General features: G+C 36.7%; 18 protein-coding genes, 2 long non-coding RNA genes and 1 pseudogene across 45 annotated transcripts; 8 read left to right on the top strand and 13 right to left on the bottom strand.

The window, feature by feature from the left end:
• Nucleotides 1–3777: 3777 nt before the first annotated feature.
• LOC106424509 (probable disease resistance protein At5g66900) lies at nt 3778–9060 on the bottom strand. Of its 8 annotated transcripts, none has more exons than XM_048767878.1 (10): nt 8909–9060; nt 8456–8528; nt 8267–8367; nt 8091–8180; nt 7868–7992; nt 6363–7757; nt 5702–6105; nt 5268–5626; nt 4860–5059; nt 3778–4774 (listed from the first exon to the last, which is right to left on the bottom strand). In XM_048767878.1, exons 6-10 carry the CDS (start codon nt 7009–7011, stop codon nt 3939–3941), a joined length of 2448 nt encoding a protein of 815 aa, XP_048623835.1. In that variant the 5' UTR covers nt 7012–7757; nt 7868–7992; nt 8091–8180; nt 8267–8367; nt 8456–8528; nt 8909–9060; the 3' UTR covers nt 3778–3938. The 8 variants fall into 8 exon arrangements, with proteins under 8 accessions (XP_048623835.1, XP_048623840.1, XP_048623837.1 ...); XM_048767883.1 differs by having other exon boundaries at nt 8267–8359; nt 8909–9059; XM_048767880.1 differs by lacking the exon at nt 8909–9060 and adding an exon at nt 8663–8900 and having other exon boundaries at nt 8267–8359.
• Nucleotides 9061–10581: 1521 nt separating this feature from the next.
• On the top strand, nt 10582–13243 carry LOC125592598 (annotated as a pseudogene).
• A 10854-nt stretch (nt 13244–24097) lies between these two features.
• LOC111209810 lies at nt 24098–26021 on the bottom strand. Its single transcript, XR_007328458.1, has 2 exons — nt 25802–26021; nt 24098–25487 (listed from the first exon to the last, which is right to left on the bottom strand). It is a non-coding gene; the product is annotated as an uncharacterized LOC111209810 (long non-coding RNA).
• A 621-nt stretch (nt 26022–26642) lies between these two features.
• LOC111209326 (autophagy-related protein 101) lies at nt 26643–28565 on the top strand. 2 transcript variants are annotated; one of them, XM_022709119.2, is made up of 7 exons: nt 26643–26825; nt 26931–26967; nt 27277–27362; nt 27459–27554; nt 27722–27890; nt 27971–28127; nt 28264–28565. In XM_022709119.2, exons 1-7 carry the CDS (start codon nt 26793–26795, stop codon nt 28340–28342), a joined length of 657 nt encoding a protein of 218 aa, XP_022564840.1. In that variant the 5' UTR covers nt 26643–26792; the 3' UTR covers nt 28343–28565. The 2 variants fall into 2 exon arrangements, with proteins under 2 accessions (XP_022564840.1, XP_022564841.1); XM_022709120.2 differs by having other exon boundaries at nt 26671–26825; nt 27758–27890.
• On the bottom strand, nt 28287–29771 carry LOC106364161 (dof zinc finger protein DOF5.8-like). The gene has a single exon (XM_013803788.3). The coding sequence runs from the start codon at nt 29391–29393 to the stop codon at nt 28719–28721; it is 675 nt and encodes a 224-aa protein (XP_013659242.2). The 5' UTR covers nt 29394–29771; the 3' UTR covers nt 28287–28718.
• A 117-nt stretch (nt 29772–29888) lies between these two features.
• On the bottom strand, nt 29889–37769 carry LOC106413105 (glutathione S-transferase T3-like). 7 transcript variants are annotated; one of them, XM_048767874.1, is made up of 4 exons: nt 35597–37769; nt 34239–35521; nt 34079–34154; nt 29889–33876 (listed from the first exon to the last, which is right to left on the bottom strand). In XM_048767874.1, the coding sequence occupies exon 4, from the start codon at nt 31425–31427 to the stop codon at nt 30378–30380; it is 1050 nt and encodes a 349-aa protein (XP_048623831.1). In that variant the 5' UTR covers nt 31428–33876; nt 34079–34154; nt 34239–35521; nt 35597–37769; the 3' UTR covers nt 29889–30377. The 7 variants fall into 7 exon arrangements, 5 of the variants coding, with proteins under 5 accessions (XP_048623831.1, XP_048623829.1, XP_048623830.1 ...); XM_048767872.1 differs by having other exon boundaries at nt 29889–32189; nt 33785–33876; nt 34239–37764; XR_007328457.1 differs by having other exon boundaries at nt 31826–33876; nt 35597–37192.
• Nucleotides 37770–44716: 6947 nt separating this feature from the next.
• On the bottom strand, nt 44717–45217 carry LOC111209390 (glutathione S-transferase T2-like). The gene has a single exon (XM_022709244.1). It carries the CDS (start codon nt 45215–45217, stop codon nt 44717–44719), a length of 501 nt encoding a protein of 166 aa, XP_022564965.1.
• Nucleotides 45218–47068: 1851 nt separating this feature from the next.
• Nucleotides 47069–50135, top strand: LOC111209900. Its single transcript, XM_022709944.2, has one exon. It carries the CDS (start codon nt 47392–47394, stop codon nt 49984–49986), a length of 2595 nt encoding a protein of 864 aa, XP_022565665.1. The 5' UTR covers nt 47069–47391; the 3' UTR covers nt 49987–50135.
• LOC111209901 (dipeptidyl aminopeptidase BI) lies at nt 50055–53665 on the bottom strand. Its single transcript, XM_022709945.2, has 11 exons — nt 53298–53665; nt 52733–52911; nt 52438–52660; nt 52227–52368; nt 51949–52149; nt 51746–51877; nt 51540–51668; nt 51032–51456; nt 50736–50952; nt 50463–50653; nt 50055–50374 (listed from the first exon to the last, which is right to left on the bottom strand). The coding sequence occupies exons 1-11, from the start codon at nt 53657–53659 to the stop codon at nt 50197–50199; spliced, it is 2379 nt and encodes a 792-aa protein (XP_022565666.1). The 5' UTR covers nt 53660–53665; the 3' UTR covers nt 50055–50196.
• Nucleotides 53666–56556: 2891 nt separating this feature from the next.
• LOC106364162 (putative B3 domain-containing protein At5g66980) lies at nt 56557–58037 on the top strand. 2 transcript variants are annotated; one of them, XM_013803790.3, is made up of 4 exons: nt 56557–56881; nt 56996–57404; nt 57485–57603; nt 57678–58037. In XM_013803790.3, exons 1-4 carry the CDS (start codon nt 56825–56827, stop codon nt 57975–57977), a joined length of 885 nt encoding a protein of 294 aa, XP_013659244.2. In that variant the 5' UTR covers nt 56557–56824; the 3' UTR covers nt 57978–58037. The 2 variants fall into 2 exon arrangements, with proteins under 2 accessions (XP_013659244.2, XP_013659243.2); XM_013803789.3 differs by having other exon boundaries at nt 56571–56914.
• A 2443-nt stretch (nt 58038–60480) lies between these two features.
• LOC111210082 lies at nt 60481–60990 on the top strand. Its single transcript, XM_022710413.2, has one exon. The coding sequence runs from the start codon at nt 60481–60483 to the stop codon at nt 60892–60894; it is 414 nt and encodes a 137-aa protein (XP_022566134.1). The 3' UTR covers nt 60895–60990.
• Nucleotides 60991–61235: 245 nt separating this feature from the next.
• Nucleotides 61236–62648, bottom strand: LOC106362740 (protein RKD3-like). The gene is made up of 4 exons (XM_022709243.2): nt 62278–62648; nt 62016–62170; nt 61606–61928; nt 61236–61497 (listed from the first exon to the last, which is right to left on the bottom strand). Exons 1-4 carry the CDS (start codon nt 62391–62393, stop codon nt 61282–61284), a joined length of 810 nt encoding a protein of 269 aa, XP_022564964.1. The 5' UTR covers nt 62394–62648; the 3' UTR covers nt 61236–61281.
• A 230-nt stretch (nt 62649–62878) lies between these two features.
• Nucleotides 62879–66215, bottom strand: LOC111210027 (zeaxanthin epoxidase, chloroplastic). The gene is made up of 14 exons (XM_022710256.2): nt 65644–66215; nt 65385–65547; nt 65240–65314; nt 65055–65155; nt 64851–64966; nt 64459–64762; nt 64273–64387; nt 64093–64196; nt 63954–63999; nt 63710–63861; nt 63578–63632; nt 63410–63498; nt 63240–63327; nt 62879–63154 (listed from the first exon to the last, which is right to left on the bottom strand). Exons 1-14 carry the CDS (start codon nt 66117–66119, stop codon nt 63065–63067), a joined length of 1974 nt encoding a protein of 657 aa, XP_022565977.1. The 5' UTR covers nt 66120–66215; the 3' UTR covers nt 62879–63064.
• Nucleotides 66216–66945: 730 nt separating this feature from the next.
• Nucleotides 66946–69453, bottom strand: BNAA09G07600D (triacylglycerol lipase OBL1). Its single transcript, XM_013805889.3, has 4 exons — nt 68535–69453; nt 68140–68370; nt 67449–68059; nt 66946–67370 (listed from the first exon to the last, which is right to left on the bottom strand). Exons 1-4 carry the CDS (start codon nt 68833–68835, stop codon nt 67101–67103), a joined length of 1413 nt encoding a protein of 470 aa, XP_013661343.2. The 5' UTR covers nt 68836–69453; the 3' UTR covers nt 66946–67100.
• A 5753-nt stretch (nt 69454–75206) lies between these two features.
• On the top strand, nt 75207–76282 carry LOC111197967 (transcription factor HEC1-like). The gene is made up of 2 exons (XM_022710363.2): nt 75207–75343; nt 75443–76282. Exon 2 carries the CDS (start codon nt 75446–75448, stop codon nt 76031–76033), a length of 588 nt encoding a protein of 195 aa, XP_022566084.1. The 5' UTR covers nt 75207–75343; nt 75443–75445; the 3' UTR covers nt 76034–76282.
• Nucleotides 76283–85070: 8788 nt separating this feature from the next.
• Nucleotides 85071–87200, bottom strand: LOC111210013. 5 transcript variants are annotated; one of them, XR_007328454.1, is made up of 6 exons: nt 86912–87200; nt 86045–86818; nt 85906–85975; nt 85704–85812; nt 85449–85531; nt 85071–85324 (listed from the first exon to the last, which is right to left on the bottom strand). It is a non-coding gene; the product is annotated as an uncharacterized LOC111210013 (long non-coding RNA). The 5 variants fall into 5 exon arrangements; XR_002661408.2 differs by having other exon boundaries at nt 85704–85802; nt 86912–87198; XR_002661409.2 differs by lacking the exon at nt 85906–85975 and having other exon boundaries at nt 85704–85842.
• Nucleotides 87201–88709: 1509 nt separating this feature from the next.
• LOC111209613 (protein RALF-like 34) lies at nt 88710–89426 on the top strand. The gene has a single exon (XM_022709625.2). The coding sequence runs from the start codon at nt 88851–88853 to the stop codon at nt 89217–89219; it is 369 nt and encodes a 122-aa protein (XP_022565346.1). The 5' UTR covers nt 88710–88850; the 3' UTR covers nt 89220–89426.
• An 889-nt stretch (nt 89427–90315) lies between these two features.
• LOC106364167 (protein ENHANCED PSEUDOMONAS SUSCEPTIBILITY 1-like) lies at nt 90316–91932 on the bottom strand. Its single transcript, XM_013803794.3, has one exon. The coding sequence runs from the start codon at nt 91771–91773 to the stop codon at nt 90415–90417; it is 1359 nt and encodes a 452-aa protein (XP_013659248.2). The 5' UTR covers nt 91774–91932; the 3' UTR covers nt 90316–90414.
• A 1132-nt stretch (nt 91933–93064) lies between these two features.
• On the top strand, nt 93065–95561 carry LOC111209633 (OVARIAN TUMOR DOMAIN-containing deubiquitinating enzyme 7). 7 transcript variants are annotated; one of them, XR_002661073.2, is made up of 12 exons: nt 93065–93214; nt 93292–93410; nt 93482–93557; nt 93630–93779; nt 94077–94138; nt 94199–94283; nt 94371–94520; nt 94603–94830; nt 94914–95008; nt 95091–95222; nt 95314–95375; nt 95479–95561. XR_002661073.2 is itself a non-coding variant. In XM_022709658.2 (11 exons), the coding sequence occupies exons 1-10, from the start codon at nt 93161–93163 to the stop codon at nt 95191–95193; spliced, it is 1119 nt and encodes a 372-aa protein (XP_022565379.1). In that variant the 5' UTR covers nt 93065–93160; the 3' UTR covers nt 95194–95230; nt 95314–95561. The 7 variants fall into 7 exon arrangements, 5 of the variants coding, with proteins under 5 accessions (XP_022565379.1, XP_022565378.1, XP_022565377.1 ...); XR_002661072.2 differs by having other exon boundaries at nt 95091–95230; XM_022709658.2 differs by having other exon boundaries at nt 93633–93779; nt 95091–95230; nt 95314–95561.
• A 1299-nt stretch (nt 95562–96860) lies between these two features.
• Nucleotides 96861–98004, bottom strand: LOC106366302 (ethylene-responsive transcription factor ERF010). Its single transcript, XM_013805893.3, has one exon. The coding sequence runs from the start codon at nt 97658–97660 to the stop codon at nt 97121–97123; it is 540 nt and encodes a 179-aa protein (XP_013661347.2). The 5' UTR covers nt 97661–98004; the 3' UTR covers nt 96861–97120.
• Nucleotides 98005–100754: 2750 nt separating this feature from the next.
• LOC111209632 (probable inactive receptor kinase At5g67200) lies at nt 100755–103550 on the bottom strand. The gene is made up of 2 exons (XM_022709655.2): nt 102077–103550; nt 100755–101580 (listed from the first exon to the last, which is right to left on the bottom strand). Exons 1-2 carry the CDS (start codon nt 103434–103436, stop codon nt 101009–101011), a joined length of 1932 nt encoding a protein of 643 aa, XP_022565376.1. The 5' UTR covers nt 103437–103550; the 3' UTR covers nt 100755–101008.
• Between the last annotated feature and the right edge of the window lie 9264 nt (nt 103551–112814).

Genomic DNA, 112814 nt, shown 5'->3' with positions numbered 1-112814 from the left:
TGTCCGTCCACCATCTGGGATAGTGAGCCATTAGAGGTTAGAAAAGGTGAACCAACCATGAATGTGCTGGCTATTTGTAATTTTGACATGAGGTTCATCTACGCTTATGTTGGAGTTCCCGGGAGAGCACATGACACGAAGGTGCTAACATACTGTGCTACTGAAGAAGCTTCTTTTCCTCACCCACCAGCTGGAAAATACTACTTGGTCGACTCAGGTTACCCAACCAGAACTGGTTACTTTAGGTCCTCATCGCAAGACTAGATAGATACCATATAGATCAGTTCAACAGAGGAGGTCCACCATCAAACACTAGGGAATTGTTCAACCGCAAGCACTCCGGTTTAAGATCAATGATTGAGAGGACTTTTGGTGTTTGGAAAGCCAAGTGGAGAGTTTTAGACAGAAAGCATCCCAAGTATGAGTTGAAGAAATGGATAAAGATTGTGACAGCAACCATGGTCCTCCACAACTTTATTCTAGATTCACAACATGGAGATACTGATTTTTCTTTGGGAAGGAGGAGTGGAATCATATGAACAGCATGGTGATGATCAAGAAGAGCATGTTGGATACATTCCGCAGGGTGATAGACTGATGGAGAGTGTGCGTCACTGTATTACTATGGAGATGGCAAGAGGAACTAGACTTCCATACTAGACATTTTAAATTTCAGTTTATAAACATTATTGTTGGCATTTGAATATCTACTTTATTTGAATATCTACTTTGAACTGTTTAAAAGTTTATTAAAATTTGAATATCTACTTAGAGTTGTTTGAAAGTTTATTAAAAAATTATTAAAATTTGAGTCTATTTTATAAATAAAGTTATATGAAATTTATATGAAATAAAAATTTATAAATGTCAAAATGCTAATTTTAAAATAATTTCAGTGTAAATATATTTTAGAATGAATAATAAAATTCTGTAGTTAAAATTGATATCAAATATATGATTAAATCAAAACATGGGTATATATGTAATTTGGTTATTAAACTCATTTGAATGATTCATCTAAATGGAGAAACAAACATAAAATTCATTCAAATGGTTCATTCAAATGACTCATCCAAATGGAGAAACAAACATGACCAAAAATTTGAATAGATCATTTAGATGAAGCACATAAATGGATCAGCTGAATAGATTCATCTAAATGAAGAAAAAACAGGGCCTAAAACTGTAGAATGACTTTAGAAAGATTGACGTACACGAAATTTTTATATAGGTGTTGATGGTAAATCATCTCATGTAAGTTTATTATTATATGTATTATTAATTCAAAAATCAATATAAAATAATATTTATACTGTCAAAAAACAAAATAAACATCAAATAATTTATATTTGAAAAAGTTTCATCAAAAAATATATTTTGTTATGGTATGGACATTCACATAATATAAATATTTTGAGAATTGTAATTATTATGACATAAAAATTGGAACATTCATATAGTATAAATATTTTGGAAAATTTTAAATATAAAATTTTTATTTTTGGTGGCAGAAAAAAAAATAATTAAATTTTTAAAAAATATCAAGTTTTTCACTCCCAGTAAATCTAAGTATATAAAAGGTAATTTAAATCTAGTAATTTTAATATTATCTGATATTTAATATCTAAATAAATTTGGCTTGACAATCAAATACAAACTAATATTTTGCGTACACGTGATATGATCCCATGTGTATATATATCATACTTATCCAAATACACAAATTTAGATATATATAATTTTATATTATTGGTGGTAGATAACATGAAACTTTGAAGATATGATTCATGATATTTAGTCATCTAACGTGAAAATATTTGTTAATAATATATATGTTAATAATTATAAATTAAATTATTTATATAATACTTATTAAGGGTACTAAAGATTTTAGCCGCTCTAATGTGAGAGTTCTGTTGCGAAAAATCACTTTTGCAAAAAATAATATAAATAAACTAGGTGTTTTGTCCACACATGCGGACATAATCTTCTTACGAATTATTTTTAATCAAATCAGTACGATAAGTTATTATTTATATCTTCAAAAAAATAAATCAAATATCAAATTATTTATATTTGATAAAGTTTTTCATTAAAAACACTCAAATATCAAAAACAAATATTTTAGAAAAATCTTTATGCAAATATTTTTACTTGATTAATATTTGATTATAAACTTTTGTATATCTTAATCCAAAAAGAAATTAATAAAAATATTATTTCAAGATAACAACACAATATATAAGAATTGTTATTTTAAATATGATATTATAAGTAGAAAATTCATTTTTTATTATATAGTAAAATTGTATATAAAAATTCATTAAGATATCAACAAAATATATAAGAATTATCTTCTTTTTTACAAAAATATGATATTATTAATATAAATTCATTTTTAATCGTATAATAAAATATATATATAACAATTCATTAAGGGTAACAACTATTCTGTTAAAAAAAATTACTTAATTCACAAATAATAGCATATATAACTTTTAACGTGAGAGCTCTGTTGTGAAAAATCATTTCGCAAATAATAGTATAGATATATATTTTTTCAAAAAGTTAAAACCTCTAACTTTATTAGATCAGAGACAATAGATAGTTGCTAAATCTCCTCTTTGCAACTAGAAACGAAAATCGGGTACCTCTACTTTCAGATATGAAAACTTTTTTTTTTGAAAGAATGTTAAATTTATTCAAATAAAAAAAAAACTTTTGTACAAACTAATGCAACTTGAGTTTAAGCTTGTGTGATTTTTGAAACAAATTTTGTGGAGTAGAACCCGTCTAATCTCTAGACGAAACCAAACCACCATCGCGTTGTTGAAAGATGTTCCAGCTCGTCCCCGGAGTGAACTGATTCGGTTTCGTATTTGCTTGTCGATGAACTTGATAAGAATGCTCGGAGGTCTCTGAACCTTGCCGTGTCTCCTACCATTTCTCTCCACCCAAATAATGTGCACTGAAACTTGAAAAGCGTATCTTAGGAGGAACCTTGTCTCCCCTGAGACAGTGTGTGTCGATATAAGATCAAGAACTTCACTCCATATGTGTGAATAGTTCTGTCCAAGTAGCTTCCTTGTGAGGTCCTCCAAATAGTCTTGTGAAGGTGCAGCTAAAGAAAAGATGATTTCGGGATTCGACTGCAGAGTTACAGAGGATACACTGAGCGTTTGCCTGAGAGTTCCACTGCAGCAGCCTATCTCCTGTTGCCAGGCGATTATGTACAGCAAGCCAAGACATAACAGAGTACTTTGGAGTTGATCCAGCAAACCAGAGACCCTTATACCACTGAACTTTTGACTGCGGCACTCGAATAGAGTTCCAAGTTTGGTGTGTGTCGAAACATGGTCGAAACACATTGCCTTTCCCTTTCCACTTAACCACATCGTCTTCTTCTGTAAGTCCATGGGCTCTCAACTTCAGGATCTCCTTATCAATGGTGATCAAGTGTTCTGCTCTGTAGCGGCGGCTCCGGTAGTTTCGAATAACAAACTCGACGGTGGCGTTGAGATTAATCCCAAGCGCGATGCAACCTTGCATTTCTGTGAGGTCTATTATCCCCCCCCCAAGGGGGACCACTCATCAAACCAGAAAGAAGTAGTAGTTCCACTTCTTATTTCTACTTGTACAAAAGATCTGGCCAGAGCTCTATACTTCAGTAGCTTCTTCCAAATCCAAGAACCAAGATATGAAAACTTTACTAGTAAAAGAATCAAATATGTAAAGGAACCAATCAAATATGCATGTACCCATAATTTTGTAACATGATAACCGAAACAAATATATAAAAGCTAAAAAAAAACAATCAAATATGTACCAGTAATTTTACTAACAAAGCCAGAATACACAATGCTTCTAGTTACATATGAATGATGAGAATAACATTACACGACATAAACAAGCTAGGAAAATTTTCTTTCAATCACAACTTAAAACATTTGAAGCAAGTTGAGGTTGTGCTCTGTTTCATCCTCATGAACTATCAAGTTTCTCATTTTTGGCATCAACCTTTCCCACAACATCGACCTGGTTTCTTCCTCACATTTTACCTCCAGATCCTCTAGATCCCTCACTGAATCTGGCAACTCGCATCTCCAACACTTTCTCATCGAGATCCTCTTCAGCTTCTGCAGCTTTCCAATCTTTAAAGGCAACTTTCTCAATCCCAAGCAATGAGATATATCCAGAAACCGCAAGTTGCTGAGTTTATCAGTAGTTTCAGGCAGCTCGGAGAGATTAATGCAAGAACTCACCCTCAACACTTCTAGTTTACTCAAGTTGCCTATAGCTTCAGAAAGTACAGTGAGCTTGTTACAGTTTGTGATGCTAAGTGTCTTCAGTGAAACAACTTCACAGACCCAATACGGTAACTCATCAAGATCATAGCAATAGTCTATGTCAATCTCCTGTAAACTAGGAAGGGCTTTAGAGACATCTATATCTTCACAGTCGTAGAAAACATCACCGAAACTACACATGACCAAAGACAACTTCTTGAGACTGCGGAGTTTCAACTGGGGAATGTCGAGCAACGTGACTGAAACTTTCTCCAATCTGATCCGTTTCAGGTTTGGTAATAAGCTGAGACACGAGAAGTTACTCAATCTTGCTGGATAGAAACCGTGATTTGTTATTGTCAGAACCTTTAGCTTCCTCATTCCAGCAATGAAGCTTGGTAATGCATAGTCTGATGAAGAAAGGTTAAGAACTAAAACCTCCACACTGGGACAATCCATTTCAACCCAGTTTGATGAGAACAAATCATCTGTAACACCAAAAAGAAGAAAGACCAAACATAGTTATAGTAAAGTCAGAGATGTGTATAATCACTACGTTCATAAGTTACTTACCTGTGGAGATAGACAATAGAGAGGCATTAACAACAGGTCCCTTCAAACACCAGTCTGGAAATGTATCCTCTCTTATCTCCAAATTTAGTCTTTTCCTTTCCAAGATTGCTTCCAATTCGCTTTGACGTATAGCCAACTCCCTAAGGATATCATGTTGAGTGACTAAGAACTCATTGTAGAAACCATCTTCAGTCTCATTCCTGCTCATAAACCAAGAGAAATAAGTTTCTCTAGTGGTTTAGATGACAAGAAGCTGGTCGAATCTAGGCCAAGCCCAATAAAACACCCAAAAAGTTTGGAGTTGTTTACATAAGTATATGCCCCAAATTATGGGAAAAAAAAATAATTTATAAAGATTCTTTTTACATAAGGTGTAAAAGAGTCAGTGTCGAGACAGGAACAACATACCCTAGAGGAACAAGTTTGAGTAGATTCTGAGAGGCAAGGTCTTCAAGGTACTTCATGCACAAGATACTACTACTTTTACCATATAGTTCCATCCAAATGTCAATGATTACAGAAGCACGTATCTTTTGGTCTTCAAGAAATGAGCCCATGTCCAAGAAACACTCTTTGAGATTAGGTACCAGCGCATTGAAGCTAGGCTGCAGACATTCCAACACAGTAGGCTGAGAAGGAATATCAAGAACCGTTTCCCCTTGAGACCAGCTTTCCACCTGCCCTTTCCATGTAGTTAGAGTTTGTCCATTAAGTGAGACGCCAACGACTTCAATAACGATTGGGAATCCATTACAGCGTTTCAATATCTGCAATGTCCACAAACAAGACAAGTGACTTGAAGGTTGTTTTTAGGTTACAAAAGATATAGAACTAATTAATACCTTTTGGAGAAGAAGTTCATATTCTTTGTCAGACGTATTATTAGGCCGTGATGCCCATTGAATGAGAAGGGCTCTTGCATCTCCATCTCCCAAAGGTTCCAGATGATATTTGTATCCAAAGCTCGGAAAATCAAACCGAGAAGTCACCAAGATCTTATAATCTGGCAAGGTAATTCGAAATTTCTGAAGCAGCAACTCGGCTCCTCTCCACACATCATCCAACACCAACAATATAGGACCGACTTCTCTGAGTTTCTCCAGCAGTGTCCACAATCCAACGTTTGCCTGAGAATCGTTATCAAATGTATGTGGAGGGTAACCGTTGTGCTGGAGTAGGTTCTGTACTATGACCTTAAAGTTAGGAGTACTTGAGACAACATTAAATAAGATATGCTTGAAATGCCCTGTCATAAATGGAAACACAAGATGATTAGAAACAATAACTAAAAGTTAAAGCAGTTTTCTAAAAGTTGATCTACACGGTGCCCTAAGCGTCTACCTAGGCGGCAAATCGGACCTAACTGAAACAATTTTTCTTGAACGTTTTTTTATAAAAAATATTGGTTTAGACACTTGCTTAATCAATAATCCCATACTACCCGCCTAGCTATTTCATGAACATTGAGTAAAAAGTGTAAAGATGGAAACTTTATAGGTCCACCTTTGACATCTGCATCGTGGCAAAGCTGAGTAGCTAGCGTGGTTTTACCGCACCCGGGAGGAGCAGAGACCACAAGATTAACCACTGCATCGTCAAGGAGTATCTTCTTAAGCTCTATCAATGGCCAAGCGAATCCAACGGGTGCCTTATTAAGCTTGGGAACCGAACAAAGGTCTTTGAAAACGGGAACGGGAACGCTCAAGCCATCTATTTTCTTATCTAAACCGTACACCATATTCACAACGTTCCCCCCAAGATTCAACAACTTCAACTGGTTCCTATACTGAAGAACCTGTAGAGTAATATCACAGAACTTGGTCATATCTTTATTGATATCCTCTATTTCTCTGGCGTACTTAGATTTCTCGAAGAACCAGACGTCGTCGTCTTTAAGCTTGAGAACCAGTACATAAGCTTTTTTTATCGTTTCCATCAGTTTCTTTAGCTCTCCTGAACCAAGGTCTAGCTCGTTTTGCATCGAATCGATCTCTTTGGTCAACGGAAGCAATCTCTCCATCGTTTCCGCTAGATCTTTGGACAAGGGTTTGAAGGATTTGTACTTCTTTGCCTCTTCGATTATTAGTTTCAGAACCTCGGAGACCAAAGCTCCCCCAATAGAACCTAAACCTAGAGAAACCCAATCGTTCATTCTTATTTCTCTTCCTCCCCACCAAACACACACCCAAAAAAAAATCAAAGAAAAAGAGACACTCTCAGGTTTTGTCTAAGTGATCTGAGATTCTCTGAAAATCTGACATGTTAGGAAAGAGCGTATGGTTGGAGAATATTGTAAATGTTTTGCTTCATTGCAAAGCATACGTCCTCGTTGACGTGTAAAGTCCATTACAAAATATTCTATACCTTCCTTCCTGCATTGGTTAGAGCCTCTAATGGATTCTTAAAATTAATTTAATTGTTAATTATGTACTTTATGAAGTTTAGAACCTTAAATATTGTAATTAGTTTTGAAAAAGTCCATTAGTAGAACTCCTACGAGGTTCTTAATTTTTATTTTATTTTAGAAATTGAATTATTAAATTTAAATTTTATAAAACTTATAAATTATTAGATTTCATAAAATTTAAACAAATATGACTTAAAAACATATTAAAAACAGAATACAAATTTATTATTAGAAATTTTAAACAAACATGAAAGAAAAGCCTAAATAAAAATTCAAATAAACATGAGCTCATCTCACATATGAAAAATGAACTATATCCAATCAGACAAGTCTGAAGCAAAGCAAAAGAAAAACTAAAACATGTCATGTAATCTCTATAAACTCAGAGAGCTGAGTTCTTAACCTTTTGTATCAGAAAAAATCAAATCAATATCTAAACCGGTGCAGTCTGCTACTGATGCTGCTCCTGAACTGCCTTGTAACATTTGAGACTGCAGAGAGGAAGCTTTGTCAGGAACTCATTAACAATCTGATTTAGCAATTGTTCTCATTAACATATATGAGACATAACTAAACAGAGTTTTGTGAAAAAGAACCATACCCAGATGGTTTGGGATCAAACAGGCTAGGCACTTTGTCAATGGGAAATGAAACAGTTGTTCCATTAGGACCCATTATTGTCCTGATGTAGCTTGTTGAGGCCCTTTCCTCGTGTGCAGCTTTCTCCTGTTATCAATTCATCAACGCATATGACACAAATTGTCAGCATCTCAGTTTTTACTCAGAAATAACGTATCAAAAATAAGGTGGGCTTCTCTGTGTACCTGAGCCAATTCATCAAGTCGTTTTTTAATTTTGTCTTCACGCTTCTTCCTGCTCGAATCCTGTCCTAGAATTTTTCTAATGGCCTCTGCCTGAAGAAACAAAACCAAGACCATCCATGTCATGAGCTTACCAATACTTTAGATGCTCATAGCGATGATAGAGAAATAACACTAACCTCGGACTCTCTTGCAGCCTTCTCAATCTGAACTTTTCGTCTTTGAGCAGCTTCTGCCTTCTTCAGTTGCTGCTCCATCTCTGAAAGATTCTCCTTTTTCCCTATATATTATTTTCAACATAAGTTATCAACCTTTATTCCAAAAGATATATACTTATGAATCTGAAGCAAAAGATAAAAAACACATACTTGTCGACGTAGTAGGAGGTAATCCATCTGGAAACTCAATCACGCCCAATTACTTTCATGTGAGAAGCTATCTCTATACAAACAAATACAAAGTCAAAGCTAATCTCAAATCTCATCATCAAAGCTAATCTCATCAGCAAAACCAAATTTCACTTCCAACGAGATTCACAAGCTTCAAATCAATACAAAAACTCAAATAATTCGAACCTACAAGGTGATTTCAATGAACGGATTTGGAGAAGGAGGTAACAACACTAGATTTCTCAGACACAAAAAAAACCATCGAAGAAGAAAGAAAGGCGGCCAATAAGAACAGAGCACGTATGGGGTGTCTAGTGGTTCCAAAACCCCTTAGTTTGGCACCGGTTCTTTGGTTTTATTTTCTTTTTCATTTATTTTTATTGGGTTTTTTTTAGAACCTTCTCTAAAAGCCTCCAATGGAGGTGTTCTTACTTGGAAACTGTGTTAAGTCGTTAACAATCCGCGTCGTCCATACACACGCGCCGTAGGTGGTTGGTTCGGTAGACGGAGCGTGTTTCCTGTGCCTCTTTTTCCCGCGTGCGAGCGTATGTGTTTCTTTAGTTTTAGGCCACCATTTAAAGCAGCCCACTCACAAGAGCTTTTTATTTCTATGGGCCCATTTCGTATGTTTTTCTTTCTTTCTATCTTTCTTTTTGTCTTGATACAAAATGCGTAATTAAAAATGCACATGATTTGAGATTGCTACAAGCCAAAGGATGGCACGTAATTTAATTTCGGAGCGGTCTTAATAAGATAAGAGACATAGCATGTGGCTGTCCATCATCGTGGTAGCTTCCACATGTCATGATAGTGCCAGCACCATGTTGACTCTTGTATAATGTCACTTGATTAATCTAAGGCTAGGTATATATAGTGATTACGAGACGAGAAGAAAAAATAATCAACATTAGTGGTTGATATTCTTTTATTTAATAAACCCATGATGCTTAATCAAATACTCTCTCCACATGCTTCCTGTTTTGTCATGATAATCCTTGCCGACACGTCATTATGCTGCAGAAATACGATTTTTGATACTGTTTTCCTTTGTTTGATTCGTTTCTTACGTATTTTTAACCGAGTCAACGATCAAATTTCACAATATTTGCAGATTACAGTGTATAGTCTGTGTGTACCTAGGTGAACGTAATTGATGTCTTGTCTCAACTTCTTAACTACACGTACTTTTTTCGAAATTAACTACACGTACTTATTTCGTTCTGTGATATGCATGCATGGAATCCATGGACCTATTTTGATGTGATCTATCCGTCAATTGTTAATTGGATATACTTTATACTTTAATAGGAAATTTAATTAGCACAAATATAGTTTTGACATTCCACTTTTCTTGTTTTTAATGGATAAATAACATTTTAATTCTATATAAATTTATAACGATAAATAATAACAGTATATATATGTATCGGACGGTGGACCGTATTTCAAAACTGCGAGTAACTTGAAATGTATCGAAAATTAAAATGTCTCTAGTCAGATTTGCATGTGCCAAAATAAGAAAAAAGAACTACGTTTGTTTGAAGTAAATCAGCAAAAGTGGCACAGATTTCAACAATGCAGATGACGTGATAATAAATAGACAGATACTCTTTTTGTCATAAGAATAATCTTTTGTTTCAAAATTTTAATTATCCTATTGTAGAAACTACAACAAAGTTCATTCATAGTTGGTTCCGAGAAATGAAAAGCTTCCTTGGGGGAGGTGAACATGAAGAAAACTGCATGAGGGCGAATCTAATCAGCGATTCAGCGTCGACAATTTAGGACATAATAATATTTTCTCAAAGCATCTATTGTCTTTTCCTCATTTTATTTCTTTTAATATTTATCGTTTTAAATTAATTTCATTTGCCTTTTTTATGGTATCCTTATCGGTTTATAGTCGAATAATGAAAGCTAAGCTTTGGCTGGAAGCAATAATCATATAATGCAAAACGCGTGAGAAACCATTCAATTCCCTTGTCACCATATTCCACTATCCTTTTCTTCACATTAACTACTTTATTATGGTTTCGTTTTAATAATTTCTGTGACGAAACGCAGGAAAATAAAATAATGGCGAAAAACTCACTCGAGATCTTCACTGCCATTGATTGGAACCACCTTCATTACTTTTCCTCCTCTCATTTACTTATGTCACCGACTCACCCTCACCTCTCGCTTTCTATTTGCATATTTTATAGACCAAAGTCCCTTCATTTCTCAAACCCATTTTAGGAAAAGAGTTTTTTTTTTCTTGCAGCAAGTCTCTTGTCGCTACCATTCTTTTAGCAAGCCATTTAAAAATGGCATTCAGAACAGGATTATCTTTGCTTCATCTTCTTGTAGCTTTGGCTCTTTTAAGCAGCCTGGTGATAGTGAAAGGAGAAAGCCCTTACAAGTTCTACACCTGGACTGTGACCTACGGCATTATCTATCCTCTTGGTGTTCCCCAACAGGTACAAAGTACACAACAACAGTTTCTACTTATAGACGGTTTGATATCCCTTTTTTGCTTGTTTGATGCTAATACCTTTTTTAAACTCTTTATTGATATTCTGTTTTTTTCTTAGGTTATTCTGATCAATGGTCAGTTTCCTGGTCCAAAGCTTGATGTTGTGACTAATGACAACATCATCCTCAACCTCATCAACAAACTTGACCAACCCTTTCTCTTGACCTGGTAATTTTATACTGTTTTATTAAACCCCAAAAGATTTAAAGAATAAACCTTTCTCTGTTATTGTGTATTCAGTTGATTGATATATCTTGTATTACTACTAGTTACAGATTGTGTCATACTCCAAATGTTTTATCTGATATTTTGCAATGTTTGTGGTTTATTAGGAATGGAATAAAGCAGAGGAAGAACTCATGGCAAGATGGAGTGTTGGGAACAAACTGTCCAATCCCACCAAACTCAAACTTCACTTACAAGTTCCAAACCAAAGATCAGATCGGAACATACAACTACTTCCCTTCCACCGCTTTTCACAAAGCCGCCGGTGGATTTGGAGCTATCAATGTCTATGCAAGACCTAGGATCCCTATCCCTTACCCTCTCCCAGTAGAAGACTTCACTCTACTCATCAGTGATTGGTTTAAAACCAACCACAAAACGCTCCAACAGCGTTTGGACTCTGGTGGGGTTCTTCCGTTTCCAGACGGTGTGCTCATAAACGGACAAACACAAACTACATTCACAGGCGACCAAGGTGAGTTTATGAACCTCTCAGCTGTCCCCAAAAAAAAACTGTTTCTTGTGGCTTACGTCATGTGTCTTAAAATGTTTCAGGGAAGACTTACATGTTCAGAATCTCAAATGTTGGGTCGTCGAGCACTTTCAACTTCAGAATCCAAGGACATACGATGAAAGTAGTTGAAGTTGAAGGCTCTCACGTCATGCAAACGGACTACGACTCTCTTGATGTTCACGTTGGCCAGTCTTTATCACTCCTTGTGACGTTAAACCAATCTCCTAAAGATTATTACATCGTTGCAAGCACCCGGTTCGTAAGATCCAACCTTTCTGTTACTGCTCTGTTGCGTTATTCCAACTCAGGTGTCCCAGCTTCTGGTGATATGCCCCCTCTTCCCCTGGAGAGCTTGTTTGGTCCATGAGACAAGCAAGAACATTCAGGTAAAAGAAAAAACAGTTACTTATATAATAACGTGAGTCCCAAGAATTAGGTCATTTTTAATGGTGTTTTTTTTCTTTTTAGGTGGAACTTAACAGCAAATGCAGCGAGACCAAACCCTCAAGGATCATTCCATTACGGAAAAATCAATACGACCAAGTCATTTGTTTTCTCGAACTCAGCTCCTTTGATCAACGGAAAGCAACGCTATGCAGTGAACGGTGTCTCTTATGTGAACTCAGATACTCCTCTCAAACTTGCTGATCACTTCAACATCCCTGGAGTGTTCAGCACGAGTGCCATTCAGAGCGTCCCTTCTAACTCTCCTGCGACTGTTGCTACGTCAGTTGTTAAAGCATCTCTCCATGATTTTCTTGAAATAGTGTTCCAGAACAATGAGAAAGCAGTGCAGTCTTGGCACCTTGACGGTTATGACTTTTGGGTCGTTGGGTGAGTCTTCCTTCTTCTTCTTCTTGGCACCTTAACTATGAAGTCAGATTTTTTCTAACTGTTTCTTTGTAATGACAACTAGATTTGGTTCTGGACAATGGACACCAGCAAAGAGACAACTTTACAATCTTGTTGATGCTCTTACCAGACACACAACTCAGGTAAGAATTTGGAAAGTTGAATTGAAAGTCTTGTTGAAACTAGTTTGGTTTGTTTAATGTTATATCTTGGGCATGCATTGCTTGCAGGTGTACCCAAACTCTTGGACAGCAATATTGGTGTCTTTGGACAATCAAGGAATGTGGAATATGAGGTCGGCGATATGGGAAAGACAATATTTAGGACAGCAGTTTTATCTAAAAGTGTGGGATCCGGTGCAGAGTCTGGCCAATGAATACAATCCTCCTGATAATCTTCTTCTCTGTGGCAAAGCTATTGGAAGACACCTCTAGAGAGATCCTCTTTATTTAAGTTCATTTCTTTCAGTTTTTATTTTTTTAAATCGTTTTGGTTGATGTTTATGGTTTTGTTCTTTCTGGCCATGAGATATTTACATATGTAGTGATAAACACAGGGAAGGAGAAAAGTTGTCTTTGGTAGGAAGGAGAGAGGTTACTGAGTTCAAAAATAATATTTTGTACAAGTAGTTGTTCTTTCTAATCCTAAGAGCATTTTCATATACCACACTTAATGAATCTCTCATCCTTAGAAAATAAAATTTGTATAAATGGAGGAGGAAAAGAGATGAATCTTTTACATGATCTTTAAAAAAAACATTTTTTTTTATTAAAAAAAACTTGTATACTTGGTAATAACACTAGTTTATATTATTAATAGGGTCGGTCCGCGCAATGCTTTAGATATGTTTGTATACATATTACTATATTTTTCATTGCAATTGTGTTATGCTAGGATCTGGAATAGAAGTATATAAATTGGTTGTGCGTCGTAGATGATCAACATGTGGTCTAAATTCTGCTAAAACTTAGTGGCCTTATAGTGAATCTTTTTTTTGGACTCGTAAGAGTTAATTTATATGTTTGTAATCTGATTTGTACTATGTATAATGATGTTTGATCTTAATTTGTATATTTTATTATTTTTATTATAGATTATGTTTATTTTAATAATAAAAAATGAATGGATTCTAATTTCGTGGTTATACGTTTTTCAATGAATTTATTTGCCAATGAGCGAATAGTATATATACAACTATTGTGGTCTAAATACTTCAAATTACAATTATAATACAAAGTTTATAATTATATATGTAATTCAGAAACTAAAAATTACAATTAAATATGTTGCTAATATTTTTTTGTTGTGTACTTTGTAAGTTGTAAAAATACGATCACTTCCGCTTTTACTTTTTTTTGTTTAAGAAGTTTGTTTCCTATATGATGTGTAATTCACTTATGACTACTTTTATTTTTTTTAAATATTTGATATGGTTTTATTTAAAATATAAGAAATTTGTATCGTAAACATGTGTTGATTTTGTCCAATTTTTTTAAAATGTGAATATATTTGATATGCTTTTGTAAGTTTACTCTTAGTTATTTGTGATCGTGCATGATGTTTATCTGTGGATTTTTTGTGATGTTTATTTGTGGATTTTCATTTTGTGTTTGTATTTATGTGTACAGAACTATACGTTGTTAGTTCATTTTGATATATATATATATACATAGTTTATTATGGGTTCGAAGATTCATATTTCAATGAACGCCTGGCTGTTTATAACAATGGTTATTAAAATGTTAGGTTGTCATATGTATCCTAACTTCGCAGATGATATAAATAGTGAAAATGGTTGCTTAAACTATTATTTTGGAGCTGGAATGGATATTAAGGTACACATCTTTTTGAATTTTCATTTGGGTTTTACGCAATTTTAAGGGCTTTTTGCAAAAGTGACTCAAAACTTGGAGTCAAACAGAAAACTAACCTTTTCTTTTGACTCCTTTTTTTTTTGAGATTTTAACCCCACACCTGCATTTTATCTACGAAAATGCCATTAACATTTTTTTTTTTTTTTCGAAAATGGCTTCTTTACTGTCTCAACCTCATCTTCTTCAAGTATTTACAATATTGCCACTGCAATGAATAGTGGCAACAACCTTGTACGAACTGTTTGGAGCTTTTAATGCCCTTTAATGCACGTAAATCTCTTTACACTCTCTCTGTTTCAATTGTTATGAACTAAAAACAACATTTCTTTCACTTTCTCTCTATATTCATCCAAAAAACTCAAGCTTTTGATTCAAAATATGGGCTATGGTTGACAGAGCCATATTTCTTTCGTTTTGACTTACGGTTGCTTTCGTTTGAGGTTCTGGGTGGTTGGAGAAGACCTGTGTGCAAACGAAGTCATCTCACCTAGTTTAAGGTACGAATTTGAATTTTTTTTCAAGATCTGTTCGCGTAGAAGACTTACTAGTAAGTCATCTGGTCAAACGGACGACTTAAATTAAGTCGTCCAGCTTTGTTTGTTAAAAAAAAACACTCCAGACGACTTATATATACGTCGTCTACGAGAAACGGGCTAGTTTTGCATTTGACCGAATCGTGTCAGATCTTTGACTATTTCTGGACGACTTATAATTCAGTCGTCTCTGGGAAAGTTAAAATTTCAATATTTTATGAAAACTTGACGACTTACGTGTAAGTCGTCCTAGGTTAGTTTTGTAATTGAAAAATAAAACTTCATAATTTAACTTTAACCAGACGACTTAATATAAAGTCGTCCCTCCAGAAGACTTAATTTAAAGTCGTCCGGGGAAAGCAAAGTCGTCCAGAATTTTTCCCAATTTTCTGGTCAAACCTTGCTTATCCCGGACGACCTTAAATTAAGTCGTTTAGCTGGACGACTTTCATCTAAGTCGTCTGGAGAAAGTTAAATTTCAAGTTTTATTTTTCAATTACAAAACTAACCTAGGACGACTTACACGTAAGTCGTCAAGTTTTCATAAAATATTGAAATTTTAACTTTCCCAGAGACGACTGAATTATAAGTCGTCCAGAAATAGTCAAAGATCTGACACGATTCGGTCAAATGCAAAACTAGCCCGTTTCTCGTAGACGACTTATATATAAGTCGTCTGAAGTTTTTTTTTTAACAAACAAAGCCGGACGACTTAGAATTAAGTCGTCCCTTTTAATTTTCAATTGCAAAAGTGACCTCTTTAGACGACTTACCTTTAAGTCTTCTGGACGACTTAATGCTAAGTCGTCTGCGGCAATGTTTATTGAACTTCTTCATTTTCTCTATGTTTACTAATGTGTTTTATTTTGAATATTTGCAGATGATTTTTCAGTTACATGCAGTGTATGGAGAATGGTTGTTGAGAGATTTCCGTTGGGATTTTGTGGTTGATGATCTCAAAGGAGCAAGATTGTTTTTATTGAATGAAGATTCAACACATGCTGAACTTGTTGCAATGGCTCAAGAAGATTATAACCTGGACATGAGAACAGTGAGTGTGGAGATTAGCTACTCATTACCAGCAGAAATGATGATGGCTCCAGGCAGTCTTCCCATTCATGTTACAAGTGATAGACAAGTTCGAAACTTGCTGGAGATACTCAAAACCCATAGAGTATGTCTTTGTGTATCAAGCCGCAGCAAGGTCGAAACGGTTTCAGAGAAAAGGGATATTGATGAAGCTGGTGAATGGGAAAAAGATGTTGGTGATAATGATGAAGCTGGTGAATGGGAAGAAGATGTTGGTGATGATGATGAAGCTGGTGAATGGGAAGAAGATGTTGGTGATGATGATGAAGCTGATGATGTTTTGAAGATGTTGGTGATAATGAGGAGGAGGAAAATGGGGAGGAGGATGCTGATAATTCTATTGTTGGTGAAACGGATCAGAATGGTGGGGATTACAGTCTTTATGGAAAGGTTCCAGATGAGGACGAGGAAGATGATGATAATATTTGTTTTGAAGAAATCCAAAAGACATATGCTAAGACAAATGCTATTGAAGGAGGAAAATCGAATGGTACCAGTATCTATGTCAACCAGAGTTTTGTTAGCAAGGGTGCACTGCTTTCAGAGCTGCGGTTGGCAGCAGTGAGGGGTAAGTTTTCTTTCAGATTATACAAATCAACGAAAACTCTCGTTGTGGCAACATGTCCGGTTAGCTATTGTGGATGGAAGGTCAGAGCGAGTGTCAAACATGGGACAAACACGTTTTGGGTAACAAAGTATGTGGAAAAACATTTATGCTCAGCGGGAGACCGAATCGCTCAGCGGAGACACTGTACTCCGAAGTATGTAGGTAGTCTTTTCATTGATCGTGTTGGAATCATTGATGGGATAACTCCGCAGCATATCACTGATGCAATGAGGAACATGTTTGGCATGGCGCTTGATTACACCACTTCATACAGAGCACTGTTATATGCACAAAGATTGGTGAGAGGATCAGCAGAAGAAGGGTATTCGCGTCTGGCATCATATCTCGAGCAAATCTCCATTGCAAATCCTGATTCTATCACGGCGATAGAACTTGATTCTATGAAAAGATTTAAGTATCTATTTCTCTCTTTTGGAGCTTCTATCAAAGGTTTTAAGTATCAGAGAAGGGTCATTGTGGTGGATGGAACTCACCTAAGTGGAAAGTATGGAGGAACTATGTTAGTTGCAGCCGCACAAGATGGCAATTTTCAGATATTCCCATTGGCTTTTGGGATCGTGGATGAGGAAGATATACCTTCTTGGGAATGGTTTTTCACAAAATTGGCTAGTTGTATATCTCATGACAAGCCTCTGGTGATAGTCTCCGACCGGCACAAGGCCATTAAAAGTGCGTGTGATAAGGTGTTTCCTTGGGCAACCCGAGGAATATGTTATTATCACCTTCAAGATAACATTGTCAAAAAGTTTAAAGGGAAACATCTCATGTACTTGGTGAAAGGGGCTGCTTATGCTCACACGGTTTACGATTTTGACCGGTACATGGCTGAGATACGGAGTGCAAACCCGGAACTTGCAACGTATTTGGAGAAAGCCGACGTCAGGCTATGGTCAAGGGTTTATTGTAAGGGGAACAGGTTCAACATAAAAACAAGCAACATTGCTGAATCTATTAATTCCGCACTGAAGCGAGCAAGAGGATTTCCGATTACGTTCCTGCTGGAGTTCATAAGGCAGAAGTTAGGAAAATGGTATTGGAAAAGGAGACAAGATGCTTTGAGTCTCACAACTGAACATAGCGGGGGTGTTGAATACTTGCTTGCTGTTCGAGAAGAGATAGCGGGTACGATGACGGTCGAACCAATTGATGGATGGCATTTCTTTGTCAAAGGTGGCAAAATGGACTGTGTGGTTGATTTGGAACATGCAAAGTGTGATTGTGGTGTCTATGGAGTGGAGAAAATACCTTGCTCTCATGCTATAGCTGCTGGAATACATGCTGGTTTGCATATCTCCACACTTGTATGTCCACTGTACTCAAAGAATTATCTGTATGCAGGATACTCAGAGAATATATATCCTATCGTGTCACAACATATTGAGGAACGAGAATGCTTTCCTCCAGAACTAAAGCGTGGTCGGGGGAGACCGAAGAAATCAAGATGGCAATCTTGGTTGGAGCTATCTAGGATGAGAGGACACAAACCCAGGAAGAAACACAGGGCACGGAGATGCTCAAACTGCAAGGAAACTGGCCATACGAAACCACAATGTACACAACCAGTTGACTAGTTGTCCAGACGACCTAAATTTAAGTCGTCCAGTCTTGATTACCCGTCCAGACGACTAAATTTTTAGTCGTCCAGTGTATTTTATTTTTAGACGACCTTCTACTAAGTCGTCCAGTGTATTTTATTTTTAGACGACCTTCTACTAAGTCGTCCAGTGTATTTTATTTTTAGACGACCTTCTACTATCCCTTCAAGTGTATTTTATTTTTAGACTACCTTCTACTATCCCTTCAAGTCGTCCAAACCTTCTAGACGACTTATTTGTAAGTCGTCCAGTTGGAAAACCTTCCAGACGACTTATAATAAGTCGTCCAAACCTTCTAGACGACTTATTTGTAAGTCGTCCAGTTGGAAAACCTTCCAGACGACTTATAATAAGTCGTCCAAACCTTCTAGACGACTTATTTGTAAGTCGTCCAGTTGGAAAACCTTCCAGACGACTTATTTGTAAGTCGTCCAGTTGGAAAACCTTCCAGACGACTTATTTCTTCCAGACAACTTATATCATGTTCAAATACAAAAATCATGTTAAAAAATCATGTTCAAATACAAAAATCATGTTAAAAAATCATGTTCAAATACAAAAATCATGTTAAAAAATCATGTTCAAATACAAATCTAATCATACATGCCCACGAACTTATCACCATCCACATTTTCTTTCAGATGCTGATCAACAAGCTCCTTCCATATATCCACCGCCATATTATCCCTCATTTTCTTCGCGTTGCACCTAGCAAAGTCTTTAGGGTCAAAGGAGCCCCCGAGCGCATGACATTCAATGTACTTTACAGTGTACACGCCACAATCACCATTGTTGGCCGTGGGTACACCTTTCAGCGGTCTCTCATATGTGTATGGCTCCAACCCGTATTTGACCCGCATTTCGTCGGTGGCTGCGCACTCAACAAGCAGATAAGGGACCATCTGGAGAAAAGGCTCCATTATCGCATCCCATGCGTCTGGTACACTAGATGAAGGTATGCTGTCCCAGACGACTATGTGCCTCTTAGGGATCGATATCCAAATAGCAACCCAATGCTTGTCGTCCAAGTTCACTGGCGCATAGATATCATCAATGTCCTCCCCCCACTTCTTGTTTGATTGGCAAAATGAAGGTATTGATCCGTCATAAAAATACGACGCCCCACCAGGTAGAACTCTTCCTAAACCTTTGTGATCAGGTTCCGATGTTTTGAAGAGCTGATACTGCTCTCTCCAAGACTGAGAAAAGTTGTGATCCAGGAAGCACATTCGCTCGCTCCTGAAAGCTTGTGGGTTCTCCTGATACCTCTGCCTTAGCACATTAATCCAAGCATCTATATGCTGCATATTAAATATAACAAGTTAGAAGTTACCAGACGAAGACGACTTATATTTAAGTCGTCTACGTGGTCGTCCAAGTAGACGACTTTCCAGACGATTTATCTTTAAGTCGTCTGGAAAGTAGTCTACTTGGACGACTTTGTAGACGACTTAAATCGTGTGCAGAAGACTTACGCAGTCTTCCAGCCATCCTCTGGCTGTCCGGAGGAAGTGGTACCACCTTGTTGGTGATGTACGTGGTTTGTCCTCGATCTTAGTTAAATAATGACTGCAAACAAAAAAGCAATCAGTTTTGGACGACTAAATCAAGCTATTATGGGTAAAGCAATCACTTACGGATCAGTTTTCAACCAATCAGCGAGTTCCTTCAACTTTTCTTTGTTTACTGGCGGAAATGGATTATAGGCTGCCACTTTATCTTTTTTTTCTCTGCCATATAAGGAGATCTCACAGTAGGAGCAGGTTTCTTCGCTCGTTTACTCTTTGCACGCTTGTCCAATACAACCAGGCTCGGTTGTGAAACTGGATCGCTTGGCTCGGTGGAAGCGAGGCTCGGTTGTTGATCTGTGGAAGCGAGGCTCGGTTGGTGATCGGTGGAAGTGACAGCAACAATCTCTTTGGAGGTGACACCATCTGCTTTATTTACCGAGTTCGCCTCGGTTGCTGTATCCTCCGGCAACCATCTCTGCAATAAAAGTTGCACACAAGTTAACCCTGGACGACTTAAATAAAAGTTGTCTGGACGACTAGTTGACCCTGGACGACTTAAATAAAAGTTGTCTGGACGACTAGTTGACCCTGGACGACTTAAAATTAAGTCTTCCGTGGTCAACTAGTCGTCCAGACAACTTACGTTTAAGTCGTCCAGGGTCAACTAGTCGTCCAGACAACTTTTACAGTCGTCTGGACAACTAGTTAACCCTGGATTTGATACTAACATATTTGATTTGAGGAGGCTGTTTCTTTTGAGGAGGAGGCTGTTTCTTTTGAAGAGGAGGAGGCTGCTGCTGTTTCTTTTGAGGAGGAGGAGGCTGCTGTTTGGTTTGATGAGGAGGAGGCTGGTTACTAACCACGGTTTCATTGGCATGAGGGGTAGCCTGTTTGTTTCTACCCCCGGTTTCTTTGGCAAGAGGGGTAGGCTGTTTATCTTGAGGGGTAGCCTGATTGGTTAGAGGTGGAGGGGTAGCCTGATTGGTGACACCAACCTTCTTCTCCACAGCTTCCAATCTATCAGACAACTTCCTAAACTCCCTCATGCACTTATTAAACCCTTTTTTCATAGCCTCAGCTACGCCCTTGAACATAATTTCCAACTCCTCTCTGGTCACCCCTCTAGCCTCTTCTCTAGCCTCTTCTCTAGCCTCTTCAGGAGCCTCTTTACGAGCTTTCTTCCGAGGTCTTGGATTGTCTTCCTCCTCCTCCTCCTCCTCCAACACAACCATCTCTTTGGCCTTCTTCGATGGAGTCACAACCTTAGGTTTTGTATTGACCTTAGTACCAGTGACTTCCCAGCAATCCATGGTCCACTTCCACGGTCTCCGCTCATACATGACTTTAATGATGTTCTCCGCGGGCAGGTCCTCAACCTCAGAGTCCCATTTTGGCCACATTTCACTAATGTCCTTCTCAACAAAGTTGATCACGCGGGTCTGCAGTAAATAGAAGAATCGAGTTAGATATTTGAAAAAAAATACTAAATAGACGACTTAATTATAAGTCGTCTACTAAGTCGTCCAGCTGGAAGACCTTCCAGACGACTTATAATAAGTCGTCTAATAAGTCGTCCAGATGGAAGACTTTCCAGACGACTTAATTAAGTCGTCCGATAAGTCGTCCAACTGGGAAGACTTTCCAGACGCCTTATTATAAGTCGTCTAATAAGTCGTCCAGATGGAAGACTTTCCAGACGACTAAATTAAGTCGTCCGATAAGTCGTCCAGCTGGGAAGACTTTCCAGACGACTTATTATAAGTCGTCCGATAAGTCGTCAAGCTGGACGACCTTCCAGACGACTTCCAGTCGTCTGCGCAGTCTTTTGGATTGAAGTAAATACCTGACTCAAGATAGCAGCTTTCATTGATCTGCGGCCTCTGCTGCCCTCGTAAGCCAGTATCGGTGGAGACGGACTGTCTGCTCTGGGACCACCAATACTAGCACCCAATTCCGGCATAGCTGTGTACGTCCAGACTTGAAGAACTTGTATAAACCCATCCACGGTGTAACAGCCAGCAATTTCTTTGTTCCACAAAGAGTCCATCAGCACCTTAAACGCGACTCTCCCCCATGGATAATTCTCAAACCGTTCTAAATCCATCACTAGCCTTGCCAGAGTAGATCGTGTAGCGGTTGAAAACTTTCTCCCTTCAATGAATCCAGTGAAGATGGAGAGGTACGCGAGCCGCTTGCGATCTTCCCTGGACCAATCCCCGCATCTCTTCAGTGCTGCTATTATCTGATCAGTAGTTGGCCCAGCTTCCAGATGAACTCCCAGCATCCCCCAGAAAGAAACCATCTCTGGGGTAACGTCACATTTTGGTGTCTCAAGGTCCTCGATGTACTCGCAGTTTAGACCAGTGAGGTTTTCAAACTCTAACAGTGAAAACCTCAAAGGTTCTGGACCAACGAGAGACCACATCTCATACTTCTTCTTAATGTCCAGCTTGAAACTGAGCATGTAGTGAACCAGCCTTGAAGCCCAACCAAATCCCTGCTCCTTGAACTTGATGAAAACTCCCAAACTCGACTCCTTGAGCTCTTCAAATTCGTCATCAGTAAGAGCTTTCCTAAGAGCAGTATGCAACTTGCTGTTATCCGTATGATACGAAATGCTATTGTGGGCTTCTGGCTCTTCCCCTGATGTGTATAACCTACGGGGGAGTTCTGGAATATCCATCCTTTTTGTCTGCAAAATAATCAAAGACAACAATATAAGTCCAGACGACTTAGTAGACGACTTATAATTAAGTCGTCTGGAAAGTCTTCCAAATGGACGACTTATATTTAAGTCATCTACTAAGTCGTCCAGTTGGAAGACAAAGCCGGACGACTTAAATTACTTACAAGTCTTCCAGTCGCAGAAGGAGTTGGAGTACTCGTCATTGCGGTTATAGATCTGAAAAAATAAACGTGAAACGGTGAGAATGAGTAAATTGATAGAGACAACGTTTTATGTTCATCTTTTCCTCGAGATTGATGACTTAGCGGCGTTAGGGTTTACAGAGAAACGGCGCTAAGGTTTACAGAGAAGAAGCGGCGGCGCTAGGGTTTAGAAGAAGCGGCGGCGCTAGTGTTTAGAGGAAGCGGCGGTGAGAACGTTGGTGACCACGGTGGCGAGGGCGACGGTTTGTTCGGAAATAGTGGAAGCGGCGGCGCTAGGGTTTAGAGGAATCGGCGGCGCTAGGGTTTAGAGGAATCGGCGGCGCTAGGGTTAGAAGAAGCTGCGGCGACAACGGTGAGAATGAAGTGAGATAGATAGCCGACGTTGAGAACGATGGTTTGTTCGGAAATCGTGGGAATTCGAAATCGCCTTTGAGAGAGAACTGTTAGGGTTTTGAGAGAGAACTGTTAGGGTTTCTGAATTTCGCGAAAAATGAAACAAAAAAAAAAAATCACCTTATATATTGGGTAAATAATCCGGTTAGCTTTAAAAGTACATTGGTAAACTTTAAGGTTTGGTCCGGTTTAGACGACTTATTCTGGCTGATAATGTACAACAGACGACTTAATATTTAGTCGTCTGTTTTCAGACGACAAAATATTAAGTCGTCCTAGACCCTAAAATGAACCCCTAAACTAAAATGACTAGATTAACTAACTAACCACGTTATAAAATCAAATTATACTTAAATAGTGTTTACTATACACAGAAATGAACACGCATAAGTAATTTTAAAAATTTTCAAAAACGGTTTTAATGCTTTCCAAAATCTAACCCTAAGAACACATACAATACTACAACATATGTTGATGAAACATAAACTAAAGAATATCATGACTCACTACTTTCACTCATCTATGCTGAAAACAATTGAAATTTGTTATATCTTAATTTATACCTCCTAAGACATATGTTAATTACATAATTCCCATTTTTCACTTATCAAAATATTTTTTACAAAATTTTTAAATTATGTTTAAGACTAACTGTCCAGACGACTTTCAGTTAAGTCGTCTGGACGACTTATTTTCAAGTCGTCTAAACAGACGACTTGCGAGGGGTAGAAACGTAAAAAAAATTCCGTTTTTTTGTTTGGTCACAAGGGGATAGTTGTAATTTCAATAGCCTTTTAGGTTACTTTTGCGTTTGACCCAAGTTGGGGTATTGTTTTGGGTTTGACTCCAAGTTTTGAGTCACACTTGGCAATTCTCCCCAATTTTAATTGTATTGTTGATTCTTATATATAGTCTTCTGAATTTATGCTCAGACTTCAAATTTTTTCTTTCTTGTAACAAAGATTTATGGAATTTATTTGTTCTCTGAAAAAATAAAACAATCTTCGGCGAGGAATTACTTAACATAATTAATTAAGCTCATTAGATCCCCAACAATACATAATGATCATAACATGATTAAAACAATTCTGACAACAAAACGGAAGAAAAAAAAGCAGATAATGTAAAGAAAAAAAAAACTCATGGTTTGATAGAAATTCTCTCTTACGTCTGTCTCCATGTTCCTTCCCCTAGCCCTAGTACCCATTGGCTTGCATTCCAAGCAAAGCTTATCCACCATTTTATCGTCTAGCTCCTCATCATCTCATCCAACACCGCAACCTCTGTCTTCATTACCACATATTCCTCCTCTTTTACATTCTCTTTCAGCCACTCCTTCATCCCCATATTTTCAGGTTCGAGGCTCATCTCATTGTTACCGTTTCAATCTTGTACATCTCAAACTTCAGATTACTTGTTGGGTAATTGTTAACAAACCATTACAATACTTCCTTTTCCAGTACCCACATCGATGAATACTTTCCTTTAGTAGCTCCCAATGTGCAATAAAACCAAAAATCAGAAAAGTAGACTGGGATTTCAAAAGTGTTACCGTTTAGGGATTATGCACTCTCTCTCTTGAGCTCTCTCCAGCTGCGAACTGCTTCGTAGTCCTCTGATAATTATAAGAGTATTAACAAACGTTTTAAAGATATAACATTCCAATCTTAAGACCTAGGAGATGTAAAGACGGATGTAGCGGGGCTGATAAAAGAGTTGATCGGAGCCGCTGCTGCAGTGTAAACCGAAGAAAGGTCAACTGATGCAGTATTAATATTACTCGCAGTCACGGCGGTTGTAGTGGCGACTGAAGAGGCTGAGGCCAAGAGGTTAAGATGGTGTTGGGAGGATTCAGCGGCTATGGCGGCAGGGTTGAGCTGTAGCGGTGATCATCTGATGGACCTTGGTCGTAGAGAATGCCATTGACACGTGACCTCCAATGTTCACAGCGGTTCAATATGCATACTCTTCGTCTTCATTGTCGATTGAGCTGACTATCATACACCGGAAAACCGTGGGTAAACTTAATATCCATCCACACTTACACTTGACAAAAAACTATAAACCTGTAGCCCACAAAAATTATGACTTAAGCAGCAAAGGAGATGGAAACTCAGTTTTGGTAACAGATAAGAACATCAATTTAACATGGGTAAAATTAAAAAAATACCCCAATTTACTCTAGATTTTATGTCACGTCTTAAATTATCAAACCGAGAATTAAAAAAAAAAAAAAAATCCCATGATTATCTTGCAAAATAGACAAAAACCTTCTATCGATTGAAAAATCTGACGAACCGTAGAACATCTAAATCTATAAGAGCTATCATCCTCAACTCAACTCCATCTCCTCACATAGCCACGTAATGCTCCTCTATCTAAGCACAGATAAACTGCAGAAAAATATATTTTTGGCATCAAAAACACGTTGGCATCAAAAACACGTATGGATATAAACACTAAATCTCTCTCAAACAGAGCTACAAAAATATGTTGAGCTTGTGGTTAAACGCAAACAATCCAAGACTTAAACTTTCTATGTTAAAATAGACAAAACAATAAGACTTACAGACCAATAAGCAATATTCAGAACGTCAAGGATACAATTTCATTTTGTAGACGAACTAAAACTCCACAATACGTAATCCAATATCAAAGTTCAATTTCAAAGCTGATTCAAATCATAAGAAGAAGAAGAGAGAGTGACCATGATGAGCGTGATCTCGGGAGGAGGAATGAGAGGCACGGAAACTCCATTGTTGGTGAAGATCATCAAAGAATAAGATGAGCCCTAGATTTCGTTGTCGACTGTGGCGAAGAAATCAACGCTTTCGGAACTCAAATTGTGCGTCGACCTCGAATAGCGGTGATGAAGAGGTGCTCAACTCTATCATCAGAACGGTGCGTTACCGTTATGGGCTGGTAAAGTGTAAGGCCCGAAATAATACGAAGCCCACATGGATGCAGAATAATTTAAATGAAACGCAGCGTTTGCTTTAGGTGGACAGGTGTCAACTCCATAGAACTCGAATTGATGACATGGCATCCGAGCTCGACCTCATGGGAGTGATTCAAACTCTTCTTTATATATAAAGATAATTCAAATATTAATTTTAAAAACTAAACTAATATGTTAAATTTACTATTATTAGTTAAAAACGCATAAGAATTTTTTTTTATCAGTAATGATGCTCTGATGTTTTTATTTTACTATGATTGGAGAGGTTATATATTCCACTCTAACTTTTGATAAGAAATCTGAAAAAATTATTTATGTTTCATTTTGTTTCAAAATCCAAATATTATGATATAGCAACAAAAAAATAGGGTAGTGTTGGTTAAATAAATAAAATAATAAAATGTAATAGACCTGGTCAGGAGTTTGTATTGGGCTTTCATGTGCTTAGATAGAGGAGCATTACGTGGATCTCTCTCGTATTGGGCTTTCATGTTTGTATGAGATTCCAGAATTATAAAATTACAAAGATCTTTTCTTATGAAAAAGTCGCTTTTAACTGTCATGGCAGATAGTGGGCCTAAGAAAGCCCAATACGAGAGAGATCCATACACACACACTGTCGCACACGAAGCTTTAGAAACGAAATCCGTGAGATGAATCCGATCAAAAATCACTGCTACGTCGTCGTCTCCTTCTTCACGAGGAACCCTAGTCGAGAGTTTGTTAACTTGAGGTGAATATGAATTGCGAAGTTTGTAATCTGAAGGAATTGGTAAATAATCTACTTCCTTTTCTAGATCAGTTCATTGTCTCGTTCGTGTTTCTATTTTCCGGTATTGTGTATATGTGTTTAATAATAACAATTTTCCATCCGCAGGAAGTGGAATCCTTCGAGATACGCGAGGTTCTACGCTGTAAGTTGATCATAGATAGCTTTTACAGCCTTCTCTGTGTGTGTGTTTGGTATATAGGAGGAAGTAGGTTTTGATTCACGTGCGTCCTTGGGCTCAATTGGCTCCTCGGATTCTATTGATCAAATCATCTTTCATGTTTTTGAGATTCGGATCCCAGATTAGGTCTTTCTCACATAATGATTAGAGATTGTGGAGTTTGGGGGGAGATCATTTCTAACATTGGATATTAGATATTAAGGTGCACGTGTCTATGCCTCTATGGTGTTATCTTCTTCTTCTCTGCAACTTTTTGGTTGGATTTGATGGCAGGCATTCTACATACTATAGTCTTTCACCGAGCACTTGGTCTTATCCGCCCTAAAGATATCGATTTGGAGCTTTTTGACATCACTTACGTAAGCTTCCAATATCTTTAGTTTCTCTGCAGAAGAAGAGATGTTCTATGCTATTGTTGCGTGTGTTTTTTTTTTTTTAATTTCACTTTTGACCAGGTACAATGTGGTGAAATAGAAGTGGAGAAGAAAATCGATGACAAGATTGAGCAGTTCGTTACCTGGATTGGCAAGCACCCCAACAAGAAAAGTCAGGTACCTTCTTTCTCTCTCTCTCCATTTTCATTCACATCCTAGTACTTTTATTTCAGTTTCATAGATAAGTTAGTGTCGCTTATCATATATTCTTTATGTGTATTTTGTCTAATCTTTTGTATTCTATGTGGCTGTTTTAATGCTCTTCTTCTTTTGTTATTGCCAAGATATGTCTAACGTTTTATGAAGTCAAAACCAAACAGCCCTCTTGGTTCACTAATAAAATTGAACGGTTATACTGGGAACAATGGAATATCAATCTCAGTGCCTTTCAGCCGCCCACTAAACCTCCAGTTGGAAAGTCCCACCACTCTAAACTAGTTATGGACCCTGGAGGTAAAGATTTTTTTTTTACACTCTTATTTTCTTACAAGCGTGGGAAGTGATTGTCATGTTTCTAATACAATTGACTGTAGAGGAGTCTGAGGATATAAGTTCACGTAGGACACTGCTTGAGCAATCCCTTCAAGAAGTCTTGTTCCAAATCATTAAATTCGTCAATGAGAAAAAAGATCACGTTCCTCCTATCAACGATGGTGTTATCTACTGCCCCTTTGAGATCACTTTCCCTAGGTACACCCACACTACTTGTTCACATAGTAATCTGTCAACACTGTGCTATGTTTATGTGCAATGATTCCCCAAGGTTTTGTTTAAACTTTTGTTATCTGAGGTGTTGATTGAGTCAATTTTATTTTTTTGGTTTCAGCTCATCTGACTCGACCTTTGGGATGGATATGCTCAAGAGGATGCTCCACAGTGGTGGTCATCCATCTATGCTCAGTTGATTTCACATTAATCCACGCAACTTTAATAGTGGTACAAAAACACTTGATGTTACTGGGTGCAGCCTAACTCCGGTCAAAACTTTTGTATTTTCCTACATGCATTTCGTGTGTAAATATGTAACACTTTGCCTCTCTTCTTAATGTTTCCACGACGTACAAAGTTAATTTACACTCTTAATACAGACATTGGATTTCGATAAAAATAAAGTGGATAATTGTAGTCCATGGATTACCAAATTTGGGATGAACATTAGAGCCAGAAAAACAAACAAAGGTAACCCAACTAAAAATAACCAGACACACACTACTTAGAGATATCACTAAACTGAGTAAGGAACTAAAAAGCTACATTTTATCTCAAGAAGAAGCTGGTATCTCAGTCCCACGCCAAGTAGTCTCCAGCCACGAACCCAACTTTGCTCTCAAGACCTTCCAACTGCCAAGTAGCGTGTACTGGAGCCGCATGGCTCGTATCAGCTACGTTAGCATCAGTAGCTCCAGTTGAAAAGGGCCAGACAGTTATCCCTTGCCCAAACCTGACCTCCTCGAAATACGACCCATGACCAAGCCCAAGTCCAAAACCATCCGGCCCATTACCAGGCCCATTAAAACCACCACCAGGCCCATGTCTGCTTGCAGCGGCGTTGTTGTTGAGCAAAGTGGTGAAACCACCGTAGAGAGACGATGTGTTCCCCTTAGCCGCCGTGATGCCGCCACCGTAGGAAGACGGAGGGAAAGGAACAGGCGTCGCTTGTAACGGGAAATTCCTGCTTCCGGCGGCGACGGAGGAGAAAGCTCGAGAACGTTTAGAGCTTTTGCGGGAAACGCCTCCGACGGGAATGTCACGGAGAGTACCACCATGAGTCCAGTAACGGCGACAAGACTTGCAGAAATGGCGAGGCTGCGAGAAGTTGTAGTTGTTGTAGTAACAGAACTTTGTGTTGGTTGATTCACAGCGAGGACAAGGGAGCTGTTCTTGCTGCTCCGCCGCAGCTCCTCCGTGAGGAACCTTAGTAGTTACTCGACGTGAGTCGTTGAGATCAGAAGGCATGTTTGAAAAAAAAAGAGATTTTCAAAGCTTTGAGTGTGTTAAATGTTGGAACTTTATGGGAGAGTGATGCTCTTTTTATGGAGAAGGGAGAGAGAGAGAGAGAGGGAGCAAAGAGGTGGGGAAGGAGAAGAGAGTGTGAAGCTTTTTGACAGAGTTGTGTTGGGTTTAATGTGAACATAGACAGAGAAAGAGATGCTTTGTTTCTTTCTCCTTAAGACTTTTCCTCTCTCTTTACTTCATGCTACGTAGGTGGCTCTTCATTCAACATTTTATGTTTTTGAAATTTATCATATGAATAAAAAAAACACAAATCTCAAATCTATATCCATAATTCTGTCACATGTTTTGTTGGCATGTCTAAATAATTTTAAAGTTTAGGCTCAAGTGCTGATTGTAAATCAGAGCAGTATCAGAAACGCATCGTGGAAATTGCATGAATCAGTTGCTGACTCCAATTTTCTAACTAAATGTTAAAAGTTTAATGTTTTATTAACAAAGGAATTGATATTGCAATAGTTTTCAAAAAATAAATGGATTTAAAAGTAAATTAAAAGGGGAAAAACAAGATTACATATTTGACTGAAATTATATAAAAATTATTAAAAACGTGTGCATGGGAAGAGCAAGCTGAAGAGAGTAGGCAACAACAGGCAAAAATGCAGTAGGAGACTAGTGAGCTTAGAGCACCCTTATCCTAGAAACACATTAGGTGTCTTTTAATCTTTTTTTTAATAGTATTTAAGGAGAAAAGTTGAATAAGAGACATAGTTAAAACCTTGAGATTTTGTGTCATGCATTGCAAATCTTCAATTTAAGGTTTCTTAATAATAAAAAATTATTAAACTTATTTTATTAGAAATTTTTAATTAAAAGATAAAAAAAGATAACATTTAAACATAGATTTTTAAATAAAAACATAAAAACAAAGATTAGTAAAATAAACGACAATAATTTGAAAAAAACATTCGAGCTTAGTTGTCGTCTTCATCCGCCAAATTTATCCCATATATGCTCAACTAAATCATATTTCAGTTGGTGATGTATTGGGTTATCACGAATTCTTGCTCGAGCATCCATCATATTTGCGATATTTGAAGGGATATCTCTATCAATATCGCGATCAACATGTGAACTTCCGTTTTCTTCTCCTTGGAAAGACTCTGAAACATGATTTAGAGAGTATCCATCTCGTTCGTCTTCTACTATCATATTATGGAGTATGATACATGCTCTCATAATCTTCCCTATTTTAACTTTATCCCAAAAGAGCACCGGATTTTTAACAATGGCAAAGCGAGCTTGCAAGACTCCAAAAGCACGCTCGACATCTTTTCGGACAGCTTCTTGACGCTGAGCAAATAAAACTGCTTTCGGCGCTTGTGGTAAAGAAATTGATTGGATAAAAGTTGCCCATTTCGGATAAATACCATCGGTGAGATAGTAAGCCATATGATACTGTCTTCCATTGACAGAAAATGTGACATTCGGAGCATAACCTTGAATTATGTCATCAAAAACAGGTGAACGATCGAGAACATTGATATCATTTAATGTACCTGGAAGTCCAAAAAATGCATGCCATATCCAGAGATCGTATGAAGCAACCGCTTCTAAAACGATTGTTGGTTTACCTGAACCACGAGAATATTGCCCTTTCCAAGCGGTGGGACAATTCTTCCACTCCCAATGCATACAATCGATGCTTCCTATCATCCCGGGGAATCCACGGTACTCTCCAGCATGAAGTAGACGTTGAAGTTCAGCCGGTGTTGGTCTTCTTAGGTACTCATCGCTAAACAAATTTATTATTCCTTCCACGAAATGTTCCACACATAACCGAGTTGTTGTTTCACCTAGCCGGAGGTATTCGTCGACCGTATCAGCCGCAGAACCATATGCCAAGACACGAATGGCTGCAGTACACTTTTGAATGGGAGAGAGACTGATCCTTCCGAGACCATCATGCGTTTGTTGAAAGTATTGAACTTCGTTGGAGAGACGATCAACAATGCGCATAAACAATGACTTGTTCATTCTAAAACGTCGTCGGAACAAATTTTCGGGATACGTGGGAGTATCACTGAAATAATCATTCCATCAGTGAATATGCCCTTCTTCGCGATTTCTTTCGATATAAATTCTTTTTTTCCTTTCTTTCCTTGTTTCTTCTTGAAGACGATCGGTAAATTTCTCAAAAGTTTGCTCAAAATATTGATCAAAAGCTTCATCAAATGCATCATCCATTGGATCTTGAAAATTGTTTTGAGAAGAAGAAGTCATATTTATGATCCAAACAAGAAGAGGGAAAATGATCGTTGGTTTGATCACACAGATAGAAAATGATGTTGGTTTGATCAAATGTTTTGATGGTGAGAAGGATTGAAAATGAAGTTTGTTTGATCTAATGTTTTCCTCGTTTTGTATGGTGAGAAGAGAGAACATTAAGTTGTTATATATAGAGATTGTGGTGTCACAAGGTTACAAAAAGACACACACCACTCCGTGACTACACTAAACAAGAAAAAGACACACACCACTCCGTGACTACATAAGGTTACAAAAAGACACACACCAGTCCGTGACTACACTAAACAAGAAAAAGACAAGACTATACTAGACTCCACACCAGTCCGTGACTACACTAAACAAGAAAAAGACAAGACTAGAGTAGTAGACTCCACATGCATACATAAGTCTGTGACTAGAAAAGTACTACACTACACATGCGTATCAAGAACAAGACAAGGATATGAAATCAGTATCCAGTACTGGAAGCTTCTTCCACTCCCAACGCTCCTGAAAGTCACAAGAACAAGATAGAGAGATGAAATCAGTATCAAGAACAAGACAGAGACATAATATTTATATGAAGAACAAGCAAGAAACAAGACATTTTTTAAGACAAGCAAGAACACTTCTATGAGCTTTTGATCAATATAACCGAGAGCTACACTTAGATTAAGCTGACACGCAAAAGAAAAACATAACCGAGAAGTTACACTTAGATCCCTGCAGACACCAACGCTTCTATGAGCTTCTTCTTCAGAACTTCTTCTGCATCATCTAGGTCTCCTTGTTTTGCAAGAAGTTGGGAAAGTAGGTTCATCTTCGAGAGCGATTGCTTCAGGATCAAATCCTCTTTCTTCAGTTCCCACATATGATCAAAATCTTCCCGCTCCTTCCCCTCAACGACCGCCTTCTTCCCACGCTTTTTTGCCGCCTTAACACCCAAGGGACGACCTTCATCACCATCTACAGCAGCATCATTTTCATTCATCTGAGAGCTTACAGAATGTGAACCATCCACAAACTTTCTCCTTTTGGAGCTGCTATCATTTTTCTCTGTAGAGAGTTGACACCACTTCTGGTCATTGCGAAGAGAGTTCCAAGCATGTTCAAGTATGAAATTCTTTTTATGGTTGTTGAAGTAGATTTCGTGGGCTAATTTGAGAACATCATTATCATTCATACCACTGCTTTTCTCTCTGGTTGCTGCTTCATACGCCCCACAAAACTTGCAAACTGCTTCATTCAGCTTGTGCCAACGTTGCTTGCATTGAGTACGCCCTCTTTTATCACTCTCAGCAACCTTGGGACTAGCCGAGAAGTATGTTGCTACTCTTATCCAGAAAGAGTCTCCCCTTTGCTCATTGCCTACAATCGGATCTTTGTTCGTGTTCAACCACGCGCTAATAAACACTATATCTTCTGTGACCGTCCACGTCCTTCGTTCCTTACGCTCAGCTGGAAGGTCGTTACGTTGACTGGCTACGAACGGGGGTTGCGAGGAAGAGAGTGAAACACTTCCCTGACTGCCAAAGACAACATTTTGTTGACTATTAAGTAAGTCAACAAAATTTGCCGAGTCCTGAAATGGATTGAAATCCATTTTCCAAGTCAAGGAGAGAGGAGAAAGAGGAGAAGGAGGAGATAGAGGAGAAGGAGGAGATAAAGGAGAAAAAGGAGAAGGAGGAGATAGAGGAGAAGGAGGAGAAGGAACTAGAAGCCGCATACATATGTTGGAGAAAGAACGATAAGGCAGAGCTTTAAATAAACAAAGCTCTGTGACATTCAACACACCCAACCAACAACGCTATCTAATTTAATCATCTTTTACACCCAGCTGGAAACAACACTTCTCATTTTATGACTTGACATATATCTAACAACAAACAATGCTTTTTCAATTTGAACTAGCACAAATAAGACAATCAATTCCATTTATTACTGTGAGACAACCATAATCTACGGCTAAAGCACCATTAATTACCCTAAATTGAATTCACCAGAACCTACACCATTTCATTACAGACGACAAGCTACACCATTTCATTACAGACAACAAGCTAGACCTTTTAATTTCATAGCAGAGGAAATAGAGAAAGACTAACCCGTGATGCTGTGTATTCCTTTGTCCAATGACCGTATTGATGAACCTTCCCAAGCACTCTTTCCACTGAACATATCAAACGGGAGTTGATCCCTTCATCTCACCACACAAAAACAGAAACAAAATAAATATTAATCACCATAAATAAGCCAAATCTACATTTTTAAACTTGCAACCATCTAAACGAGATTGAATCATAAATATTATTAACCAGAAAGAAGCCAAATCTACATTTTTAAACTTGCAGCAAACAAACCCAAATGTATGATTGAAGAAGATGCAACAGAAGCTTTACCTGAACGATTCGCGGAGAGCCTTCGACAGAGACCTCCCTCGCCGTTGACGAGAGCCACCGCCAGACCAAATCGAACCTACAAACAAATAAAACTTCCGATCACAACAAGAACAAGTCTAATCTATAACATGCATGATTGAAGAAACAACAAGACATTTACCTTTCGATTCAAGTATCTCCAGAGACAGAGCCGTCCTTCACCGTCGAGGAGACCCACGGAGAGGGAGATTACCCAATCGGCGATGAACTCTAGGAGGCACGAAGAGAGAGAGGTCCATCGATCGAGGAGCCACGAAGAGAGAGACTCTTCGTTTCATCGACGAGCCACGGAAAGACACGATTCAAGGAAGCCGACGAGCCACAGAGACAGAGAGTACCGCCGTTTCGTCGAGGAACCACGGAGACGGAGAAAATCGCCTCTGAGAGAGAAGACGAAGATGGAGAGGTTTCGGAGAAAGAGAAAGAACAGAGCCAGATCACGAAACCGAAGCCACACTCCTCCTCTCTCCTCTCACTTTTCCCACACGTGTCGTGAATAAACGTCTCTTGCCTTACCCCAAATAAAGAACGCCTCTCCTGTTTATTTATCTTTTTGATCTTCTTTTTAATGATAATTAGCAGTAGAAACCCACTAAAGACGTGCGATAAGGATGCTCTTAGAGCATCAGCAATGCTATAAACTTTTTTTGTTTCTTAAGGTAAAAATTAGGTTAAGAAACTTTGTTAATAAACTTGATTAGAAAGGAAGATTATTAGTAGAAACCTTTTTTGGTTCTTAGTTTTAATTTTTATTTTTTTAATTATTTGTGTAGCAAATAAAACATATAAAATAGATAATTGAAAACATAAGAAAGTACAAAGTTAAAAAAAAAATTACAAAGTTGGAAAAAAAATTACAAAGTTGAAAAAACATTAAAAATGCAAATTACAATATTTTTATTCAATTCATAAAAAAGTTAAAGATAAAAAGTTATTATTCATCTCCAAATTTATCCCATAGATGTTCGATCAAATCATGTTTTAGTTGTCTATGAACTGGTCTATCCCGAACTGTAGCTCGGCGATCAAGTGCATCGAAAAGCTCAGTAGGCATCTTGACGCAAAAAGAAATATCCTGATCGTGAAATGTCTCATCTCGAGTATCCGTACGTTCTTCATCTTCGACAATCATATTATGGAGTATGATACAAGCTCTCATAATTTTTGCTATCTTCGATTTACTCCATAACTTTGATGGATTTTTAATAACGGCGAATCTAGCTTGCAGGACTCCGAAGGCACGCTCAACATCTTTTCGGGCAGATTCCTGTCTTTTTGCAAATAATGAATCTTTTTCACCTTGTGGGAGACTAATAGATTTAATAAATGTCGTCCATTCTGGATAAATACCATCTGTAAGATAATAGGCCAAATCGTACTCCCTGCCGTTGACATTGTAATTGACTTCGGGAGCAATTCCGTTAATAATGTCATCAAAAACAGGTGATCGATCAAGAATATTAAGATCGTTCATAGTACCTGAAGCTCCAAAAAAGGCGTGCCATATCCAGAGGTCATAAGAAGCCACGGCCTCCAACACAATAGTTGGTTTATCAGTTCCTCGGGAATACATACCTTTCCAAGAGGTGGGGCAATTCTTCCACTCCCAGTGCATACAGTCGATGCTTCCAATCATCCCGGGAAATCCACATTCTTCTCCCTTGTGTAGTAGCCTTTCAAGATCGTCGGGTGTTGGACGTCTTAGGTACTCATCGCCAAACAAGTCGATGATTGCGGCAGTAAAATTGTGCAAGCAATTCCGAGCTGTTGATTCACCAAGTCGGACATATTCGTCCACCGTATCAGCCCCACCCCCATATGCTAATTGACGTATTGCTGCTGTGCATTTCTGGAGCGGTGATAGACTACGCCTTCCGACTGCATCTTCCGTTGCAGCAAAATACTCCACTTCCGTAGAGAGGCGATGCACAATCCGCATGAACAATGACTTGCTCATTCGAAACCGTCGGCAGAATATATTGGAAGGATATGTAGGAGTTTCAGAAAAATAATCATTCCATAGCTGGATGTCGCCTTCTTCCCGGTGTCTTTCAATAAAAATACGTTTTTTCTGTTTTTGGGTTCGGACAATATTTCGGGGATTTCTAATAATTCTTCAAATAGAGATTCAAATTCAGCATCATCTTCATCATTTTTATGGTAATGATAATGTGATGAACCAGCCATTTGAAATGAAAAACAAAACTTAATTTTTAATCTGATTTTTTAGAGAGATAGAAGACGGATGAAGTTGTGAAGTAAATGTGATGAAGTTCTCTTCTACTTATAGTGTGATAGTGAGTAGATATTTTACTAGCCTATGTCTCACCCGTGATGTCATGTACCTTGTGACACTAGTTTGTTTTGTTGGGATATAGGGGTCACGGATTGCTTGTGACACGAGTTTGTTGTTTTGTTGGGATATAGGGGTCAAGGGTTGCTTGTGTACAAAATTAATACTTGCCGACATCACAGCTTATAATACTTGTACAAAAACAGACACATAAACTATTACATATTCATCCGAGCTAATTACAATAAAAACACAGCTTATAATACTTGTACAAAAACAGACACATAAACAGACACTTAAACATTATACATTGTTACTTAAACACTCAAAATACCACATTATACATTGTTACTTAAACATTACAACCAAACCTATTTCCACAAGAAGAACGAACACTAAACCAACAACCATGTCAAATCTCTTGTTTAACCTAGAATTCTTGTTACCTAGCTCAGAAACAATCAACTCTAACTTAGCCACCTTCTGCTCTGTTTCATAGTCACTCATAATGGTTAGAGAGTCAACCTTTTCAGCGAGCTCAAGTGTGTGTCTATCCCTTGCTCTCATCTCCTCCATAACCGCGAGGTCCCATGGCTTCCAAACATGACACTCGCCATCATCAATGTTCTCACATGTGTAATATCTTCTGCCTGGATCAGAGCGGTTTGTAGCAAGAATAGGTTGAGCTCCACAGTAGCAGATTTGTGGGAAACCAAACTCGACTTCGGGTTGAGGAGGATACTGATGTGGTTCGGGGAACTCTGAGTGGCCTAGCTCTGCTTGATCACTCCAAATGAGCTCCTCTGTAGAGATACCCACTGCTGTTTCTTGAGTTCCCACCATAGTCCTCGGACTCTGATGGCTGACTATAGCTATAACGACGTCCCATTGCTCTCTTAACCTGAAAAAAATTCACCAAAACATTTTATATGTGAGAAACCTGTGCAAATAATAAATAAAACCACACACATATTAAACATAGATAAAACATTCTCTAACATAGATAAAACATAGATAAAACATATGTGAGAAACCAGTGCAAACAAAGATAAAAAATATATAAAAAAGACTGAAAGACATTGCAAGTGGAAAAAAATGCAGGATTAATATATGAACTACATTAATATTAAAGCTGAAGCAAACAGAGAGTGGTACTACAGTCATTTCAAGCATTTAAACACAACAACTAATAAACAGGAAGCAAATAAACAAGATTCAAATAAACAGGAAGCAAATAAACTTAGAACAACAGTTCGAGTAGCATGTTCTTCACCACTTCTTCAGCCTCACTAAGTGGTTCTTTTCTTTGTAGGAGTGTGTCTAGGATTGCAAGCTTGGAGAGTCTCTCCTTCCCTGCCAAATCCTCCCTCTTGATCTCCCAAACGCGGTCATAGTCAACCTGAGCCTTTTCATTACCACCATTCCTTCTTGCTTTTGCCGCTTTGACACCTTTCGGGCGTATATCCTCATCACCAACATTGGGGCTTGAAGGGTTGGAAGCGTCCTCACCAGTTTTCCTCTTACCATTGGCACCGGGTTTAGAAGTGTTGAGTGAAATCCATTTCTGTTCAAACCTCAACACACACCATGCATGCTCAAGGTTGAACTTTAGGGAGTAATCAGCAAAGTAGATTTCATGAGCGAGTTTCAACACATCAGTCTCACTCTGGCCGCTGCTTTGTTGTCTCTCAGCCGCTGCATACGCCCCACAGAACTTATTTGTCAGTTCATTGATCTTGTGCCACCTCTGCTTCAAGTTGAGATGACCTCTCTTGTCACCAGTAGCTTTAGCATGAGGACTTTCAGCATAGTATTCTGCAACACGTAACCAGAAAGTCCCTAACTTTTGACCATTTCCAACTATGATATCTTTAGAAGTGTTAAGTCATCCACTGATGAGGACCTCATCATCGGCTGGGCTCCATTTTTTTCTCTCCCTACGCCCCACTGGTCTCTCTTGAGATTCAGATGGAGCCTCATCATAATGTTGGCTAGCGAAGGGAGGGATTTCGGAATCTCCTATGTTGATACTAGATGGGAAACTCTCAAAGGGAAAGTTTGAATGGAGAACACTGTCATTTTGAGAGTTCAAAAGGCCCACATAGCTAGAGGACTGGCTATATGGTGCCCTTGGATCCATTTGAAAGAGAACATAGAGGGGCGAATTAAAAAGATTGAGAATGAGAAGGTTGTTGTATGAATGAAGAGTGACAGAAGCCAAGGGATGGGGTTTTATAAGTGGAAAAATGTTACTAGCAATAAGTTACTATATTAAAGACCTAACCATAAACGAGTATCCATCTAATCACAACTTATTACACTACCATCAAAGCCTAGAGGAAAATTAAATATCTGGATGTTTTCATTAAAATCAAACTTCACTTTATTGATATATAGTTCACATCAAACTAAACTAAGTGTTAAACATGAGAACTATTCTTCTAACTATTGCATTTCGGTTGAGAACAAACTAAACTCATATCACGCAAATCAATTCCATTTCAGCTACCAGGTAACATAATTAATGCTCAAAGACACTATTACAAGGAAACCACACATCACTCAATGAATTCTCAAGCAATACCCGAAGTTCTGTCATTCTATTATTTTCAAAAAATAAATCCAAACACTCAATGCAAAATACAATACCACATCAAAGAATGAATGGTGAAGACCAATGAAATCAAATAATTAACAAGGGTTTTAAAAATATTTGGAATGATGAAACACATTTTCACCAATGGGTTTTTTAAAAAATCGTGATCAAAGTTGCCATCAAACACATACATACAGCAGATATAGTTTCAATGTATTTGTATTTAAGCGACATTACAGTGTCTGTAAATCATGCTATACGAGGATAAAGAACAAGTAAACACAGTTACGAAAATAAACCAAGAGATCAATCACCAATTTTAACAAAAGTTCAATCACGAACCTACAATCACATATATACGACCCTAATTGTCAATACCAATCACCAACCTCTAGCAAAACCCCTACCATTCAATCGACAGAAACCCTAATTTTAACCCTAAAAAAAATTAGGGTTACATACAATCAAATCGAAAAACGCGGACAGAGGAGTGAGAGATACCTCGTTGACAATCGAATAGGCAGAGAGATGGGTCGAATCAGCTGTTGGTTCAAATCGGGGGAGAGATCGATGTTGACAGAGGTTACGGCTTTGGTCTCGATTCGATATGTGAGCGGTGGATTCGGTATGTCAGACCTTGATTCGGTATGTGAGCGGCTCGATTCGGTATCTGAGAGGAGATAACGCCGACACTGAGAGGAGAGAAGAGAGATCGTTCGTATCACCGTCGTATGGATACAGAGGCCTCGATAAGTAGACTTTGAGGGGTCGATTCACCGTTGTTACAACCGGAACACGGGTTCGGTCTCGAGAGATACAGATATCGCACGGGAGAGAGACAAGGGAGAAAAGAGAAGAAAGAAGAGAGAACGGAGTTGATTTGTTTTGCTCCCTCTCACGCGTCTTTCTTTCGGTCTCGCCTAGGTGACACGTGCCTCCACAAAACACATATAAACGTTTCTTAATTAACAAACAAAATCTGCGTTTATAACCATTTTTGATTTAAATTCACCCTTTTAATTGCTAAGAAATCTCGCTATATACAGCGATGCTGTTGCTCTTAGCTATCAATGTGATGCAGTTCCCAATAAGTTCAACTGTTGTATTGTTAGGCGCTTATAGCCAGTTTACTCATATGAGATTAGTATTATTGTAAAAATTAGCATATGGACCTAAGACATTTGATGGCGTGATTAGATGTGCTACAAATTACCACAGCACCTGTACGAAAATCATGCGTTTAGTCTAAGTCAAATTAGCAGTTTAGGATAATGTATTATTAAACCTAAATCAACTTGCTCATTCAGCTTTACGTATAATGATCTTATGCGGTTTAAGGCCATGTGAAAAGATGCCACGAAGACATAATAATCGTATGAATTCTGTCTGAATAAACATGCTCTTCCGGAATAAGACATGGTGAGAGAGAGAGTATGATGACAGATGTGGGCTTTGTCCCAAACGAAAGAAGAGAGTTATAACTGTAAACTAAGGGCTAAAATGGTCAAAAGAAACAGAAGAGATTCGTTTTGTGAAGAGACAGAATCAAGCTAAGCTTGTCGGATAAAGAATGGATATGGAGAGTAGGAATTAAGAGGCATGCAAAATCATTTCTTCAAACCGTAAACAACGAACGTTTTAGAAAGAGACATGTGAGAAGTGTGTCTGTGTGTGTGTGAAGACGTGTCTGTCTACTGGTTCAGAGCCGTCTTTACTCTGTGTACCGACCAGCAATGGCGAACCCAAAAATTCTTTTTTGAGGGGTCAAAACATAATAAAAGTGCAACAAGAGGAATTGATCCTGGATTCTGTGGGTTCAATGGTAACCTTAAACACCAAATACGCCATTTTTATTTATTGAACGAGGCTTACAAATATTTATTTTAACATATTTGTGGTGTCAACTGACACCTATAGCTTCCACATGGGTCCGCCCCTGCCGACCAGTCTAATCTGGTCAAGCTCTGACGCAACTCTCTTTATCCCATTATTTTTGTCATTTACCTCTCGCAGTCTGAGTCCTCTCTATATCCTCTCTAATGGGCCATTTAAGATGTATGCCATTTAGCTCACCGGCCTTAATATAACAGTTGGAATCTATGCGACCGTTGCTTGCCTTCTTGCACAAAAGGACATTTAAAATCTAATGTGCACAGGCGGAACTGATAGAGGCCCATTAGTTGTTTTTTTTTTTTTTTTTTTTGATAACCGAGTGTCCTGTCCTCACCGTGGTGGTCCAGACTAGAGACCGAACCCTTTAGCGGCGCGGACGCACACCCGAGAGTGGGTCATGGCCAGGCAACGGTCTTCGGTCTCGGGCACCTGAGCAAATCCGCATGTAAATTCTCTGATGGCCAGTGCGAATCGAACCCGGAGACCGTACTTGCAGTCGCAAGCCGTACACCACCAAACTAACTCGTACTGGTTAAAAAGAATGCATTGTTTTCTTTGCTAAACTGAAAAGAAGGCATTGTTGGGGCTAATTATCCTCTCTTTTTCTGCTATTTAATCTTCAGTTCATACTATTGACCCAAAAAAAAAATTCTCTAGTTCATACTTTGACCCACAATTTTTTTTAATATTTTTATACATGCTCCAACCTTATGTTTTTTTTCAATAGGTGTGATGTAATTGTATTCAAATGATATGCAGTCTGACATGATAGTATAAAGAAAACATTGCAATAATCGTACTTTATTTACAATGGGCCTAAATGTAACGCTTTTATGTTGTGTTTGTGCATGTTTCACCAAACATCCCATTATGAATTGGAAGATATTCAAAGCTAAAATAACTTTACCTCAGCATGTCATCTTAAGCCACTATCTGTGTCCCATTTCGAAAGTGAAAACTTGGTCATCATCATAATAGTAAAACTAAAAGGTACCAATTAAGAAATTAAAGATGAAAGTAAATAGATTGAAACAATAATATAGGTAACAAAAGGGAACAATAATTACAAAACGCATTAAGAAAATAAATACAGTACAAATGCTATAGTCAAGGGTATTAAAAATCACTCTGTTGTTGAGCCCACACACTACCTACTAAACATTTAATTGGGTTTAAATTTAAAATCATATATTCTTGGCTACTTCATGAGAAAATGTTGTGTTATAAATAAAACCAATAAATGTGTGGGTTGGATCATAAATTAGGTAATTTATGACCTACCTCTTCAAAACCGTTTCAGACAGATACTGAAAAAGAAAATTGGAAAGGAGGTAGACGAATTACGTAAGTAGAGTTCTTCTTTCAGACAAAGAATACGAAACAATAACCAGGAAATAATATTTGAAGGTGCTAAGAGCATGTTTATTAGTGAAACCCATTAGTATCTCTTAAGTGGGTTGTAATGATTTTTTAATTATTAAAATTATGATAAAAAACTTTGCTAAAAGACAGTTAATTATAAGAGTTTATTGGTAGTATTTTAATTAAGGTTATTAACAATAAAAAAGATTAAATTTATTTTTAAACATAAAATTTTAAACAAAAATTAAATTTATTTATTAAATAAAACAAAGTCAAATTTAACATTTTAAACATAGATTTTAAAATAAAAACATAAAAACATAAAAACAAATATTACGGAAATAAACGATAATAATTTCAAAGCGGCATCGAAGCTCAGTTGTTGTCTTGATCACTTCTGAATTTGCGCCATATATGTTCAATTAAATCACCTTTTAGTTGTTCATGCGCTTGTCTATCACGAATTCTTGTTCGAACACCCATCTGGTTGGCGATATTAGTAGGGATATCTATAGAATAGGTGAGATCAACATGTGAACTTCCGCTACCTTCTCCTTGTTGGAAATCTGAGACATCATATTGAGTGTATTCATCTCGTTCATCTTCTACTACCATATTATGGAGTATGATGCATGCTCTCATAATCTTCTCAATCTTGACTTTATCCCAACAAAGTGCCGGATTTTTAACAATGGTAAATTGAGCTTGCAAAACTCTGAAAGCCCGCTCGACATCTTCTCGGACAGCTTCTTGACGTTGTGCAAATAAAACTGCTTTCGGCCTTTGTGGAACTGAAATAGATTGGATAAAAGTTGCCCATTTTGGATAAATAGCATCAGTGAGATAGTAAGCTAAATGGTACTCTCTTCCGTTGACCGAGAAATTCACTTGCGGGGCTCGACCATTTATTACGTCATCAAAAACCGGTGAGCGATCAAGAACATTAATATCATTTAAGGTACCTAGAGGTCCAAAAAATGCATGTCATATCCAGAGATCATATGAAGCAACCGCCTCTAAAACGATTGTGAGTTTTCCCGAACCACGAGAATATTGGCCTTTCCAAGCGATGAGACAATTCTTCCACTCCCAATGCATACAATCGGTGATTCCTATCATTCCGGGAAATCCATGAAACTCTCCAATATGAAGAAGACGCCGAAGATCAGCCGGTGTTGGTCTTCTTAGGTACTCATCGCCGAACAAATTTATTATTGCTTCCACAAAGTTTTCCACACATAACCGAGCTATGGTTGCACCGAGCCGGAGGTATTCGTTGACCGCATCAAGCGCATAACCATATGCCAACACACAAATAGCTGATGTACACTTTTAAAGTGCAGAGAGACCAAGTCTTCCGGTAACGTCTTACTTTTGACGAAAGAATTGAACTTTATTGGAGAGGCAATCAACAATACGCATGAACAATGGCTTGTTCATTCGAAATCGTCGTCTGAATAGATTTTCAGGATAGGTGGGAGTGTCACTGAAATAATCATTCCATAACCGGAGATGACCTTCTTCACGATTTCTTTCTGTAAAAACTCGTTTTTTCCTTGCCCTCCTTTCATTTTCTTGATCAATGATCAAATTCTCCAACGTTTGATCGAAATATTGATAGAAAGTTTCATCGAACAAGTCATCAAAATCGTTATGAGAAGAAGATGCCATGAGATAGAATTTTTTTAGAAAGAGAATGGAGATATGAGAATTGTTTGTGATATGAGATTGAAGAGAATGTGATATGAGAATGAAGAGATTGGAGATACGAGAATTGTTTGTGAGAATGAAGATATGAGAATTGTTTGTTTGTTTGAGAACGAAGAGAATGAGATATGAGAATGAAGAGAATGAGATAAGACGCTTGTTTGTTTTACGAAGCTTTGTTTTATAATTTTGTTTGTGATATGAGAATGGAGATGAAAATGTGATAGAATAGATAGAATGTGATATATGGAGAGGAAGCTTTGTTTTATAAACACCCATCACTAAAAGACTTATGACTCGACAACAAAAACTCACAAGACACAACAACAACAACTCGTGACACTACAAGACACATACACTACAAGACTGCTGACTCGACAACTACAAAACAACAAGACACTACGAGACACAACAATGTCTCCACTCGACAACACCCATCACTGTCTCCACTCGTGACCTGCATTACAACACAACACTGTCTCCACTAGTGATCCGCAGTGGCTCCTGTCTCGTGACCTGCATTACAAGTTAAAGAACATTTTAGCTAACAAGAACAAGAGCATTTTAGAACATTTTATTTAAACATGAAACATATTCTATTTTACATAATCAACTAACTTGAGAACAACAACAATCAACTAAAACTGGGAAGGAGTAGATCAAACTTAAACATTATACAAAAGAGCAAACTAAAACATGAAACAGATTCATCTTAGATCAAACTTAAACATTAGACGACTAACTAATTTCAGAACAACTCATTTATGAGTTTCTTCTTGAGTGCTTCTTTATTCTTAGGGAGAGGCTCTTTTTTTCCAATAAGACTGTCGAGCACTTTCATCTTAGACAACCTCTCTTTCGCGGCCAAATCCTCCTGCTTGATCGTCCACATTGTCTGCAACCCATTAAGATTATGACCCTCTCCCACCTTCTTCTTACCACTTGCCTTTGCGGCCTTCACACCCGGGGGGCGCTTGTTCTCAGTGGCTTGAGAGCTCTCTGATTCTGTACCATCCTCACACTTCCTCTTCTTCGAGCTCTCATCCTTTTTAGCAGTGGCAAGGTCGCACCACTTCTGATCGGTACGTAGTTCCTTCCAAGCGTGTTCTAAAGTGAACTTCTTCTTGTGGTTGTTGTAGAAAATTTGATGAGCAAGTTTGACAACATCGTTCTCGTTCTGGCCGCTAGCCTTCTCTCTAGTAGCAGCCTTATACGCACCGCAGAACTTCCCCACAAGGTCATTGATCATGTGCCACCTTTGCTTGCAATGGCTAGCCACTCTCTCCTCGCAGCCAACAACCAGAGGACTTGCCGCGTAGTATGCGGCAATTCTTTTCCAAAAAGCTCATGATTTCTGCTCGTTGCCAACCATGGGATCATTGCTCGTGTTTAACCACGAGCTGATCAGGACAATATCATCATTTGGTGTCCATTTCCGTCGTTCTCAACGCTCTGCGGCCGTGTCTCCATCGAAGTTTGAAGCTGCGGTTCCTAGACTGCCTACAAAGGGAACTTGAGATGAAGATAGTTCAACATTATCTTCATAGTTTCCAAAGGAAACAGTTTGTTGACTATTAAGTAGATCAACAAACTTTGAAGTTTCAGAAGATGGATAAGAATCCATTTGAGAAGGACGATCAAAAAAGAGAGAATTGAAAGAAGAAAAGTGAAGAGAAGAAAGAGAGAAATGAGCAAGTGGGAAGAGAAAAAAGCGTTTTTTTTATAGATCAAACAACATACAAAGCATTGATCACAAGCAAGCTATCTGAGTAGACATTTATCTAACACAATCAACACACCACACCATTTATTTATATCTAACCATAACCAAAGCTATTAATACCTAACCTAACACCATTCAAACCACCATCGTATACAATGTTTTATCTATACAATGCTTTATACCTAATCATAGCAAAGACAGAGGCTTTACCAGTATGCAGACCGTGCCGTCCGTTGTCTGAAGAACCCGTGTGATGCGTCTTCATCAAACCATCTAAACACAAAAAATTAACCGCAAGATATCAAAACAACTTCGACGATTTATCAACTCAAAATAACGATGAAGAAGAAGCAAAATATACCTAATTACACACACACAATCTACGTCGGTCACCCTCTTCATCAATCGTCATAAGACAAAACCGAGAAAAACAAATCAAAAATAAAAATCAGAGGATATGTATTACAAATTGTAGATGAAGAAGGAACAAATCTACCTGGATCATGCGTCTTGATCAATCCACCTAAAGACACAAAAAAAAAATCAGATGATTTATATACAAACATGCATACTTGAAATATTGAAACATAAAGAATCTAAGACATGCACACAAATCCCACAGCTTTACCTTTATATTCGCCTCCGCCGCAACAGTCGCCGTTGTTATTCGTTTCAGAGAGCCACCGATAGAGAGAGAGGTCGCCGGACGTTGCTTCGAGGAGAGCCACTGATAGAAAGGTCTTCGTTTCCCTTCCTCGCCGAGACCCACAGATAGAGCTGTCGCCTTTCGTCGACGCGAGCCACCGGGAAGAGAATCGCCATTTGAATCGCCTTTCGCGAAGGAGAGAAGACGAAACGAAAGAGAGAAAGAAAAATGAAACTCTTTTGTCGAAACCCCGACACCGCTCGACGCCCATTCATATCGCGACACGTGGTCTGTAAGGGACGCCTCTTCAGGCTCCTAATTAAGCTACGCCCCTTCTTCTAATCACTTTTCTTCTTAATTTTAAAAGCCTAAATATGTTAACAAACCCGGACCCTAATAAATCTGCTCTAATAGCCTAATACCAGTTCGTTATCTTGTATGAATAGTCAAAATAAATAGGAGTATATAAATTAGTAGCCGTATAGTTATACCACCAAAAATTGTCAAATTTTGAAAATTTTCTATGGTTGTGGTGTAAAAGAAGAGAGATAAAGAGACTTATACATCATTAGAAACAGAAAAGTGAGGATCTTTACTTATCTTTACTGTTTGATCTCTGGCTTAAAAAAAACTTGAGTCAAGCAAAAAGAGAAAGAAGAAAGCTTTCATGGGTCCCAGAATAACAAAAAGATAACAAAATCGAATAATAAAAAATTCAAATACAATATGCTGCGTCGATTGATTGATTAAAAAAAAAGTGATACCTGGAATTGAGAACAGCAAGTAACAGCAAAGATTAAGCATTTGATTGATATTAAAAAGTCAAAATAACATTTTGGGATTGTCTTCTGAGCCTCTTTTGTTTCCCTTCCATCAATTAGAGCTCTCTGTTTCTGGATCTGTGCTTCACTCTTTCTCGTTTTTCTCTGGTTTTGACTTTTTTTTTCAGATCGAAGCCAATCAAGTTGCGATTTTGACTTGTGGGTTGTGTTTCTCATCATCCCAGGTTCCTAAATCACTGAGCTTTTTCGGTTTCCATCTGATTAGGGATTTGATGCATATCTCACTTTGGAAGCCAATCTACCACTGCGCCGCTGCTGCTCTAGCTCTCGACAAGAAGAGCAGCAGAGATGTCTCCGAGTCCACCAAAGCCCGAAAGCTCCACGAATCCAAGCTCAGGGAAGCTCTCGAATCCGCGTCAGAAGACGGCTTACTCGTCAAATCTCAAGCCATCGAAGAGGAGCAAGACGACGACAACGAGCCTCAAGATCAAACCCTTGGACGGTCCAGATCCCTCGCTAGGCTCAACGCTCAACGCGACTTCTTGCGCGCCACTTCCATCGCAGCTCAACGAGCATTCGAATCATCAGAGGCTTTGCCTGAGCTAGAAGAAGCGTTGAACACGTTTCTAACAATGTATCCAAAGTATCAGTCTTCGGAGAAAGTGGATCAGTTGAGAAACGATGAGTACTTCCACTTATCGTTACCAAAGGTATGTCTTGACTACTGCGGATTCGGGCTCTTCTCGTATCTTCAGACGGTTCATTACTGGGACACTTGCACTTTTAGTTTGTCGGAGATTAGTGCGAATTTGAGCAACTATGCTTTACACGGCGGCGGTGAGAGAGGGTCCATTGAGCATGATATAAAGGTTAGGATCATGGACTACTTGAACATCCCTGAGAATGAGTATGGTCTTGTCTTCACCGTTAGTAGAGGCTCTGCTTTCAAGCTGCTTGCTGAGTCTTACCCCTTTCAGACCAACAAGAAGCTTCTGACTATGTTCGATCACGAGAGCCAGTCGGTTAGTTTGATGGGTCAGTGTGCTAAGGAGAAAGGCGCTAAAGTCGGTAGCGCGTGGTTCAAATGGCCTACGCTTAGGCTGTGTTCGATGGATCTCAAGAAGGAGATTTTGAGTAAGAAGAAGAGGAAGAAGGATTCAGCTACCGGTTTGTTTGTGTTTCCGGTTCAGTCGAGGGTCACAGGGTCCAAGTATTCTTACCAGTGGATGGCGCTGGCTCAGCAGAACAACTGGCATGTCTTGCTTGACGCTGGTGCTTTGGGTCCTAAAGACATGGACTCTCTTGGCTTGTCTTTGTTCCGCCCTGATTTTATCATCACTTCGTTTTACCGTGTGTTTGGGTTTGATCCGACTGGGTTTGGTTGTCTGTTGATTAAGAAGTCTGTGATTAGCTGCTTGCAGAGTCAGTCTGGGAAGACCGGTTCAGGTATTGTGAAGATAACACCTGAGTATCCTCTCTATCTGAATGACTCCATGGATGGCTTCGCCGGGTTTGAAGATAATGATATCGCCGTTAACGGGGATAATAAAGGCTTGGGTACTCATCAACTACCAGCGTTCTCTGGTGCTTATACTTCTGCTCAAGTGCAGGATGTGTTTGAGACAGATATGGACCATCAAGAGATTGGTTCGGATAAAGATGGAACAAGCAACACTGTGTTTGAGGAAGCTGAGAGTGTCTCAGTGGGTGAATTGATAAAGAGTCCGGTTTTCAGCGAAGATGAGTCAACGGATAGCCAGCTCTGGATTGATTTGGGTAAAAGTCCGGCTGATTCTGATAACAAGCAGAAGAGTCCATTGCTTGTGGTTCCTCAAAACCACAAACGAAGGATCTCTGCGCCTAAACCAGATTCAAAGGGCAGTAACGGTGGGAGCAATGTTCTCTCGTTTGATGCTGCTGTTTTGTCAGTATCACATGAAGTGGGTCAAGCATCAGCCACGGGGGAAGAAAGAACTGAGATAGACACAAGTCCTCGGTTGAGAGTTACTGAGATAGAAGAAGAAGAAGATGGAGGGAGCAGTAAGCTAAAATCTGAAGCAAATGGAAATGGTTCAACCTCTGGAATCAAAGAGAGTGCAATAAGAAGAGAAACCGAAGGTGAATTTAGATTGTTGGGAAGAAGGGAGAAGAGTCAGTACAGTGGTGGTGGGAGACTTCTTGTGAATGAAGGTGAACATCCCAGTAAACGAAGAGTATCGTTCAGATCATTAGATCATGGTGGAGAAGCATCGGTGATCAGTCTTGGGGATGAAGAAGATGGAGCAGAATGGGATGATGATGAGCAGAGAGAACCAGAGATTGTTTGCCGCCATATTGATCATGTGAACATGTTAGGTCTCAACAAAACCACCTCGAGGCTCAGGTACCTCATTAACTGGCTTGTGACCTCTCTGCTCCAACTAAGGCTGCCTAGCTCAGATGCAACAGGTGGAGAGCACAAGAATCTTGTCCAAATCTATGGTCCAAAGATCAAATACGAGCGTGGATCTTCGGTGGCGTTTAATGTTAGAGACTTGAAAAATGGAATGGTGCATCCTGAGATAGTGCAGAAACTAGCTGAAAGAGAAGGGGTATCTCTAGGCATTGGTTTCCTCAGTCACATCAAGATCATTGACAGTAGTAATCGAAGGGAAGATTCAAGTTCTTGGAAACAGGTGGATCCACATGGAAAAAGCAACGAGTTCATAAGAGTTGAGGTTGTCACAGCTTCCCTTGGGTTCTTAACAAACTTTGAAGATGTTTACAGATTATGGAACTTCGTGGCAAAGTTCTTGAGTCCAGGTTTTGCTAAACAGGGGACACTCCCAACAGTTATTGAAGAAGAAGGTGATTCTTCAGACACTTAAAAAGAACACGCGAGGAAATTGATACTTTCTTTTTACACTTCCTTTATTTGTACTTGAACAGTCTCTCATGTAGTGTGTTGTTAATGTTCATTCATTCTCTGTCGTTGTGTTGTACAATTCATTGATTCTTGGAAGTTTTAGAACCAGAAGATATATATATATATATATATAGCTAGCTAGCTACTCTCTCTGTGACTGATGGTTTGCTTTCTAAGATTCCATCATCTTAATGAGAAACGCAATCTCCAACGCAGATTCTTTAGTCTGCAAGAACCGGTTTTCTTCCACAATATCAGTCGTCAAGTTGAGCAAGACAGGGCGTTTCGGGTCATTGAATGTATTGTCACGAACTCTTGCAACCCACTTTGCAGCTTCCCACACACCAAATCTGACAATGCCAGAGAATAAATCTCACATCCATAGGAGGCAAGCATATAAATCATCTATATGACCATGAGAGAGGACTGGATACTTACCGAGTATTGAATGAGGAAGTAACTAAAACTGCTGGATAAAGAACATCTTTAGGAATGTTATCATAAGGAGAGTATTCACGTATCGCATGAAAATCATCGATGTCTCCTGGATATCCAAACTCTTCGTAATCCTCTGCCGTTAAGGGTAGTATTGGATTTATTAGAGTATGCGTTGGATCAAGAAAAGGAACCTGAAAACAAAAACAAAACAGACAGTTAGATGTTTATATGGTTTCATTACTACTTTTTTTTTCCTGGAGCTTGCTTATTTACCTTAAGAACAGCAGCTTGGAAGAGATCAGGACATTGATTGATGGCTGAAGCAACCACAAGCCCTCCTGCACTGTATCCCCAACCGGCAAGCTTGTTTTCTTGAACTATGTTGTTCTCAACAAGGAACTTTGCACAGTTAATGTAATCTCTAATGGAGTTTAGTTTCTTTGCGCCACTTCCTTCTTGATGCCACTTCTTTCCTTTTCCACCTCCACCTCTGTAAACAAACCCCAAAAAGTCGAAAAATTTGATACATATCTCTAAGTTTTTGAGAGAGATGAGAAGATGGGACTGACCTAACATCTGCATATGCAAGAACCCATCCACGGTCAAGCAGGCTTTTGAGTTCACTACGCCATCTCTTATCAAGCATTTCACCGTAAGCACCATGAACATGAAGCAGGCCAGGTTTTTTGTTCTCCTCTCTCTGAGCTCTCGAGTAAACAACAGTTAATGGAACCATGGCTCCATCGTGAGAAGAGACTTCATGGTAATCACAGGCGTAAAACTCGGTTAATTCATTCCACAAGTTGTCATTCTCGGCAGTAGTATCCTCACTAGTATCAAAGCTGACAATTCTTGTCCCTGAGGGTATATTAGGGCTCTCGGCGGAGTTTGCAGTGCCGTATAAGACTCGTGTTCTTTCGTGAAGCATGTTTTGCTGCTGTACAATGTTCCATTTCCCGTTCAATAGATCATAGTCAACCACAGCATCAGGCATCTGCACACCAAAAATGTTTAAAACTCAAAAAAATAGCAACTAACAAAACTCTTGACTACAGCAAGATGAGTTGTTATCTTTACCACAAGTGATGAAATGGTGAAGCGCATTGTTGGAGAATTGAAGTCGTAGTTTGTGCCAGGAGATATTTGAGAAACGTGCTTAGGAAGAGGAAGATAACGAGGTTGAATATCTCTCAGACGAACCGGTATCTGTTTATAAAGAAATGAAAATGGTCAAACTTATTCACAGAGCATCAATCTGATAGATGAAAGTAACTAAGCTTTACCTGCTCTGTCTTGAGAGGTAGATCAACCACACAAATTTTAAAGCTCTGCATCTGCTTCACAATGAGAGATACATGTGTTTTGCAGAAATCAACATCTTCTATGATTAATTCAGGGTCGTCGAGAAAAACAGTCTGCAAGCAAAAGATGAACATATAAAGATAGAGACTGGAAAAAAAATGATACTAATATCAGCTGAACGAACCTCCCAGATCCTTGGAGTGGAAGAGAAGTGAACAGGACTGCGGAGAAGATAATGATGGTCGAGTGTTCCACCGTCTTTGGAAGCATCTGTGAATAAATAGAGGAATCCATGATGATGCTCGATTATGCAGTGTGCTGGAGCATTGTGTTCCCAAACCAATGCCAAACCAGAAAACGGGTCAGCTGCATTTATCAGAAAGACCTAAGACACAGTACTTGTTGTTACGATTACAACTACAAAAACTAAAGCTTTTTGACAAATCAATTTAGAGCCTTCACCTTGGAAGAAGTAGGAGAGAATGTATTTACAGTCACAAAGTGGAAATCTTTGGTATGTCTTATGTTAACATGAACATTGCCTTCGGTTTCTTCGTGAAGCAAAACATCCTCATCAGTTGACCCAATCGTGCTACAATAAATCCTGATAACAGAACAAAAAAACTTATAGTTGAACCAGAGAGACGAGCCTGATCAGAGGAAACCTGATTACCTGAATGGCCGTTTTTTCTGATCAGTGACGACATAGAGCAAAGCCTGCCCGTTCTTAGCCCACGCTAAGTTCGAGACCTGGTCTGCGTGAGGCTTACTACACAGAGCACCAGAGTTCAAGTTTCTCACACACAACTTGAAGTAGTCATTGTCCTTGTCATACATAGTGTATGCAAGAAACTTATGGTCAGGTGATATCTCCGACATTTCTTCATAAGCATAACCTACAAAACCCAAAAGATTGTTGAATCCTCTTTATCCTTACAAGTAAGAGAGACTCTAACTGTTACAGTTACCTCCAAATCTTTGAGCTTCGTGATTGTAGTCAAGCAGCTTCTGCTCAATCCTCTTCCCAGAAGTGAAATCAAAACCTGCAGCAGGAGATTTATGAGAAATGAACTCCTCGTGCAAGCTAGCTAGCCTCCTACATAGTACTGGATACTGCTTCCCTTCTTCAACCCTTCTATAATACAACCTGTTAGCCAGAATAAAGAACCAACATTACACAAAAAGATCCAACCTTTTAATCTCAATGCTCTTGAAATCAATTGAATACAAACTGTTTGCACCAAATCAATGTGTAATTGCCAAATAAAGGAACGAGCATTTCAAACTAATTTACACAGAAAGATCCAACCTTTTTCGCCACTCTTGTAATCTCAATACTCTTGAAATCAATTGAACACAAACGGTTTCCACCAAATCAATGTCTAATTTCCAAATAAAGGAACGAACATTTCAAACTAATTTACACAAAAAGATCCAAACTTTTCACCACCCTTTACTCTCAATTCTCTTGAAACCTATTGAATTTGAAGAAAGGGGCAAGAAATTCTTTTACTTTCAAAAAATGGAACTCACCAAGGTCCCCAGCGAAGAGGAGGCGTAGAGAGGTCAAAAGACAAGCGGGAAGCCATCTCGGACTGGAGCTTGGTCTGTATCCGATCCGTATCGGCCAACACAGCTTCGGTGTACTTCTCCTCTTGCTCCATGTAGATATCCATGTGCCGCATCGCCACTTTGTCGTCGAGCTTTGACATCCAGCTGTAAGGATCCTCCCACGTCGCGTCGTGGAAGGTGAAGCTCTGAGGCTTCTTCGGAGGTTTCGGTAACGCCGGTGGTGGTGGAGGAGGAGGCGGAGACTTCGGAGGCTTGTAACGGCGGCATTGTTGTTGTCGGAAACGACAGTTGTGGCGGAAGGTCCGGGAGAGATGAGAGAGCATTTTTATTGTGGGGGGGGGGGGGTTTAGAAAGAGTGGGGTTTTGCGTTTCAGTGTTAATAGCTTGAACCTTCCCACTCAGGAAGAGGTTTCCCTCCTAGATATAACGTTTGGGCTTATTATCTTGTATTGTTTGGGCGTAAAGGGCTTGGGGTTAGTTTATGGAATTTATTATCATGTAAAAATTGGCTTATTGTCATGTAATGATCTGGCTTATTATTATGTAATGATCTGGGTTATTATCATAGAGCTTATGTTTAGGGTTTACATGTTTACAAAATACAAAAGTCATTACAAAAAACAAAAGTTTTAAGAGCCTTTAGGAGGGGGTTATTCCCAAAATAATTGACATCACAAATACATACACATATACAATATATACATATATATACTAGGTGTGGGTCCGTACTTTATGCGGACTAATATATATATTTAATAAATTTTAGTTTTAATATTAATTTTAATATTTATGTTAACTTATTTAATTTGACATAAATATTAAAAACATATGTGTTTTTCAATTTTCTTTACCCAAATCTCAATTGCTCATTGTGTAAATTTTTTTTTCTCGCGGTTTATACATACCTTTAACACTAGGTGTTTTGCATGCACTTGCGGGTTTAATAATTTTACAAAATTAGTAAATAAATATATTATCAATTCAAAAACTATTAAAATAAATTATTTTCATGTTTTTTATATATTTAATAATTGATTGAATATTAATTTTTATATTCAAGAAAGTTATTTTTATTTTAATAAGATATCTTTTATTACGTAAAACAAACTGGAAAATATTCATATATACATAAAACTATATACAGAGATTTATATTTTTTAAATTGATGTAAAATATTTTTGGATCACATAATATATAATTTTTGTAGATAATGATGATTATCAAGTTAAAGAAATTCGTTTTTAACTTGTGAGTAATTATATATTAACAAATATAATATAATCTAATTTATTTATTAAACATGAGGAAGATTTTAAAGGCTCTAACTTTTAACATGAGAGAAGAAATATCGCTTTAATAATAGTATAAACTAAGTGTTCTCTTTTAGTTATATCAAATTAATAATTTTACTTGATTAATGTTAGTTATGTGTTTTCTATTTTTTCTTTTAATTTTAACTTTCCTATTACAAGGTATTTTCATATATCAACACAATATATATATATATATGAATTATCTTTTATTTTTAAAAAATAGATTAGGTTTAAGATAATTCTTATTATTATTAATTTTAATCACTTATTAAATCAAAATAATTTAAATTTGTTTTTATTTTGGAGCTAATTTAATATTTTATTCATTAAGGGTATAAGCGATATTAATCACTCTATCTTTTAACGTGAGAGCTCAAATGCGAAAAATCACTTCACAAATAATAATGTTATTTTTATTGTAATAAGATATCTTTTATTACGTAAAACGAACTGGAAGATATTCATATATACACAAAACTATATACAGAGTTTTATATTTTTTCAAAATTGATGTAAAATATTTTTGGATCACATAATATATATTTTTTGTAGATAATGATGATTATCAAGTTAAAAGAAATTAGTTTTTAACTTGTGAGTAATTATATATTAACAAATCTAATCTAATCTAATTTATTTATTAAACATAATGAAGATTTTAAAGGCTATAACTTTTAACGTGAGAGCAGAAATATTGCTTTAATAATAGTATAAACTAAGTGTTCTCTTTTCGGTTATATCAAATTAATAATTTTACTTGATTAATGTTATTTATGTGTTTTCTATTTTTTTTTAATTTTAACTTTCCTATGACAAGATATTTTCATATAACAACACAATATATATATGAATTATCTTTTATTTTTTAAAAATATATTAGGTTTTAGATAATTCTTATTATTATTAATTTTAATCACTTATTAAATCAAAATAATTTAAATTTGTTTTTATTTTGGAGATAATTTAATATTTTATTCATTAAGGGTATAAGCGATATTAATCACTCATATTTGAATGTGAGAGCTCAAATGCAAAAAATCACTTCAAAAATAATAGTAGAATCTAGTATTAATAAAAATTATAAGAATCTAATGCTTATTAAAATAATACAACTAATATGTATATAATGGTAAATTATGTGTTTTGTCCGCACTTGCGGCCTTAATAATTCTAGAAAAATTATGGGCTTAATAATTTTACAAAAATTTGCAAATAGATATATTATCAATTCAAAAGTCATTAGAATAAATTATTTTCATGCTTTTGAAATATATAATATTAAATAAATATTAATAAAATTATATACGGTAAAGTTTTTTTTATTAAAATTTTTTTATTACGTAAAATAAACTTGAAAAAATTAATATATATATATATAAACTATATACATGGATTTATTTTTATTTTAAAATATTCAAAAGATTATGATGTTAAATATTTTTTGGATAACATAATATATAATCTTTTTAGATAATGATGATTATCAAATTCATGAACTTTTTTTAAATTTATGGGTAATTATATAACAAATTTAATCTAATTAATTATTAAGGAGAATAGAGATTTTAAACGCTCAAACTTTTAATGTGAGAGCGAAAATTCACTTTGCAAATAATATTATAAGTATTTTTGAATTCTTTGCCGAGAACACGACAACGGCAAATTAAATTCTCAAATAATAGTATAAATATCTAAGTTCATAACTCCAGGGTAGAATTGGAGGTGCTCTAATGTCTTGTTGGGCCTTTAAAAAGAAATTGAACAACAATAAAACAAAAAGGATCGTCGACAACATGGATTGATTTTAATTTGATTTGGTTGATGGTGACAAAAAAAAAGGTTAGGTTTGTAACGGTATGGATTTGTAAGAATCCAGAATTTAAGAGGCTGTACACATAAATAATAAGAAGCTAGGGGGAGAGAAAGCAAAATATGTAACTTTACACAAAAGTGTACCTTTTGATTTTCTCAAAAAATAAAAAGTTCAATCATTAACCTTGTCAGACTGAAAAATATCACTTAATTAGATCCTCTGCTTCGAAGATCTTCTCGAGCCTTAAACCCGTTGCTTCTTATTAGATCTTCTTGAATATTAAAAACTCTGTTTAATAGTAATAGTCAAATCGCTACCAAAGAAAAAGAAAAACTAATCAAAGAAGGAGAAAGAAAGAAAGAATGGTTGAAAGGAGTGAGAAGGGTTCTTATGCGCGTAAAGACATGGAATTTTTCAAGGTTTATCTTCCAGAGTTCAGTTCTCGGAAACTGGCATGTTCTTCTCTTATCTCTGTTTCTTATCTAAGAGGATATTCATTTTCTGTAGGACTTAATATCAAAATCAACTTGCAGGTGATACCTCCAGCATTCGTAAACATCTTAGAGAAGCTATTACCTAACCAAGTGGGACTATTAGATGAGATCGGACGTTTATGGAAAGTGGAGACAAAGACTGAAGAAGGAGTTGGTGATGTTGTTTTCAAAAAAGGTTGGGAAAAATTCGCAAACGATCACTCTCTCGAGTTTGGAGACTTTCTTGTGTTCAGCTACGACGGCGTTTCAAGATTTTCCGTTAAGATATTCGATAAGAACGGATGTAAAAAATATCTCGTTGCCGTTACAACGGCGGATAGATCTAGGGTTGCTGTTGAGAAAGAACCGGTTCATGTTAAACCGGTTCATGATATTTCTACCAAACGTTGTGGCAAGAGTCGGAAACGCGTTTCGGTTAAGGAAGAGCCTAGTGGTAACCGGGTTATACGTAAGTACATTTGATTGGTTTTTATTATACATTTGCTATAGTGTGATTTGAATTATATATTGTTTGGTGTTGTTATATAGATCCTTGTGAGATGGGATGTGTTCCTGAGAATAAGAAACACAAAGGATTTGAGGAACCGGTTTATAAACCGAAGAATCCACATTTTGTGAGGAATATTACAAACTGTTTTCGTCAGATGGTGAGTTACAATAACCAATCTATCTTTGTGGTTAACATAAATAAAAACAATATGAGTTTTGTATGTTTTGCTAGGAAATACCGACAACTTTTCTGAAATCGAACGGGATCGAAATGGAGGAAGACTTTGAGCTATGTGATGAAAATGGAAAGAAGTGGCCAATGAAGGTTGTGATTCACGACAGAGGACAAAGGTTCTCCCCTGGTTTGTGGTTGAGTTTCTGCCGAAGCCATAAGTTGAGCACGTCCAATAAGTGTTTATTTGAGTTCATCGTGAGAAGTGATGGGACATGCAACCAGGTTTTAGTTCGTATCTTCCGTGGGAGAATGCTTAATACTGTTACCATAAATAGTTACCAAGTTCTTGCTATGTAACCTTTAACATTCAGCAGTACTACTACGTTATGTTCGGTTCTTTCATGAATCTTTGTGTTACTGTTGTTTCTTAGTTGCATACACTAGATACCAAACCATAAATAGTCTGATCGCTGCGATTAAAATATTGATAGGGCGGTTAAAATGACTATAAGCTATCAAACAATATCTTTGATACAATTTTGAAGTTTACCATACTTTTTACCACACTTAACTATACAATTTTTACAAAACCAAAGCGTGGCTAAATTATTCAAAGCGGTTTTGATTGGTGATATAGTAAACGATGGGACTGTATTGTGTAACATAAAAATATATGGGCTTAAACAATGTATTACCATTTTCTATTATTCAAAACATACATTGATTCAGTGACAAAAAAATACATTGATTAAGTTCCCACGTTTAGAAAAATGCTTTATATCTCTCTACAATGAACATTAGAATATAGTTGAAAACATAGACCGTTACATATTAGTCATATTTTCAAATAAAAATTGTTTATAAGAATATCCGTTTTTCACATATAACATAAATATACTAAATCATAAGTCAAGTAACCAACAAAATTTTGACATCTGGATTATGTTTTTCAAAAAAAAAGTTAATTATAATCTACATGATTAAAAATCTAAGCTATTTACAAAATTAATTTATTTAGAAAAATAACTGCCTAACCAAAAAAACTCAACGAGACCACTATCCCTAATTCCATGACACAGTTTCAGTTGTTTTATTTTCTATATAATTTTCAAGTAACTAATTTTTATCCATCTTCTCTCTTTCTCTTAATCGTTTCATCTCTTCACCATTTTAGCAATAAAAATCAATAGAGCATTATGACTACATTTTATTAAAATCCATTTTTCTCTTCTCAAAATGATACTCTTTTATTCTTTGATGTACGATTCATTTTGAATTTTTTTAAAAGATGATTCATCAATGGAGATATGGACAAGGAGTTGCAGTTGCGAAATAGATTTAGAACTCAAAATATGGAAATGTAAGTAAATATTTTACCACTTCCGTTCGGTTAACATATAATGTTTTACTAGATTTTGACCCGCGCTTTTAAACGCGGGTTTTTTAATTATAAATTTTTTTTATATGAATTAATGTTTTGAGATTGTTATACATTATTATTTCAGATTTTATCTGTACATTTTTATATAACTTTTTCATACGATTCTACAGTTTGTCGGACTTGAAAAACTAAATCCGAAACCAACCCAAAAAACAGGTGCAGTTCGGGTCTGAGTTATGGGAAAAGTAACCGACCCTAACTTAAACTATATATTTTAAAATATTTAGTTATGTCAAACGTTTAGTATCCGAAGAACCCAGTCCTGCATATCCAAACATGAACCCTATGTTTCGAAACATTTTCTCCTTTGATATAATGTAGAAATATTAAAAGATTTTGGTATAACTAAACTAACATATGAAACATCTTATATATTTTCAAATTTTCAAAAGTTAAGAGTTTAATTAAATATTTTAAAAGTTAAGATATCTTGTACATTCGTGTGATTGAATTAATGTGGATTGATAAAATGTAAAAGGATAATGATTGTAATTATAATAATTGTTGGAAATCGTGCTTATTTATTAAAATGTAATAAGTTTTAAGTTGTTGCTATAATAAAAGTATGTTATAATATTTGGTTTTATATTATAGGTTGTACTAAAAAAATGAAAGGTTTCAAACAACTTTTATAAGTAGATTTTTTAGGACTTCTTCTCTTTTAATAGTATTGATTGTTATTCAGTTTTGTTTGGGTGAATTTTTAAGTTTATTATGGGTATTGAAAAAAAGAAAAACTAGAGATCATCTTCTCATTAAGGAACGTGAAGGTAGTAATAATGTGTGGAATGATATAGAGCAAAATAAGAACTAGAGATTAAACTAATAATTGTAAAAAAAAAAGGTATTTTAGTTTATAATGATTATAAGTTGTTATAGTTTTCTAGATATATTATCAGCAATTTATTTATTTTATATTTTATTTTTTTGTGACCGAGTATTATCAACAATTTATGGCTTTATACAAATACACATTAACACTCTTCTAGATATATTATCTACATTCTACGTGATGTCAGTATATTTTAACAAGAAAATGCAGTGTTAATACATGTTAAAGATTTTTAAACTTAAGGAATTATTATAGTACGGGGCTAAACGCTTATAACATAAATTAGTAATTTAATTGGTGTCGTTACGCAAGGAAGGAGTGATGATTATAATAAGATAGATGCAAGGCATCAAGAACGCGCTAAACGTTGAGTCACACTCAATTCTAAAGCAGATATGGCACGTAGGAGAGCACATAGTTTGTTGTGTCTCTTTCATTCCACACCAATGAAAAAAACCAAATCAGCCACCGGTTTCCAAATAAACCAATGGAACTACGGCCCAATGTATAATCTATTCGCCCACTTTGTTTTTCTTTTCTCAAAGATACAAACATTTTCTAATACGTATACAACTTACGATATCTGAATGCGAAGTTTCACCAATCCATATTATATGCTTTGTGTGTATAAATATACACACGAGTGTTGTTACAGACTCAAACAATATCTTCTTTTGTTCCATCAACAACAAAAAACCTGTCCAGAGCTTTCTGTTTTCCTTTTTTTTTTTTGCATAATGGAGTTTGTGATTTCTAAACCAGTCCAATATGAGAAAGTAGCAGCAGAGCGCTTAAAAGAGGAACAAGTGTCCAAGGAGCTACATCTGAAATCGTCTCAAACGCAGACGCTGAACAAAAAAGCCGTCCTCAACCGCATCCGCAACCACAAATGTATTCATAACCTCAAGAGTCTTCTTCACACCTCCGCAGCTAACAGCGGATCCACCGTCGATGCTGGGTACCGGTGGATTGATAGTGGTGATATCTTTTCTTGTCCATGAAAATATACAAGAGACTTTAGCACGTGTACATGTATGTTTGTCTCTACATGTATCCAAATTAATTCAAGTTGTCTTAAATGAATTTGGTAATGATCATATCATAGTTGTAGATTTCCATGTTATACGATGAATTGATGATCACCGTTGATCTCTAGCGTTTCTATTATTGGGATTCGGACTACATATTGGGCCTGAGTGATTAGTCTTATTGGGCTTTATGATCAAGCCCAATAGTATAAACAATCTTGAGAGATGAGAGACTATTGTTCACACCAAACCACCACCTGCATGAGTATTGATTGATCATCATAAAAAAAAAAACTACTACAATTCATTGTTGGTTAGATCACTTCTCCCCTCTCTCTCTCCCTAGAAAAGCTATTCCTCTCACGAAATAGACGATGTGGTAGACATAGAACTAGAAGACACGAGCCTTCTTCGTTTGTAGTTAGCTTTAAAGCAAGCCTGTCTCAACCTCTTGGTCTTATCTCCAAACTCCAAATCAGGAAACTCTTCAATCATTTTCTTCTCCGCCTCCAAAATCTCCAAAGCGTTCATCAGCTTACTCTTGTTCACTTCTCCTTCCATCTTCCCTAAGTGATCCTTTCATTAAAAACCATCACATATAAGTGCAACCCCTAATATGTATAAACAAGTCCATTGATTGTACAGTACATATGCATACGTGTGTGTGGTTGTGACTAGACGCACCTTGAGGTTATTGATAAGGCCGTCAATGCTCGTAAGCTTACGATGAGGCCAACGAGAAAAACCCAACTCGCGACATCTCCTTTTCAAGAGGGTTAGTCCAACGCCAAGCTCTTTAGCTGCTTTAGTAATCAGCATCTTGAAGTATGGTTTCATATCTTCCCTGGAAAAAATCTGGATTAGTCTATCTCCTCTATACCTCCTCTTCTGCATTGTGGTCTCCTTCGTTGTGTTATTGCCATCATGCAATATTATCTCCATATCTGGTTCGACATGATTATTGAAATTACAAGCATTTTCATTCCACAATTCACCAAATACATCTGCTACACGACAAAAGATTAGTATAACAATCCAAGCATGCATGCATGTACGTACGTATGTATAAACATATATGAAATAATATATTATACCTTGAGACAAAGTAGAGAAGGCTTCAAAATCAACTGAAGCCATAGACATATGATCAACAGCAGGAAAACAAGTAGAGATGGGATCGAGATTAATGCTGTCTTGTAAAGAAAACCAAGTTTCATTTTGAAGACCATTAAAAGGGTTAACGAACGAACTGAAAACACCCAAACAACCAATGAAAAACATATTAAGATTAACTTCTAACTTCAATAAATCAATTTTCATTTTATTGATTTAAGGTGTAACACCCTTATGACTTACTTGTAATCGAAGGAAAGTGATTGATCGAGTAAGGAGAATAAGTTTTCTTCTTGAAGGAATGATGATTCATAGTCGTTGGACTCTGACCAGCTCCACAGATGTTCATGATCAACCATTTCAATTGAGAGGGGATAGATATTTGAGTAACGTTCTTTTAAGTGTTAAAAGAAAGAAAACGAATCGTGTGTATATATGCATTTGGAATGTATAAACAGTTTAACTTATATGTATAGATAGAGAAGTAGAAAGAGGAGTGGGAAGTGGTGTATTTACTTCTGGGAGATGGTGAGCCGTCAAAAAATCATTAGATGTTTTCTGTAAGTTACGAGAGAGATATAGAGAAGTAATTATAGAAATTAATGATTATAGTCGATTATTTTGGATAACAGGCAAAAAGTATTTATAGTTAATGCTAGTTATGCCTAGTAACAATAGGCCCTATAAGTTTGTAAACGTTCGAGAATTGATTATGCTTACGTTCCCCATCCCATCACATGCAATGCGAGTTCATCATAATATCTTTTTCTTGTTCCTCATCTCTCAAAATCTTTTCATTTTCTCAAAAATAATCATGAAAAGCATTTTACTCTTGAAACACGTATCCATGTATGTAGATCGTATTAGTTTGTAACTAAAATAATGATTAGTTAAACAAGCATATAAAGAGTCATATTTGGTTTTCAGCCCCTATATATACATTGCAATACAAGTAATAGATTAATACTACACAAATGATCTGGTAGAGTGGTAAAATATTTTAATTTCACACCGTCGGTTAACTTAAGTGTCAAGCTGCCTGAAGCAATTTACCGTTACTCTTCTCATCCTTTCTGGTCAAGTTAGGAGTTGTCCTGATCACCTTGACCTTAAACCCCACCTGACAAGAACCAAACCGTTTTATTCAGAACCAAAACGCTCCGGTTAAAACTAAACCAAGATTTGGTAACAAAGTGGTGTCTCACCTTCTTGTCTGAACCAAACTCGATGATATCAGACGGTCTAAACCGCGCAGGGAAGTTTGGTGTCACCCTATATCTTCTTCCTTGGTTACTGGTTTAGCAATATTTCAAATATTGTCTGGATCAGAAACTTGACAGACTCAAAGAGATAAATCAAAGCTCTGTTGACTTACTCGGTCACATAGGTCCCATGTTGACTTCGAAGATCCATCAAGACGAAAGCTCCATCTTTGTAGATTACACGTGCATGCATCTTCGATACCTAAACCAAAGATTTTGACAGAACTTTTATGTTACTTGACTAGTCTCAGAAGCTTCTCAGGTCACACACTACTAGTTACCTGAGGGGAAGGGATCACAATGTGGGTTCCGGGAACATCTTGGTCCAGTTCACTTCTGCAATCAAAAAGAGTTTCAAAACTTTTTAAGAACTTTAGCTAAGACATTGATGAGTGAGTTTCTGTCTCCCATACCCGATAATGCAAGGTTGGTCCTCATCTTTGGTTAGACATAACGTTTCAGAAACGCTACACTTGCTGCCATATGGAATAAGATACCACTCTCCAATTATAGTACGTTCAAGAGCCTCATCGTCTTCAAACCACTGGCGAAGGCGGTCATCAGCCTTTCAAACCAAAAGAGTTAACACTTTGATATTAAAATCACACTAAATGGGTATGTTCAAGTGCCAATGTAAAAAAAAGGAAAGAAACATACTTTGTCAGTGAGTCTGCAACTAGGTGACCTTCCTTCAAGTTTTTCACTGCAAAATGCATGTAAAATGAGTTACTCAGATCTAACAACTTTTGAATGTCTATGTAAGATGAATACAACAGAGAAAAAAAAGAGATCTAACCTGTTACCTCCAAGGACCCAGTCAAGCATCAAAGGCATAGTCATGTCCATGAGGAATCTTCCACCAATTATCCCTGGATGTTGTATTCTAAACTTGGCCAAGAACTACAAAACACACAGATTATGAGAATTGGCTTACAAAACATTATGCTCTTCGAAAACTAATTAAAAGACTACTCACAGAGAGAGGACCAAGCCCAACACCTAAGTATGCTTTGTAAGTAGACGCCATAATCGCAGCCATTCTCGCCATTCCATGTATAATAGCCACTCTTACTCTTCTAGATTCTTCATATCTATTACACCAATGTTTACTACTTATTAGAATCCCAAAAATTAAAAAAATAGTTGTGTCTTAGAGTTTTACCTTTTCAAAGAGGAAACAAGATCAACATGTTTATTAGTTACAACACTCTGTTTCCACGCTTCTTCAAGCTCCAATGCTAATTGATAACTATCCTCAATGGCCATACATCCACCTTGCCCCATATTAGGCTGCATCGCATGAATAGAGTCCCCGAGCAGCGTAACACGCCCTTTACCCCAAGTGAAACTAGGAGTTCTATCGTAGATATCTCTTCTCAGAATCGCTTCCTCCTCTGTCGCATGCAGTAAGTCCAGTACATTGTCGCACCAACCTTCAAATATATCAAACAATCTTTTCTTCATACCTGCCAAAAAAAAAAAACTCAAAAGTTATGTCATCTTGCTACTAAAATGCAAACAAATCAAATCAACGCAGAGGTTTTTTATATATACCATTGGGAGCATCAACACCACCAGCTGGCTCCTCATGAAACGCATACCATTGCATTTTTCCACCACCAACATCCGAAGAAACAAAGTATTGCTTGTATCCCAAGAAAACCCGGTAGCTTTATTCAAGTGAGACAAAACATCAGAAAAAAAAAAGAGAGATTCATCATAAAAAGATTAGAGAAGTTTTGAATTAGTGCAACATACCCAACAGACTCAATATCAGCTGGTATAAAATCTGCAATGCCGGTATAACAAGTGTATCCTGAATAAGTAGCTTCACTTCTACCAAACAAGTTAGTCCTCACCTATAAACAAAAACAATTAAGACAGAACCTTTTAACTTTTAGGCTAGTCGTTAAACTCTATTTCACTTTTTTAAAAAAACATACTTTAGACCAAATGCCATCAGCACCCACAAGCAGATCACCTACATAGCGTTGTCCATTCTCCAGCATCACAATGACCTAAAAACCATCCAGCTTCTCCTTAAAATCAATTAACTATTAAGTAAAAAAAATACCAATGGATAATCACCTTGTCTCCAGTGTCTTTAAAATCAACAACATTACTCTCGTTTCTAATCACTTCTTCCCCAACCGCACGTGCCAAGATCTGCTGCAGAGTCATTCTGCTAATCACACGTGTCACAGGAAGTCCCCTCGACACCGCAGGAGTGAAAGTATCAAACTTTACATACCTAATTGATTAAGCAAAAGATTACTCCCCACGAGTCCCTAAGCAATTTAAGCAAAAGATAACAACTTTTCAACGTCAAATTAATCAATTAACTTACCAAGTACCAGAGACACCGTCGACGAGGCCGTTAATCCGATCACCGGTGATACAGCCAGCTTCCATAACTTCTTCAGCGACAGAGACATCAATGGCTTCCAAAGCAGCCAAAGCGTTGCTCTGTATCTGAATCGGACCTCTGTACTGTCCTTCTCCTCTTATAGCGCTCAGATCCTTCTCGAACACCAACACATCGAACCCTTTCTTCTTCGCCGCCAGAGCAAACACCAGACCTCCGATTCCACCTCCCGCCACCAGAACCCTCGGTTTCTTCTTCTCCGTAGCTGTCTTCTGCTCCTCCGAAGATAAAGTCGCCGCCTTTACTCCGACCAAACTCCGACGGCTCCTTGATTTTCCGGTGAAGGATGGTAAGTGTGAATAGAACTGTTTAGCGAGGGGAGTGAGCACATGGGTTCTCGTGAAATCGAGCTTAGATGGAGATGGATTGATCGAATAGCAAATCGGAGTTGAACACATTCTCGATTGAAGATCAATTTTTTTTTTGCTTCTTTTTGACTGAAGAAGACGAGAAAGAGAGAAAGGAAATGATTTTGAAGAGAGGAGGAGGGAGTCAGGCAAAATGATGACAGGTGGCAGGACCACAGCTTCACACTCCACTAACTGCCTAAATAAATCGGTGCAGATGTTGACACGTGTTTTCCTTCCGCCAATAGAATTTCTTGTAATAAACTTTATATGAATGTGACGTTGTACGAGTTTGCCTGGGTTTTTTTAAGGATTGTGAACGGGACGGATAAACTATATTTTGTGGTTTTTGTATCAAGACAATTAAGCTCTTTTGTCGTATTTTAATGGGCCAAAATGAATATGAACGGGAGATTTTGTGTATAAAGGGCCAGCCCGGCAAACCCATAACCATGTACTCCTGATACTTTTGGTTATTTACAAAAGTAGAGCATCCTAATTAGTAAGATATTCTTAGAGTATTTTATAAAAAACTATAGTATTTTAACTTTTAAATTTAAATTTAATCTAAAAACAACAAACCAAAAAATGAAAGATACATTACCTATTGATGTTTTCATGAGATTCTTGAAAGTCCTCAAATGAGAATTTCTAGTGAAAAATTTTCATCATTTTCTTTTACTTTTTCTTTTTAAATCACTTTTCAATTAGTGAGATATCCCATGATGATTCTATTTCTAATACTTTTGGTTATTATTTACATATCACACTTTTTGGTGATTTTGCATGTTTACCAGATATTTCACTTATTTACAAGCTTCTAGTATTTTGTTTATTTACAAATGTGCACCATATATATTTTGATTATCTACATGAGTTCCTCTCAATTTTGTTTATTCACATATATACTTGCAACTGCGACCAACCAAGTCTACAGTGACATCACACATGACACAACTACGGAGTTATAGGTTATCACAAACTCGATAAATTATTACAAATTACAACACACACGCGAAATTCAAAACCCTTCTATGTTATGGCCACATCTCTATGAATTTGAAAAACAAAAGAAGGGCTTAATCTTGTGACATTCACATAATCTTGAGGTGTATGATTCGATATCCCGGGGAGTATAATCCCCAAAGCCCTAGCAAGTTTCAACAACCATCCTTCTTTAAACTCCGACCCTTTCTCCCTCGTAATCGTGAAGCTTCTTATAAACTCTAACACCGCATTGTGCATCCTCTTTATAATCCCCCACAACGAGAAATAGTTCTCATCCGATTCGTCTCTCAAAATCTATATAATATTGTTTGAAAAATCAGAGATATGTATTACCAATAAAATAATGAAGAATGACATGCTTTAATAAGATACCTTTGGTTGATAGTGTCGGTCGTAGTAGATACAAGTACCAAAGTGTTTGAACATCAAATCTTTGTCATCGTACGGCAATCTCGGAACAATGTCGTTATTATAAACAAATCTATAGTACTTTACATCATTTTCTTCTAATTTCTTCTCCATAAATTCACCAAACGTTGAATCACCAACCCTAGGTTGTCCATAAGTATAAACACCTTGAAGCCTCTCCAACAACTCGGTCTCATCATGCATCACAAGCACAGCCGTGAACAAAATCGCGAGAGCTCCTCCTAAGCTATGACCAGTCAGAACAAATTTAGTTTGTTCGTCATGAGCTATCAAAGCTTTCAAGGAATCTCTTATAGAGTAGTAAGCTAGAGGGGACAGTCGGTTAGGGTTTGGGAGAGGTTTCTTTGGCCAACTACAATTGTTTTGAAGCCCTAGAGCTTTCATAAACCCACCATGGATCCTCCCAATGTTTGGGAGCTCGTACCATGTAATGTCGAAATCTGAACACCAATCTTCGGAGTTAAATGGCTCTGTGCCTCTAAACGCAACCACAACCGTTTTATCTTGATCAGTAGACATCATAAAAGCTTGTGTTGTTTCCTTTTCTTGATACTCTGGAAAAAAATTCAAAAATACCAACATATGATCAAAGTGATTAATGTGAATAAGTTATTTTGTTTTAATGAATGGATACCGTTCCAATAGTCATCGAGGCCTAAGTACTTCATATGCCAGTGGTTTTCGACGACATATTTAATACGAGCCGAGTTTTCATAGGCAAGCTTTGAAGACATAATGGACAATGCAGCATAGTATAAATCTCCATCTTCACGACTTTTGGTCTTGTCTAAACTTATTCTCCTGTCTAAATGTCCAATGAATGATAGGTAATTCTCTGAAGTCGTTTTCGGCATTACCACTTCTCCTGCGTATATTTTCAAAATGATCTAAATACATATGTAGATTCCCACACTTTTAAGAAAATTGAATCTAGGGTATAATGTATAGAGGACATGTAACCAATTTACTCGTCGCAAATCTTTTTTGTAATAATTTATAAATAGAAAATAAATGAACTATAGTTAAGACCTCGGAGGAAGAAACGGGAGAAGGAGTTATCGGAGAGGAAATTCAAAGAGAATTCCAAGGCGGAGCCAAAGAGAGCAAAAGGCTCTGAGAGGAATTGAAGAAGCTTGAGGAGGACAACAGAGACAAAGATATGCCATCGACGTCGGAAACTTGGTTCTCTGGTTTCAGAGCTATTTACTAATCTTGGTTTCTCGATATCATTGGAGAATAACAGACGGAGAAGTTCTAATGGCCTGAGCTCTTCTGGTCTAAGAATGAGGTATCCTCTAGGAAACCCTTCATCTTCGTCGCTGCTGATCATGTCGATTTGATTATTGTGCCTGTATTGTATAGTTAATGTGAATGCAATTAGATATGTAACGTATAAATCTATATAGATTATTTATACTTGTGGTGGGTGTAATGAGGATTAGATTGGATAGTAGTGTAGCTTTGGAATACTTGGAGTTGTGGGAAAACGAGATTTGGATTTATTTTCTTTTGTAAAGGTAATCTATACATTTGGTTTTAGAATATGAATTGTTTCACGTGGGGTTGAATAATCGTAATTATGTAGGGAAATGAGAAAACTTCCCTAACGAACCTTAGATTCTTCTTTTTAAAAACAACTAGTTAAATGTAACCATACAAGTATTTAGTATAACAGTACTATGCGACAGACTACATTACTTTTTTAATAAACACAGTGAGCCTAAATACCAATGGCCGCGAAAAGAAGCTACGTGACACATCGAAGAATATATAAATCTTCAACCGCGATTGTCATATCTGTGGCATCTTCATTTTTCAAAATTTTACCTCTTCAGCCTTGTTGTTTCTCTGTACTTGTCAAGGTTTCAGTTGCTTGAGAAAGCTCATGCTTTCTAAAACTCTTAAATCATTTTATGATATTTACAGTTAAGCAAAAAAAAAACTTACCTCTATATGTACAACCAAATCAGTTAAATGACTAACACTTAACAGCTATAAATAGAAGATAATGAACTCGAAACGAAAAAAGTATCTACTTGTCAAGAAATCATAAACTGCAATATTTTCTGTAAACTATATCTAAAATTAAATTGTTACTGCAGTTCTACTATTAAGTAGAACAACAACTGAACCGTAACAAATATATAACCAGAAATTATTACGTAGAATTATGTGTAGTGTAATTGTGTAAACATGGCTAATGTGTTTTTCGTTTGCGACAATATAAATATTCATCATATATATATTATAAGTTCAAGATCATCATTGTTGTTTTCATACGTACATCTTTCTCTCTAAAAACGCTCTGACCTCTCACTACAAAACACTAAAATAGCGATCTCCGACCTGCGGTGTGGTGCCTCTACCACCGTAGGTCGGGAAAAGCTGTTATGGCGACAATCTTTACTCTCGCGCTCTTCCCGGCATGAACGGCTCCGTCGGCGTTGCATGTCTGGTCCCTCCTGTTCCGGTGTTGCATCTACCTATTGATGGGCGGACCGGCTTTGACTCCGGAGACCACACCTTTCTCTATAGGTGATAGTATGTCGGCTTTGGATGATCTGTGTTCTTTTTGGTGGCGATATCTCCGGTTTTAAACTGGAGTTTGTTTGGTTCTTTAATCCATGGTTACGGTTTTAATCTCGGATTCGGCGGCTTGGAAGCTGGAGGAGATCTCGAATAGATCGATGGACGCTCTCCGCCTAAGGATTCCAAGCGCTGATGGATGGTGATGCAGTGTCGAGATCCGATGTTTTTTCGGCACCGCCTAGTTTCTCCGGCGTAATCTCGAGGGGTGAGGAAGATGAAAGGATTGGGTGACACATGTACCTTACTTCGCTAAGGGTTCAACATGTGTTTTTCTCGTTTAAAATATCTCGACGCGTGTTTGTCGAGTTGGTTTGGTTGGTTTCGGGTTCTTATGTTTGAGCTTCGAAGCCCATCTTTAGTTCTTTACTTTGCCTATAGTTTGGGCTTTGTATCTGTATGGTTTTTTTTTTGTTTTAATTGGTTTTGTACTGTATGAGTTTTGGCATTTTATAATATAATAAAATAAGATGGCAAAAAAAAAAAAGGTCAAGATCATCTTCATTTTGTAAATTTTTAGATATAATGTAACCACTTTTCTTTTTTTATCATTGATATATTTTGTCTGCTTACCAAAAACCAAAAAATAATAATATGCATACGTAATCCAATTATATTTATGATCATGAGTATATGGATTTATATTAGTTATATAACACATATGATCATTGTCAAATCTATACACGAAAAGTAAGACATATTCATATATTCATATAATCAGAATAGATATATTATCTTATATCATTTTGTTTTTCATATATATCTCATGTGAGGTGCACCGGCCAAAATAGAGACGAGTACATTTAACATAGCACAAAGAGACGTAGGTGCAAGGGAGTCAAATAATGCACCAAAATACCAAAATCAACAAAAAAAAAACACAAAATAGCGAAATGAATAACAAAACTATATAAAACGAAATTAAATGAAATTGGGATCCGCATTCCCACCACCTACCCATTTTAAAGCATAATATTTATATAAAATCTCAAATATTTATCAACCAACCTTTTGCCTGTCCCCATTCTTTCCCCCAACTTTACTGCTTTTTGGTGCAAAATACTTAAATAAGTACATCACATTTTCGTTTTAGGAAGTTCCTAGTTCCTACCAGTCTTCAGTGTTCTAGATTTTGACTTTTGTTTGCATCTCGACACATTTTCTAAACTACCTCTAATCGTGTAAAATTTAGCTGGTTCCTACAAGTATATTGTTACCTTTACACAGGGCCGCTCCCGAAATTTAGGAGATTTTAAACAATTTATTAAATATTTAAACTAAATATTTGTTTTATAAATTTGGAGTCTAAATTTTTTTTTTTGTGTGTGCTTATTTCAATATAAGTTTTTTCATAAAATTTGGGTTTCTAAGACCAATGTTTTATTAGGTTTGGTTCAGGACCGGTTCTGCTTTTACAATGCCTGTTAATTCGACAATATTTCGAATATTTATTTGTTCCCGTCTTAATTTGTGCATCACGTTGTATTGCACATCACCATGTTAAAGGGTGCATGAACTTTATCTTGGCACAGAGAACATGAGAATTCATCCGAAATTAAAAAAGAGAGATAGAGAAGAAGGAAAATGCATTGAAGAAAATATATTAAAAACAAAAAAGAATCTCAAAATTTTCAATATTCCAAAGAGAAAACAAAAGAATTAAGAAAAGAAAAGGTAAGACGATAGAAATGTGTCAGAAGAATACAGTGCACTTGCCCAAGAAGATATTATAAGAAAATGTCTATGTAAATCTAATCTCAAAGGATATTGTACTGATCAGAGACTCTATGTGGTGATGTTGGGACCTTTGTGGGATATCTCACGTGGGACAATCTTTCTTTTTCTTTTCTTTTTGCATCAATAACCAAACAACAATGTATTTTCTATGGAATTAACGTGTTAAATGTCTACAAGATTGTGTGAAAATAATTGGATTGATTGAAATTCATTAATATAAATTGGGCTGTTAGTGGAGCAAGGAGCATAAATGATGCTTGGGACATGAACACGATTGTATTGATACCTTGTCTTGGGAGGCAAACTATCTCAGTTTCGTATCGTACCAACGGTTTTAAATAAACAAATAAGATAGTTTATTTGTTTCCAATATTAAAATACGTTATTGTAATATGCTTAGTTAGTGCCCATCCTAAAACTATTCGATGGATATGTGCTTCGATGTATACTTAATTAGAGTTCCCGGTATTATAAGACAATGGTGCACTTGGAACAGTCCAATATTCAGAATGTCCACAATTCTCTCTTTCTACTCAGTTGCAACTGGAACGCTATTTTATGATTCATCTAGAATTAGTCATTTGTGAAAATTCCATAACAATTTTACCAAGTAAATGAAGGGAAAAGTAGTATACATATACATATCAAGATTATACGGTTGATAAATAAATTTATACTATAGAGGATAAAACTTAGGGCAATTCTTTCAAATAGTTATTTTTAAGTTTTTGTCACAAAAATAACACTGACCAAAATATCTATTTTTATTTTGAAAATTTTAATATTTATTTTTTATTTTAAAAAATTTGAAGCTTTATCCCCAAGACTATGTCACTTAACTCTAAATTCTAAGTCTAGATTAGTTAACTTTTTTACCTTTTAATAAAATTTATTTTTGTTATTTTATTCGAGTGTTATTTTTGTGACAAAACTTAAAAAAAAACTATTCTAGGAAATTTCTTATGAAAGGAAAAAAATATATGATTTTTTATATTTTGCCATTTGCAGATTGGTAATTTATTTATATTCCTCCTCTTTGTTGGGAATGATATCGGCTCCTCAGATGAGGCAGATGACGATTCTTATTTTTTCAATTTCATCATAAATTAAATTGTTTGGTTAATAAGCACTAGAAACAAAGACTTGACAAATTTCATAAAAATTGAAAAGCATGCCAGAGAGGAAAGTCGGTGGCGGTAGGCAACATAACAAACTAAATAAAATATGGGTTTATTCTTTATCAAAAAAAAAAAAAATATGCGTTTATGAAACAAAGAAAGGGTAAAAATTAAATAAATAAAAAGATTCAAGTTGTCCTCTGATCGGTTTCGAGAACCGTGCCATACGCTAAGGCTCGATGTCAATTGCGATCCGATTAATCATATGATCCATTATGTAGTAACTACACGATTTGCTATACATATAGTAATTAATACTATACTATCATGTTAATCATTTTCGTTGTAAGTAACTAAGTATTTATGAATGTATCCCTCGTATATTAAAAAGAAGAACATCGTAATAAATGCATTTACATTATAATAGACACGTGACAACTTTACAATGATTTGATAATAAGTATGCTAACGCGTTCTCAATATATTCATAAATATGTTCACACTATGTACTTTGCGTTTATTTTTTTAAATATAAAACTCACATACATGGTTCCAATAAAACTCTGGATTTTTTGGTTCGAATAAAAATAGATAATGAATCAAAAGTCAAACTATATATATTATTTTTATTGTTTACGAATAAAGTTGAACAAAATATTCATAAATTTCTTTTTGATTCGTTATCCGTTTTGATTTGAACCAAAAAATCTGGATATCTGAAACTCTACGAAACAAATAAAATACTAAAATACAATATACAAATACTAATATTTTTAGGAACATATATCTAATTCGATTTGTTATATGCATATATATACATATATGTAAAGAATTATATGCATATATATATGTTATATATATTATACTTTATATATTTATATATTTGTAAACTATTTTTATATACTTTTTACATACACATACATGTGCACCTTGATGTGAGCACATTGTAACTAAATATTCACCACAATTGAAGCATCTAATATTTTTGAAAGTTAAAATATTTTTTCTTAATGCTTCTTTAACTACCGACCAAATTGTAGCGAAATGATTTGTCTTAATAATTTTCTTTTCTTTTTTTTAAACTATTATCTATTTAGAAACTATAATATGAAACTATTAGTTCGACATGACGACTATCTAAAATTCATAACATGAAAATAAACAAATAATATTAATTTTTGGTTTTTACCGGGAAAAAACCAAAAAATAAAACATTTAACCGAATAAACTAAAATGAATATTAATTTAAAATAATAGTTACATTTTAGAAGATTAAAAACAAAAAAAAAAACTTAAAACTGAACCAATATCCAGATTAAACAGATTTAATGTCTTTTTATTAAAAATAACGAAACTAATAATCACATCCGGCGCAAGGTGCGGGTTATCACCTAGTTAATATATATTTAACCAGAAAATATATAAGATAGTGCTTCCTGGATTCTGACATATCTCGCGTGGATGTGGGGGGGGGGGGGGGGGGGTAACAATGGTGGAAAATGGAATTCCCGTTTGTTGTATTGGAGCTGGTTCATACACCTTGTTAGTTTGTAGCGTAACTAATTCCCGTTATAGTTACTCCCCATGCAACCTAAGTTACGCAATAATTCCCGTTATAGTAACTCCTACATGTACTTATGTACACATGTTTTTCCATAGCTTCACTTACCAACCGAGCAAAATCTTTGGGAACTAAGAGCACCTCTAACGGGGTGTTTTACCCATTGGAGTTCTAAATATGAATATTTGTGTATGTATATATTATATATATGTGTATGTAGTTGTGGGATCCACTAAATAGTATAGAACCCTTACCTAAGTTTTTAGAACCATTAGGGTGAGGTTCTTACCAGAATATAAGAACCCGTCTCTTAACTTTTAACTAAAAAAGTTAAGAACCGGTTCTTAAAACTCTTATTTAAGAGCCAATTCTTAATTTTTTTAGTTAAAAATTAAAAGACGGGTTCTTATATTCCACTAAAAACTCCACTTTAAGAACCCCCAATAATCATGCTTTTACCCAAGTTTTTAAAACCTTTGGATAGAGGTGCTCCAATAGCTTATTTTTAGACCAAAAAAAATTAATAGCTTATTTTGTATAAAATCATCATGGTTTCTTTTCGAAAGTGTCCAAGAACTAACTAAGCATTAGTTATATATTTATATATATATTGAGAGTTGAAAATATGAAAATGTCCATTAGATTTATCTATATATATATAAGATTTAAAAGAATGGGATGGGCCAGAAATTGCTATATAAATCCTCCCACTTCCCGTTGTAATAACATACTTGAGTTCTGATTGGGCAGTAGTACCATTGCCATTTCTCACACATACCGTCTCTTTCTCTCATCATCAATCATATAACAGGAAAAAAAAACCTAAATTTCATTTTGTAAGCTTTACTCAGTTTCTCTCCATACCCATTTCAATTTTCAACAGCTTCTCCATCTCTCTTTCCATGGATTCTGACATAATGAACATAATGATGCAGCACATGGAGAATCTTCCTGAGTTCTATAACACTAATCCCTCTCTCATCGACCACACCAACAACACCTACCCTTTTCTGTTCAACTCAAACCATAACCACTCTGACTCAATGACCCACGAACCCGGTTTCCGGTATGGTGCTGGTTTACACGCTAGCCCAGCTTACTCTTCCATTTTACACGACAAAAGACACAATATTAGCAACACCGATAACACGAACATGGCAGCGATGCGAGAGATGATCTTTCGAATAGCCATGATGCAACCAATACATATAGATCCCGAGGCGGTGAAGCCACCTAAGAGGAGGAACGTTAGGATCTCTAAAGATCCACAGAGTGTGGCTGCTCGGCACCGAAGGGAGAGGATAAGCGAGAGGATTCGGATTTTGCAACGGCTTGTTCCTGGTGGAACCAAGATGGATACAGCTTCGATGCTCGACGAGGCTATTCATTATGTGAAGTTTCTAAAGAAACAAGTGCAGTCGCTGGAAGAGCAAGCGGTGGTTAACGGCGGAGGAGTGGCTATGAAAGGGTGTGGAGCAATGGGGACTACTCATCAGATGGTGGGCAATGCACATATTCTTAGATGATGATGATGATTTTAAATTTACTATTATACTGATGTCTGAGAAAAATGATTCTAGGGAGGGTGAGCTTAATTTATAAAAAGTGGAGCTAAGTGTCTTTTACTTTGTTTTTTATGCTTAGTTAATCTTGGTGATGGTTTTAGTGTCGAACTCTCCATGGTTTTGGAGTGGGTTGTAAATTAGGAACTACTATCATAATATCTTTGTAATGAAATAATTCTAAGCATAAATAGTAGATGTTTTCAGCTTTCAGCCTTGTGGGTGTGTTTTATTTACATGCTAAATATATGTATTCTTATTTTTATTATTTTTTGGTAAAATGATGTCTCCTATATATTAAAAGCCAAGCATTACAACATTAGAAACACTAGGGATTGGTCCGCCCTACGGGCGGCAGAGTTTACACAAAAATATTCTATATTAAAGTATATTTTAATTTTACAAAACATTTGTAAAATTATTTTAAATTGAAGAAAATAAAATAATTTGATCTCTAATTAGATCAAAATCAACGTTTCTTATAATCAAATATTTAAAGAAACCAATTTTTATCTTCTTTATTTTATAATTGTAATTATTATTTTTTACGTTTTAGTTAATTACACACAAACACGAATAATTACGTTTATATATATATATATATATATTGTAATTGATTATAAAAATAAGTTAGTATACAAATTTATAAATATTTTGTTAATTGTTTTCTGCCTAATAAATTTAAATTGTTAGAATTCATAGTTTGCTGTGTATTTTATTAAATAATTTCGAGTTGATAGTATGAGTTTGAAGTAATCAATATTTTGATCTAAATATTTTTTATTCTTGATTATGTAGGTTTTGTACACTACAAGAAAACACACCGAATTCCGACGGAGGTTCCGACGGACACCAAGGTCGTCGGACATTTGCGACGGAATACTGACAAATTTCCGACCAAATCCAAAAAAATGAAGTCGTCGGAATTCCGTCGGCCATTTCCGACGGAATTCCGACGACATACGGTTCGTCGGAATTTTCCAACGACTTTTCGACGACATTCCGATAAAAAATGTAACCGTTGTAGTCGTCGGAAGTTCGTCGGTATATTCCGACGGAATTCCGACGACATTCCGATTAACAGCAAAGTCGTCGGAATTCCATCGGTATTTTCCGACGGAATTCCGACGAACCATGTGACCGTTGCCGACAAATACATATGACCGTTGTATAGCCGTTTGGGATTGGACAATTCCGACGGAATTCCGACGGACTTCTTTATATCCGTCGGAATTTCGTCGGAAAGTCGTCGGAGGTCCGTAAGCAATTTCCTATAAATACAACCCCTCCTCATTCAACTCATTCACACTTCATTCTCTCTTCATTCTCTTTAGTCATAACAATTCCGTGAAAATCATGTCTTCAGAAGTTTATTATCGTTCGTGGATGGATAAACCTCATTTGGATCCGAACACCAATTTGCTTACGGAAGAATACGTTCAAGGGATTGGAGAATTCATGAGGCTTGTTCAACAGCAACCGGATGCAAAAAGTGGTATGTTAAGATGTCCCTGCTCTTCTTGCAATAATAATAAGGTTATAAAAGAATTTGATGTTTGGACTCATTTGTATATGAAAGGGTTTTCACGTAATTATAAAGTTTGGTACCTTCATGGGGAAACTGGTTATGAATATGGTAGTACTAGCGAACCTCAGCCTGTTAGTGAACCTCAGCCTGATATTAGGTTAGAAGAATCTAGAACGGATATAGATTATGGTGTAGGTACTGAGCAGATGGTACATGATCATTATAGAGGGGAAGAACCAAACCCCGAGTCTAGGAGATTTTTTGACATGTTGGATGCAGGAAAACAACCTTTGTATCAAAATTGTAGAGATGGTCATTCAGTCTTATCATCTGCAACTAGATTAATGGGTATTAAGACAGACTATAATTTGGCTGAAGAATGTATGGATGCGATTACTGATTTTGTCAAAGGTATTCTACCTGAGGATAACCTTGCACCGGGTTCATACTACGAGGTTCAGAAACTTGTTGCAGGTCTTCAACTACCGTATGAAGTGATAGATGTATGTATTGACAACTGCATGATCTACTGGAGAGCGGATGAGACACGGAATGTATGCAAATTTTGTGGGAAACCTCGTTATCAGGAGACGAGGGGAAGAGTTCCGATCCCATTCAAAAGAATGTGGTATTTGCCTTTGACGGAAAGATTGAAGAGGTTGTATCAGTGTGAGCGCACAGCAAAAGCAATGAGATGGCATGCAGAGCATTCCACAAATGGTGAGATTAGACATCCTTCAGATGCAAAGGCTTGGAAACATTTCCAGTCAACATATCCAGAATTTGCGGAAGAGAGAAGAAATGTTTATCTTGGATTATCTACTGATGGTTTCAGCCCATTTGGAAAGCATGGAAGGCAGTATTCTCTATGGCCAGTTATTGTGACACCGTACAACTTACGGCCGAGCTTGTGCATGCGACGAGAGTTTTTGTTTCTCTCAATTCTAGTCCCCGGGCCAGATCATCCTAAAAGATCACTAGATGTGTTTCTTCAACCACTAATATATGAGTTGCAACAACTATGGGCGCATGGTTTTGAGACATACGATGTTTCGCGCAAAGAAAACTTTCAGATGCGGGCAGTACTTATGTGGACAATAAGTGACTTTCCAGCATATGGTATGTTATCTGGATGGACAACACATGGGAAGCTATCATGTCCATATTGTCAAGATGACACAGATGCTTTCCAACTAAAGAACGGAAGGAAAACGTGTTGGTTTGACTGTCACAGACGATTTCTACCACCTGATCATCCATACCGCAGGAGTAAGACTTCGTTTACGAAGAACAAGCAGGTGTTTGATGGTCCACCTGAGGAAGTTAGTGGGAAAGATTTGTTGAAGCAGTTTAGGTATTTTGATGCAGAAAGGACGCCAGATGTAGGTGGACATGAAAACATTCGAGTCAATGCGGTTGGAGAGCTACATAACTGGCACAAAAAGAGTATTTTCTGGGATCTACCATATTGGGAGAGTCATCTATTGCGGCATAATTTAGATGTCATGCATATTGAGAAGAACTTCTTCGATAATCTGATGAACACAGTCCTTAACATCCAAGGTAAAACGAAGGATAATTTGAAGTCAAGGTTGGATTTAGTCGATATTTGTGATCGTTCTGAACTTCACGTTGATGAGAACGGTACGGCCCCTTTTCCCATTTATCGGCTAGATGGTGCTAGAAAAGAAGAGTTCTTTGATTGGATTACAGAGAAAGTGAAATTTCCTGACGGATATGCATCAAATTTGGGGAACTGCGTTGATAGAAGCGAAGGAAAGTTTACTGGCTTGAAGAGTCATGATTGTCATGTAATTATGCAGCGCCTCCTTCCGTTTGCCTTTTCAGCATTATTGCCACGTAATGTTCATGAAGCAATTGCAGGGATTAGTGTTTTTTTCCGTGACTTATGCAGCAGAGTATTGACTGAAGAGGGTATTAATAATTTGAAGACAAACGCACCAGTCAGCATGTGCAACCTTGAGAAGATATTTCCTCCATCATTCTTTGATGTAATGGAACATCTTGCTATTCATCTCGCAAGAGAATTGGAACTTGGTGGTCCTGTGCAGTACAGATGGATGTATATTTTTGAGCGTTATATGCATCATCTGAAGAAGATGGTCAAAAATCAAAGCAGGGTGGAAGGATCTATAGTGGCACAGGTGATCAATGAAGAAACTGCAATCTTTGCTGAAAATTATTTTCCACCAGAAGTGCAAACAAAACACCGAAGACCTGCTCGGCATGATGATAGAGGGGAGAGAGCAACATATCATGTTACTGTCCCAAGCATGTTCAAGGAAATAGGACGACTTAGTGGAAAATTCACGAAGCGGAGACTTACGGACACTGAGAACGCTCATTTGCAAACATATTTGCTCACCAACTGTGAAGATGTTCTACAATATGAGAGGTAAAAATATTTATTCATTTATTGTTAGATTAATATTCAATAAATTTATTTCATATTGATAATATTTTTGTATATAGTGTATATATGGCGGAGTTGCGTATGACTCACAGGCATGCAACAGAAGATGAGCTTCGACAACTTAGAGATAACGGATTTGCTGCGTGGCTTCGTAGTTATGTGAGTCATATATCCTATTACCCTATGCAAATGATTAGTTTAAATTTAATATATATAAACTAATTAATTTTGCAATCATATATGTTTTTTTTTATAGGTGAATGATGGTTTGGCCAGAGGTCTTGTGTTCGATGATTGGATACGCGAATTTGTGCAGGGACCAAACTATGTGGTCAAATCATATCCTAAATTTTGTACGCGAGGATATGCATTCACAAGGAAAGGTCATTCTAAGACAACATATGATGCTGGTGTTTCATCTTCTTCTGGTGACGATGTCTACTACGGCAACATAAAAGAAATATTGGAAATCCAATTTCCTGGAATGGTTGGATTGCGTTGTGTAGTATTCTATTGTGATTGGTATGACACCACCCCAGATAGAGGAGTGAAGATTGATGCGTTTGGTGTTACATCAGTTCATTCGCGGCGGAAACTTCAATATTATGATCCCTTCATTCTTGGTTCGCAAGCTGATCAGGTATGTCAATATATTCATAATTTTTTACCAATATAATTAATTAATGTTATATATTGAACTAATACTTTGTATAATTGATATGTATAGGTGTGCTACATCAGTTACCCTCGGGTGACGTACAGAGACGATCCATGGGTTACTGTAACGCAAATCAACCCAAGAGGACGAGTGGATGGAACTTCTGATGATGATGAACCATTGCAACCAGAGTCTACCAGCAACGCCCAGGCAGTTGAAGATTTGGAAAATGTTCAACTCGTTGAGAATTTGACTGTGTTTGGACATGATGCTGTCGTACATTCAGAGCCGGAAGCCGAGGTTGGGGAGTTTGATGAAGATTCAGAAGATTCTGATTAGTTTTTTTTTTTTTTTTTTTTTTAATGGTCCGTCGGAAATCCCTCGCAATATACCGACGACATAGCGACGACAACGGGTTTCATTGAAAATTGGAAAGGTCGTCGGTATTTCGTCGGAAAATACCGACGACATTCCGACGAACTTGTCGAGTTCGTCGGAATGTCGTCGTATTTTCCGACGAAATACCGACGACATGTTTTTCTATAAAGTTTCAATCATAAAAATCTATAAATTTAGATGCCAAAACTATGAAAATAACACATAATAAGTGTTTAGTATAGTATTAGATCGCAACCGTTCAAATATAACAACTCATTAAAATATTTATGTATGCATATCATTGTTTTCATAACATCTCATCTTAACATTATGTACTTATACAATCATATTTATATAAGCTTACACTACAAAAAATATTGTTGTGTAAAATCGTGTTATAAAACATTTTTATTGTTAAATCTTTATGCAAATACTATATATATTATCAAAGGTTTGGATTTTGCATTTAGAAACTTGAAAAGAACACCCTAAACACTAAGTCGTCGGAATTCCGTCGGAATATACCGACGGAATGTGTCCGTCGGAAAATACTGACGGACACGTTCCGTCGGAATTTCAATTAGCCCGGGAGAACCAAACCGCTTGAAAATTTTCGCGAATCGGCATTTGGTATATTTTAAATATACCGACGGAATACCGACGAACCCGTGTCCGTCGGAATCCACGGAAATAAAAACCCTTCTCCTTTCTTCTTCGTTATCTCCGCGGCCTCTCTCTCTCTCAAAACTCTCCGGCGATTTCGGCGATTTCGGCGACTCTCCGGCGATTCCGGCCTCTCTTCACCGGCGAATCCTCTCCTCACCCTCCTATCTCTTCCCCAAACCCCAAATCATGTAAGAATCATCCCAAACCTTTTTTTTTCAATTGTTTAGGGTTTTGGAAGTTGATCTCGGATTTTAGGTTGTTTGATTGAACATTTTAGGATTGAATGGATAGTTTAGGATATATAAGTTAGGATTGTTGTTTTAGTTTTTTTTGGAACATTTTTTGATTTTTAAAAACGTTTTTTGATTTTTTAAAACATTTTTTTTTTTATTTTTAAAAACGTTTTTTGATTTTTAAAAACGATTTTTTGAAAAAAATATAAATATTTAACACCATTTTTCTTCATTTATAAATTTTAACAACATTTTTCTATATTTATAAATTTTTTATAATTTTGTATACATATATATATATATGTAAATCATGTATAGTAAAAATTTTAAAATTTTAAAATTTTTTATATTTTTTTTTAAGTTTCCACTAATAAATATTTAACAACATTTTTTTTTTAAAATATAAATATTTAACAACATTTTTCTTCATTTATAAATTTTTAACAACATTTTTCTATATTTATAAATTTTTTATAATTTTGTATACATATATATATATATATATATAAAAGGTTTAATAGTTTTTTTTAAAACGTTTATAAAACCTTTTGTAAATATATAAATGAAAATATGTTTGATGGGTTAATTTTTTTTTTTTAGGGCCGAGGATGAAGCCCGCCCCGCAGCCCGTCTTCGACGTAGTTCGGTGAGCGGTTCCCGTGCATCGGTATCGTCTCATGACTCGGTTCCCGCATATATTCCCGCTCCAGCTCCCTCTGCCCCTCACGCTGCCCCTCACGCTGCCCCTCACGCTGCTGCTCAACAGGATCCGGGGGTCATGCCGGTTCATCTATTGGTTCAACAACCAGGTCGAGAGCATCTCCCGTTTCTCCAACTCAACCCACGACGAGGCCATAGCACTTGGTTAGTATTTTTTTTATTTGTACCGTTATATTTTTTGCTTTAATTAACTTGCTAACTTGTATTTTTTTTTAAAGGTTCACCAAGTCGAAAAATGGCATTAGCCGGAGCATCAACCAGATGATGTACTCCATGCTCCGTTTTGGATATCCAAAGTGGAGTGTGATCCCTTCCGACGAACGAGAGTTGTGGTTTCGTCAGTTTGCGGTATAGTAACCCTTCATTTTTTTTAAGTTTTTACATTTTTTTACATATATTTACTTATTAAATTGTGTTTGTTTTGTAGCAAGAGTTCAACTGGCACTCCGATCTTACGGAAACAGTCCGTAAGAAATTCAACGAAAAGGCCATGGACTCTTACACAAAGCAGATAAACGCGTGGAAGACAGTTTGGCAGAAGAACAAGAAGCCACGGTTCATCAACGGGGGGGTGTGGGAGCAGTTGATAGCTCATTGGGAGAGGGAAGACACTGCAGAGACGTCTTCTAGGAACTCCAGGAACCGGAAGAGCGATCGTGGCGGGAAAGGTATGTATGTGCACAACCTCGGCGCTTGCTCCATGTCTACTAAGGAGGATGAACTTGTAAGTTTTTTATTATTATTTATCTTTATATTTTTTAAATAAATATTTTATATATTTTTTGGCTAATAATGGCGGTTTTTTTAGATCGAAGCAAATGACGGTAATCCCGTTGATCGTCTCCAACTCATTAAGGTGGCTCACACTAACAAGACGACGGGTCAAATTCAGGACCCCGTGATCAGAGGTGTAGTTGATTTGGTGGAAGCTGAGATAGTTTCTCAATCTCAGCCTCTCTCTGATGACGGCGACTCCACGGGAGCTTCAACCAACCTGTCTCTATTGCAAATAAATGAGATGGTTGAAAAGGTAATTTTTTTTATTAATATATTTTTTTTATAATGTCGATTACTTACTTGTCCATATTTACTTACTTTAAATATTTTTGTAGGCGGTTCCTAAAAGGAAAGGAGGCCGTTTAGTTGGGTTGGCCCGTCGTGCTTCTTCGTATCCGGCATCTTCTTCGCAAGCTCCGTATGCCGATCCCATGATTCTCGAGGAGCTACATGACAAAGATGAACGGATTGGGGCATTGGAGGAGCAGAACACCACTATCCTTTCGGAGAATGCCACTATCCGTTCGGAGAATGCCACTATCCTTGCTGAGTTGGCATCCCAGAAGAAGTTCAACACCGAGATTATGCAGAAGCTAGATCGTTTGATGTCTTCGAGTTCATCTTAGTTTATTTCGGCTTTATAAAACTTTCGGAATGTTTTTTTTTTCTATTTCGGTTTGTATGAATTTTAAACTTTATGAATGTTTTTTTCCTATTTCGGTTTTTATGAATTTAAATTTTATAATATTATTAGTTTTAAATTTCCAATTTTTTAAATTTATTAATATCAAAAAATATATAAAAATGCAAAATTAATTTGTAAAAAAAAAAGGGTATATACCGACGGACAACGGTCGTCGGAATATACCGACGGACATATATCCGTCGGAATTTACCGACAAACTCATTTCCGTCGGAATATACCGACGAACGTGGTTCGTCGGTATATTCCGACGACCGATGTCCGTCGGTAAATTCCGACGCCCAAAGTTCGTCGGAATAAACCGAGGAACCACGTTCGTCGGAATTGTAGTTTTCCGATGAACTCTGGTCTCGTGTAGCCGCATCGTAATATCGTCGGAAGTTCGTCAGAATGATGTTTCTCGGTATTCGTCAGAAAGTCGTCGGAATTTCTGACGAAATTCCGACGAATTTTTTTTTTCCGACGAAACGATACCGACGGACGGGTTCGTCGGAAATTCGTCGGAATAGACCGATTCCGACGAATTTCCGACGATTTCGGCCATCAGAATCCCCCTGTTTTCTTGTAGTGGTAACTAATTTTTTTCATAATCAAATTTACCAGTCTAACTTAATTTATATAGTATGCAATCTTGGTTTGATATAAATATCTTTTTCATTTGTTTGACCAAAAAAAATTCTCTTGCTAGATTATTACGTAGAAAAATGGGTAACGTGATTTAGATAAGCAGATAACTAAAAGGTTTTCATTCCAAACTGAATCATTTTATTATAGAGAAAAAGTTTAGTTGAAATTGGCCAAACCAACGAAATGCTATTGTCCTCCAAACAGATTTATGAGAACCTGTTATAAATGAAAAATTAGACGAAAACCAAACTACTCTTAAGCAAACTACCACACCAAAAGGCCAAAACTTTATATTTATATCACGAGTGAAAAAAAAAAAAAATACGACCTCTTGTTGGAGTGGTCATTATTTTCTTTTATCTATTGGCCATCATCACGAGTGACAATAAATTCTTACACTATTGGTCTGGTGAAAAAACTGAGACACATAGGGTATATATACAACATACTCGTGATGAATCTCTCCTCTCCTTTTCTTCTCACTTTTGGCTTCCTTTCATCATACTCCAGCTTCTCTTGTTACTCCTGGACCTGTTTTATAAGTAGCCAATCGGTTTTTTACATATATCATATGAGATACAATAGGTATGGATCAATAACACTTGGCCTCAAGAAATAAAAACAATAAATACATCGTAAGAGGAAAAGATCATACCCAATGGCCATCTCGAGGATAAGCTTATCTTTATCAATCATGTGAGATGTCTTGGTGAAGACAGTGTTATGGTAGTAAGGGTTCTAATCAAAGAAAAGATCAAACGTGAATCTTTTTGGTTCTTTAAACCTATTCAATTTGATATCTTTGAGATACTTGCGAGCTCATTCATCTTGCTTATATTTAGTATAAGCATTGGAAATCCATCTAGAAAGAGAGTAACATTTTCTTTAAAAACATATCCTAATAACGAACCTCCAAACCGGCAATCTCATTGTTCTTCAGTGCATTAAGCCTCAAAGAACAGCTCAAGTGTGAACTCTTTTGGTTCTTCAACCTTTTTCCACTGGAAATCTATAAGATACTTTAGAGCTCATTAATGTCGCTTATTTATCTATAATCATAGGGAACATATACATCAAGTGAGAATCAAATTTTCATAAACGAATCTCCTCACCGGCTATTTCATTGTTTCTAAGATGTTGCAAACTTAGTCACCAACATGTGTGTACATTGTATAGATGATCCTAACAAAAAATCTCGTTATCACAAAATAAACTAACACTAAATGCCTAGATGACAAAGCCAAGACATACCTTTCACAGTCTTTCATTTGGCGTTTCTCAAAGAGGATGCTCGAGTAAAAGACGAATGTGGATCCCATAACTTAATTATCATCATTGTTGTCATAACGAATGTTTTTTTGTATCAGCTTTAGTTCTGTTTCTGATTTCTCTGTGGACCTTGCTGGAGCTGTGGATCTCGCCGGGGCAAGCGATCTCCACTGGCCAATCTTGACTCGCCGTGTTTCCCTCCATGCCGATCTATACCCGAAGCTGCTCATCACGACCTCCACCGCTTCCGCTCGAAACAGATCTAAAAACCACCACTTCGTCCTCACCGTCCTCTAGCAAAATCGTGAAGAGGAAGAAACCAGATCTGTGCTCGCTTCCAAAGCTTCAGCCGTTTTGAAGCAGCTCCGCCGGGCTCCACACCACACACGTTGATATAGAATTGAAGACTAAGTAGCGAGAGCTCCGATTCAGTGCAATGATTTACAGCGGTAACTGTATCAATTGAAGTCGCTCAGAGGTGTTACCGGCTGGACTTTCAAGAGACGGTGGTCGTCTAGGAAAACCTAAGGACACGGAAAAGGAAAACTCAGTTGAGGTCATTGAATAACTCATATCGGAAACAAAGAAGAGGAAGAGCAAACGGAAATGGAAGAGAGACTGAGAACGAAGAGCCAAGAAGATAGAAAAATTAGGAAAAGAAAATCAGCTTTCGTTCTCCTTCTCTCTCCTCCATTATTTTTCTGGGTTTCTTCTCCCTCATCCTCTTTGTTTTCTTGTGATTGAGCAGTTCACGATCTAGAATAAATATAGAACAATAAAAAAACCTAATTTATTTATTTTCATTCAGACAAACAGGAGCAACCGGAGAGAGGAGGAGGAGGAACGAACCGTGGAGAAGCGTCCATGAGGAACAACAATAACGATAACAATTTCGAAGGGAAGCGACGAACAAAAGAAGCCGTGAAGAGGATCATGAGAGCAGATCTGGAAGTGATAACGTCTAAGGTATCTCCGGCAAAGATCAAGACGCCGACGATAATAAACCTCCTCGGAAAAAAGTTACCACATACACAATCCTCAACAAATCCAAGAACTCGAACCGTACTCCTCTCTCTCTCCGATTCAGACACATGCCCTTTCGTTTGATCTTAGATTAATTAATGTCTGAGTGGCCATTCAGATTCAACATTTGGGCTAAAGAAAACGCAAGCCCAACATTACCAGAGCCTTGCTGACATGTCAAAAAAAAAGTCTGATTGGCTGATTTTTTAATCTCATGTGGACACCCTCCCCATGACTTATACTCCCCTTTTAGTATTGTATTGATGACATGTATCATCATGAGAATGATTTTCGAGAATCTTTAAAAAAATAAGTTGGTTCATCTAAATATGAACTATAGTTTTCATTAAACTGATCATAAAATCATTTATTAGTATTAAACGTTATTCTTCATTCTTTGCTTGAATAAAAGTTACGGAATTACCTTATGTTATTAAAAAATATATATAACAATTAATGATTTTCAATAACAAAGATTTGCTAACAATTTGTATACACTCAATCATTTTTGTTTAAATCTTTGTTATTAAAATAAATTACACAATTGCATTAACCTTAAAAAAAAAATTAGATTTTTTCGTATATATTGTATTTTGAAATTTATAAAACGAGTATAGATTACTAAACTGTTAAAAGTCTCAAACAAATTATTGTTACCAATGGTTTAAATTTTTTGTTATAATAATATATAAATAGTTATAAACCACATGAGTAAGAAGTTTTATTTAATAAGTGTTTACATTAATATATATATATATATATCATTTAATTAAACTACATATCATATAAAATACAAACTATATATTGATATTTTCATTGAAAAAATATTGCGAACTTAACTAATATTTTAATTTTAAAATTAGCATTCAATTAAAAATGATTATAAAATACTAAAACTATTAGACATCTCAAATTAAAAAGTTTATTAATGGTTTAAATTTTTGTTGTAAGATGACAACAATCATAAAACCATATGATTAAAAACTTCATTTAATAAACAGCTCTACTAAAAAAATATTTTATATCTATGTTAATATCATTTAAATTTAATTATATAATACATAATGTAGGAACAGAATGAATAAAATTAATTTTTTATTTATTTACCACAAAAATGATCGTTAATAAACAAGAGAGATTGTTTGATTTATATGCGCATGTCAATTTAATTATATACGTAATATTATCTATTTCTCAATATTTAAATATATATTTATTATTTTATTACTTCATATAGAAAACATAAAATAAATAATAATATATAAATATAGTTTGCATATAAAATGTTTATCCTGCACAAAGAGCGGATGTTAATCTAGTGTATTCTTATTTACTAAATCTAAACGTTCATTACAAGAATTGAGTTCTTGTCGACTCTAGTTCTCTTTTCAGAAAAATATATTACAGTAGTCCACAAAAAAAAAAATTAGCCCTAATGTCACACTGTAAATCATAAAGAAAGCCCATTATACGGAGGAATAGCTTACAAATGTTGTTATACCAGGTAAATCATAAAGAAAGCCCAACCCATTAATCTCTCATAAATAAGAACGATGATCCAACGGTTCACAACTAATCTCACATCTCTTAACTAATTCCCCTACACCCATAAAACCCTCACGAAGCTCGAGGAGGTCCATAAATGGCGCATTAATCAAAACCCAATCCACCTCTTCGCATGTGACTTTCTGCTAATTACTACTCTCTCCTTCTATTATTATTAACTTTCCTCTTCTTCTTCTTCGTTTTCGCCTCCACCATCACCATGGCAGCAGCTCCGTCTCTTACTCTATTCATCACTCTCTCCCTTCTCTTCATTTCACTCCAGAGATCTGAATCTCTCCCCCAGAATCCATCCATGATTCTTCTAGGCGACGGATTCGACTGGCCGATCTCTCACGGCGACGCATTCGACATCGACGGAGGAGAAAGCTTTGAAGATGTCGCGGATCGACGGTCATTGTACTGGAAGAGGAGGAGATACTACATCTCTTACGGTGCATTGTCGGCGAACAGAGTACCGTGTCCTCCCAGATCTGGAAGATCGTACTACACTCACAACTGCTTCAGAGCTAGAGGTCCGGTGCATCCTTACAGCCGAGGCTGCTCCTCCATCACTCGGTGCCGGAGATAGAAGAAACCAAGGGCATTCTCGTAATTTTCCAATCACGGACTCTGTTTGTAGTTCTCGTTCGATTTCGATGTATTGTGTAGTAAACCGTGATCAGTTACGTTTGTTTAAATTAATTAAGCCGCAGTATTATTATTATTCGAGTGATATATTCTCTATATGTATTCAACTTTTTTGGTAATTGTTATTTATTTTGTCGGTGGTTTTAAATTGTTTTGTTTCTACAGTTTATGAACTTAACACAGGGAATCACACGGTGTCTAGTTCTACTTCTATCTGAGACTGATGATGTTTTCCAAATTTTCATAGAATATATCTTGTAATTAAGAAAGATACATGCATATATATCAAACGTAATGTATAAAGATATGATTTGATAAAAAAAAAATATGATAAACAACTACTGTCCTCACCCTGCAGATTCTAAAATAAAATATTTATTTTCATACATTCTAATTAAATAAATGTTGCTAAAGCTAAAAGCTATTTCCTCCGTTTTTTTAATTTAACTCGTTTTAGAACTGTACACACATTAAGAAATTATTAATTTTTTATATTTTCTAAACAAAAACATCATTAATTATTTATCTAACCACAAATCAACCAATAATAAAATATAAAGTATATTATCATTGGTTATATAACATTAAGTGTTAAAAAATTTTATATAGAAAACCGAAAACGTCATATAATTTGGAACATAAAAAATTCTCTACAACGACTTATATTAAAAAACGGAGGGAGTATTAGTTGAATGGTTAATTGAGAAATTATTAGTTTTCTACGTTATAAAAATTAATATTTAAATCCAACAAAATAACTTATTAAAATTTATGCATAATAAAAAACTTACTGATTTTTAAAAATTGTATAAGTAAATCTATAAGACCTACTTTATATAAAATAAATAATTAATTTTAATTATAAAATTATAATTGAATAATAAACTAATGCTTTTTCTTTTCTATAATTTGTAAGTTTGGTGTTCAATGGATTTTTGTAAGAAGAACAAGATTGGTCAACAATCTAATATGTTATTTTGTGTTCAAAAAAAAAAAAAACTAATATGTTATTTTGTTTAGTAAGTATATTGAATAAAAACGTTCAAACAAAATATTAGTTTTCATAATACACAGAGACTGTGTAAAATCGAAAGACAAAAAAAAAACACATCGATCGTGTAAACCTCTGACATAAATCATGAAGCAATGTCCACATACTCCAGAAACTCAGCATCACACAATAGTTTTACAACTACTTGACAAGGGAAACAAGCTTGAAATTCAAGACCTCCTTCTTCCACCCCTTGGACAACCACTAGTTTCCCATTGCTATGTGGCGGTCCAGAACGTAAACCGATCGGTTTACCCCAACCAAAATCGTTTCCATACACATTAAACCGGGGACAGCTAGTAACAAGCAGAGTGGCGCAAATCGAAACCGGTATCTCAACATTCTTGACCCAATTCTCTCCAAATGCTTTAACATTTTCATCGGTTTGTGACCTAACCACTTTGCTTACCTTCTGAGCCAACCAGCCTAAACCATGGTCCAGCATCTCCCCAACTTTCACGGTTACTACTCCGGTATGAACCAAGTTCCCGAAACAGTCTTCTTTTAGCTTTGGGTTTAGCCTCTGTCTCATGTCTATTGGTACTCTACAATGTGTTTCTTCTTCTCGGCTCATGCCACCGTGTTTGACCTTTGAACGCCATATATGTCCTAAAACCGCCTGAAACGAAGAGATCTCTCCATCTTCGTTGGACACAGCTTCATCGTTAGCTTTAGCTTTCAGTTTTAGCACATTCACCTTTGTAAGACGAAATACAATCTCTTGTAACATATTTGATGTTGTTGAAGCACCGTTACTAGGCTGTTCTGTTTCAGGATCTGAGATTCGGATTGGATATTCGATACGATCAAGAAACCAACCTTTGAGGTAAAGATCCATGGGGACAGATCCAGAACCCTTGGAGCAAATCTCTGACCATGCATTGATGAATTTCCAGATCGATTTGCCATCAGCAACGGTATGATTATAGCCACAGCTGATGAAAATCCCATCTTTTAATTCTGTTACTTGGACCATAAGTAAAGGGTTTGACACACCTTGATAGTTCTTGATTCCAGTCGCAGGGAAGAAGAAAGAACCGAGCAATCCATCGACAAAACCGGACTTAACCAGATCACTGACCGGTATTGTTTTAGCTGCAGCGTGAACAAACTTCACACCACCCGAACCGGAACCATCATCGCAGCTGCTGATGAAATAGGAGACAGTGTTATCCTCTTCGTTGACTTCTTTGACAAGACGACCAGCCAAAGGGTAAAAGTGATGGAGAGCAATAGAGAGTGAAGTTTTTAGCTTTGAGATGATTGTATCAATATCTAAATCGTCAGGTTTGTGAAAGAAGAGACCTCTTTGAGGATAACAAAAACTAAGACGCAAGAGATCCCATGGAGTCAGATTGATCTTCTTCACACGATCTGATATTGATTGGTTAGCAATGTTTCTGGGACGCACAATGCTCGTTGACTTCGCCACCAAATCTTCCATCTCTTACTCTCTTCTTCTTCTTCTTCTTTTTGTTAGACGTAGTTTTTGAGGGATCCTTTTCTGAATCTATGCACATGTATGTACACATGGTCGCAAATAAAATTATTAAACCAAGGATGTTGAGAGTACATGCACAGACAAGTTGCGTTTACTTTAATTATTTTTATTTAATTTCGACGTGTTTTTACATGATTATAGAACTTATATTAGAATGCACACATTCGAATGCTCGATCGATCATTACCTTCGGTATTCTCTCATCAATAAGATTATTATCACCGAATATACTTCATTTGAATATTTTGATTCAAAAAAAAAGATAAGATAAATATCTAATTTTTAAGATATTCATCAAATATTTAAGATACATGTATCATTTCACAAATATTATTTAAATATGTTATATATTGATTTATAGTAAAAATAGGGGTGGGCGTTCGGGTACCCGAACAGATACCCATTCGGGTTCGGTTCGGATATCCATTCGGATTCGGTTTGGATCTAATCGGGTTTCGGAGTTTCGGGTTTAAAGATTTCAGTCTCATTCGGGTGTTTCTAAATGTCGGTTCGGGTTCGGATAATCCATTTAAATTATTTTTAAAATTTTAATATTCATTATATGCTTAAAATTTCTCAAAATCTATAAATCAAAATAATATATTACATATAAATTTGTATAATATATGGCCAAATACCTAAAAATAACATATAAATTGGTCTGATTTAAATATTTGGATAGAAAATCAATAGATATTTCAAGCATTTTGGTGTTTTGAATATATTTTAGCTATTTTAGACATTTACTTTTGACTATTTATGTATATTTTCAAGTATTTTAGACAACTTTAAAGTATCTTATATATTTTGGATGTTTTTAATCTATATTAAATTTAAAAATAAGTAATATATTTAGGTATATAAATCTATTTCGGTTACATTCGGATACCCGAGATACTTCGGTTCGGATCGGGTTAGGGTTTGGTTCTTTAGATACCAAAATTTTGAACCCGTTTGTATATGTAATCAATTTCGGTTCGGGTTTGGTACTATTTTTTTGGATCGGATTCGGTTTGGTTATTCGGATCCAGGTTTTTTGGCCAGCCCCAAGCAGAAGAATAATATTATTTTAGTTGAGAAATTCAAACTAAGATTCTTATGAAGGAGGGTGTTGTAACACCATTGGATTAGATGGTACATGATGAAATAATTTTCTCCATAATAATATTTTAAGAAGGGCCGAGCTAGATTTTTGAAGCTTATTGGGCCAATGGACCATTTTTGTTATGAACTCTTTTGGCCCAAGTATTGTTTTGTTCGACGGCGACGAATAGTTAGTGTTATCACGCCGCCGCAGCTATCCGACTGAGAAGAAGAAACGAAAACTAAAATGGCAAAAGCTAAGCAGCAAAAATCATCTAAGCCTAAGAAACAACCGCGTCAGGTGCGTCTCTCCTCCGAGCTCTTCTTCTGCTACTGTTTTGGATCCGGAGGTATGTAATTGGTGATTGGATTGATTAGGTGGAGAAGAAGAAGAAGAAGGAAGGAAATGATTGTGATCTCTCTCAGTTCCGTGCTCAGCTTGACGCCTTGGGGCTTAAGATCATCCAAGTCACTGCAGACGGTAATTGCTTCTTCAGGTCCGTCTCTGCTATTCATCGTCTCTTCGATTATGTTTGAAGACGAAATTAGATTGAATTCGTCTTCGCAGGTCACTCGCCGATCAATTAGAAGGCAACGAGGATGAACACAGCAAGTACCGTAGCATGGTTGTACAGTACATAGTGGTAAAGTGTCCCACCATTAGATTCTTAGGCGATCCTGTAAATGTATTATATGGCTAATGGAATTTTTTACAGAAGAATCGTGAAATGTTTGAGCCTTTTATCGAAGACGATGTTCCTTTTGAGGATTACTGTAAAACCATGGACGACGATGGGACTTGGGCTGGGAATATGGAGTTGCAAGCAGCTTCTCTTGTCACTCGTAGTAACATATGTATCCACAGGGTAATAATAATAATGATTGTTATTCTCTCTATTTGCTATGTGAGATGAGAATCATACTCAGACGATGATTAACCCTAGTTTCGGCTAAGAGACAGTTCTTAGTTTTTCTTAGATTTTAACTAAGAAAAGCTAAAAACCGTCACTTAAAAAATCTACGAAAAGCTAAAAACCGTCACTTAAATAAAGTATAAAAGCGCCGTCTCTTAGCCGAAAAGTGTAAAATGAGTTAAGAACTCCGACTAAAAGACCGGGGTTAATCATGCCCTTATGGTTGATGATTCTTCTATTTGTTTGCAGAGTATGTCACCCCGTTGGTATATACGCAACTTTGAAGATTCGAGAACCCGCATGATCCATCTGTAAGTTCTTGATTCTGTTTGATGGAGGATGGAGATGGTTAAATTTACTCCCTTGTTTAGGTCTTACCACGATGGGGAACACTATAATAGTGTGCGTTCCAAGGAAGATGCTTGTGGAGGACCAGCTAGGCCTGTTGTGATAGAGGTTTTACGCTAAGCTTTTATCTCGGTGTGTTTATGGGTTTAGATGCTTTGGTTGCACTGTTCTAATAGATTCCAGCTTTTGTGAAAGGCTGATGCTAAAGTATCAGCAGCATCTAAACAAGCGAAAGCCACGGAGAGCAAGTCGAAAACCAGAAGTGATAAGTGTGATGTGGATGCTGGGGCTGTTAAAGTAGTCATGTCGGGTAGTTGTTGTGACAATGCTGAGAAAGTTGAACAGGTGATAAGCCGATTGCTTGGTTAATTTGTGAAAAGGATATGATTATTAGTGCTCTCTTATCTGGAACCGCACTGCCTTTTAGGTTCTAGTACAAGTAAATGGTGATGTGGATGCTGCGATAGAGTTTCTGATAGCAGAGAGAGGAATGGAGTCTTTGACTGAAAATGATTCAGAAACTGCTTCTGCAGCAGATATCACTAGTCGGAAGGAAGCGAGTGACAGTGCAATGGAAAGCAATGAGGAGGAGTCATCTAGCTGCAGTAACATAGAGACAGTCCTTGCCAAGTGCAGCTTACAGACTGATGAGAAGGTTCATCTGCTTGCTTAAACCATGAGAATAACTGATTTGAAAATATTGATATTTGTAAGTAACTTTGCGTAAAACTGTAAAAGATCCCAAGGAATAAAGCATGTCCATGTGGTTCTAAGAAGAAATACAAGTCCTGCTGCGGAACAGGAACTGGGAGATCATCTGTTAAACTGTTAGTGTAAGTTTCTTGATTCAGTCGTATAAAAACACTCGCAAGACATAACTAAAGATATATATTTCTTCATAACTGAATGTAACAGGAGCCAAACAATGGAGTCAAAGAAGGGGAGAAAGAATCTAAGGAGAGGAACATCGAATGAAGTTGAAACAAATGCGCCAGATGTGGGTGCTCTTTGTATATAATGAAGTCTCACTCTCACACACATACACAAGTATAAAGGTGATTAACTTTTTTCACTAAAGAAAGAAGAGTAATTTTGGTTTTTCACCTAGTAATTCCCGTATGATTATTCTCTTCTTCAGGGGGAAAGAAGATGATCTTCTAAGGATGGATTGAATATTTGACATAACAGCTTTGCTCAGAGGTATGGGGATTATTTATGAATTTTTGATTCTAAGGATGATTTTACTCTCGGGTTTAGCTTTTGTTGCATGATTAATTTACCGAAAGAATAAAAACTCTTGCAGAACATATATGCATACATAGAAGATAGCTATTGAAATAACCCAATTTCTAAAAAGTTTATTTATTTACTTTTTGTGAACTGAAAGCTGTACGCTTCCTGATTTTGGTCGCTTTCTTATTTCCATCATGTTTTATAATAACAATTAATATATATAACAAACATAAATAATAGACGTACTAATATAAACGATGCGAGAAATGTCAATGTATTTTTTCCCCAAGAAGCGTTGGCATAAATAAGACTCCTAGCACGATCTGAATAGGAAGTATGAAAAGAAAATGAAAAATACAATACATATACGAGAATACATACTAATACGACATACTTTTCATTGGCCCCTGAATATATATGAATATGACGTATGGTTAAGGAAATTTTCAAAACTCCGATATATACAAGATAAAGCAAATTTGTTTAAAACATACTATATCTCAAAAATAAAGCAGCAATGATAATTATTTATAATAATATAACTTGAAAAAGACAGCATAAAAAATCTAAATGGTGCCCACAGAACAAAGAGAAATGCCGCAGAAGACAAAAGACAAAACACACCCAAGTCCCCGTCGACCCAAAATCTTATCCATATATGCATCGCGTATGTATATAAATGACTATAAATTAACAGAAACAAAAAATCCGGACGTAATTAATAGAGATAGAGCATGTCAAGTTGCTTTTATATGATAAGCATGTAGGTCACACTTTGTCCCGTTTTTATTATTCAACTTGACATCCCATCCTTTCGATTTAATCCTTCTAACAATCCCCTACACTTCACTATAACAAAAGAGTTGGCATCTAAGAAAGCACCGTTATACACAGTGCATTGAGCTAGTGTTTTAGCGTTCGATTCTATTGTATTTTTAGTTCAATTTCCGTTGAAAAGATAGGTTACGCCATATCTTGGTATCACCCCAGTCTATGAAGGTTAGTTGGATCTAAGGTCCGGATTACCTCCGGATTATTCAGGAAAAAAACACCACTATACTTTATGAATCACTTGTATACAAAAATATTAACAAATACATTAGGAAAAGGTCTTCTTGTTTTCAACTTGTGTTATTTTGAGAATCTCCGATGTTGTGCGAGTCTATAATTTTTTCTAAAATAGAGATCTCTATTATAGATTATAGAAGTAAAAATGCTTTAATATACGTTTCTATAATAGAGTTCCTCTATTTTAGAGAAAAATATAGAGAAAAAATATTTTTTTGCCTTTATATTTAGAAGTAAAAATAACATATCTCTATATTTTATTGTAGATACATACATTAGAACATTTTCATCTCTATAATAGAGTTTTTCTATTTTAAAAGAAAATATAGAGATAAAAATAGAAATGAGTTGAAGATATCTTGCGAGAAGAGAATTGCTATAGTATAATTTAACAATAAGGCGACTTTCATTAATTATTAATGAGTGATAATATACATTTTGCATTGTTAAAGCAATAGCCTAAAATTCCATAAACCGCACCGTCGTAATAAAAGACAAAAATATGCAGAAACTAATAACTGAAAAAACTAAAATTTGTAGATAATGCAAAAAAAAAAAACATAACCGGTGCTACTGATTTCCGCAGAGGTAGGCCGAGGCGTGCGTTAGCAGCAGCCACCGCTCCAAAATATATTTTAAATTTTTTATTTGCTTTCCCAGTCGTCATCGGAGTTTTCCGGGTCGGGTACCTTATTCAAGTCAACCCGTTCCAATAACCAGCCGCCACTCTTCAAACTCTTATCATCTTCTTCTGACTCACCGTTTCGATAACTCCGATGAAAATTCTTATCACTATCATCACTCTCTCCGTTCTGACCAAACACACGGTGGCGGCTATTTAGCACCGCCGTGCCCAAAGCGTCTACCTGAGCACCGACCTCCGTCGCTTTTTTCCTAATCGTATCACCCGACATGTCCTCCTCGGAGAATTTCTCTCCGGTAAGAAACTCAGGGAAGTTGAGCCTCGCCGTTGGTCCTCTGAGGTAGAAAACCGCCGTGTCGTAAGCTCGCGCCGCCGCCTCGGGAGTGGAGTAAGAGCCAAGCCATAGCCTTGTCCGCTTGTTAGGCTCTCGAATCTCCGCAACCCATTTTCCCCACTTCCTCATCCTTATGCCCTTGTAAGGTCTCTCTCTCTTCCTCGTCGTCATGGCGACTGCCACGTCAGCTACTCCGCCGCCGTCCATGGAGGATCTTAATTCGTAAACCCTCCAAAGAGAGAGACTTTTGAGGTGGGTTTTGAGAATTTGACCGATTTGCTGAAGATGATAGAGAATAAATATGTCGGAGAGAGATAGAGAGAGAGAGGGGGAGGTTGCAGGTGTTATTATGGTGATATGGCGGTGAGAAAATTCCAAATTCACCGACAAAAGAAAAAAAAGTAAAGAGAGAAGATAGTTGTGTTTAGTTGGATTTAGCAGATAAACTTGTCTTGGTGGTCGTGGATTCGTTTTGTAGTTATAATATCAGCTCAAAAATATAAAATAAATAAATAAATGAATATGGGGCGATGATGAAAGCTGTATCTTCTGTGTTAATTGTTTTTTTATGGAGCAGAAACTTTATAAGAGGATAGGCGGGAGAATAGGTGGTGGAGATGACATGCGCATATCAATATAATTATTATTCGTCTCTTCTCTAATAAATATTTGAGCAATTTTCTCTGATAATTATTTTTATTTTGAAAATTTTAATATTTATTTTGCCACAAAAATACTTTTCACTACAGAAAATGACTAAAATAGTTTATTTTTATTTTAAAAATTTTAATATTTATTTTTAAAAAATTTGAAATTCTATTTTCAAAATCTCACCCCTTAACTCTAAATTCTAAGTGTAGATTAGTTAATTATAGAATAAAAATACATTTAAAAAAATATATATTTTTATCTTGTAAGAAAATTTATTTTGGTTATTTTTTTTATAAAAACTAAAAAAAATTGTCCTGAAAAATTTCTCTAAATATTTTACCATCCATCCCCACGCTGAAACTCTTCTACTATGATATTTTTGTCTACGAAATACGAATGCACCCTGGTACGAATAACTAACATAATATTTCTGTCTGTATACTAAATATTTTTATTAGATTCTGATAAATTTATACGAAAGATACCTTGACATCCTGTCCGGATAGACATCAGAAGCTATGTAGACATAATCATGACCAATACGGCTTACCTTTCCGATTATCAACTAAAATCTTATATCAGGTGTATACAATGTTGCATATAAAACATGAGAATACAGATGTTGTAATAAGAAAATAGCATATGGTGAAAAATATTCTACAAACGGCGAGGCATATGTATGAATGTATCCCATTTTCTATACGGTATACGGTGTGGTATAAGATAGTGGAGGAAGAAAGGTAGGTCGGTGGTCGGTGACTCTATACCTTTAGATTTTTTTTTTTTTTTTGAAACTCAAAATGATATATAATGGGAACTCTCCGCCTCCTCTGCATTAATACTCTGCTTTACCACTTGAGCTATTGAAGAATATATCTCTATACCTTTAGATATTATTGACTTTATCTGTAATCAAATTACGTCACGTATTTTGTGTATTGTCCATTTTGTCCCTTTTATGCCTCCGTAATTTTCAGTTTTGTTCTTTTTTTTCTCTCGTATTTTTTTACTCCCAGGGTTAGTCTCGGGATTATTTTAGTTTCCTTGTATTTGGAACCCACGTATACATAGTAATGCTAATTATATAATTTAAGAAGCACAGTTACAAATAATATTTTTGTTTGAAAAGAATGACAACAACAAATCAATAATATGATCAATAACATAATAACATAACATACATACATACATTAATTGGTAAATTTTGAATTATCATACGCAGCAGGTGGGAGACTGATTATAATAGCAATATGTCGGTCCCGAAAGAACCGATCTTCTAATAATTGTTTGATGTTATTTTCAGGAGCGTCGAGTTGTATTTTCTTCATTTTAAATTTTATTTAGATAATGATCTTTATTCTTATGGATTATCCACAGCGTATACGTGATTTAACTTTTTTTTTGTCAAGTATACGTGATTTAACTATAATCTTCAAAAATAAGTAAATAAAAAACTATAATCTTCAACTAATAAGTTCAACCATATTATATGATTTTTTTAATATACAATACGATGTTGTTGCTCTCTTGGCTTGTTTTCTTCACGATTTCAATAATATTCTTGCAGGTCATAATTTTCCAAATAGACATTTTAGAAATGAAAACTTTTTCCTTCAGTTTTCCGTTCGATGGTCCTTAATCCTTAATATAATATATATAAGCATCAGTGTACATATTATAATTATTCCGATAGTATAAAATGATTGTTTTGTATTACATGGACAACAGGACAAGTAGCAATTACAATGCATTAAAAAACAATTACAATACATTAAGGATATTTTATTTAATTACAATACATTAAGGATTTTTTATTTAATAATTTACGTTCCTTTCATAATAATTTGATGCTTATTTGGGAATCCTTACACGCAAAATATTTTTCTGAATAGCCTAATAATAGTGGAACTGTTATAGAAAAATATGTAGGACACCAAGTCTAGTGATATTTGGATTGTTCCCACGACTTTGGTTTATAACTAAAATATCAAGATCTACAAAAAACAAATAATTTCACAAGGGAAGTAGTATTCGTATGAAAAATACGATTTAACAATGAAACTTTAAGCTGTGACCCAGCTGGCACGTGAACATGGCGCCAATTACCACTGAAAAGCTGAGAAATCAATTCATTTCCTAGAAAATGGACCACTTTGTTACATGTTCTTTTTAAAATATCATGTTGTTTTTTCCCCCACAAATTAACATTTATTAGAATTGATAAATGTAACATTACAAATCACATTGGTTAACCAATATGGAATGAAACAAGATAAAGAAGTAAAAGGCTGAGCCGTTGTGACTCGCTTTGCTAGTTCATGCGCAACAGCATTCTCTTCTCGATGAACATGACGATAGTGAAAACTTTCAACCTGACCACACCATCGTTTGATGTCACTACATATAGTAGTAATGCTGAAATCACCATCCAGCGTAAGTAGACTTCTAATCTACACATCACAGTCACATTCAAAAATGATCTTCTTGTGACCCAAAAAAAGTAGTACATTGTACTGCTGCCAAGTGCCAACAATGCCCAAGTACTACATATAGTAGTAATGCTGAAATCACCTTCCGCTTCAAGTGCTGATTTCGAGTAGCCTAAACAACACATTGCCCAATATTTAACGACACCTTTAGAGTCGCTGAATACTTGCAAAATTGGGCCTTTCTCATTTTGGAAATGGACCATAAATATCTTGACAGGTGGGGGAACCTAAACCCACAGTCATCATCCACGAAAAAACGAAGAAAAAAAAACAAATTTCTTTGAGTTTCGTTCTCTAAATTTCAAAGCTATTACGATTCCGACCCCACATCCTAAGACAATTACATTTTACGCCCTTGTATTATTATTCCTTCTAAATTCAGCTCCTCCACTGAGAAAAGTAGTCGGAGGGAAGCCTACAAGTTAGACACTTCTTCAGCCATAACACTCTCTTTAATTCCCTGAATCATCTTAATCACTTGCCTCATCGTTGGTCTTTGCTCCGGCGATGTCACACGGCAAAGACAAGCTGTTTCAGTCATCATACCAAGCCTACTATCCTCAGCACCTTCCTCTTCTTCTCTCATTGCTCTAACCCATGCAAGCATTTCATGAGGCGCCATAAACGGATGCCTAGATGCGTTCTTACCAGTCAAAAGCTCAAAGATCAAGACACCAAAGGAGTAGACATCGCATTTGGAAGTGGGTCTACGAGATGATTTTCTGATCTCAGGGGCTTTGTAACAGGAAGTGTCAGCATCATCAGGTGAAACTAAAGAAGAAGAAGAAGAGTCTATCAAGACGCTGAGGCAGTAATCTGTTAAACAAGCTTCGAAGTCATGTCCGAGGAGGATGTTCGTTGATTTAAGGTTTCCATGGACTAATGCTGATGATGTTTGGTGAATGTAGTACAAGCCTTGAGCTACATCCTCTGCAATCTTCAGACATGATGTCCAATGTAGTGGCCTTGCTCTTGAGGATCTTGAACCTGAAAAATACTGAGATTAGTTAGTCTCCTTTGGTGCTATACATGGGTCCAATTATATTAGACCAAGAAGCATATATAAAACATAAATGGGTTAGCAACAGGAAGAACTCATTATAAAGCACTAACGCAAGGTAATGGTTATGGCAAAAGAGGAGATTTTTCACGTGCAAACACAGCACAGAGTTCCACCAGGTTTCTGTCTTATTCCACTAGTGGCAAGTAATTCAATGAAAATTCCAGGAAAAAAAGAGGAGCAAAATAACAAAAACTTTTTTATGTAAATTATTACGAAAGTAAAACCCCGCGATCGTCGCTGTGTGGTCGGCATAAGAGTGGGTCATTCTATAGTATAGTCTACCACTACCTCAAAACAAATGTCACCTCATGACTAAGACCAACGCAAATTAACCACATTGTTTTTAACTAAACGGTGATTAATTAAATTAAACCAAACCTCAAATTTTGAAGAAGAAGAAGAAGAAGATTGAAAATTTACCGTGAATGAGATTGAAGAGGCTACCATTAGGTTGGTAATCGTAGACGATGAGCCTCTCTCCGTTTGATTGAAAGTAAGCTCTAATCGGAACGAGATTCGTGTGTCTTAATCCACCAACAACCTCCATGTGATTCTCCAACGCTTCTTCGCTTGTCACCGCCGTTTTGGCCGCGTCTAGTCTCTTAACCGTCACGATGAGCTGATTATCAAACACCGCCTTGTACGTTATCCCTACCGATCCTCTTCCCAGAAGCTCCGCGTAAGCTCTCATTAGCTGCTCTAGAGTATAACTCGATTCTCCTCCGCAGAAAATCAGATTACCACTGTTTGGGATTCGAAGCTTATCTTCTTCCTTTTCATTTGAATTCGAATTCGAAATACGAACTGTTCCTGTTCGTAGAGATTGATTCTGTTGGTGTTGTTGCGAGGAAGAAGACGCTTCTCCTTTCTGACTTGGTTCGTAAACCTCACCATCGTTTGTTTTCTTCATCACTAGAGAGAAGACGACGAGGCAGAGACCAAGGACGATAAGCGACGCTAGACCAACGGTGAAGCCCAGAACTAGCCCATTCTCTTTACTTTTCTTCCTCGAAACCACCGGCGAGGTAACCACATCTCCACCGTTCTTGTTATCTGACTCGGAGAACGGCGAGCGTGAAGGACAAGCTCTGTTGATGATCTCTCCGCAGAGCTCAGGGTTAGACCTAAACGCAGACGCGTCGAATCGCGTTAGAGTATCAGGGATTACTCCGGTTAGATTGTTAACGGAAACGTTGAACGACGTTAGAAACGGCTGGTTAAGCGACGGGAGTGTGCCGTTAAAGCGGTTAAACTCGAGATTCAAGGAAGTTAACCGGTTAAGAGCGGTTATCTCATACGGAATCTGACCGGTTAAGTTGTTATAGGAAAGAGAGAGAATCATTAACCGGTGGAGGGAGAGAATCGAAGGAGGGAAAGCTCCGGTGAACTCGTTCCGGCTAAGGAAGAGAGATTTTAAGTTAACGAGGGGGGAGAGATCAGGAACGGGGCCAAAGAGGGAGTTGTTATCGAGGCTCAGAACTCGGAGCTGGTCGAGACGGGTAAGAGTTGCGGAGGAGAAGTATCCACGGAGGCCGACGCCGGAGAGAACGAGGCGAACGATACGGCCTTGTGCGCATTTGACTCCGCGCCATTGGCAGTAGTCGTAACGCTCTGTGAGGGAGTACAAGAGCTTGTTGTCGAGATCGGCGGTGGATTTGAAAGAGAGTAACGCAACTGCGTCGGAAGGAAGTAGGGAGTTGAAGTAGTTCGGCTCCGGTGATGAAAATGCGGGGGAGACATGGAGGAGAAAGAGGAAGAGGAGAAGAAATCTCAGTGACATTTTGGTGTGTGTGTTTTATTTTTTTGCATTGTGACTAAAATTCAATTCACATACTACAGTTGGTTTTGGATCCTTTCTACACAGTAGTTGCACAAACAAATAAAATAGAATCATTCTTTTAACAAAGCAACAAACAAAGAAAATGAATATTTAAAAAATGGAAAGCAACTGTATGTACGCTTGGACTAGGAGTGATTTTGGGCCAGTGAAGTGGATCACGCGCTTGTGGTGAATTTTTAAGGTAATGTAACATTTTTGTTTTGTATCATAAGAATTGATTAATTTATACTTCTATAAGTTAAAAGTATTTTTTTTGTTAAAAGTCAACACCAACAATCTACAATATAGCTTAACGTGCAACTTTGCTCATTCCATGTATTGCGTAGGTGTAAAAACTTTGAAAGTCCTTATAAATGTTAGTGAGAAAATTTTGGGATTATCATTTAAAAACTAAACGTTACTGCGCCCATATTAGAGTCTTGAGCCATTACTGAGAGCGCGAGATGGCCCGTGGTTGTGGAGTTTGCTGATTGATCTGTCCGTCAGGAAACGAGTAAACTCATAACGAAGCTGGTGTGTGGTCCTTTGTTTTTTTCTTTTGTCTTTACAAAACAAGTAAATTAATGACGTAACTTCTAAAAATAAACAAGTGACAATTTGACATTATTGTTGTGAATGAAGAGGGGAACTTGTGTGTATTATTAGGTCGACCAACTGGTTTTTATATACATATAGTAATAACGGTCTAAGTACTGGATCGACATGAGATCGTACTTATCCTTAACTAGATAATGACTAGCAATACGTAAGATAAACACTAACTATAATGTAGATAAACACAAGAGTAGATATGCGCCAGTATGATCCTGCGGATGGGCTTGGCCCGTCTTGCTACACGGGCTGATAAATGGGTCGATCACTAAATGGTTTATAACACTCCCCTTTGATCGACACATCCGGTCAAGGTTCATTCATGCTTTGGATGTTGCCTCATTAAAACCTCTCTTGACAAACCCAAAACCCAATGTGGTAAAAGGGAAAACAAGACAGGAAAAAGAGTACAACACATGAACTCCCCCTGATGAATGCATCACCGAAGATCCTTCAGTCGACGCATGCCTATCTTCCATATGAGCTTCTTGAACGTTGAGGTTGGTAGTGACTTGGTGAAGAGGTCGGCTGAATTCTCACTCGAACGGACTTGCAATATTTGGACCTCTCCTGCCTTCTGAAGCTCGTGTGTAAAGAAGAACTTAGGAAGAATATGTTTCGTCCTATCTCCTTTAATGTATCCATCCTTAAGCTGTGCGATGCATGATGTGTTATCCTCGTATAGGATGGTCGGTGGATCCTTTCCTTTGATCATACCACAAGTGGTACGAATATGCTGTGTCATGGATCTCATCCATACACTCTCACGGCTGGCTTCATGCATGGCTAATATTTCTGCGTGGTTAGAGGATGTGGCTGCCATGGTCTGCTTCATGGACCGCCAGGATATAGCTGTCCCACCGTGTGTAAAAACATAACCAGTCTGAGATCTAGCATAATGTGGATCAGAGAGATAACCTGCATCAGCAAAACCAACTAAATCTTCCTTAGATTTGTCAGTAAACATAAGACCCAAGTCTTTCGTTCCTTGTAGGTAACGAAGTATATGTTTAATCCCGTTCCAGTGCCTTTGGGTCGGACAGGAGCTGAACCTAGAAAGTAAGTTCACAGTAAAGCTGATGTCTGGTCGTGTGTGGCCAGCTAAATACATCAGAGCTCCTATGGCACTGAGATAAGACACTTCGGGACCAAGGACTTCCTCATTTTTCTTCTTCGGACCAAATGGGTCAGTGTCCGGACCAAGACTTCTCACGACCATGGGGCTAGTCAATGGGTGAGACTGGTCCATATTAAATCTTTTGAGTACTTTTTCTGTATATGCCTTTTGATGCACACGAATTCCATCTTTCATATACTCAAGTTGCAATCCCAAACAAAACTTTGTTTTTCCAAGATCTTTCATCTCGAATTCTTTCTTGAGATATTCAACAGTTTGAGAAATTTTTCCAGAGGTTCCTAGGATATTTAAATCATCTACATATACTGCAATGATTACAAAACCCTTATTGAACTTCTTTATGAATATGCATGGGCAGATCTGGTCGTTTTTGTATCCTTCTTTCAGGAGATATTCGGACAGTCTATTGTACCACATTCGACCTGATTGCTTTAATCCATAAAGAGACTTGTTGAATCTGATACAATGTTGTTCTCGAGAACTCTCTTTGTTTTTCAATTCAATACCATCTGGAATTTTCATGTATATCTCATTATCCAGTGGACCATATAAGTAGGCAGTTACAACATCCATTAACCGCATATCAAGACCTTCTCTTACAGCCAGACTTATTAGAAATCTTAAGGTCGTAGCATCCACCACAGGGGAATAAGTTTCCTCATAATCTATTCCTGGTCTTTGTGAGAATCCTTGTGCAACAAGTCGTGCTTTATATCTCACAACTTCTCCTTTCTCATTTCTTTTTCTCACAAAAAACCCATTTGTATCCCACTGGTTCTATGTTGTGAGGTGTCCGGATGATCTGTCCAAACACTCCTCTCTTTTTCAGTGATTCTAACTCCACATTAATGGCTTCTTTCCATTTCAACCAATCTGGTCGTTGCATACATTCTAGTATAGATGTGGGTTCTGGATCCTTATTATCCATCAATTCGACTGCTACATTATAAGCAAATATATCATTCATGTCGACATGTTTTCTGTTCCATTTCCTTCCAGACATGACATAATTTATTGAGATCTCATTATTGTCAGGAACTTCATTACCTTGATTCTTAGCGTCCCAAGTATCTTTTGGTGGTACATGAGTTTCCTTTTCCATGTCTAGAGTTTCCACTTTGTAGGATTTCTTTGCACTCTTTCTTTTCTGAACTTCTTTGTCTTTGGAACCTACTGGTCTACCACGTTTCAATTGTGGTTTAGACGTAGTAGCAGCCTGGTTATGTCCATCACGGACATCAAGTCTTATTGGTGCATTTACAGTTGGTATGTATGACTTGGTTACTCTATTTGGGTCAGCAAAGGAATCTGGCAATCTGTTAGCTAGCTCTTGAAGATGTATAATCTTCCGGACTTCTAGATCACGATCTCTAGTCCGAGGATCCTGCCATGTTAAGGATGTTTGATTCCATTTTATATCTTGTACCAGCTTACCATAATCTCCCCCTAATGCTGGATACTGGGATTCATCAAAATGACAATCCGCGAACCTGGCCTTAAACAAATCACCTGTTGTTGGCTCTAGGTACTTAATAATAGAAGGGGAATCGTATCCAACATATACTCCCATCCTCCTCTGAGGTCCCATCTTTGTTCTCTGTGGTGGTGTTATAGGCACTTGGACGGCACATCCATAAACTCTTAGATGGGATATATCTGGCTCATGACCCGTTAGTAGTTGGGATGGCGAGTATTTATGCTCACTAGATGGCCTGATGCGAATTAGCTCAGCTGCATGTTGTACTGCATGTCCCCAAGCTGATACTGGGAGTTTGGTATTCATTAAGAGTGGCCGGGCAATCAGCTGGATCCATTTTATAAAGGATTCAACCAGGCCATTCTGAGTATGGACATGTGCTACAGAATGCTCCACACTTACCCCCATGGACATACAATAGTCATTAAAAGCTTGGGAAGTGAATTCACTTGCATTGTCTAGACGTATAGTCTTTAATGGAAAATCTGGAAAATGTGCTCTCAGTCTTATTATCCCCATTAGTAAGAAAATAATCGGATCATTCACATACTCTTTCAGTCGGGTACAAGCAATGCAAGTAAATAACAATATTTTTTTTCAATGATCCAAACGATTTCATGTATATGCAGGAAGGTAAAGTTAAACCTATACATCTAAGATAAAGTTAAATCCATTGCATGAAATCTGATCAGTTTTATCAATTTTCGACATGAAAGTAAACTAATCAGTGTGAATGATATATCCTAATCATATGATTTCATGTGATATGCAGGAAGGTAAAATTAAACCTATACAAAATCGAGATAAAGTTAAATCCATGCATGAAATCAGATTAGTATACATTTTCAAAAAAAATGCAATCATTTCTTACTTTTATTTGTTTTCAATATTTATCAGATTAAATATAATGATTTGATAATGCTAGTATATCAGTAATAATCCGAAATTTATTTATTTTCAGATAAATACTAGCAATTCCTATTCCTAGTAGGATTAGGAAAAAAAATAAATCGATATTTTTCTGATAAATGCTGAAAATCCTTTTTTTTTTTAAGATAAAGATATAAGGTTTTTTAAAAAATAGGAAAATCGAATTAAAATATATAATATATTGTTTTCAGTCGGATTTATAAAAAAAATCGGATTTATCTTTAAAAATTTCAGATTTATCTATAAGAAAAATCGGATTTATCTTAAAAATATTTAAAAAAATTCTTTCAAATTTGAGACAGGTTCTAGTCGATTTCAACATATCAGGGAAAGACTTTAAACATTCAAGAACAAGTTTCTAATGCAAGCAAACAATCAGATTAAGTTGATGCAGCAGTCGGATATGTAAAAAAAATTGGTGTAATTGTCAACCTAAAAGGTTCTAGCAATTAACTCACATCAGGAAGATTAAAAAAAATCAAACAAGCTTAAACAGGGTGAAACAAGACGAGATTTAAGCTTTGAAAATAGATTAGGGTTTTAGATTTTATTCTGCAAAGACATACGGCTAGAGGTAGCTGTATGTATGCGGCTGAGGGTTTAAATCCTTTTTGGTTTTGTTTTGAGTTTTCTGAAGATACCTGAACCTTTTGTGATGAGTTGAATGGTCTGTGAGGAAATAGAGCTGCTGCTGGTTGCTGACAGAGAGAAAATGAGGCGACTGGAAGAGCTTTAGGAGTCGCCGGAAAATAGCAAGAGATCGTTTGGTTTCTGATTTATGGGTGGTGGATTTTTGGAAGGGTTTAGAGACAAGGTCGTGCTGATAACGTGTTGTGAATGAAGAGGGGAACTTGTGTGTATTATTAGGTCGACCAACTGGTCTTTATATACATATGGTAATGACGGTCTAAGTACTAGATCGACATGAGATCGTACTTATCCTTAACTAAATAATGACTAGCAATATGTAAGATAAACATCAACTATAATGTAGATAAACACATGAGTAGATAGACGCCAGTATGATCCTGCGGATGGGCTTGGCCCGTCTTGCTACACGGGCTGATAAATGGGTCGATCACTAAATGGTTTATAACAATTATGGCATAGTATTGAGGGTTATAGTTGTTTGCCTTTTGGCTCCAAACACATAATTTTCTTTGTTTCCACTCTTCCATTCTTTCTTTGAATTTTGAAATATCTATCTATCTATCTATCTATAATAATAAAGGAGAGTTGTCTCTTTCCTCAACCCTCCACCTCAGCACAGAACATGGGGCTAATAGTGACACATGGCACTTTAACATTTTCAGATTTCATTTCTTATCTAATGGGCTTTCATTCCGAGTAAGCTTTGAGGCTCATTACGCTACTCTTCCTCTACGTTCTTCAAAATTCACAGCCACCACCTTCTATTTGTAACAGTAAATGTTATGCTTAGCCTCCACTCACGTCGATTAATAACCCGATGTTATTGATGGCAGGCAATAAAAGCAATCCAAGGATTCGTAATCCTTCTACCTTCCTACCTCTGTCACAGATTTCACACAATATATATATATCGAAGGCAGGAATCCGCAAATCTCATTGGTTCCCACTTTCTCCACTCCAAAACTCTCTGTAAGAGCGGTTCGAGTATGGCTATTCCTCAACTGCTTCTGTCTGATTTGAAGGCTGGTGGTATCGGGAGACTGTTTTCACGAGTGGTGGAGAGCTTATGGGAATTGATATGGTCATGGTTCATGAAAAGGTAATTTCTGCCGATTGAATCTTACATATCTTGAAATTATTGGCAAATGGCGTGTTGTTAGTGGCTGTGTGTTTTCACCAGGTATCGTCAATTGAACTGCCGCATTTAGATCTAATTCGACAATCCTTGAGAAGAAAGAGAAGAAAAACATGGCAGGAGGTGCTGATTCTGCTCAATATCGAAGGCTGTGTTACCGTCTGGCGTGACTACCACGGTGATGTCTTCGCCGCTCAAGCTGAACGCTTCTTCTCCAAGCTCATCGAGAAAGAGGTTTTTGTTTTCCGATTTCCTCTGTGGTCTTCTGAGAAAGTCGTGTCTGTGACTTGAAAACATGGAATTTGTGTATGAGAAAGTTCCCAAGTGAAACTGAAACCTTTCAAAGCAATGGACTCACTTGGTCTGAATTTGAAACTGTTGTAAGTAACGAACAAGTTTGATTAGGGACCTTAGGTTATATAGTTTGGATTTGAAGCAGAGTATTCATTTCTCATTGTGTTGTTTGGTTGGTCAGGGTGATATACAATCAAATGGGATCACTTACATCCACACATAACTGTAATACTGGCAGTCTTCTTAGGCGTACACATAATTATTTAGCTTTTAGGTCTTTAAACATTATCGTGAGTAGTTAGAGGAAGAATCCCCAAGGTTCACTTTGTCGTAATGGTATGTTACTTCTGCCACACCTCTTATACTATCCTGTTTTAAGAAAGTTTTTCTATTGTTCGATGTTCAAATTGATTTATGGTGATGGCAGTATGCATTACTTGATGAGATGACTGACTTTGGGTACCCTCAGTATATGGAAGCAAGAATCCTCAAGGAATTCATCAAGACTGATGCATATAGAATGGAAGTTACACAAAGACCTCCTATGGCTGTCACAAGTTCTCTCTTGAAGGAGAGAAGGGATACAGTACAATAGGAACGAAGGACAAAGAAGGAAGCAAGCAGAAATGAAAGAGAGAAGGGAATCACACGAGAAAAACGGCGTGCTTAGTGCCATGGTACTGAACGATGTCCAGTAAGGAAGTTACTATATAGAAGAGATTGAAGAAGCTACTGACATATTAGCAAGCGACAGAAAAGTAAGAAAAGACTGATACAGACCAGGCTATAAAGGCACACTTGATCACGCCCCTGTTGCATTAAAGTTTTAAGATCTGATGCTGCTCAAGAAAATAAGCAATTTCAACACGAGGTCTAGGTTCTAAGTTTCATAAGACATCACCACATGGTTCTTCTCCTTCATGCGTGTCCTTAATATGGGTACTTGGTGTATGACTTCATGGAAAATGGGAACATAGAGGATAGACTTTTTCTCAAAAAAAAAAATTATATTTACGTGACATACACAAAACAACGACAAGTTTAGCTTATCCTAGCTCTTTTTACTCATTTGGAGCGCAAGATTAGTCAATCGACTTATCAAAGCTTTATGGTCATGTATTCAGTCAATTTTAAGTATCCATTTTGCAAGCAGAGCCAACCGCTTCACCAACTCTGCTCCAGTTTATGGAATCAGCATGTAAATGAGTGTAGGATTCATTAATGGTTTTCTTTATTTCTTCTTTGTTGGCATAAGATCTGAGTGTGAGTCATTGCTTCAGATTTTGATTTCTAATTATCCTTAATTCATTTGTTCAAGTTCTCATAAGAAATTAAAGCGGTATGCTCCCTAAGGTTCAACAAATATGTTTTCAAGGTCTGGTTTATGATAAACAAAAAAATATTGAACCAGTTATCCAAGAGTTCACAGAGAAGATCAAACTGGCAAAAACTTTGTTTATTGAAAACTCAATCAATACCACATGAGTGAAGGCAAAGATTGTACAAGGAATGAATTGGTGCTGAATTGACATATTGTAAAGGTTATAAATTGTCACATTTGCTTCTCGATAGTACCTATCAACGCGAATGGTTACATATGGTCACTTTAGAGTATCCTCTTTGTTTTTTTCTGTGAGCCAATTCTAAGGCATATATATACACACATAAATATGTTTTCATTGTATATATGATCATACGACGATTTGTTATTTATTAATCTGATCAATGTTTTAACATCACAGGATTCACGTGCTCTTGGAGCATACAGAAATATAATATCAGAGAATTAAAAAATGCAACTATTAGCGCATATGTCGACCTCCATGCAAATGATAAAAATTAATCCAAAGCGAATGCTAGAGGTTTGTATTTTACTCCGACTCAATCTTGTTGCCAAGAATATGAAAATATGAACACCACATTTTAGTGAATCTTTTCTGAATTTCTTATAATATTAGTAGAACTAAATGACTTAATCCTTTGAATCTAATATACTATAGTTCAAAAAAAATCACGGTCAGTCCAAAAAAAAATCACAGTAATTCGTATGTTACAATATATTATGTAATTTGATGTTTTTGGCCCATTTTAATATTTTTTTCATATACGAAGTTCTTTAATTTACCATGTGACATGTAAAAATTGGAAAAAGTGGAATGTAAAAATAGTTGGCGGATAAAATTATATGTATTGACATCTATTTTGTCATATATTTAAAAAAAAACGTTTGCGTAAAAAAACTCTTCAAAAGTTTATTTCTTCGTGCTCTTCTTCTCCACTAAAAAACAAGAGTTAAGCAAACAAATTATATATGATCAAAACAAAGCGAGAGCTGAGACCTGTTCGAAACATAACAAAATAATGCTCCAACAAATCACAGTCTACAAAGCAAACCGAAGTTCATAATAAGTCGTCATGACAACAAAACCCCTTAGCTAGCTGCCATAGGAAAGACGTAGACAACATATACATGCAGATGTGAAGATCTGTTGGTTTCATATAAAAATATCTACAAACATATTAACGTCGCGCACATCAGTTTTCTTTAACACCTCTTTTAATAAAATTCATACCCCGAATAATTATTAGTTACAAACACATTAAAATAATAAATAGTGGACCCATAATTTTCCTGCACATGAACATGAACCAAAATTTGATTACTGCTCATAACACTAACACACCTCCATAAATAAAAACATCAAACACAAGAACTCAACCTCTCTTAGAAACAAAAGCCCAAATCAAAGTATCCCAAACCATGCGAACCAAACGACCAAACGGGTGACATCAACACATAGCTTGCCCCCATTAAAATAAAAAGGTCCTTAAAACACCCCCAAAATATAAGACTCCGGTTCGAGGCTTAAACAAAAGTCCACCTGAAAGTATGATGAAGCCAGCAGAGACAAATGGAATAAATTAACCTCAAAACAATTGCAGCACCTGATAGAACAGAAAAATAAATAACCATCAGTGCTTTATTTGAACTAATGATAACAATTAGAAACAACTACTGTGTGGTTTAAACAAAAGAAACAACTGCCGTAACTGTTTTCAAGAAGAAAAAAAAATATAGTGGGAACAGACGTCAGTAATCAA

Source organism: Brassica napus, chromosome C9 (genome assembly GCF_020379485.1).
Source record: "Brassica napus cultivar Da-Ae chromosome C9, Da-Ae, whole genome shotgun sequence".
In the NCBI taxonomy this organism is placed as follows: Eukaryota; Viridiplantae; Streptophyta; class Magnoliopsida; order Brassicales; family Brassicaceae; genus Brassica; species Brassica napus.
This window is presented reverse-complemented; position numbering and strand designations above follow the sequence as displayed.

What these genes read in the sequence shown, in the direction of transcription:
- LOC106424509 (XM_048767878.1), bottom strand. Translation starts at nt 7,011, where the DNA reads ATGAACGATTGGGTTTCTCTAGGTTTAGGTTCTATTGGGGGAGCTTTG. An exon ending in CTCAAACTTGTTCCTCTAGG is followed by an intron (nt 5,060 to 5,267) that starts GTATGTTGTTCC and finishes GTTTATGAGCAG; the next exon opens with GAATGAGACTGAAGATGGTT. An exon ending in TCTATTGTCTATCTCCACAG is followed by an intron (nt 4,775 to 4,859) that starts GTAAGTAACTTA and finishes TTGGTGTTACAG; the next exon opens with ATGATTTGTTCTCATCAAAC.
- LOC111209326 (XM_022709119.2), top strand. Translation starts at nt 26,793, where the DNA reads ATGAATTGCGAAGTTTGTAATCTGAAGGAATTG. An exon ending in GATACGCGAGGTTCTACGCT is followed by an intron (nt 26,968 to 27,276) that starts GTAAGTTGATCA and finishes ATTTGATGGCAG; the next exon opens with GCATTCTACATACTATAGTC. An exon ending in AGCTTTTTGACATCACTTAC is followed by an intron (nt 27,363 to 27,458) that starts GTAAGCTTCCAA and finishes ACTTTTGACCAG; the next exon opens with GTACAATGTGGTGAAATAGA.
- LOC106364161 (XM_013803788.3), bottom strand. Translation starts at nt 29,393, where the DNA reads ATGCCTTCTGATCTCAACGACTCACGTCGAGTAACTACTAAGGTTCCT.
- LOC106413105 (XM_048767874.1), bottom strand. Translation starts at nt 31,427, where the DNA reads ATGAACAAGTCATTGTTTATGCGCATTGTTGATCGTCTCTCCAACGAA.
- LOC111209390 (XM_022709244.1), bottom strand. Translation starts at nt 45,217, where the DNA reads ATGATCAATGACCTTGTGGGGAAGTTCTGCGGTGCGTATAAGGCTGCT.
- LOC111209900 (XM_022709944.2), top strand. Translation starts at nt 47,392, where the DNA reads ATGCATATCTCACTTTGGAAGCCAATCTACCACTGCGCCGCTGCTGCT.
- LOC111209901 (XM_022709945.2), bottom strand. Translation starts at nt 53,659, where the DNA reads ATGCTCTCTCATCTCTCCCGGACCTTCCGCCACAACTGTCGTTTCCGA. An exon ending in CCACTCCAAGGATCTGGGAG is followed by an intron (nt 51,878 to 51,948) that starts GTTCGTTCAGCT and finishes TTTTGCTTGCAG; the next exon opens with ACTGTTTTTCTCGACGACCC. An exon ending in ACTTCCTCATTCAATACTCG is followed by an intron (nt 50,375 to 50,462) that starts GTAAGTATCCAG and finishes TGGCATTGTCAG; the next exon opens with ATTTGGTGTGTGGGAAGCTG.
- LOC106364162 (XM_013803789.3), top strand. Translation starts at nt 56,825, where the DNA reads ATGGTTGAAAGGAGTGAGAAGGGTTCTTATGCGCGTAAAGACATGGAA. An exon ending in TAGTGGTAACCGGGTTATAC is followed by an intron (nt 57,405 to 57,484) that starts GTAAGTACATTT and finishes GTTGTTATATAG; the next exon opens with ATCCTTGTGAGATGGGATGT. An exon ending in CAAACTGTTTTCGTCAGATG is followed by an intron (nt 57,604 to 57,677) that starts GTGAGTTACAAT and finishes ATGTTTTGCTAG; the next exon opens with GAAATACCGACAACTTTTCT.
- LOC111210082 (XM_022710413.2), top strand. Translation starts at nt 60,481, where the DNA reads ATGCGAAGTTTCACCAATCCATATTATATGCTTTGTGTGTATAAATAT.
- LOC106362740 (XM_022709243.2), bottom strand. Translation starts at nt 62,393, where the DNA reads ATGGTTGATCATGAACATCTGTGGAGCTGGTCAGAGTCCAACGACTAT. An exon ending in CTTCTCTACTTTGTCTCAAG is followed by an intron (nt 61,929 to 62,015) that starts GTATAATATATT and finishes TTTGTCGTGTAG; the next exon opens with CAGATGTATTTGGTGAATTG. An exon ending in GCCTTATCAATAACCTCAAG is followed by an intron (nt 61,498 to 61,605) that starts GTGCGTCTAGTC and finishes TTTTAATGAAAG; the next exon opens with GATCACTTAGGGAAGATGGA.
- LOC111210027 (XM_022710256.2), bottom strand. Translation starts at nt 66,119, where the DNA reads ATGTGTTCAACTCCGATTTGCTATTCGATCAATCCATCTCCATCTAAG. An exon ending in CTGATGGCATTTGGTCTAAA is followed by an intron (nt 65,156 to 65,239) that starts GTATGTTTTTTT and finishes TTTTGTTTATAG; the next exon opens with GTGAGGACTAACTTGTTTGG. An exon ending in GACCAACCTTGCATTATCGG is followed by an intron (nt 63,633 to 63,709) that starts GTATGGGAGACA and finishes TTTTGATTGCAG; the next exon opens with AAGTGAACTGGACCAAGATG.
- BNAA09G07600D (XM_013805889.3), bottom strand. Translation starts at nt 68,835, where the DNA reads ATGATCAGCAGCGACGAAGATGAAGGGTTTCCTAGAGGATACCTCATT. An exon ending in CCTCGATGACTATTGGAACG is followed by an intron (nt 68,060 to 68,139) that starts GTATCCATTCAT and finishes ATTTTTTTCCAG; the next exon opens with AGTATCAAGAAAAGGAAACA. An exon ending in ACCGACACTATCAACCAAAG is followed by an intron (nt 67,371 to 67,448) that starts GTATCTTATTAA and finishes AATATTATATAG; the next exon opens with ATTTTGAGAGACGAATCGGA.
- LOC111197967 (XM_022710363.2), top strand. Translation starts at nt 75,446, where the DNA reads ATGGAGAATCTTCCTGAGTTCTATAACACTAATCCCTCTCTCATCGAC.
- LOC111209613 (XM_022709625.2), top strand. Translation starts at nt 88,851, where the DNA reads ATGGCAGCAGCTCCGTCTCTTACTCTATTCATCACTCTCTCCCTTCTC.
- LOC106364167 (XM_013803794.3), bottom strand. Translation starts at nt 91,773, where the DNA reads ATGGAAGATTTGGTGGCGAAGTCAACGAGCATTGTGCGTCCCAGAAAC.
- LOC111209633 (XM_022709657.2), top strand. Translation starts at nt 93,161, where the DNA reads ATGGCAAAAGCTAAGCAGCAAAAATCATCTAAGCCTAAGAAACAACCG. An exon ending in CTAAGAAACAACCGCGTCAG is followed by an intron (nt 93,215 to 93,291) that starts GTGCGTCTCTCC and finishes TGGATTGATTAG; the next exon opens with GTGGAGAAGAAGAAGAAGAA. An exon ending in GACGGTAATTGCTTCTTCAG is followed by an intron (nt 93,411 to 93,481) that starts GTCCGTCTCTGC and finishes TCGTCTTCGCAG; the next exon opens with GTCACTCGCCGATCAATTAG.
- LOC106366302 (XM_013805893.3), bottom strand. Translation starts at nt 97,660, where the DNA reads ATGGACGGCGGCGGAGTAGCTGACGTGGCAGTCGCCATGACGACGAGG.
- LOC111209632 (XM_022709655.2), bottom strand. Translation starts at nt 103,436, where the DNA reads ATGTCACTGAGATTTCTTCTCCTCTTCCTCTTTCTCCTCCATGTCTCC. An exon ending in CCTCTTCAATCTCATTCACG is followed by an intron (nt 101,581 to 102,076) that starts GTAAATTTTCAA and finishes AGTATTTTTCAG; the next exon opens with GTTCAAGATCCTCAAGAGCA.